A 129,733-nucleotide genomic window follows, 5' to 3' on the forward strand; every position below is an offset into this window, starting at 1 on the left:
TTATTTTCTGTTCGTCTTGGATTTGTTGATAGAAATAGCTGTGTGGATTGTTGGCGAAAGAATTACATTCTTTGATCATTTTAAGACGCAGGAAACTAGAGCTTTTTTCTTCCTAAAGCAGAATAAGCTGCTACTTTCTTCTTTCACCTACATATACTATTTTCAGTGCTAAATCCCTTTTATTTTTTGCGCGCTGTTCCCGCAACCGTCAAATTATTGCTTAGAAATTCATCTGCTTGCAGAATATTATTGAAACAGTTGTTCAAACTATGTTCCTCCCGTTTCTGTTAACAAAAGAAACCATTCGCTCTACCACCTCTTTTGGTCTGTCATCTACAAAAAATGAACCCTCTGGTTGCCCCCCTGAGAACATCTCTAAGTTCAAATACAATCGAATTTGCCAATACAAAAATGTTGATGCTTTATTTTGCGGGTTCGGAAGGTAAATATTGCCTAAATGGACATATTCTTTGAAAAGGAACCAACTGCTCATCAGCTTTTGCTCATGGCCCAATTCTATAATGGTGTCGTGTATTACGAGCAAACAACTCAAATTCATTCCTACTTGGTGCTAATTTGTCACTTATCATTCCCTCTACTCTAGTAGTGACGTTGTCGAAACGACGACATAAAGGGGAAAAGAGAAATATGTTATATTTTATTGAGAAATTGCATATTTCCACTCCTAATCCACTATGGTTCCACAAATCTAATAAATTCTGTTACTCAGTGTTATTTTCTCCTGCTAAAAGTAAAATTCCAATCAGGCATTATTCTAACTCTTCCCTGTCTGTTCCGTTATCTCTTTTATGAGAATAATTTTCAGTGACACTCTCTACCTAAATATTAGTGCTATTTACATTTTTCTCCGCCATTCGTTCAATCAGCATCACACGAAACAATCTATCGGTGTTCTGAACCCAATTTAGTTGCCAATAAGCCCACACCTCTCAGTAACATTGCTACACTTTTATGTTGTTGTTATTATTATTATTATTATTGCATAAGTTACAATTTGGCAACTGGCCAGGTGGTAACATGTATATACAAAAAATAAAAACACAACATCCCCACAAAGTCACATATCAACTAGACAGTTGTACAAATTTTAAAATTTAATTAAAATGTTCTCATGCTTGGTCTTGATTCCTGCGTATTCCACATTGTAACTCCATATTTCCCAACATACACGAGGTCCCTTCCCTTTTGCAAAAGTTCATAATCTCTGGAGTGTTGTTCAGTGTAAGTGTCATGCTCAGGTATATCACACCCTTCTTCTTTTTTGTCAGTATTTTCATCAGAATCAATCTTCTTCTCTCAAAGATTCATTCAAAAGACAAATTATCTTGGCCCATTTTTTATATGAGAGGTGGCTGACATCTAGTATGAATTGAAAACGATGAATATAAGTATTATAAGGCCAATCTGCAACGGTAAATTCGTGGAAACACGTAAACAATTGTTTTTCGTGAATTAGTACTGCACTAACGTAATTGAAGGAAGTCTTTTGAAAAATCACTTCTAAAACATCGAAATTTCTAAGGTCATCTAAAAAGGTTGACTTCAGAAACAAATAATTCCTCCTCCAAATTCTCAATCAAAAGTCAAAGTATCTCATCTTTTTCCTTTTTTCAGAAAGACTGCAGGAATCCATAGCGTACTGAATGTACGTGCTGTAAGTATTATATGATCTCTCCTTCGTGGCTCACTTCGAGAAAAATTACTGTAAAATTATTAGAAATTGCTAACTTTCTATTTGTTTACATGAATTTAGGCAAAAAAGCTACCGGTATGTAAATATTTATTCACGAAAATGCAAAAAGACAACCTCCATAGTGAGTTTTAGGAAGAGTAGCAATCAAATATAATGGAAATGGCTGAAAAACATTTTAGGCGACTAAAAATATTAGGCGGCAAACCGTAACGAGAACGGTCGCGTGGGTGTCTACCACACCCCACTCTGCAGAGCTTTGACAAAAGTAATTTTTCTTAAAAACTTGCATTGATTTTATAATCATATTTTACAGGTATCCTCAGAAAGCTTAAAAAATCAGCTAGAGAAGGTTATAGATCATTTCAGTACCAATAGCAAGAAAAAATAACGCTTATATAAGGCTGGGGTGTCTGGGACAGCCCACGCGACCACTGCCGGGTTAATAGTGAGCCTATTCTGCTCACGCGAATCCTTAGGTTTCCTAACCATGAAGCTCAGGTCAGTCGCGTCTTCCGAAATCAGAATTTGGTCGTCTGCAAAGTACACCAAATATTCAATATTTCCCAGCACTCGTAGTCAGCCTAAACATCAACGTTTCCTCTGGCACACTTGCAGGGCTCTGTCAAGATTTACTTTTAATAGCGCGGAAGATACATAAATCACATCCCTTTCTTAAACCTTGCGTCGTTTTATCTCCCCATCTGGTTGGCTTCCAATTTTTATTATTGTATAATAGTTTTCATTCAGGGCCATGGCTCCCTTAATTAAGGTAGGATCATTTTCGAAGAGCTCCATCACCTCTCATAGTTTCCGTCTGCGTACATTTTCACAGGATTTTTTTAGGTCTATCAGCACTTAAATAGTCAATGACACCACTTCAATGGTAAATATATTGTCTACTGAAGACCTGCCCACTCTGAAGACAGATTGTTCCGCCTGTTGTTCTTCTATTTCTTTTTCAATCGGATCTTTTAATATTCTTAAGTATATCCTGCCGATCGTGGTTATTACTGATTATCCCCGGTAGTTTTTTCTTTTTACTGGAACCTTTTTTAAATATTGAAGATATAATAGTTTCTCCATTCCATAGGGTGGGTTCCCGATTTTGGCACCTTTCAAACAACTCCCTTGGCATTTCTTTTCACTTACGTGAGTCACATTTGAGAAGTTCCAGATTTACATTCCCTGCTCCACGTTATTTCCTGTTTTCAGCTGTGCGTGCGGTATTTTCTATGTTTTATTTCCAAATCTATAGCTCTAGGTTTTGCAAGCTTGTTTTTTTTCGATTATGGAGGTAACTTTTCTTCCAAAGGCTCTTTAAAATGTTTAACCAATTGTTTAGATGCTATACTTATCATTTATATTTAACACTATATTTCAATGAACTTCCACCCTCTAGACATCCGAGTTCGATATATTATTGATTACAACTGCTCACCCCCTGTCGATTAGAATATCGTTTCCATCGCTTTAATATAATCTGATGTAACACTCTCCTTCTTTTGAACCTCAAATATGGCCACAATTTCGATGAAAGTAAAATATATCAATTAAATTCATAACCACCAGTACTTATACTCAGTATCCTTTCATAATGGATATATGGTTGGAATAAGCGGAGAAGAAACCGGCGACAAATACTGTAAAATACGTCTCATCTTTTCGCAAGTATTAAAAGAAGGAAAAATTAGGGTAGAGGGAACAATGCGATAATGATTACTCCATACACTCCAAGAGATTTGAAATCTTCCCCTTATCTCCAAAATATTTCTTCAGATTTTAGAATAAATATTGGCACCCTCGGCTTATGCCTAGTAGTGGGAGATGTCTGAGATAGAAGCTCTATCGCAAACATAATCCGATTTCATTCGGAGAGATTAATCGGTCATATTACGCACCTCTGACCATATTCCCTCATCTAGTTCAAGTATGTTTTTACGTGCCATCGATATAATCACAAGAAACTTACATTTTTGCTTCCCCAAGAAAGAACTTGCACGTTTTTATGCGTGGAATTGTAACTTGTAGTTGTTTAATTTTGAGGCAATGAGAATTTTACCTTTGAACATTAAAGACGCATTTGAAAATTGAGAAAAAATTTGCCTCATTCACTCTTAAGGAAGTTTGGAAGAGACCTTGTGATCCCATTCTGTACTTGCGCAAAGTTGAAGCATCCATCCGCGACCATCAAGATCGGAATGCCACGGATACCGAAAGCCAATCTCAAATCGTCCACGGCCAAAGCCTAGCTTCCTTTGTATCAGCAATTACTACAATTACCAGTGTATTAGACCGGTGGAGGTAGGCTTACAGGTCCCACCCATATTCCGCACATTTTATGACCCTAAAAAATGATCGAAAAAAGTACCACTAGTCCGTACGTCCGTATTCCGCAAATGACCACCAGTAAGCAGCAGCTGCTGCTAACACGATTAGTGTACGGTCGAGTCTGATTTGCATGAAGCACTTTGCGAATCACCCGCCCCCCCCCCCTCCCAATAGTTATCTCAACACTATCGCTCATCCCACGTTCATCGAACACTTTTTCCTTCCAACTACTTAATTACGCGCTCCATCCAAACCTGGACCCTCATCATCTCCTCCACGACGTTTCAAATATTTTGCAATGTTTCGTCCGGAATAATCCCCCCGCGGTTTCTCGAAGGTTTTTGGGAAGCCCTCGAAGATGAGGGCGAGAGGTGGGATGGGATGGGGTGGGGTGGAGAAGGGCGGAGGGCCCTCTGCGAAGCAAGGAGACCTTGGGAGTGAGACCAAGGCTCTCGTGTGTGTCTCTCTCCAGCGACCGAGAGGGAGGGAGGGGGGGCCCCTCCCCCCGCGGCGGTCTGCACTCGTCGCCTCTTCCGAAGGGGCGACGCCGTCCTCATCTGCTGCTGCTGCTCCTCTTGCGGCGGTGGGTGGGGTGGAAGGGTGTGGTAGTGGGCGAGGGTCACGTGACAACCACGCCTCTCTTCCCCACAATCCCTTGCTTTGCTTTGCCAAACCCCCCCCCCCCCACCCAGGGACGCTGCAAGGCCCTCGGGAGTGGATGTGCTGCTTGGATGGGTATATAAGGAGCGGCAGACGCCGGTAGAAGCACGACTTGAGCAGCCAAGAGCAGCCCAGGAGCACTTGGAGTGACAAGCCGCTAAACACACCACCAAACCGACAAAATGTTCGCCAAATTGGTAAGTCGGCATTCTCCTCTTCTCCTCCGACTCACCTTTCGAGTCTTTCTTCGCTTGTTTTCGCTCGTTCCTCGGCTAGAATTGCGCAGCGAAGGATTTTCATTCTGGCATCGGATTCCCAACCGCATCATTGCGGTTTGACTTGCCCTGCCCGCTGAGACGCAATTCCATAATTGATCTGCATATCTCAAGTCTCTCCGCCCCCGCCCTTTACTCCAATGACAGATAATTTCGCGACTAACATTTTTCAAAATCCAATTCAATATCAAATTTTTCATATTCAGTTGAATATTAAATTTTCTTGTAATGAAACACACCGATGTTCTTCTTCCTCAAATTGTCCGAAACGCATCCGATTGAGGTATTACATACAGAGCTCAGAAATTGCAAACTTTGCTTCCGTTTAATATTTTCAATGGCCTCAATTGATTTTCAAAAAAATAATCACAAACACACTGTTCTTGCACTTCAGCATTCATGCATTTGCTTTACTTATGATTCCTAATACTAAATAAGTGACTTCTTAAACAAGTATTTATTACTTAATTATAGATATGATTTTGTAAAGAATTTAAGTTTATTAACTACACGCATAATAATAAATAGTGAATGTCATCAATTTCGTACCAGGTTTTATAACATTCTAAATTTATCTCCTTTAAAATTCCACCATCACTTTTTACATCTGGGGTACTAACAGACCCTATTTCTGATCTAACTTAAAAATTACTCACCCTCTGAAATTAATTGGGGTCCAAAGTATGCAGACATCCAATTTGAAAGGATTTGAAAAGAGATATATTTCTGGATCTACTAAATTGTATCATCTAAAGAAAACAAAATTTTTATTGGCGTTCTTGCTTCATATTCTAGTATGGATGCATTTATAAATGTGCCATGAGCTGTTGAGATTATTGTGGAAAGCAGATTTTCTATCAGCCACGTGCTCTCGGCATTAATCCTGGCAATACCGTAATCACTGACGTCCGCTCAGTTTTCCCGCCTTGTTCCTTCATTGCCCAAATGTAAATCACCTCCCTCACTAAAACATTCTCTCTCTCTTCGGCAGTTCGTCTTCGCCGCCTGCGTCGCCGTGGCCGTGTGCGCGGTCGCCGACAAATACCCCGCTGGACTGAACCCGGCCCTCTGCCCCAACTACCCCGACTGCGACAACTCGCTCATCGCCCTGCACAGCGGCAACCCGTCCGCCGTGCTGCCCTACGCCGCCGCTCCCCTCTACCATGCCGGCAGGGAGTACCCGGCCGGCGTGCACCCCGCTGCCTGCCCCAACTACCCCTACTGCAACACCCTTGCCTTTCCCTACGCCGCCCACTACGCCCGCGAGTACCCTGCTGGAGTCCACCCCGCCGCTTGCCCCAACTACCCCTACTGCTAATTCCCTCGCCCCGTCACCTCCCCCTCCCACCACCCTTCCCCCTTTTGACGAAGGCGCTGCTGCTGGACGAATCTATTTGGTGAACTCGATGGAAGTGAGAGAGTGAAGAAAGAACAAAAGAGACGCCAACCGAGGGACGCGCCGCAGAAATTGATGAAAACCCAAGAGAGAAAAAAAAGACCATCGCATCCTCCGAAGCTTCAGCCTCACCGCTTGGCGCAACCACGGCGTGTCCTCAGCCACCCTACATGCGCTTACGCTGAGATGTCAGCTACGTTGGACTAAGTTGCCAGTTTCTCCTTTTGCTCTTCTTTTGCCCGCCGAGAGAGGAAAACATGCGAGTAATCTTCCTGTCCGTGCCTTCCTCCTGCTATCGTGGCGGAGGGGGGGGGGGGCGTTGAAGTCTCCGCATGTGTCCATTCGGGCGTTGAAGTCTCCTCACGTGTCCATCGCGGTGTGTGTCTGTGTTGGAAGGGGGCGCTTTGGGCGTCGGAGGGGGGGAGCAGTCGACCTGGGGAGGGATGGCTGGCGCGGAGGATAGGGAGCTCGCCTCCTCCAATTCGCTTCCGGCCACCCGCAGCCCTGACTCGACCACCCCGCCAACGGCCGCCCCTTTCCGCGCCCCCTTCTTCACTGGGTCATTGTTTGCGTGCCACTGCCACTCAAGCAATTGAAGAAATGCTCGGCCTGAATAGTAATATATATTTCTCTGCAATGTTTTGTACAAAAAATAAGAGGGAGAAAATCAAGCCCAAAAAATAAACGCAGCATTTTTTATAACCATGAGTCTTCTTATTCATAATCAAATTCCTTCGCCCACAAAGCGAACCCCCATACCTTGACAAAAGCACTCTCACCACAATGTGCTCATTCTCCACTCGCAACTTCAGAAATGAAGTCGCATTTTCGATGCAAATGAAATTAGTCTCTACAACTAACGCATCTATCCAAAGTCAATCTAGAAAACGTCGGGTCAAAAGGATTTAAAAGAGATCAATCGCTGACAGAATTCACTCATTATTTCCTGAGTAGTAGAACTTCTAATTACCATATGTGCAGCTAAAATTCATAGGGTCAACAACGGCTTCAACATCATTGGCATCGCTTACATCCACTGCTTCAGTTCCACCGCCAAAATAAGGACAAATCCAGTAAAAACAAAAACCCCTCATTTTTTTCACGACGAGTGTTCTCAACGTGAAAGATCATTTCCCCATCCATTTCCATTTCTATTGCCATCGCCTCAACTGCGTCTCCCTCATCAATTCACTATTCGCCATAATACACTCCTTCCTTAAAACATAACCCCGAAGTGATGAACGTAAAGAAGGGAAACAGACGCTTAAGCTAATTGTAAATTTCACACTCTAAAACGAGGAACCCAAATTAAAAGAGAGCAATTGAAGATGAGATATGATATATTAGTACAATGAATAACTTTAAACGGTACAATACCTCAAACAATACTTAATCATACACAGATTAATTAAATTTAATGCAGTTCAGCATTGTCTACGCCACATTTAGATCACCTATGGGTAATTTGCATATAATGAGAAATAGTTCATGATTTTTAGCCCCTATTCTATCCTGAAAGCCCAAATACTTCCAGCACATTCAAGCAACAAAATTCGGTAAGTCTTCAACTCCACCCATATTTCCCGAGAATGGGAGTTCATCAGCCAAATTATTCATAGAATAATTAATAATTAAAATATTCAAGAAATTAAAATAAATGCACGTCACTATCACAGCAGATGAAGAAACCAACCCGAAAATTATTCCAAGACTGAGAAAGCACGATAAAAGAAACTCGAAAATACCACAAAACTTTAACCCAGTCCCCTCTTGTAGTCTACTACACATTTTTTATACCATGAGGCTGAATCTTCTTAGAGGAGAATGGCAACTACTGATTCCAAAAGCCCAGAAAATTCAGCTTCAATAGGGATAATTTAACGGCTTAATGTTTTTAGATTCGCCACTTGCTGATTTTTAATTTTCGGACGGAATTGAAAAAAATCAGGTCATTATTTGATAAAATTACTGTTAAAAATAAAGCATTTGAATACACGATAATTTTGAAATCACAAAAAAATTCAAAAGTAGCTGTGTAACTTCTCTAACAGTATGTTGTAACTATTAAGAAAAGAATTGGAAATATTAATAATCTAGATTTTAATACCTAATAATTTGAGAACAGATGATATAAAAAAATTCTCTAAGGTCCACCTCCTCTCAACACATTGTGAGAGGTTTGGACTTCAATACAGTACAAGGAAACATTGCTGCTGGATAAGCCTGCCATTTACACGTGAAGGCAAACTGTATATAAATGATATAGGGAAGAGGACTGACTTTTCCTTAAGACCAAAAATCACTGAAACCAATTGTTATCCAATAATTTAGTTGTAACCTGAGTATCCATAAATGAAAGTATTCCAAAGAGAATTGATCCCAATGTTCGAAAATCTGAAGATCTCTTATAGTATTTTTCACGCCATGTTTATACTTAACTTTCATAAAACAGCAAAAAAAATATTTATTAGAATAAATAATGCTACAGGAATAGGCAGAATCACGAATCAATCGGGCGACAGCCTATGCAGACTAAGTCCTCCTTTATGATCACCATCATCTATCAGTTTTATATATTTTCCAATTGAAAACAAAAGCGGTTTCGAGCTTCTCAGGTAAAAGGTAGCAGAGGCCTTGATAATGAGCTGAAAAGATCTAAACCTGCGGAGGTTATAACAAAAACTGTGTGGAACATGAAAACATTTATTTTTGATTCTATCATGTCACAATTCCTCGAAGTGAACTCGCGAACAAGGCAACGAATAAAAAAGAAACATTTTCCTGGCAATTCACATGAATTGGTGCTCAGCGCCCAAAACTAGGTTCTAATGTTGCTGGAAATGATACAATTCCTAATTATCTAATTCTTAATTTTTTTCTCTCCAAAAGGAGAAAATTTCAGGAATCTTCCAGCTTGCACCGCCCTGCTATCGTGGGGGTCGGCCGTTGAAGTCTCCTCTTGTGCGTGTGTTTGTGGTGGAATGTTCTGTGTGTCAGAGGCGGCGATCAATGGACCGGGGGAGGGGAGGGGTAGAGGTGCGGTTGCTACCCCACCCTCCTATGTCGAGTTACGAATATCTTCCTTCACGAATGGGAACGCTTCACTGTATTTGTTGTTGTTCTGACAAAGGAAAACACAAAAAATGAATAAGGAAGCGCGTTACCGTCTCCATCTCCTTAAATTAATTTCAAATTTTCACTCTAAACGAAACGTATTTCTATTAACTAGGTTCAATTTTGGTAAAATAATGCATATGCAAAGATCTCGTCATTATTTACTAATACATTATACGCAGCGAGTATTAGCATTAACAACTGATAACGCCCCCGCCCCCTCCTCCATTACCAACGGCGCGAACAACTGGCACAGTGCACACGGTACATTTCTTCGCTGCTGGGGTCGAAAACCCTGAGAGATTCACCCGCAGGCGCCACCATTCCACCCACGACAACCAGTTTAAGAAGAGATTCTGCTAATCTTCCAGAATCGTCTATTATTCGCGACGCCGAATGCTTTCGCCAAGAGAACACGACCGTAAGAAACGCCTAGCTAGGAGAGAAGGGGGCGGGAGGATAAGGGCCGAAGGTGGGGGAAGGTTGTTTGAGGAGAAACAGACTGTTTGTGGAGAGAAAATGACGCGATCGTCCAAATTACATATTGTGGGGGCGAGGAGCCAGGGGGTGTAGGTGATTTATTTCTGAACAGAGTTAGATAGGTACAGGAATTAGGTAGAGAAAACAAACGAGATCAATAAGATATTTTGCGGTGCCTTTCATTTTCCACTCGATGCCCGCACAGAGCAGAGACTAACTCGTATCCCTTGGCAACCAAATTTTGTGCATTTCTTCAAACAGCTTCATAGCCTAACTCTGCTTAGAAAAAACATCACCTGTACCCATAGGCTCCTCACCCCCTCGTGTGTACATGTGAAAATTAAAAAGTTTTTTCAATGGAAGAGTTAACTCGCACGCTGTATTTCCCGCATTGCAGTCAATCATGTTTTCTTATTTCATTCCCTCGGCGGATGGACAGAGTTCTCATCGGTATTCAATGCAGTTCCACACACAGTTGTCAAGACAAGTTGTCGGATGTTTTTAAGTTGCTGCTTCTCTATGAAATACGATTCTGACTAACTCCAACTCCACCCTGGGGCCGTATTCTGTATTTCGTCGATACCGCAGCGGTCGGTTTCCCTTCCCAGCCCACCGACACAGGGGCGGCTCTAGGATTTCCTTGAGGGGGGGGCGCGACGGGCTGCTTACCCCTCCCCTCTCCCCCCCACTCTCTCCCTCTCTCTCTGTATATATATATATATATATATATAAATCATGGTAAATCTAAGTGTCCTGGTAGCGCAACTGGTAGAGCACCTGGCCGGCAACCATAAGGTTCTGGGTTCGAGTCCCAGTCAGGCCGCATTTTTACCCTCTTATTTCTGGCTTTCTTCCATCTACCACAGCACCGTTGTCCTCGTCCTTTTTCTATTACATGTTCCTCTTTCCTTACCTGTGAATTTATTTGTATATATGTATATACTACTCCATTCATTCACACGGTGCCTTAAGCGCAAACATACATATAAATTCAGAGGTAAGGAGAGAAAGGGATAGGAACATATAATGGAAAAAGGACGAGGACAACGGTGCTGTGGTAGATGGAAAAAAGCCAGAAATCGGTGTGACGACGGTGATGAGACGTTCGTGTTTACATTGGGAACGACTCTCGGACAACAATGGAAGTAGCATTAAAAGTACTACGAGTTTCGTTCAAAGGTAAAAAGTAATCAAAGGTAAAAAATAATCATTAACCAGATGATGTGGCATACAAGTGTCAAATTAAGATAGGAGTTTCGGCATTATAGTTGAGAAAGAATGAAGCAATTGGCACAAATTGTTTGGTTTTAATGAGCGAATTACACCGAATACACCGAGAAAATTGCAAAAACCCGTGTTATTTTATGGAAAAAGTTGTAGAAGTAATTTCCGATTTACGTATGGAATTTCAAACGATATGCATATTTTTCGTTCCAAGCGGGAGACACAAGCTTTGAATAGACGTTCGAATCGTATATTTCGATGGAGAGTTGAGGGAAACAGGGCGAGAAAAAAAACGCCGTGCAATTTTATGGGAAAATTGTGAATATAATTTACGACTCATGTATTATTTATGCACTTTCAATCATGATCAAATCATGAAAACAGAGAATCCACACCAAATACAGCAAACCCCATCGCTGTAGATAAAAAAATTGAGAGAGAAAAAGCAGACGTAAGCATAACATTTATAAATAGAGGGTAGTCTACGGTACGTGATGCGAGTTCGCATTTTATACCCCTTGAGAAAAGTGCTTAGCGGGCGAAATGAAATTTTCACTTCAATATATTCAATTCCAATTTTACCCATAAGTATTTAACTTTTGGATTTCAGGAACTACTGTATGATTGATCAAGAAGAAAATACAACTGAAGTCGACTTTAAAATCATATGCCGCATTTCATTTGAATATCTTGGAAAATATTTTTGAGAAGTTATTATAGAGATTATTATCAGGTATTTAAAAATACAATCATGTGCATCTATGCATGCAATCTACAGGAACCATGGAGTAACATGGTTTTTTAACATGAACTTACATTAAAATTTAGAAGTAAAATGACCATAAAATATTTTTGAAATAAAATGCCGATAAAATTTTATGCATCATAATAAGAATTCACATCTTCTATTTTTCTGACTAGCAAACCGATTGATTACATTGTCAGAATTAATGTTTATGTTTCTGTGAATATATAACAACGCCAACCCAGTCAATCGATCTTCATTCATCCTTGTTCTGAGCCAAGTTTTCAGTCTTCTCAAATCTGAAAAGCTCCGTTCAGCCGTAGCAGCAGAAATGGGTAGGGTCACCAAAGTTTGATACAGGATTTTCAACAGAGGATAATCATTTTCATCACATTTCATGTAAAGTTCCATGGCAGTTTTCATTGATTTCATGTCATTAAATTCCGGACTTTTTTTTCAAAAAAGTGATCTCATTATCAAATTCCGTTAACATTGTACTCTTTTTTCAATAACGGCGCATATTTATCTCATATTTTTTCAAGCATGCTTTCTAACGAGTCCGAATTTTTTATTTCCATGAAAATAGCTGGGATTCAGGCAGCAGGCTTAGTATATTCAACTTGAAGCACTATTGACTCTCCAGCAAATCTGTCCTTGATATCCGTATTTACGTAATCTAAGATGGGAATATAGATGATTTTTTTCCCAATACGCGATTATATCATATTCATCATTGGTAGCCGGGTAATTTGCTCGGTTCTTTTACCGATTGGCTGCACGTGGAATGTGGATTTGAATGTCCATTTCCTCCATAATTTTCTTAGCCTTTGCAAAAATTCCAGAGAAAATTTTATAAGAGTTCGTCCGCTTATCCTTTAGTACTTCAAAAGTTTGGTCAACTTTTTTTTAGCTCGAAAAACATCTACAGTCTCATTTTGCAAATATCTGCTTAAGATATAAGTTGCACTCAAAACATCACTCAGACTATATACAGTTATAATGAATTCACAATTACAAATTGATAACAATAAATATTTTCCTTTAGTTGCCGTTTTATAATCATCCCACTTTGACACTTTTTCGAGAGCTTTGGCAATATCAGGTAAGTCGTCTCTAAAAGTTAACAATAGCTTTATGCCTTTCTACCCATCTAGTCTCGCAGTTACCAGTCATTTGATGACCTAAGATATCAACAACGGTTTTATTACGTTTACTTGATGCTTTAAAAAGTCGCGGGAAGAGATATAGAATCTTGTTCCTTTGAATCATTTTCTAGCCGAGGCTTCTTCCTTATTAGCCACCTATCCATTTTGCATATCTATGCAAATAAACTTAAATCTACGCGTACACAAAGAAAGAGAAATCAGTTTGATGACATAAAAAAAGAATACAACCCCAACACGAATGAAACTGTCCAAGCTCACGTGTGATTGATGAATTACTCCAAGCGTTTCAGAGAGAAAGTCTTTAGAATGTGTGGTCAGAGGAAATCTTCAACAATTTTGCTCGTAATTGTACAGAGCTCCAACTTTAAACAGCAGGCCAGCAAAACATACCTGCGCTCCACCTTTGTGCTGCTTGACCGTGCACACGAGTGGAAACGATCGATGAATCTGTTGTCGGAGTTGCAGACTTTCAAATTCGAATCATAGATCTGGCAAGATCTAAGGAATATATAGTTGCAGAAATTTTCTACAAAGAAAATAAACTTGCCTACCGATAGTGAAACAAATTATTCGGAACATCTCAACTTAGAGAAAAACTCTTTCTGGCTATAGGAAGGAAGAATGTATGTACTGTGGAATTTGGCCACATCCGCTGCGCTGGGGGTGACTTTGGCCACATGCGCTTCGGTAGGTAGGTAAGAGGAGATTGCAAGCAGCAAAAAAAATCCTTCAGTGACCGCCCAGGGGGGGGCGCGCGCCCCCCGCGCCCCCCGGCTGGAGCCGCCCCTGCACCGACAGCACACCATTCCGTACCGACGACGGTTTCCATACCGACGACGGCAAATTCAGCGATTCAGTATGGTCGTCGGTATCAAACCAGTCGGTACGGTTCCCCCTCCTTCCCAAACAGGGAAAATCCGAATATATCCGAAGTTGAAAGTCATCTAACGTGTCTCCACCAATGAAAGAAGGGTAAAAACAAGTGAAGACTCATTGGCACAGTTAGTTATTGTCGTCATTCTCAATCTTTTTATTTGCGGAAATTACGACTTATTGCTAGATTATTAACTGCTTGCTTATTGCTAGTTGTTAACAATGCTTATATAATATGTGGTAGTAATGCTTTACCTACAGAATCGAAGGAAACAATATTACAACATCACAATATAGTTTGTATGTGATGGAGATTGTTGTTGCTGGAATGAATTATTGAAACTATCCTTGAGATCGTAGCTTCTTTTAAATATTGGTTCCGTATATTGCTATTTATTCATGATTTGGTAAAATAGTTGTCATTAAGTAAGTTCCGTCTAAATGTTATCAACGGAAGGTTATGCCATTGGCACCGTAGCAGACGAAAATAACATACCATGGAACGTGAACGTAGGATTCAAAAGCAAATGTAAATGTCATATTGGAGGAACAAGTTAGGAAATTGTTATAAAAATATGGAGCTGGGTGTAATTAAAAGAAAATACATATGTTTAAGTTGCGCATTCCAAGTGAGAGAAAATGATAATATTGCGGCAATCCTCATACTTATTAACAAAAATCTTCTTTTATCGTCAAGGGAATCAATGGCTGACGATGAAATGAAATATAGTTGCCTGTAACAAATGAAATAAACTGATGCCGTTGTGGCAAACTTCATACTTAAATAAAAAGATCTTATTTCTATGCCGAGAGAAACGCCAAATGATGATTGAGTGAAATAATAGTTGCCTATTCAGAGTGAGATAAAGTGATAACATTGCGGCAAAACTCATATTTAATCTAAAATATATTTTTTATGTCAAAGGAGTAAATAAATGATGATAGAGAGAAATAAAGCCTATTACAAGTGAGTGAAAGTGGTAATATAAATGAGAGAAAGTCATTATATGTTAGCAAACCTCAAGTTTACTAACCAATATCTTATATTTCTGTCAAGGTAATCAATATAGATGACGACACAGTGAATTATAGAGGCGTATTCGAAGGGGCAGAAAAAGATAACATTGCAGCAAACCTCATTATTTACTCGGAGATGAGGTAAAAACAAAATAAAACGTACAATGCGCTTCATAAAACCCACTAGTCGGTGGCCGTACCGACACCTTTTTGCTGTCGGCACGGCTACCGACGATCTCCCGTCCTCACGCCGGTGCCGCACCGATCGGGTTCATACAGAATCGCACCACTTCTTGCCGGGAGTCGGTGTGACGTCGCACCCGACGAATCGGTGCCGCACCGATCGGTTTGGAGTTACAGAATACGGCCCCTGGCCAGAGGTAACGGTTTCAAGAAACCGATCATTTTCCCGAGTCCAGAACAGAAGCGAAGCAGATTCATTCACATGAATTGAAAAGAAGTAGGGATGGTCGGTTCGGATACATCGGATCCAAATATCCGCGGATATTGCCCTTCATCGGATACATCGGATACAAAGTCGCGCAAGACATCGGAGCTGGATCCGAAATTTTAAATTGCAACTTCAGTGAATACAACGCCCAAAAAGGGTGGAAAGAGTTCCGATTCTCTCTTCGAATGCGCCGTCGCATGCGATTCTTGTCCTACTCATGAACTGTTTTGTTTGAAAGCTCTCGCAGAGGTTACGTAGGAAAATTTCAGCCGTGGAAAATAAATAAGGCAAAATACGACTGGCACATAGTGTGACTCTTCCCAAGAGATTGAGCAATCATCGGGGGAATCTCAGGAATTTGAAAATGCATTTGGATACGAAAATATCCGATCCGAAAGATCCGGCTCCGAAAATCAAGGATCCGATCCGAATCCGGATACGAGAAAAATCCTGGATCCGTCCATCCCTAAAAAGAAGCATAATCAACCGTAAACAAGCATTAAACCAATCATCGCGCATCAGCGCACCCAGCACGCAAAAATACTTTGAATCTTAATTTCCTATCTTTATTAGTTTGAACTGCGATCACTAATTGGCAGAGGAACACATCATTCTCAATCACCCACGGTCTGAATTTCTGACGAATTTGTTTCGAAGTTACGTTATCAGCCCGACATTTTGACGGTATCCTGCTTAGAATCTAATCAGCATTTACCTGTAACTCATATTTAAAAATTAAATCTGATAAAGCACTGAGGTAAAATTTTAGCATTTCATATTCAGGCAGGTGAATGAAGAAAAGGGTCTGCCACTTTAGGTCGCGTAATTTTCAAGAAATACGACCGGCTGTGGTACGTTTTCCCAGGTCATAGTGAGCAAAGGATACCTCAAGAAAAGATTTTCTGGGGGGGGGTTTGTACCCTCTTCATCTCTTGGCTACCAAACAATGAGGTAGCACTCACCGAAGAATAAATCTCACAAGTCATTGTAAGCTAAGGATACCCGAATGGAAAAAACTTCAGAGGGGGTCTCGGCTTCGGGCGTTCCTCCGCGTTCATTTTCTCCATAGGTGACGACAGTTTCTCCATCCATCCTGACAGCTGGAGTCTTCAGGTCAAAAGTAACGATGCATAAATATGGCCGTCTTATATCGGTACTCCGAGGATCGGAGGTCGGTTTTGATTGGTTGGTTCTCAGGTGGACTCTGATTGGTCATTAATTTTGAATACCCTCATATATGTTTTGGCAAATGTGTAGCCGTCTTCTCTGTTGCAGTTCTCGGGATTATAAGTTATCTCTATAGCTTCTCGGATTAGCCTAGGATCTAAAGACGTCAGCAGGATGGCTGGAGAAAATGTGGTCACCTATGGACAACTTAACGCGAAGCCGGAACTCTCATGAAAAACCGCCGCGGAAACCTCAGATCAAGTATTACAGGGGGTTTGAAAGTCTGTAATATTTTTTCACTGAAAATTTACCCTGCCCCTGAATTCTAATACCGAGACTAAATACGTGAAGCGCTCACCTATTAATACCAAATCTCTGTCTCTTCGTCGCTGCGAATTGTGACACCACGACGCCTCAATATCCCTCAGTTTCGTACTGACACCTATCGGCAAGGTAAAGAGTTCTCGGGATCGGGGTCAGGAACTCCATATCTGCCAACGTTTCGATGTCCGACTCGGTCATCGTCCTCAGGGCTGTGAACCCAGCCCTGAGGACAGCCCTGAGGACGATGACCGAGTCGGACATCGAAACGTTGGCAGATATGGAGTTCCTGACCCGGTGGCGATCCCGAGAACTCTTTACCAAGTCCATTCGCCGGGAAAGCACGAAATCTTTCTTCACCTATCGGCAATCTTTCCAACTCTCTACGGCTTATTATTTGGAACGAGCTCCCTGTCGAAATCTGCAACACTTATAGGTTCCTTTAAACGCCGTCTCTTCCAGCATCTCTTCCGGTTGGAGTCAACATCTCTTTAGCCGTGTGCAGCTGACCACTAAATGTTTACTCTTTTTTTCGACATCAATTGTGATTTAAATGCTTATTAATACTATTCAGGCTTAATTGTTGTTTGAAAAACTTTACTAACTTTGTACAACCTAATGTACATAAATAAAACTTATCTCTCACTGCAAGCGAAGGTTACCTGAATGGAACTAATTTCGGGGGGGGGGGGGGAGTTAAAGGCTGCTAAATGGAGAGACAAAATCTCAACAGCTCACCTCTGTCGGATCCTGAGGTGATCACGAAACGCAGTGAGGCGTGCCGGCCCAAGGCGATACATCCTGAGGAGCTCCAGCCACCACGTGGCGCCGATGATATCACGCCCGCTTGGGTTCGTCTGCAGCCACTTGAGAAAAAGACATGCTTCCCCTTCGTCCGACTCGCTCGCAATGAAACACGCGATCGGAGAAACCCACGTACTCGACCCCTGGCGGTGAAACACCCACGACGACCATTGCAGTCGGTTGGACGGTCCTCTTTTCGATGCCTAGCCTCGGCTCTTATCAGCTAGAGAAAGCAGCGACTCGGTCGGCTGCCGCGGGCGAAGTTGAATGCCTCTGCAGCTGAATCGCTCGTTCGACCGCCGAGCACCTCGGAACACCAACTCGAGAGCTGCTGGGGAGTCCGCCTTTGCCTTCTGATGGAGGCAGTGGCACGGGCCTAAGCAGTTGCTTCTGGAACACCATGGATTTCTCTCAAATTGATTGTTACTGCCATGGGAACTACATACGGACTCAGATAAAAAGTTTTGCTTTGCAACTGCTTTGGAACCCTTTTGAAACTGTTTTGAAACACCAAAATACGTGATGGAACTGCTGTGGAACTCATTTCCACTCATTTGTACCAAACATTGGAAATATGAAGGAATTGGTAATCTCCCTTCGAACTCCTTTGTACAGAGTGTGTTCGTATGCAACTGCTTTCTACACATTTGGAACTCCTTTTGAACGATTCGACAGGACGTCATATTTCGTTTTGTAACTGCTGTGTACTGAGAAGAGTCATGTGTAACTGCTGTATAATGAAAAGATTCATGTGTAACTGCTTTTCATACGTTTGCAATTCTTTTTGAACGACTCCATGCGATTTATATAGGTACGTCATCATTTGTTTTGGAACTGTCTTCTAAGCGCCAGCATACAATGGCCAAGTTCAGTCTGATTCGTTTGCTCGAGAAAACGAAAATTCTTTAATATATATGGAATAGAAACGCATATAATAACAGAATATGACAGAACGGTTTAAGAAATAATCATAAGTCAGTTAATGGATACGGAACTCCAAAATGTTCACTCGAATGAGTTTAAATAATTATTATACATTCTATTGTACTGGTTGCTTATCGTATTTTTGGGGCCGTTTTGGAATGCGACAAGGTTATCTTCACTACGTACCGAGAATCTTGGTTGCGTAAAATAAGGTATTGAAATGAAAATGTACAACCTTGGTATCTTTTCACAGGAAAAATTTATTCGTACGACGCGTTTCGACGCTGAGGCGTCATTATCAAGTACACTCTTGTAATATCTACAATCCAATATATAGGTATCAAGGTATTGAATATCAACTTCATGGCAAACGTCGCCAATAATGGCGTTTTTTGGGATTTCCAAGTAGAATATTATTGTAAAAACTACTGCCTATGCTTTCAAAGCATATTTCGCACATAAATGTTGAACTTTACGGTATTTTTTCCAATGCTTTCGTTCTTTAATATTTCCGGGAAAGAATTATTTTGCATCGATTTATATACATAAAACGTATCGGTCGATGTATTGTCTTCCCGATACCCGGGCAATGGTTTATCTCCATCATTTGTTCCGTATAATTTTATGACGTTTTTCGCCAAATATGAATCCCTCCTTCGAAAATCTGTTTCAATGCTGCGGTATTGCGACAAGGTATCCGGAAAGGCTTTTTTTCACATTTTGCGTCGGACTTTCGGATATTTAACATGACGGTTTCCAAGGAAAAATATCCAGAAACGAAGGCCTTTCACTCAGAAATAGACACGGAATGATTCTCGTCAACCACGTGAGACCGGTGTTAAGCTCTCGATGAGGACTTTCTTGACCACCAAAGCCACTTACCCCCACTCTGCCATTTCAATGGTACCAATCCCATTACAAGTCTGCCAAGCTGGAAGGGACATTGCTTATATTTATTTTACTATATTTTCTAAATACATCACCGTAAATTTGAAGGAAACTCTTGAAGCCATATTGAACTGCTACAAAGCAGTTTGCATAGTATACAAATGAGTTCCAAAACAGGTGACCAACTGGTACAAATGAATTCCAAAACAGATGAACGAGTGGTATAAATCAGTTCCGATGTTAATTCCAAATGAGTTCCAAAGGTTGAAAATGTGTTCCATAGCAGATTCCAATGGAAATCCAAAGCAGTTCAAAATGTGTCACATATGAGTTAGAAAGGTGTACAAATGAGTTGATGACATGGTTGGACGCTATGACGTCATGAACTGCTGAGTACCGTGTTTCAATTCCAAAGCAGTTCGAAAGCACATACAAATCAGTGGTTACAAAGCAGATAGGTGATAGTTCCAAATGGCTTACACAGCAGAAATTTTTCCTTGAGGAACTGTATACATTCCACCCCATAAAACTTAAGCCGTGTCCCACTTCGTTATTCATTAGGGAGCATGGATTAGGGTGGCCAACCCAAAACGGAACAGGAATTGGGGGCAGCCTAACGAACCCAATTCTCAACCCAATTCCACTTATTTGATGACCCCTTGCCGCAATAACATGTGACAATTGCATGAGCATTCGAACATCAGAAATAAATGAATCCCATTTCTGAAATTTATTGGGCATTTATATTTAGAGAGAACCCCGGTGTGTAGGGATATCCTAGCTCGCATAGACTGAGAGAACGAGAAGAGTTATTTAAAAAAGTTCTGTAGCCACATTTCTACCAAACCTCACACCATTTTCCCTCGAAAGTAGGCAAAAACATTAACTTTTCACTCCGAAAATCGCAATTTTGCATGGGTGCAAGCCGATGCACAACCTCTAAATGTTGTCCCATTGAGTCCAAATTTATTTTAAGCTTCATCTCATAGTTTAAAGTGAACTAAAATATTCTTATTCACTCCATTTTACATACAGATTGGTTGTGTGGGTCTGACTATCTGTGAATGACTGTACATATATCATGACTATCTAATGGCCGCATCAAAGGCACAAACCGTTCTGGTGATTATTCTCATATAATATATAAAAAAATATGCGGATCAAAATTAGCAATTTTAAAAATGAGATGGTATGCACAAAATAATTAATAATAAGAATGCCAATCGATCCTCTTACTTGAAAGATCAAACGAAACTATTTAAAAAGAAAGGAACTTTGAATTAAAATATTGCTGGCTAACATTAAATGATCAAAAGTTGATAATTCAGGTAACATCTGACAAACACTTTCAATCACACTCCAATTGGTTCAGCATGCCACATAAGCCACAGCTTACCTTACAAATATCAAGGCAAAATTCTCACCATATAGTTTATTTTCCTTAAATTCAAACATTTTTATAAAAAATTCAGTTTTTCACTGGCTGAAACTCAAACCTTAGAAAATTTTCAAATGAACTCACTATTATCCCATAACATCAAAGGTAATGGGTTCACAATCTAAATTAGATAAATTAACGAGTATAGCTGTTTTACTGGTGGAAAATTCAGGAATGCAAATTAACCTGGTTCCTGTGAACAGAGAGAAGGAATGTATAATTAATACATTCAGTAGAGATTTGCTAATTCATCTTTATATGAGATTTAAATACCTTTGTAGAAATCAGTTTGAAATTTTTCCTGGTTCCCAGCAAAATAGAGGTCCGGTTTTTGAGTCATGACAAAAGGGTCTTCATCGTAGTACGGGTAGCACGCTAGAACAAACAAAGCCAATTAATTGACCTAATCAAATCCTCAAAGAATTGAAGAGCTGAAAATGTGCTTTCAACTCATCTCTTCATCAATCAAAATAACAACAAATCACATCAGATATCACATTTGTAATTTACCAAATGCAATCACTTCAAATCACAAATCCAATCAATGATTTGATAAACACCAACCATTAAAAGTACAGTGGAACCTCGTTAAAGCGAGTACGGGCTATAGCGACACCCCCGCTATTACGAGAGATAGTCGATGCACCGTCAATTGACCCTATAATAAGCGTGTTAAAACATTCGTTTTTACGAGACCCTTTCGGTGTTGGCTCTCGCCATAGCGAGGGTTTCACCGCCGGAAGACTTTCATCAAGACTCCTTAACCTCTGTAATTGCTAGCGATCTGTTAGAAATGAAGGTAATGGAGTGCTCAGTCTCAAATTTATGTGGTAAATTGTCGTTCGATAAATATAATGATTGACGAAACAATGCTTTGCATGATTTTTATTCAGTGCGGCGCTTATTATTGTTTGAATAGTTAGTCGTTATTTGAGTAAGGAAATTTAGTGATGCAAAAAAACATCGCCTTTCGCCTGGATTTATGCTTACGTTTATCGGATAGATGTTTATCTGTCGCCGCACCACTCCTGTTCCTGTATATCTGTCCGCAACAGGTATATTGGCTATTATTTGCTCCACCTCCCGTAAAGCGACAATTCGCTATAGCGAGTGTTTATTAGTGCACCGTGGGGTGTCGTTATATCGAGGTTGCACTGTACAACACAGCCAGAAGAAGTATTAATTGCAACAACACTTCATTTGATAAAAGGATGTACAAATTTAATAAATTTCAATAAAACTACATTAACATTTGGGAAGCAAGCATTGCATTCCCAGTAGCAAATAAATTCGATAGCAAATTTACCAGAAACCATAGACATTCCCATTAAAAGCATTGGATATGGTTGTTAGTTTAATCATTCACCATTGAAATATCATTGAGAACAGAGTTGGTGCTGAACTATATTTGTTAACTCTCACAAAATACTTCTTCTTGCAAAATCTTAAAATTCCCCCAAGTAAGTGAGTTTCCATTTTCCCTTCACGTAGGACATAGTACATGTGCCGCAGGATAATAATTAGTAAATCAGTCCCTGAGAGATATTTCAAAGACTCTTGGCCCAATGGTCTTGGTGAGCCATGACAAATGTTTAGCCCATACTCAAAGTAATTTTCCAGTCAGGCACAAAAACATAATTTCCAATTTTTTTAAATCTTACATATTTCCACCATCAGTGAAAAAATGAGAAAATTAAAAATATGTCAAGTTAGAACATACTGTGGGGAGTAATGGGTTATATTTTAAAAATGTTTTTGGTTTCATTTATAACATTAAAGCTTTGCAATTTTCCCACTTATTACCAATGCTACCCTTCATTGACTTACCTGCCCACCACTACATACATGTCACCCAGTGCCTGTTGCTCCATTCGCCCATTTCCATTTCACTTCTCACAGTCCCAAAATATCTATTCCCCTTTCCCCATCTCCTTCCTGATATTTTATGCTCAGCCCCTCCTCATCATAACCCTAATGGTCCATGTCCCTACATTCATTTCTCTCATCTCCATCTTGCTGGTCTCCTTTTCTTCTTCATTGGTCGTTAATGATAAGTCTCTGCAAGAGTTTTGCATGCCAACGAGCTAGAGGTCCCTCACTAACTCGCAGTCGTAACTCACTCCCACCCTCATAGGTTGGGTCTCATCGCAACTTTGTAGCCCAGGTAAGAGGCCTCATAAGGTAAGAATAATAAAAACTTTGAAGATCACCCACTTTTCATGAGTTGGTGATGTCATTACACTTTTAGTTCATTCATGGAGAACGTGTGAAGGGAAGGCTCACTCACAAAGGTGCAAGCAACAATGAACCACGAGAGGCCGAGGAGAAGCAGAAGGGTGACCTGCCCCACCAGAGCATGTGACCTCATCAACTTAGCTGCAACAGAGTTCAGACTATCAACCTTTTGCTCAAAATAGCTGAAATGTAGATGATGCATGCATTGAAAAATGGAAAAATACGGATTTCCTCATTTTTGAATCTCCATCAATTTCAACAATTTGAAGAAACTGGTGACCCAGCCCATTGTCTATGCCCATTCATTCCCCACAGCAGCATCACTGCTCAAGAAGAAGCAAATAGCTGGGGTTGCAACAAACCAATGGGTTTCCCAATAAACATGTGATAAGAATCAAAAACTTTAATTTTGAGATTTCTAGAACATGTGCGCACTTTCGGTGCTAGGTGCTAAAATTGGTTATCACGAGGGTATGTACTTACGTAGAGTGTCTGGGCATGTGGGGGCAAGATGAGCCCACTGCAGGGAAGATCGCAGAATGGCGAGTGGGTCCTCAAGGCGGGAGAAGCGTGCAATGTCATCGACGGGCTGGCCCGAGGAACCGACAACCAGTTTCCCACCAATCTCACACTCGTGAGGGTTGGTCACCCCGTGGAAGGTGGGATAGCGACTCGACTGCCAAAATAGAAGGCATTTTCATGGTTAGACACTGCAAGCCATCTGTTTACCAAAAAAAGGCTTCTCCTCACTGGCTTCCATGAAGCTGGTCTTTCGAGTGTTTTGCATGCTCAAAACAACATAAACTGAGAGACAGGGAATCCTACCCACTAGAGATGTGTCGGTTCTGGCACCCACTTCTCGGTACTGCCGGTTCTTAGCCTGTGGAACTGGTATCAAGAGCCGATTGCATTAAGTCAGTTCTTTGAAACCGTCTCGGTGCAGTGGCGAGAATTTAGATTTGACGCCCAAATCCAGAATGGTCTGCAATGTAGTCGAGGCCAAAAAGTGAAAAAACAAAAGATTAAAAAATGCATGTACATATTACTTTCCGATTGCATGGCATCCACATTTTTTTCTTTTGAGAGTTGCTTGTTAACACGAGCATTTAAGGGTTCGTCAGTTTGTCGCTCTCACCAAAATTGTAACATTTCCATAGCCGCAGCCGCTTTCAAAGGAGATGACTTTTCGCCAGCTACCGTCCATGGTACCGCGCCATTCTTTCAACTTACCATGTGTCTCCATGGAAGTCTTCAAACGAGTAGAATAGTGCAATTGACGACACGGCGCCCATTTCAAACTGGCCCGGCGATGTGCCGTCTACAGCATGAAATACAGACAATACTACATTGAGGCCGCTTTCAGACCATAAGACTTTTGGCCGGCCGTCGGTTAAGTAAAATTCAGGCAGCCTTCAGACGAGATGACTCTCTGCAACGCTGAGTGCCGTGAATGGCAGCCGGCAGAAAATCATTTCGTCTGAAAGTGGTCTTAAGATTGAATCATGTATACATATACAGTAATTCTTCAACATACGAGCAAGATGAGTTTCAAGATTATGTTCGTAAGTTGTTAAAGGCCTATGCAAGGCATCGAAAAGTGTGGTTACCCTGCAGAATGCAACACTGCATTACTTTTTTGCCTTTGCTCACGGCCACTCAGTTTATCCATGGTGTCTCTGCACTGGCTTGTTGAGCAGTTTATTGTTGAGGTTATAAGAACTGTGACAGTGAAGCATGCGAATAAGTTGCCAATTTAAGTAACAATTTAAGCTACATCGCAAATGACAGAATATATTTTGAACTGACTCACTAGTTACAACAAATTAACAGATGATGTCATCAGAATTTGGGGGAGTTTCACTAATGATCCTGATGCTACGCAGTACATACGTAAACTGTGTATCCAAGCATATTTCGCACGGCTCTTCGAAATCAACATCGATCACCACTGTTTTCAGTGAATGCCTGAAGTAGTACTGCAGGCAATATTTCTGCCACAAAAAGAATACATTGGACCCAGATGTGGTAAAAATGTTGAATTTTTAAAATCAAAACCTGGAGAAAGAACCAGAGGCTGCCTGATGTTATGTGACATATTGGTCGATCTTTTACAACATGTTATTTAAAGTTTTTACTTGTTAAATAAAATTATGAAGACCATCTTACTTTTTACAGAGCTTTCCTGATAATTTACCTCTTTAGTGGAATTATTTTCATTCACTTGTTGTGGTTGTTCATTTAAATTTGCTATCAATTCTGATAATAAGAGTTCGTCCTTGGAACCGAGTATCGAGAAGTGAAAACTGATGGGGGAGAACCGGACCAGTACCGAGAACCAAAAAAATTTAAGAACCAACTCAACATTACTCTCCACCAATCAGGGAAGAGATCACTCAGAGAGGCAACCAATCAGTAGGCAGTTAGACAGAATGGGATACAAAAGACCAAGAAAAGAGCACAGCAGCACCTTTGACCTGAACACGCCATAATGATCACTGGCAAAACTGTCGTCAACTGCAAAACTGTCGTCACCTGCAAAGCTGGATGCGGTGCAATCCGAAAGGACCATACACACATCAAGCCAATGTGCAATTTCAGTACTTACTGCTATGACCCACGATTGTAGGCACACATTTTTTCAAAAATGATCCAATTTAAAAATTCGTGATCTTAAAATGTGCGAAGTGGTGAGAAAAAAATGATGAAAAAGTTTCAGGTTCGTGCGACGTTGGATATCCGTGCCTGAGGCACCTAAAAGTGCTTATAAGGCCTAAATGCAGTTATGTATTTTGAATGCTGAGTTTTTCGACGCAGAAAAAAAGTTTTCTAAGGTAAACATGATATTTTACAGACCCTTGGCTAACTTCTAACAAACTTCACATTCACCTAAGAATTGTTGCAGCTACTCACCAGTCACAAAGAGTGTGCAAACCAACACGTGGAGATGGATAGAGTAAAAGGGCCACAGTAAAAGCTTTCCCAATGGCAAAAAGTAAACTTTGATAGTTATGCATGAAAAGAAACGAGATGTCAATCAATTGCATCAACACATTCACCTAGTGAAAATCCTATTTTTCCTCCTCCTTTTCACTTAAGGTATTCTTTTTATAAACTTGCATTGACAAATGAATCATATTGTCCCTGGCTTGTCATTATTACTCACTCCAGATCCACTCTGCCAGCACGTAAGGTGAAGCCATGGGGGCACGTGGTGGGCGCCTTTGAGGCAGCGTTTCGGCATGAAGGAATCAAGATACGACAAAATGGTTGAAAGATATGCCCAGGGGAATCTAAAATATCATGTTTACCTTAGAAAACTTTTTATCTGGGTCAAAAAACTCAACATTCAAAATAACTGCATTTAGGCCCCTCCGACGACGCACGAACCTGAAATTTTTCCATCATTTTTTTCTCACCACTTTGCACATTTTGAGATCACAAATTTTTAAATTGGATCAATTTTGAAAAATAAGCACCGGCCTAATGGCACATGGTACAAAGTGACAACCAGCCTTCACCATTCAACTCAGATCAAATCTGTTCACTATAATCAATCCTTATGCGTATGTACCTGACGAGGAAGAAAATAAATTATTTTTAACTTAAATTCAATAAGTTTGTCTGAGCAAAACTTTTCTTATGTCTCCCTTCATTTCCCCACCTCTGCATCACACCTCAGTTCTCCACTGCTAGGGCAAACTTTTTTTCGAGAACACTGCTTATTCCACTGAACTTGGCCCATGAACATATCATCATAGAATGCCAAAGGCACCAGACCCTTACTAATTGTAAGATACCAGAAATGTCCTAAACCCTATTTACTACAGTATTTTCAATGTCTGCTTTTACATATTTGAAGCGTAATTTGAAAAAGATAAGTTTCTTTAACAAATCTAAATCATTTTTTTGAGCAGGCAGTAGAGCAGGGGCACTAAATCACTGAAGAGCACAATTTATAGCAAAAATACATTCACTTGAGGGAGACCACCCTCCTTGAATTATGCAGCAGCACTTGAGCTGTTTCCTCTTGGGCACAAGTGCAGCCATAATGGAACCAGAGTAAAAATGTACGACCTATAAATTAGAAATGAACTTAAAATATACACTATACATTCATGATGGGAAATGTACGTATTTCTCATGAAAGTAAACAAAATGAACTAATTTAGTGTGCATTAAAAAATCCTAGGACACACCTCCAATATTTGCAGAAAGGAAAAAAAAATATGCACACCTCCCGATCCATGTTAGCAGCCCAAAGGGAGTTGACGGCAAAAAATAAACCGTGTGGGGAATGGATTGTAGCAATCAGAAATTTGCAAAAATAGTTTTCTAGGTATTTGCGACCAAATTGCAAGGTGGCATGTACTACATGAGCACTTTCTTTTTTTTTTGAACCACCATATTGTACAGCCTTCTCAGTAATCATGAAAGCAATCAAGATAAACCAGTAGACTAAAATGGACTTTTATTCTTGTGCCCAACAGGATGATGAATGCATATACAAACAATGATAAGACAAACTTGAAACACAAGTAGACGAGCTAATGGCAGGACACATGTACTTGTTATGCGCAAGGGAAGTGTTGAGAGGAACCTTGAAATCAGAAGTACAAACACTTTCATGGCAACGCCCTTCCAAGATGAATGGGAAAAAAAAAGGAGCCAAAATAGAACTGGGCCCATGACCCATGTTGCTTGACATAAACATAAGAGCAAACGTTAGTCAACGAAGAATGGTCAGGAGGAAAGAACTAGAATGCAAACCCTCTGTGACTAGCTACCCCTAATGGTCAGGCTCCCTTATCTGCTTCGCGCAATGCTATAAGTGAACCTAATACTGTTAAAACTAAAGTGAAGGTGTTACACCTAATCATTCAGTGCTTACGGCACAAAATTAATGTTCTGGAATTATTTTTGAGTGAACATGATCCTGATGTTGTCTGCATTTCGGAGCACTGGTTAAACTCCGATGAGTTAAGTACTTTCAAAATCGAGGGGTATAATATTTGCTCCTCCTATTGTCGAACTCTTTGCAAAAATGGTGGTGTATTGATTCTTGTTAAACAAATTATTAGTGTACGAAACATTCGATTTATAAATCCAAGTATTGAGCGTGACTATGAATGTTGTGGAATCCTAATTGACATTGGTGGCACTGCCATTGCAATTGTATGTGTTTATCGATCTCCTAGTGGTGATTTTTCTATTTTTCTGGATTTGTTAAGTAATGTTATTCCAATCTTTGTAAAGAATGCTAAGAACACAATTCTCTGTGGGGACTTCAATATTGATTTCAGCTTGAAATCCACCCAGTCGAGGATGTTACTTGATTCGCTAAGATCATTCAATTTTGTCCCTACTGTGTTTTGTCCTACTCGGGTAACTCAATCTTCATCCACAACTATTGATAATATTTTCTTAGATATGCCGTCTACTGAAAGTCTTATCATTGATACACACTTTTCTGACCACAAAGCCCAAATGATTGAGATCAATACTCAATGTTGGTCAAACCCTAAGAACCCTCATGCTTATCATAAACGATCGTTCTCACCTTCATCCCAAGCATATTTTCAATGTTTACTGCAGCAGCAGTCCTGGGAATCAGTATATGGCGGGGATGATTTTAATACTAAATTTGATAACTTTTTATCTACTGTCTTGTATTGCTTTGATGTATCTTTTCCTCTAAAAGCTGTGAGGACTTGTTCTAACTCAAAGAAAAAGTGGGTTTCAGATGAAATTAGAGCCTCATCTACTCGTTTAAGGCAGGTTTTTAATGAATTAAAATCAAGTGGCTCTCAGTCAATTGAAAGAGCTTACAAAACTCTAAAAAGTGAACATAGAATTTTGATTGATGAGACAAAAAGAAAATTCAATATGTCCATCATTAGTTCTGCTACTAACCCATGCAAAGCTGCCTGGAATATCATTAAAAACAGTAGTAGTTCTAAAACTTCTTCATCTAATATTAGTGCTGTTCTTCATGAAGGTTCAATAATATCAGAAAAAACTGCTATAGCTGACCTGTTCAATGTTAACTTTCTGAATGTCAATAATAATCTACTTACTCCCTATAACCAATCTAAGTATCCTGCCAACGCTGTTCACTCCAAGGGATATTTAGCCCACTCTATTTTTCTTTACCCCACTGATGAGAAGGAAATGAATAATATACTTGTTAAAATAAGTAGGAAACGCTCCTCTGGCATTGATAACATTCCAGGTTCTCTGTGGAAAGGAAATGTAAAAATGGCAATAATACCCCCATTAACATATTTAGTTAACGAGTCTCTCTCTCTGGGAATTTTTCCTGATAAATTAAAAGTGGCTAAGGTTATTCCTATCTTTAAGAATGGTGACCCCCAAGATATAAATAATTACCGACCGATCTCAGTCCTTTCAGTGTTTTCTAAGGTTTTTGAAAAGGTCATCTTCAACAGATTGTTATCATTCTTAACAAAATTTGACATCCTCTCAAAATCTCAATTTGGTTTCATGAGAAATAGGTCTACTGAAACTGCCTTAGCGGAGTTCATTCATGTACTGATATCTGAACTTGACAACCAGAACTCTGTTACAGGTGTATTTTATGACCTTAAAAAAGCGTTTGATTCAGTTGATCATGGAATCTTACTTCTCAAACTCAATAGTTATGGGATTTCTGGAATTGCCAATACCTGGATACAATCTTTCCTAAGTGCTAGATCCCAAGTTGTAAGTATCTACTCTTCTGGTATTGGTTCTCACACATCTTCTACTCCTTTGGCAGTCACTAGAGGTGTACCTCAAGGCTCCATTTTAGGTCCTCTTCTTTTTCTTGTCTACATTAATGATCTCCCCTCTTATTTTAATGGTGGGACAGTGGTCATGTATGCAGATGATACGGCACATTTATTGTTCTCTAAATACTTCAACCATGATGAAGTGCAACAAAATATCAGTTCAATGAATAAGTGGTGTGTTGATAATAGAGTTCTTATCAATGAAAAAAAATCTACTTTTATACAATTTCGTACTCCTCAGAGGGAAAGAATTTGTACTCCTCTTCTCAGGCTAAATGGTAAAATTTTATGCTCTTCGGCAGAAACTAGGTACCTAGGTCTATATGTTCACGAAACATTATCTTGGGAAGTGCATATAGACAATCTTTGCACCAAAGTGGCAACCGGTTGTTATTTATTAAGAAGAATTAAAGCTCTCTCAGATATTAAAACAGCCCTTTTGGTCTACCATGCCCATGTTCATAGCCGATTGAAATATGGAATAGTAGTTTGGGGCCATTCTCACCATACTACGAGGCTTTTTAAACTTCAAAAATGGGCCATCAGGATCTTAAGCAACACTCCAGGGAGAAGTAGTTGCCAGACACACTTTAAATCCCTAGGAATACTAACATTACCTAGTCTGTATATATATTCTACTGTTATTTTTGTCTGTCTCCATAAAAGTTTCTTTGGAATTGAAATTAATGCTGATGTACATAATCATAACACCAGAGCGTCCAGGGATTTTAGGGTGGTCACTCATAGCCTCACCCTCTTTAGTAAAAACCCCCTTTATGCAGGGGTGAAATTGTTCAACTGCCTCCCACATAAATTAAGGGAAACAAAACCCTTTTCACTGTTCAAATCCCAACTGTATAAATACCTCCTCAGTAATTCCTTCTATTCTGTGGATGAATTTATTTCGTTGAAGTGGAATACTTGACTGGTACTTGTATATATATTTATGACCTATGTATATTTTATTTTCCTCTATTTTGACTTGCTCTATACATGTAACTGCATGTCCTGGAGCGAATAAATAAATAAATAAATAAATGTTTTCAAGATACTGAGGATTTTAAACTGGAGGAAGAACTAAAATCCCAACAAGTGATTTCATGAAATTTTACTGCGTAAAAATTGAAATACATAATATTATATAATAAAAGTACATATATTTCTTTCATTTATTATCTGTTCTTCCAATCGAAGTCAATCTTGGACCCTCAGATTTTAAAATTTGACAAAACTTTTTGACAATTAACACTCAAATTACGCATCAGAAGCTGATTGAGGGGAGGGAGAAACAAGAACATGAGCTGCAGCTCAAGAGAGGCGCTATGCATGTGGCAGAAAAAAGACGTAATGAAATGTAACAATTGTGAAAATTACTTCTGCATGAAGAATTACAAAAATATCTGCATTCACTGTGAAAATACATCAATCTGAGAAGATGTTTTTACCATGGAACCCAAAACATAAAATAAAAAAGGGTGCATCAAGTCATATATACATACAAATAAAGCTTCTACTAAAAATTATAGGCAAATTGATGCCCCATATAAAGAAATTAACCTTCTAATGAATTAATTTTGCATCTCAGAAGACAATTATTCAATGTACGTACTTAACATAGTAATGGCTAAATGGCATATGCCCAATACAACCTGACCACTAGCATTCCAAAATGTAATGTGCCTGACAAAACGTTAATTCAAACAAGTCATAGTCGAGTAACTAGCAAACTTAAGTAAGGATTAAAAGTGTTAAACACCATATGAATGAGAGGCTGTGAGGCTCCTGCACAGACACACAGAAGTAGGGGAGACTGGGGCACAGTGGGACAGTTTTAGCATTTCATTTTTATTTCCCACAGAATTATTGGAAAATGGAAACTTTTGGTGCCATTGCTTGGAGAGTATATTCTAAAGCGTATAAAAAAATCCGCAAGTAATACAATTGACTTAAAAAAGTTGAAATACTAAAGTTTCTTCTTTGTTGAAAAGTGTTCCACTCTGCCCCAGCCTAGGGCAGAGTGGGACAGGCTTGCATTTGTTAATAAAATATAAAGTTAAAATTAACAAAGGGTAGAAATGAATTAATTATTATTATGTTAAATATACATACAAGCAAACGCATCAATCAAGAAAGTTTTATTCAAGATACATCAGCTGATAGAAAATTTGAAGTCATGTATGTAATTATAAACGTTAAGTCACAATTTTTTTCTTCAAAATTTAATTATTTAATGTCTATAGTTCTGTCAATTATCCTTTGTGGTAAATTAAGTCACTTTATTATAAAATTGTAGCTATTTCTTCCATTTTCTATCCTTTTTTGTAGTCCTTTTATGTGAAAATCTTAAATTTTCTTGACATTTTTAACGCTCATTTTTCAACATTTTCTTATGAGGAGGCTGTTTTATTCTCCCTTTCCTTTGATGATATTAATATTCCAGTCTCTTTTTAACTGGTGTATTCGTAGGTATCTCATATCTTTTCTTTTGTATAGTATTTTTAGATATTAGCCTCATAGATGTTGGACGTATTTCCTCAGGGGGTGACAACTTTGCCCTCTAAAACAAAGTTTCAACCCGGGATGTCCTGGGCTTTCGAGATTCTACTCGGGTACTAAATTAAATTCTAAAGGTGCAACACACTGATCTTTGACAGTGTCTTGGGCAAGGTCTTTGTTATTAAAAATACTTGGGTTAACAGGGCATATCCCGGTTGCACTCAACGTAGAAATAATATGTATTGTTAGATGTAAATGCTTTTTTATATGCTGTACGGCCACTAACTCAGCCAAGTTGCAAATTGTTATTCTCTCTCCTGGGTGGATTATTGGCCATTTGCGGTCATTTTAATATTTTTTCAAAGGGCCGAACACACAGTTATCTAACTGCTGCGGTTTGTGACTGCAGTGAGGAGACAAAGTGAAAAGTACCACCTATTTATTTTTACTAACTCAATAGCATCGTCAGAAATATATGACTCATGGTTATCTAAAATTAGCAATGCAGGATTTTCTTTAAAGCATTTTGCATGAATGATGAAATGTTTTAAAACCAGCAAAAATAAACTGATAGTCATCCATCCAGAAGGGTTTGCGGTATCTACTGATCCTATGGGACACTTAAACAGTATTTTTGGGAGGATTTCATTCTAGATAACACAAAAAGTGGAGGAATTGTATTAACCTGAGCATTGATAATATGGCATAATGTCATTGAGGAACCTCTTTGAGAGGAGGTAACTTCACCTACTGGTAGAAGCCAATGGCTCTTGCCAGTGAGGTTGCCTCTGGTCTCCGAAGGCTAATCGAAGGTTTCCGCTTCATAAAACCGTAAAACAAACCATCATCAGCGATTTCTTTCTGATCGCAGGTTGGCGGGTATTTCTTTCAATTTCTCTGAGCAAACTCATATGCTAATTATTTTGTGCGCAGGGTGTGTGGTGCAGTTGTGCTGCAGTTGTAAGTCAGAGTTCACTATGGTGGTAATTTATTTTATAAGCTACGAATCTCAAAAATTCAATTTATAAATACTTTGCATTAAATAGATAGTATGTAAAAAACATTCTTGTCTCTAAATTCTCTTGAAAAACTAAATTTCAATTTCCTGCTACTCTTCCTTTCACGAAAAACATTGAATGTTCCTGATGAGCAGGCCTGTAGAAAGGAGAAACGTCGCAGCAACTAATGTTTATGAGACTCTCTCTTCTCACTACCTCAAGCTTGCTTTTGGCCAAGACTGAACTGTTCCGTACAAAGAGCACATCTATAAAATGGATGTGGGATTCAGGAAATGTAGACAAATTGTTGCATACGATCGGGGTTCACACTAATTATTCACTTCGGCTTTACTTTTCTTATGTTCATTGCTGTTGCCATTCTGTAGTTTTGTCCTCACATTGTTGAATTGAAATGTACTGCTCAAATCCTAAACTCCTAAAGCATTAATATGGAGCCAAAACACTATAAAGTAAGGTTAAGTGAGAATTTTGAGTGCGTTTAGGTTACAGAGATTGATAGCTTGAAGCACCTGGGCTGTAAGTTGGCATCCAACTGCTCCCCAATCCGAGTTGTCCCACTGTGCCCCAATCCAAGTTGTCCAACTGTGCCCCAATTTCAGCTGTCCCACTGCGCCCCACATGTCCTGAAGTCTTATATTTGTCAGAAAATTTTTAAACATTTTACTTTCGTATAATATGTTTAGTAAAATATTGCAAAGTCTCTAAATAATGTATTTGCCAAGTCTTTCAGCATGAAGCTTGCTATAATTAGGAGAATTGCATTAATACCCACAACATGAAAGTTACGAAAATTATAGCAAACAACATTATAACATTTACGCGAAGCTACATAAGATTATGAAATGAGATTTTTGTGTATTATTCCTCGTGATATGACCTCCTTAATTTTAATACATTTCCCCTTTGACCGAGTAAATTGTTTAAATAAATCAATTGCCCCACTGTACCCCGTGTCCCACTGTACCCCGTGTCCCACTGTGCCCCAGTCTCCCCTATGTCATCTTTGAAAGCAGTATTTTAAAACATATGAATACAAATTGGAATTAAACCTCCTAAAAATGCTCATAATTAAAAATAGATCAAACATCACAAGTCTAACACTAGTTTCTCCTCATTCCAACATTATCCCAAAAAACTCTTTATACTTTACAAACCTGTGGAAAGAGACACCGATGAAGAGGTTGTTGGGGCAGCATGAAGTTGGCTGGATCAAATTCACCCGGCATCAAATCAATAGGAACAGAAGCCTGGGAAAAATCATTATACATTTCTATAGTTATGTTTCACTATAATTACAGTGATTATAAAAATATGATAATGAATGCCTTCGTCAAAACGATAAAAGCTTAAGGGTACATCCTGAAGCAATATATCACAGAAATATACCAATTCACAAGTACCATTGTCTATCATTGAGAAGATTTAAGACTTGATACATCACACACCGATTATATTAGGGCAATTCTAACTTAAAAGCAACATAATCAAACAAAAATTGTACCTCTGATCTATATGGAATCTCAGATTTAGTAGTAGTGACAAAAGTAGCTAATGATGCATTAGAAAATAAGATAGGAGTAAAATGGCAATCACAAGATGTGGGGATGGAAATCTAGAAACAATTCAACTCTAAAAGGTGAAATTTGACCACACTTTAAAGAATTTCACCAGAACAATAATTCATTCCTAGAATAAAAATGGAAAATATGAGAATAAAAAGCTGTAGGGTGGAGATGGAGCTGACACAGAGCAAGCAGTACACCATTCAAGTAAAGCATTCATTCCTAGTCCATGTTCCTACTATGTGGGCACTCAAAAGGAAATTTTTATCACGCCCACTACAAAACTCAGTGCTTGATGAGGTCTTCACTTCTACCATAGACCTATACACACAACATGTACAGGAACATTTATCCACATAATTATAGTAATAAATGGAAACGATAAATGATACCAAACCACAAAACCACTGATTTTAGACCCCCTTCAACTTACATCTTCAAAGTATAATGTTTTTGATAAAATTTTCTCCAAATTATACGATTTTATTTGTTGTCAATTGTCAAAGACAACAATTAAATTAAAGTTTTGAATTAGTAAAGGCTTTCCAATATGTACTAACAAAAACACCCTCCATGCAACATAACAATGGCATTCTTTACCCTTTGAGTACCACACAACGATATAGCATTGTTTGCAGAATGCGCCAGAAGTGCCAACGACGATATATCATTGTCTGTCATGAAGACTGTTAAAACAATGTTTTTTTCATTCACTTAATATTATAACTTGTACATAATACCAAAACAGTTTACTTTTTACCAAATTGCATTATAATTTGAACTGTTGATTGCAATGATCAACATATTTGTAAATTTATATGACCATATGACAGACAGAAATTTCCGAGCGCCATTTTTGGTTCTTACGAAACAGCTTCTTGGTGTTGCACTTCATAAGCCACATTGTTTATTTGCCTAAAATCAACTGACTTTCATCTCATATACCCTGCTTTGTATTTGTATCAGTGGTATTATTTTTGGCTAGTTCCTATTTCATTTTAACTAATTTGAAACATTTTATCCACTGCGAAGCGCATCGCATTCTTTTTCAGAGTGCAAGCAATATATGATCGTTACAGGAAGATACGAGGTTTATATCTCTGCTCTGATACTTCAAAAGATATAATTTGTTGCTGAATGTGCCATTTAAATCATATCTTTGATATTTAGCACTGAAAGAGAGAGGGGAAGATACTACGCGATTGATACAGTGCTACCAATCACAGCTTGTGTATCGGTCAGCTGGGGTGCCGAGTCGACAATGTGACTCCAATTTCCAACCTCGTTTTCATGGTATCTAAGGCTGTAGTAATTGAATTATGGTGATGGTGAGCATAAAAGAACACAATGTTTTGCTGTCGTTTACACAATGAAATTACCCCATCTATATAAAGCTCACAGTTTTGTTCTCATAGCCAGTTTCATTCTGCGACGAGTGGGTATGTAGTCGCATTTTACCTCTTCGAAATTGAAGTAGCCCTATGGCTTAGTAAGTGGCATCAACATAGAGAACTGAGTTAGCGCCTGGTATTGACGATGACAGATCAGTTGAATTTTAAAAATTCGCTAATTGATCATGACGACGATTCTGTGCGAAGTGAGGACAGCGCCCATTCTCGTCGAAACAAGAGTGAAGAGGAACCGTTATCAGACTCAGATGAAAGTGTGATACTCTTTGCTAAGAAGAGACCGGTAATAATTGACTTTAGTGATGATAGCGACAGTTCTGATGAACTTGACAGAGGAAGTGGAAGCAGTGATCACTCTCCACAATTCGTTGAAGTTCGGGGCAATTGTGATTTGGACTTCAGACTCCAAATTTTGAATTTTTGAAAATTCCTGGGCCCAAACGTCTACCGCCACCAAACTCTCTTCCAATTGTGTAATTCAACCTCTACTTTGACATCACATTCTGGAACATGGTTGTAAAGCACACCAACTGAATACTTCACATAATAGAATCTCACCAAATTCGAAAATTCAGAAATGGCATCCAGTCACAGTGGAGAAAATGAGGGCTTTTATTGCGGTGTTTATGGAAATGGGCATCACGAGAAGAAAATCCATTCTTTCCTACTGGTCCACTAATTCTCACTCAATCCCTTGGTTTGGAAAGACATTTTCAAGAAAAAGGTTTCAATTGATTTTGAAATTTATTTTCCATTTGACAGATAACACGAAACCCCTGAATTTTATGCAACAAACATTGCAAAAATAAAATAAAAATTTACTGAAAATGCGAGCAGTTTTCTTTGCGATTATGTGACTGTTTTCTATAAAAACAATGATATTTTACATTTATTTTCGTTTTGTTCATGAAAATAGGATTTTATGTGTCGATTCTTGGGTCAAAAGTGAAAAATTAAATTATTCAATCTTGAAAATTAAACTACAACAATTGTGTTTACCAAAAAACAACAGCCAATATTTTTTTATTTTGATTTAAAAGAAAGAATTCAACACCAAATACAAAAAGAGTTATGCAAAAACAGCAGCAATGCATAAGCAAATTATTAAGTTTTGAGTAAAGGTGTGCGAAATTAGCAAAATAGGTACCAATGGCACTTCTGGGAGTTCCCACAAAAAAGCGTGTGGCACTCAAAAGGTTAAGAAGTACGCATCCACTAGATTTCACCTGATTTCAACGAGCTAATAAGCAACCTCCACCTGGGCAATTGCACCATTTGATGATATGGGCATCGTTTCCTTAGAGGAATTGAAACGAGTCGCACCATACACTGAGGATTTTCACTTCTCCTCCAGCACAAAAACTCCCAAAACCTCATTTTTATTTTGCTGAGTTTATGAGGCACACTACCACTGACTGTCTCATACTATGTTTCATTTTAACGTATAGATGTCATTATCATTACTACAAAACACAACATCCACCTATGACAAGTTCATGATTCCATCCAGATAATGCATGACACCATTCCCCTCCATTTCAGCACCACATGCGCCAGTGGCACAGGGATGAGGGTTTAGGGGGATAAAACTCCCCCAGAGCTGAGAGAAACTTTTAAGTTTAATCCATTTTACTTAATTTGATTAATGCACTTACAGAAGAGTGTAAGGATTAATAAAATATCCCTCATAAAGCCATAAAACTCACCATTTCGAACCAATTATCTTAAAAGTTTTCTGTGAGAGGGCCCCCGTACCTCCTGTTTACCCTGGAGGGTATACCACACACCCCAGGTCTAGTTGCGCCTAAAGCCCCCCTTGCCTTAATTCCTAGCTGCACTACATCCCACCACAGTACCAACAATTATTACTCCGCACAGCCACAACAAAGTATGTATATGCATACGCATTAAATTGAAACTAAAACCTTGAACGAGGTGGTAGGACTCCGTTGCTGAAATACATATGTACATAAAATAGAAAGTCCCTCACGTACACGGAGAAGAGGGTACAGGTTAAAGAGAGTGCAGCAACTTCCCTCAGACACCACTTGAGTTGAGAATGTACCTCCATCATTTGAATCAAATTCCCCACTCACACAGCTCATGGTTAACAACAACATCTGCTGGCACATCTATTTTTTTAGGCCCAGGTTTGAATGACTCAACAAATTTAAAGACAGTTAAGAAATTATTAGAGGCATAGGAACGAATGAATAACTCACCAAATACATATTATGATATTAAAGACATTGATGCAGGCCAGTAAAAATCATTAGCAAGGATGGTATATTCATAGTATTCATTATAAAAGGATTTAATAAGAGAATGTAATGTCACTTACAGCGAGTTGGGTGAATATGTCGTCACACATTTGCAGAGACTTCAATGAGCCAGTTACTCCTCGGAAAGATGCCCCGCCACCTATAGGAGCCATGATGGCACTCACGGAACTTGTTGCTTTCCTTCCCACTTTTCCACACACAGAGTTGCCTGCAAAAGAAGGGAGCCGGAAACACTTTACACATTAACTTTAGAGAAGCCCAGATGAGCTAATTTGTACATGCAAGCAAAAATCAACACATGTGTAATCTAACTCAACTTGTTAAAGGGCCACAAACAAGTTTCATTAAAATGGCTGACTTTAGTTGGCCAGCAAATTTTGATTTTGACATTGGGGTGGGCCAGGGGAGGGGTGGGCCAGGGGAGGGGTGGGCCAGGGGAGGGGTGGGCCAGGGGAGGGGTGGCGCAATGAGCTTCAGCCCACACAAAACTTCGTCCCTTCAGGCGAACGCCTACAATACACGCCTGCTGAGGAGGGCATTTGCCGAGGGACACCTAATCTCAGAAAACTCCACTTATCCATATTGCGACATTTCATTATGCATGACACCAATACAAAGACCAGATATCAGCTGAAAATTAACAAAAAGATAACTAAGATATTAGTATGCAGCAAAAGAGAGGAGGCTAAGACAAACATCAACCTAGGAAAGCATAAGCTTGAAGAGGTGAACGAGTTCTCTTACCTGGGAAGCCAAATTACCAGCAATGGACAAAGCAAGAAAGATATACTCAGTAGAATAGTGCAGGCGAAGAGGGCTTTGTACAAAAAGAAGACTCTTCTTACAGCTGAGAATACAGGCATAGAAGTAAGGAAACAATTCATCAGATAAGGAGCACGTTTCTCTATGGAAGCAAGGCTTGGATGTTGACAGCAGCAGATAAGTCAAGAGTGGAAGCATTCGAAATGTGGTGCAACCAAAGAATGATGAAGATAAAATGGATCGACCGTCTGAATAACGAGAAAGTGCTAAGAAGAGTGGGAGAAAAGAGAAGTCTTCTAGAAACCATATGGAGAAGACAGGACAACTTAGTGGACCACATTATGAGGCATAGTGGCACGAATAAAAGAATCTTAGAAAGACGTGTGGTGAAGGGAGGAAGGGCAAGGGACGGCCCCGAATGAGTTACGTAGTACAGGTTATAAAGGATGTAAAAGAGAAGAAATACATCGCGCTATGAAAAGGCTATCAGATAGGAGAGAGGAATGGAGAGCTGCTTCAAACCAATCTTAGGACTGATGACTAATGATGATTATAGTGTCACCTTTGGTCCTTTTGCTAATATCCTTTACAAAAGGAACATTTTTAGTGATAAGAAGTTGGAAATATTCAGCGAATCAAACTGAGCATTTAATCACCAAAACCCATTACATCAGTAAAATTCAATCAAATGCATCACAATGTGTCGACAACGAGCACAAATTCTTTTGTCGTAGCCCACGTCTCACCTGGAATGGGGTTTACTTTGCCACGCCACTTATAAACACACTTGGGATTGAAACTGGATAAACAAACATTCGCTTCAGTGGAGCAGTGAGTTAACTATCCACTTTCAAACGTAAATGTGTACAGACCAAACCTTAAAGGCGGCAGGTTGGATTCTGCACTCAAGATGTGGACTTTTTCTGATCATTCACTTTTCACAGAACATAGCTAGTAGTCTCAAAGGATTGAATTCAAAGATTAAAATCATGATTAAATATTTCATAAAATTCAGCTCAAACTGTGCACAACCAACCAACCAAAGGGGTCAAATTTCACTGTGTCGCATACCCTCAACTCACAAACCAAAACCATTAGCACCTTGTACCACCAACAATTACTGCTTTTGCCCCCTTCTCTAGGGCAGAGGGTTTGGCTAAACAAAGTAAAAGAAGGATCCAGAGCAAATGGGCACCTTAACTCCACCGTTTATGCTTACATCTCCAAGTCAGGTTCAAACTGTACTCATTTGCTATCTTAGGGATCAAAATATTTTCAAGAGTGTTAATCACCAAAACTTCATTTATGCATCCAAATTAACATTTATTTAAAATTTGTGATCGTCCAGATGTTATCAATTGAATTATTCCCTTCTCGGGTACAATGGAATTATTTTCTTGGATAGTTGAGTGGAAGAAACAAAGTATCTTTCATCAGTAATATGAAGCCCTTCCACTACGTACAAGCTTCAAGTTTCCATTTAATTGAGACATTTAAATACGAATAATCTTGTGGTCTCCCAGACCGCACATTACTGATAGTGTAACAAGAATTGCACGTCCCTAGTTTACACTAATTCTCCCGCACATTGTACCCACCAGCAATAATAATACGAACAATTCCCCGAATCTGCTGCTCTTGCTCCTCAGGGTCCCCACTCATTCCAGTCACCCAATCAGCAAGCATCTGCATCGGCAAAAGAGAATCTCCAGAGAGGCTAGCAACATCCAATCCAGACACAAGAAGGATATAGCTGTGAACAAAATATTCGAGTCAATCCAAAGCCACATTAGAACTGTTGCTAGTAAGCATAAAAATATTTTGACAGAGTCTAAGGCGTCCATAATATGAACACTTACACTTCTCCACTCTTCCATTTTTTTAAAACTCACGGAAGAAAATTAATTTGCCTTTAGCACTGACATAAATACAGGTTCTAGAAGTGAGAGAACAGAGGGATGAAGCAGATTGGGTGAGTGGTGTTTGGAAGGAGGGGGAGCAAATATAGGCACCGTGGGAGAAGGGGAGAGCGAAATGTTTTGGAACTCTATTGAGGGATCTCGTGGTTATGAGTGAGCACAAACGGATTGCTTGAGAAGGGTTGGGTGGCGGGAAGAGGAATTCCCATGGCCTAAAACGTCCAATGAGAGAGAGAGGAAAGGAAGCGTGAAAGGGGAGATCTAGGGGCTGAGAGGAGAGAGCTCCCATCTGAGGTGTGTTTCCCACCACCTCACCCCTCCATCCCAAGAATCGGCATTCAAGCCTGTGCTCCTCATGCAAAATTGGCCCTCCACCTTCACATGCCTCTGCGAGCTGAAACTAGTAACATTTATTTTAATGAAACATTGCAAAATTGTATCTATTAAAAATATTCCTCATGATAAGCAGAGCTGCCAGCCACCCCCAACACTGCCTTCCCAATGTCTGGGCATGCATGAAACTTTCCAACACATCTAACACTTAAGGAAAAGATGCATTGTTAGTGAAATGTAATTTTAATAAGAACTTTGACTGAAACGGGCTCTATTTATACTGACTAATACTTAGTTGTAAAAAAATTACTCTGCTGAAAATATGCCTCAGCTAAAAATGTTACTGATAATAAAAAATTATTAGTTTGTGTAATTCTCAATTTTTAGTCACATTCTTGCATACGTTCACTCAATGCCTTTTCACATCTAGGTTTATCTTCATAAATACATAGCTGGAATATCAGTGCAATTTTTAGATTCACTACATATCCTACACTTGGCCATGATGCTCTCAGCAATGCCCTGTGTCATCTTCCTGAGAATGAGCTGCTATTGGGTCACCCTCATCGTAACCTTGTAGCTTACACCAGTAGCAATCATAGCATCATACTTTAAGAAACAACAATGCTACGGAAATGTGAACATCACCACAACTTAACAATTTTATACTAAAATACTGTTAAAATTTCCTTTCGTAGTCATTATTCCTAAAGATTGGATCTATGATCTAAGAGCATAAAAAATCCCTCCAGTACCTGGTGCTAAAATCAGAAACATGAATATGGTGAAGTGAAAGGCAATACAAAAGTTTTTTGAAGCACAACATAATCACAGAATGCTATCTAGAATAATAAAAGACAATAATTCCAAATGTTGGGATATTATTGATATTTTTAATTTATGCAGTGTTCAGGTTAAATACTGTTTAAATAATAATAATTAGGTGTTTATAAATAAGCTGATTCAACTAACATTTGAGGCTGTGACTATTATTTCCACTATTTTCTTTGCGATTTCTACATATCTATTATTTGGGAATCAAAATACATTCTCTAATCACATACTGTCATTGCACTCACCACGTTGAATATTGTCAATTTTAAAATGATTTAGGGGTAACTTTTGACTACAACCTACAATTTAATTTTCACTATTTTACAACTCAAGCAAAGTCAACCCATTCGCATCCACAAGAGTACGCAGCCTAAAGCTGGCCACAAACACCACAAGCGCACGGGTACGCAAATGCATAGTGATATCTATCAGTTGATCCTGCAGCTATCTTACAATTTTTTTTGTGATTTTTTGACCAAATAGTGTACAGTGATAGTAGCTGCCAATAAGTGGCTATTTGTAAATGTTTTTCTATTGTAAATCGCCTTAGAAATATATTTATACTTCGACCAAATGCAAGAGCAGCTTACTCTTAACAACACATCAAAATTTGATCAAAATCATCCAAAAAATACTCTATTGAATGTCTTATTTAATCCAACACTACAAATGTGTTCAAATCCTTTAAAAGTCAGCTGTGTTTGGGGTCGATTGGAATCCGAGGGGATGGGTGGGTGGGCGGATGCATGCAAATGGGTCAACCATGAAATGCTACTTGCAACGTTTTCAACCACTTATCCACACAGCACAAAACGGCCACTGGCTAGATGGTGTAGTTCAAAATGGTTTATTTTTGCACGATCTCACGCGTAGAGATCGTAAAATGCTCATTGTGATCGTAAACATCCCAGATAGCACAAACACTTCATGAAAGCATTTTAATCCATTTATAAAAGCATTTCAAAAATGGAGAATAACGTGCAGAAATAGTGAATAAGCCTGCCTAAAAAATGGTTTTTCTCAACCCCAAACACGTCTTTCGATGGCATCTAAAACCTTTTCATGCAATTTTGCTTGTATGTTATACGCAGAGTCACTTACATGCTTACATGATTTATTTAACAAAGACCAAGAACCTGGCATAGAAAAATGAATAAAATTATTGAATTTGAGGTATTTTGCTGTAAATGTGATTATTTAAATTAATTTCATTTTGGGATGTTATTTGTTTTTTCATTCACTATTTATATTTATACATGATACTTTAACCTTAATCACCATTTGACATTTTTCGATTGAATGCCCATAAGACATCAATGGATATCTCTGTGCTGTGTGGGTATATAGTGCAATACTGAGGTATTGTATGTATATATGGTATATTTAGCTTCATGTAATTTTCCATGTATTACACTTTTTAAAATACTCTTTTCCATTGAAAACTCTCCGCTTACTCACCGAGGTGTGGTATTTCCTAATGAAGGTGGAATGCTTACTTTGGAAGAGCTAGTTTTATCTTTATCAGGTGGCCCAGCCCAACAAATGTCATCCACGACGAATTGACCATCGCTGTTCTCATAGCCACGGACTGCACACAAAACCCCTGTTGGCGTAAAAGGTGAATAGAATTACCACGTCAAGGAAATAGTTCGACCAACTTATATGGAAGATATTTTCAATCGCAAGAATAAAGCAATCAATCTTGTTTACTCCACCTGTAACTGCACTATGAATGTCAACTTTGCCAACTAAGCGTATCCTCTGCAGTTCATCCTCCAAAATCAACTGATCAGAATCGTCAGAAAAGTTATGCCTGGGAGGCTGGGGGAGGAGGTTATGCTGTTAAATTAAGGCGAAAGGAAAGCAGTGTTACAACATATAAATTAAACGCGAAAAACTCTATTTTCATAATGCTCTAAGAGCGTTGAAGGTTATTTACTTCTTCACTAATTTCTTTCAAAATGCTTGGCTTAAGTTCCTGGTGCTTGAAAAGAGTTCCCACGACAACGCACTTCTCACCGTCCTCTTCCCTCAACTCGAAGAGCTTCCGTATCGGTATTTTCGCACCTGTAAATTAGAAAATGTTCACGGAATCAGTTTCCCATAAAGTATTCCCCGCAATTTAAACCAAACAAACAAAAGAGAAAACATTGTGAAACGCATGAACATATAAGAACTTCCACTAATTACTTGTAAAATACTGCACCGTAAATTCGAAATCACATGAGTAAAAGAATCATAAATAAAATAGCTCGCCAAGGACAAACTCACCCCATTTTTCTTTACTCCGGTCTTCGAGTATTTTCCTCATTTTGCACAGGCGAACAGCATAAATGTGAGCGAATTGTCTCACATATTCTTTGGATTTAAGCCTGAATCGATCGTTCAAGTCTTTATATTCACTTTTAGTCCGTTCAAATACACTATCAAACTTTCCTAAATTTGAAGGTGATAGTAAATTCCTAGTTGATTCGCCTTCTAAAATCATTTCGGTGGCTTCCTCGTTTATCTTCTCTCTAATAATCCGTCAGACGTAAACATAACATGCAGGCAGTTGGCGCGAAATAAAAAGCGAACATCGATATTCTGTAGAAAACTAACGCGGTACGTTTGAACCGTCGGAACAGACGTCATTGGCTGTGGAAAAATTATATTCAACGTTTTTGCTGATAAAATGGATTCAATAATTTTAAAAACTCATTTCTGGAAAACCATTGTTTCGTATCAATTTAAGTCGGAAGTATGATGCATCATGTCAAAGTATTTTTCGATTAATCTTGGTCACCTCGATAGCATAGCCTCATTTAATTTGTTTCTCTCCAATAAATCGGAACTCAGTCATTTATTTCAATAACTCAGGAGCTGTGAAAGTGATCAAAGACTGCAAAGATAAAAAGAGAAATTGCCTATCTAAAGGATTCCAATTTCTTTCCGGAGCTAATGCATCACAATGATACTTATCTTTTAGTAATTAACTATTTCCTCAGTCATCATATATCACAGTCACAGTTCTATAGGCACCAGAACATTCGTGTGTTATTTCCAACTGAGAGGTTAAGTAATGGTATCTTTTTCATTGAGGAAGTGTTGTGACTGATGGCCGGTAAATAATAAAGACGAGTCGATTGGGCGCTTGAATTCATCAAGCGGGTAATTAGGGGGGGTGGGAACATAGTTGTGTCACATGTTTCCGAGTCATGTGCCCATAAGTGGTTCAAAAAGCGAAAGAAACACTCAAAATATCGTTTCGACTGATTGAAATATGCGGGCAATACGCTCTAGGCATGGGCAAAAAATACCGGTATTCGGTAGTACCATAAAGGTTACCATAGAGAGCTCTATGGGTAGTACCGAATACTATTTTTTTTCTACTTTGGTAGTACCGGCCAGTATTTTTTTAGCGGTACTACCGGAGTATCGGTACTAGAAGTACCGGTATTTCGACGGCGCTGCCATCTTATGTGTTATCAATCAACTACCTACCCAGCTACTTCAACAATTGAGTGTTGATAATATATCAAGCGAAGAAGGCCATTTCCAAGAAATAAACACCAATTCACAATGATTTTGAGCAAGAAGTGTTTATTTATTAATTAATGCCAAGGATATTTCTCAATAAATCATAACAAGAGACAAGAAAATGTATATGTAGACTTATGCAATAAGTGCACAACTTTTATTTAAGCTCACTAAAAATAATACCATCTGTTTATTTTAATGTAAACTGATTATAGGCTAAGCTTGTTTACAATAGTCATCAACTAAAAATGTTCATCCGTTTCTTGGTTTTTTACATACAACCTATCAAGTGCACCACCAAAAGAAGACCAAATCAATTTTTCTCCTTAATTATTAAGATGTGTCCTCCTTCCTTAGTTTCTTTCTTGTTTTCTCATCATTTAACGGTACTTTTACATAATTGTGAGTTCGAGACAATAGGGAACTTGCATATATTTCAGATATAATCAATAGCCCAAAAATTATATAAAAATATATGTTTGCATACCTCGGTGAAAGTTTTTTTATTACTTTATGACGTGGTTTGCGATATTTAATGCATCAAAGTTCACGAGAATTTTCAAATCCGAGTGAGAAGCGAAAACGCCCGATGATTGGCTGGTAGAAAAGTGACGTCATAGTTCAGTACGAGGAGGCACGGCGGCACGGCCATAGTACTTGAATTGAATACATGCGAAGACGTGGTTATGATTCATTTATTGAAGTGCAGACGTATCGGAGTTGTTCATTGTGACTTCAGGGCTATTATTTGATCTATTTCTCCTCGATTGAAAGCGATATATTGCGTAAAGATGAAGGAATATGGTTATTCTTAGGCTAATCCTAGCAAGCTTTCTGTTACTGATTCCATCATGATAACAGGGTATTTTAGTGAAACTGTAGACTTCGTCGGCGCCGAAAGTCGATGCCGAGAAATGGAAAGGTAGCTGATGTGTATCTGAAATGTTTTATAGTTCATAACAAAGCGAGACTTGCGTATAATATTGGCGAAAGCGTATACTCATGTGAAATGTGTATTCTTTTGGCATTCCGGTAGAGAGTCTTATGGTGAACTTATTTCCACCTCGAAGTTGTCGATGATACTTTCAACTTAAAAATACCTTGCCTGGGGGGCGACAGGAAGCTCTGAGGAAGCCAGACTCTCAATGTTTCAATGTAGTAGCGATAATATAGACGAACTTCCAACACAATCTACCATCTTGTGACTCAAAAACACCGAAGCCACTTCCTATTCTGCCGAAAGAATCGGTCAACCGCACTTCGATCAATATAATAAACGCAACGTCTTCAGGTGTTAATAAGTTACTTTTGCAATGAAATCATTCCTAAATTAGCATTAAAATGTGAATTTTTTCCAAACAGAGAATTTAATACATTTTGGGAGCTTTTCTCACGATATATCTGAAACCTACTCTAAAGGCGAGCTCATCGTCATTGCGATCGGTTGTCACTTAAAAATTCCGTATCGGAAATCCTAGAGGGATGACCTTCGACGATGACCATGATCACCTGCACTCTCACTATCACTGGAACCCGTGGTGAAAATATCATCCCAATCCTATTTCTATTTGGTTTTAACTGGGGAAAGAGCAACATAGAACTGCACATTCTTTGGGCAACTTTGGGTTTGACTTTCCCTCAAACACCCCATTTCCCCTGTAGTGCACATTAGTCCTATCTTGGCCGATGGCCTGACAACCTTTAAATGGATCCTTGGCAGTGGCGCCGACTCCATGGGACTTGAGGGGGCCCGAGCCCCCTCAAAAATTCGTTATGGGTGTGAGAAAAAAATTGTCAGGCTTGTCGATTTTCTTCGGATTGTCCAGATATCGAGATTCGAGTTATCAGGGTTCTAATGTTGATCATATGATTCTTTTTAAATGCTTAAAAAACTTAAAATTCACTACTTATAAAATTTCCCGGGGCAAGATCCCCGGTTTGGGCCCCCCCAATATTTTTTGTAAGTCGGCGTCCCTGATCCTTGGCTTATCCTGACAACCAACTAAATGGAAATTGCTGATCCACACGTCTTCCTCTATCTCTATAGTTTCCAAATCAAGGACCGCGGAACGTTCCTCTTGTGACTCAACTTTTTCTGAAAAGCAAGCAACGGCGTAGAATAAAATCAAAGAATGCTGCGATTCATTTTTTGTGACCACCCCTGGATTCCATTCTTTTTCCATTTACAACTTCCTTTATCTTTCGGGGTAAACTATGGGACAAGATAATGTTTAAATATTTTCATTAATTTATAACAAAATAGAAGTTCTAAAAATACCCAAAAGCCATTTTATTAACCCGCACTGATGAGTGTAAATTAATGTGGAGGATGAATGCTGTAGACGTAGTAGTTTTCCTTAGGTTGAGTTGCAAAGTTCATGAAGTTGACAAAACGGCTAATTTTTCGGTGCGCGGAGTCATTTATTGCACTGGCCGTGTCTACATTTTTCAATTTTTTTGTAATAAAATAAATCAGAATTTAGGATAAAATTTCCGTTAAAATGACGTATAGTTCATTATTATAGCATGCAGTGAAGACAGGATATAAATTTGCAAAGTACAGCGGCACATCATTTTGACGCCGACAGTAGAAGAAAACGCTGTCTTCTTGGCTGGCACTCGAATGCATGAGGATCAACGTTGCTCTATATTTTCATATTTCCTCCCTTGATTTTAAACATCATGGAATTTTCTTTGTCCTTCCGTAACTGAAATTGAACAAGTGCCATAAATAATTTGAGTCCATCGTAACCATCGAGAAAAACCTATCTCGATTTTTGTTGTGAAGTTGAGTTTTTATTCTTCGGCGGCCGGATTATCGAAAAATCTCAGTTTCAAGTTATTCAGTCAATGAAATATGGAAATATCATTTATATTAAAGTTATCTTCGCTCACATAGCACACGGGTTTATCATTCCGTTTATTATACTCTTATTTTTCCGTAACGCTCATCCCGACAGACGGCATACATCGAGGCTTTTCTTCTAATTTCCTCCGTGGGAATGCAGACGAAAATTTTTCTGGGGTGTTATTGCACAGAGGAACAATGCACCACTTGTAATTTTTCCTTACTTCACCCATGTTCTCCTTTAAACGCAACGTGGCTCGTCCAAACCTGCAGTTACTGGCTTACTGGGCTTGGATCTTGGACTCCTACTGAACTATGACGTCACGGCCAAAGATTAGTGGGGGCGGTATTTTTTAGCCCGCGAAACTCGAGAGACTTTTGGGAGTCATTTTCTAGTGTATAAACTGAATTTTAAGCGGAAAAAAGTATATTGCGGTACTAAGTGTTTACTGTAGTATATCAGCATACTGTTTATAAAAAGTATGCAATTTCCCTATTGTTATCATTATTGATATAGAAGATATTTATTTACTCAAACAAGGCAAGAAAAGTAAAAGTTATATCGAACTCCACATATGTATTTCTTTAACTGAAATAAATGGAACAGCGACCTACACGTCACATTTTATTCGATCGCAGTATTTTAGCCATAACTAACACCAATTCTTGTTGTGTAAAATCATAAAATTAAATCAACATTATAGGGGCTTTTTCTAGGTAATCTTAGACTGAAACGTAAGCTCTGTGAATAAGAAAACTTTTCATTATAAGTTCGATACCTCCACTGCATAAACGCTCAACAATCGCCCACCGAAGCAAATCCGCTCATCTAGATAGGCCTTGTGGATTCGATTAGGTGGCCGATTGTTGAGCGTTTATGCAATGGAGGTATCGAGTTCTCTGCAGAAGACGTTCTAATGTTGGTCTCGAGTCCGAAAAAAACCGTTGGCTTTAGGAAAACAAGTCATCTGATAGAGTTCCCGAGAGAACTTTACACTTCATATACGTCAGGAAAACAGCAAAATTTAATGGTATGCACCAAAATCATTGCCTTTAAAAACTTCATAGCTATCACCCTTCTCACTATTAGATAATCTATCCTCCATGTATTTTTCCGATAAATTTTCGAAAAAAAAATCCAGTAAATGATTTTTTTTAGTGTATTCTTGCTGTATGTTACGCTAATTTGCCGAAATACCGGATAATTAGGGCAATAAAAGCGTTAAATCTTGACTTATTAACATATTTTATCAATTATGAAAGTACCGGTATACCGGTATTTTTTCGCCGGTACTACCGGGAGAGTACTATTATTGCTTTTTAATACTCATCACAAAAATACCGGTACTTTTTCAAGTCCCGCCCATGCCTAATACGCTCATTCACTGTCAACAATACTTAAGACCTTCTTAGTAACCACGGTGATCAATGCTTCGTGAAACCGTTTTGATATGAATGATTTACGCAATGTAGAAAAATATATAGTGTACGATAGATGAACTTATGAAATGTAGCCGATTTTTCTTATTTTAGCCCTTAACCTAGGATTGTATCACCTCCATTTTTGATTTTTAACGTTTGAATACAGCAGACTTAATGAAATTAAATACATCATTATTAGAAAATAAACGAACAGAGACTGATGAAATGATTATCCGAATAAATATGTCTCGAATAATGAAGTAATGTTCGGATTTCTCTGACGATGTATGTCTCTCAATGCTGTCATTTTTTTATATCTAAGGAAGGTTTATAACAACAAAACGCATTGATTACAATAAATATATTAATACGGTTATGAAACTTGAATTGGAGAAAGAACCGAAGAATGTTCAACTGTCCCCGTTGATGTTATATTCGGTAAGTAATAGCAGTTCGATATATTTTACAAAAACGTAGATTCGATATGTGTCAACTGGGAGCATAAAAAGCGAATATATTTCATTGGTGCAGCATGAACAATGCTTTAATAAACATATTCATAAAATTTCTTCGGTCTAACATCAATAGTAATAAAGATACGCAAATTAGCATATTTGCTACCATAATCATAACGAATTGTCAAGTATACTCACATGTGAAAATTTAAATTCACAATCCTATTGATTTATTTTCCCGTTAGGTCATCTACCCTATATTTCATGGTCAAATACGCCCGCGGATGTAAAATCGTGCATGTTATAGCAATTCGATATATTTTAAGAAAACGCTGAATCGATATATATGTAATGAGACACTACATGCAAAACATATAGAAGCACCCAAACGCAAAAATAGTTAAAATCCATTTGGCATAAAGCTGTTATGACTATATAAACAATTTAGACACCTTATTCCTCCCACATAAATTTTTAGACAGTCGTGTTATCCCGCATAATGATGTGGGACCAACCTAACAGAAGAACTTAATTGAAAACTTCAGAGGATTCAGCATTCCTGCTTGAGTCTCGTATACCCGAATTGGATGCATCCGCCAAATGACAATCAACCCAAACTTTTTTACCTTCAGGCTCTGAATAGTTTTTACCTCCCGATAAAACTTTATTTGCCAAGACAGCGGTGCAGCTAGAAACTGTTTTTCATATCGAATTTAAACACCGAACTGGGAAAAATACCACACCACAATGACAAGAGTGAGTAAAAAAAAAAGAAAAATACATTCTTTACATCTCAGGAAGTCAATCTCATTTGAAATTTCCACCTGGGATATGAAGAAAAGAATCGAGCTTTATCATTACGCCTATATGCACACTCATTAAAAGAGAAATGATTACGAGGATCCTGAGTAAGGGGTAGGTGCTGCCCACGCTTGAATTACCAGCATGCAACCCCAGAGAGGAATTTTTCAAGAACCTTACCTTACCTTTTAGATAAATGTTTTTCCGAGGCCAATAAAATTCTCTTTAACCAGTCTATACTTGAATGTCTGAAGATAATGAGTTGGCCATAATAGTTGAATGTATCCGTGTGGTTGTATCACTTTCATTGAATTCACAGAGGAAGAGACGAACAATCGAAATATCGCCACCATCATCAAAGGTCACCAATCCTAAGATTGGTTTAACGCAGTCCCCCACTCAAATCTCCCATCAGCCAATCCACAGAGCAGCCAAAACAGCTACGCAATTATTCTGGGATCGCTCTTTGCATCACATCCATGGTCTACCACTGCCGTTCCTCCCAACGATAACTTTCTTTCCCACACAACACAAAATATCTACTAGACATCTTCAAAATATCCAGAACGTCATTAGCTAATACCTAGAGAATACCTCGTAATATCTTCTAGACATTTTTTAGATTTCTGAACGTCCGCTTTTTTTATATCCAAAAGATATCTTGAGAAGGTACGTAATAGACATTCATTTTCAAATTGAACCGACTAGGAAAATTCAGGATAAATGACTCGAATAAAATATGTTTTGGTATAGCAAGAGTTTATTTTTCAACTGACAGCCTGCTGGTGGAGCAGGAGGTGATGGTAGGTTGTCTTTTGGGAATTTTTCATGAATATTGGAACCTCTCTGGCTCTCGCTGCTTTCTTATTGGGGCTTCATCCTCCGATTCCAAATTTGAAGATCCCAAAGCAGCATACAATTTCCTTTTAGATTTCTCAAAGGAGTCTGAAACGTTATAAATGACTATTGATTCAGTGTCTTGCGGTATAGATCTTGAAGAATTTTAAATGCAAATTTTTTCCAACATCACATATTGGTATTGTTATTATAAAATACTAATATTCAAAAAATAGTTCATTATTCGTCTATAATTAATAAAATAAAATTCTCTAAGGGAAGAAATTCTAAAGATGCAACCCGAGCCTCCCGCACCCCGTACTTAGCATTTTCTAACAGAGCTAATTTGGAGATTGAGTGCGACTTAAACATTGGCGACGTTTATGCCTTTCACATTCCCATCTCACGATGTCGAGGAGTATTCTTTGCTACGAGGTTAAGACGAGATGCTGTGCGATGCATAATATTGGTCCCAACAACATGCTTAAAACATTAAACATGAAAGATTACATACTTTTAGGAGCTACATAAGGCTATAGTTGCCCTGATTAAATAAAATTTTAAGGTTTTGGAATGGAAATAGATTTTTTCAAATATTTCCGCATTAGAACAAGAATCAGTTGTTCTAAGATACGGCGGGGAATGTCATCTTTAAGTTGAATTAATGCCAAAACCAAGAATGGAGCAGATGCAGCGACGTAAAGTGCGGTGAAGATAGATTGGTACACGTAGATTATTATGGTTCAGAAAATGTACGAGTGCATTGAGAGCAAGAGAGGGAACACAACGCAGGAAATTTAATAATTTTAAAGCCACACAAAAAGAGGCATAAAATGCCAGCATACAGTTCTATGGTTTATTAAAACAAATAACACCGACATGGAGGATATGTACATTTAGATTTTTTAAATATAAATAAACGAAAGGTGATGGAAAAGTATGAAATCGTCACATTTTCCACGCCTCTTGGATAACCACCATCGAAGGCTGAAAACACTTTGAACCAAACGATTCACTGGCAGACTGAAGATACTTGACATGACTTCAGAGTGCAAAACTGGTGATTGAGCTTCTACGGCCTCGGAACTGTAGAAAGGAAAATACTCAGATGGCCGCATAATTCTGCCACGGCTCGTCCACCTTGCAAGTCAAAATTGTCACTGCGTTGGTGTGCGGGAGGGGGAGCAATTCACCGCAGGGACCAAACACCGCCCTCTCAACCGGAAAGCCCAAAACACACACACATTATCTCACAACAAACATACAAAACAAGATCCTTTGTGGGGGCTGTAGGGACCTCCACTAAGGATTCTCGCTCCACAAAAAAAACCGGGAATCTTCACAGGATGGGCCTGTTAGGGATAGACAGTGATTTGTGGAAACACTCGCACTCAATAAGCAGTCACTCACACATTCACTCACCTACAGATGGCTTCAATCTTCCGGGGGAAAAAATTGCTCCAAAGAGAGCGTCGTCGGGGATCAGCAAGGGGACGAGGAACTACACGTATACGTATTTCGGCTACAAAGTAGCCCTCTTCTGCGTGCTGAAGGAAAACCAAATGCAATCACAACACGAGGCTGAAAGTGGAGGGGACGGGAGGACAACCTAAACATAAATAGGAAAGAGAATGTTGAAGATGAAGGGGCCAATTGAAGAATTATTTATAGAAAATTTTCCCCCTTTTAAGTGAATTTCTCCCCCTTCCCGCACACCAACACAATGACATTTTTGACTTGCGAGGTGGACGAGCCGTTTGAGATAATTATACGGACATCTGAGTATTTTCCTTTCTACATGACTTCAGAGGTTGCGTAAAACAAAGCCAAATAAATTTTCACTGCGAGTATGTCCTTCCAACTCCCGCATTCACTCGCGATTGATACAAACTGCTCGACACTTTGTTCCATTGCATGAGTTGCAGCTTCCGAATTCACGTAGAAATATGTCGAGCTACGAGTATCTTCAACAACTCCTAATACAAGTTTTTCTCTTCTTCTATGAGTCCTGTTTGATGGCTATATGTGGATACTTTCGTCCAAATGAATTTTACCACATTCTCTGTTACTGTAAGAATTTAGTTATTTACACTCGTGGACTTCGCCATGGGAACAGACTAAAAATGTCTTTACGCTACTCCTTGGCGACATCAACATGACAAAGAAATGATGACACCATGATAAAAAAACGCAGTTCGAGCGATATGCATAATTTTTAATTACCACTCTTTCATTTATGGACTATCTTTTAAAATAAATTAGCAAATAAATTAAACAACAACAACATTCTCTTTGATCCTTGCAGATGACGGTGAGAGAGCAGTGAGGAGAGAGCACCACTTTAGTTCATTTTGGAGGGCGTCGTCGTCGCGTAGTGGATGACGACATATTTGCACTGCACCCTCCAACCAATCAAGGCTTCCTCTGCCTGCGCTTGCACCGAATGGGGGCGCACTTGGGCCGATAGATGCCCGCTCGCCTCACGTTCTGCAGCTGGAGCTTGGCTTCCTTCGACACGAAAGACTCCAGGAATCTGCAAATACATATTGGCATCAGATTCGAAAGAAAAGTAGCTCACGTTAAAATGTAATCACAAAATGAAAAAACAATCATGGAACAACGATCTTCACATTTCAGCGCTTGGCTATTTTTTTCATTACATGCATATTGAGGGTGGTCAGAGATGAAAAAGAGGAGAGCAAACAAATTGCGAAAAATGGGGGAAAAGGAGGAAACCTGAAAAATAACGACAATTTCATAATTAAGAATAATGAAAATTGATTAGCACTATGCTTAAATATATTTTCCTGTGGATCTAATTTTACTGACACTTTTAACGGAAAACTCTAAAATCCATTAAATAATATGTTTAAATTGTAATTGATCATTATGAGTCCATTTACTTAAACAATATTTGATTATTACTCTCATCAGTCCACTGAGATGAAATAAGAGAAAGAGCCCTTTCTGCATTTGATTTGTGACCTGATATGCTGAAGAAATATTGGGAAATTTTGAGATCTGAATGGCTATCAACAGATTTACCATGTATATAATTATAATGACTGGAAAGGATGACGTTTTCCGATACTTAAAAAAAAACCGCCCGCACACCGGAAGAACATCGATTCGCATTCCGGATTGCGTCTGGTCACCCTAATTATTTACATTTTCTCAAATTTCTGAGCGAGTCAATTTGTAATCAAATTGCGGAATGCATGCATGTCTGAGTAACAATAAGAGAAGAACATTAAATCAGAGAGGGCATTTCGCTTGAAGTAAGTAAGTACTCAGTAATGTAGGAGAAATCTCTCGTCAGGACACTATGAATAAGCAATCAGAGGTGCTTTAATGGACCCCGTTATTCCTGGAAAATGGGAGAGAAATCATTAATGAAGAGAATCACTTTGGTGGCCCCAAAATTTAAGCTTTTATCTTAGAGGGAATATGAAAAGGATGTAGGTTAAGTCCACTTTTATTTAACTCGTACAACTATTTTCGACTCATTCATCTGTTATCTTCGGGTCCTCCTCATGGTTGTGGGTTAAGGGAGTTTTTTGCTTATTGTAAGCGTAAACAGGAGGAAAGAAAGGTGCAATTTGGAGAATATATGAAAGTAACGTATCAATAATTGTAAACAATGGAATAATGTTTGATCCCCGCTCCACAAGTGAAGCCTAAACCATAAATACTCTACACAGGATTCTCCTCTCCCATGGTTCCATTGATTCCCACCGGTCGCTATAAATAGCGGCGCTCCAGTCGCCAGGATACAAGTCAACATACCGATACCTCCACTGCAAAAACGCTCAACAATCGCCCACCGGATCAAATTCGCTCATCTGGTACTACTAGGGCTAGGCGGATTTGATTCAGTGGACGATTGTTGAGCATTTTTATATGTGGAGGTATCGAATTACGTACTAGCCCGCAAGAGATAAGCTACACGTTGAATGTAATCGTTTATTGCTCAAACTCAAGCTCAATTAATTGATATTAAGCTTAATTTCATATCTAATAGTTAAAAAAGGAATAAAACATTTACAAGTGAAATCTACTCCCTTTCAAACGATATACAAGTACTTGTAAATGTGTTCTAGTGGTTACGTTGCTGGAATACCATTATGAAGTACCTACCATTGCAGTAAAGTTTTCTCGGGTTTCACACCGGGTCAGGTCCTCCATTTCTTCTTCCAACGTTTCGATGAACAACTCGCCCATCGTCTTCAGGGATTCAGGAATCCAATCAAATGAATCATTGGATTCCTGAATCCCTGAAGACGATGGGCGAGTTGTTCATCGAAACGTTGGTAGGAGAAATGGAGAACCTGACCCGGTGTGAAACCCGAGAAAATTTCACTGCAATTGTTCGCCGGGAAAAAAAAACAAAAATTATATGAAGTACCATGTTCGATTCCCATCTGCATTACTTTTTTCACTACTTCCTTCCACTTTTTCTTTTGCAGAAACCTACAATTCAAAATTATATTCATGATTTTCACTGAAAATTTTAATTCTGTGCGTGGAAATGTTTTTGTACACTTTCGACGCCTGAAGTTTTTCCATTTATCATGTGGAAGCTTCCTATGAATTATTTCATTTTCGTGTCGCAATACGACACATTATTAAGATATACATTCATTTGGTTCCCTTTCATGTTGCAATATAATATTGTGGAATTATTCTTACCATTCATGCCTAGTTTTCGAATCGGATTTCGTTATTAGTTGAACTTTCAACTCCTGCGGAGTAGGAAAAATCATAACCGGAAAATCTATATTCTATGACGATTAAAATTGATAACTCTCTTGATGGAAAAAGCAAAATTTACCAACAAGGCGCCTCTCTGGAGCCTCTTGTTATATCAGTGACAGCTCTCTGAGTGAAAAAAATGGTTGACTGTCCCCAACTCCGGAGGAATAACTCATTCCCTCCCTGGCTCGCTCTATCTGGAGTTCTACGGTTTTTTTCCAACGACTTGAAAACTAGGTTTGAATTCTAAGATTCCACACAGCCGTATTGCAATATAAAAGGAATCAAAGTGTAATTCGTGCGTAGGTTTCCGCGGCGTTGTTCACGATGACTGCTAATTTTCGGGTTCTCCAGCCGCGTCTGTCGTTTATGGTTGACTACAGTTTCAGAAGCCATCCTGCTTCCGTCTTCAGGTCGAAGGTGAGAAGTTTTGATTTTTTGCCGTCTAATATAGCACTGGCCGATCTCCCCCTGTGCGCTGATTGGTCAGTACTCTCTTCCACACGTTGCTGATTGGGTAGCCATTGTCCCTGTTAATATTTTGTGTTTTGTGAATTTCAATTGCTTCCCTGATTTGCCTTGGGTAGTAGCGACTCTCTTTTGCCACTATCTCCGCTTTTTAGAAATCAATTGATCAACTGTTGTCAACCATAAACAACAGACGCGGTTGGAGAACCCGAAAATTAGCAGTCATCATGAATCAAAGTGCATTGGTATCTTAAGAATGCGTCGTGTTGCGACAAGGAAATAATTAATTCAAAGAGAAAATTTGGGAAAATATCGTCTAAAGTTTTTCCTGTATCCGCTTCTGCTTCATCACCACCCATTAAAACTGTCTTCCTCAATCAATCCTATTAGATTGCTATTTGTACGTTCGTCCAATTGGGTTTACCGCATTCTCAGTATATTGCGAATGTGGTTAATTACACACGCGGACGTCACAATAGGATTAAAAAACGAGTCACTCGACGTTGCTTCCAAGCAACATCGACAAGAAAAAGAAATGATGACACTAAGAAAAAAACACAAGGCAATAAGCATATTTCAGCACTTTCACTCAATGTGTATGGACAGTCTTATGAAATAATTAGCATATTACCTGATGGGTTTGTCGTGCAACTGGAACTTGCGAAGTACCCTCCCAAGTTCGCAAGCGATCCTCAGATCGCAGTCCTTCCCGTCTATGGATTCCATCACGACCCTCGTCAGACTCGTCAAGTCGTCTGGAGCGAGTCTGGACAGCAGCCCTATGCCGCTCGATCTCAGGAAACCGATTTTCGGCAGGAACAACATGGAGAACATGAAGGCCATCGACATGCCGATGAAAGCCGTCATCGCCACGAACAGCGGCTCCACTTTGGTGTTCACGCCCGTGCTTCCGTTCCCGTCTCCGTTCCCGTCTCCGTTCCCGTCCCCGTTCCCGTCCCCGTTCCCGTCCCCGCCCCCGTTCTGCCCCTTGTTGCCGTCGTCACCGCCCCCCTTGGGGAACTGTTTGATCGGGTAGTAGTAATAGTAGTAGCCGGGCATGGAGCCCACGTTCGGCTCTCCTAGGCCATCCGTGTTCGCCGGGAACTGGGACAGGTCGAGGTCGGTGCCTTTCTGCAGGGCGGATTGGTACAGGGCCTTGAGTTCCTCCTTGGATATGGGAGGCGGGGCAGGGACGTCCTGGTACGATTGCGGCGGCTGCTGCTGCTGCTGGTCAGCATTCTGCTTGTAGATCACCTCGGTGTGGGAGTGAGTGTTGCTCGAAGTCTGGCCGTAAATCCCGGCGTCGGCGTGAGGGTACACCGGACTCTGGCCCCCGTAGACCGGTTGTGACTGTGGTTGGGCCTGTTGCTGCTGCTGCGCGTACACGGGGGTCTTGTGCTGGCTCTGAATCATCTGCGCGTGCTTGCCGTGGTCTATTTCGATCCTGATCCTCTCGAGAGCGGATGCGGTCGGACCCGAGGCGTCGAATTGGCTGAGTTCCGGCCCTTCACGCACCACCCCGGCCTCGATGTTGTCCTCGGGGGAGGTGAAGTCCGCCTTGGAGGAGAAGGACGCGTGCGGATCGTGCGAGAAGTGGAACATGGCCGACCTCAGGAACTCGGCGGCTTCCGGGGACGCCGTTGTCCCTCTGGGCATCCCTGTGGATGCCAGAGCGCAGAAGAGCAGGGCGAGCGCGAGCCGCAGGTCCATCTGGAATCAAAGGATGCAATGAATATTAGATACATGACCAGCGGTCAGAGCCCCCGCAGTTACATATAGAGTACTGCACTACAGTCCAACCGGCGACAGTTGTCCGATGACAGTTCAAAAGGAGAGCCATCACGGTTTGCAGCCAATCGCTGTTCCCCAAATGCACCTCACACAGTCATACGACGTTGCCACATGCATATGAAGTACTGAAATAAGCCTGTGCCACCAAAGCAAGCCCTTCCTTCGAATCTCCAAAACAATTCCTTTGGGTCCTTCACGCTCGTCTTCCCTTCCGGCTCCTTTCTTCAAGGAACCCTTTTGTTTACATGTGAGGTCGGCTTTTCCCTCTCTCACCTGGCAACCGTGCCCCCTACCCCAAACTAGACCCTTCTAAAAGTCATCGGACAACTCTCGGCGGCCGAACTGTAATTTGAAATCTTCTGCTCACGAAAAGTCATCTGCGCATCACTTTCATGATGATAAATGTCGGAGTACAGTGATATATAGGTATTTTCCCACTCCATAATTCTCTTGCGACTCCCAAAGAGTATTCTTGTCGGTAATTTAGCCATCCTTTCTTTCCCAAGTTAAATCTACTGCTCATTTTTATTATGACCTAAGAATTCAATCTTTTGGTGTTGATTGGAGAGACTTGCAACACACTCAAATTGCATTTAACACTATGACGAAATATGTGCATTTAAAATTCACTTTTCTGGTAACCTACATATCGGGTATGTTCATTTTATAGTGCTAAAACCTCTTTTATGAACTGGTATCTCACAACCTATTTTGCGACAATTTCTAGTTTTTGCCTCTGAATAATATTCAATGATTAGATTGTTTCGGAGGAACATAAGCGATACATATTTACCTGGATAGGTATTTTTTGCTGAAAGAAATATAATTGTAATATTTCATTCCATCGAACCCTAAAAGGAGTAATTAATCAAAAGTTCGAGAAGTATTCTACTGCAACCAGGAATCAAAGATTTGATCGCTAAGTCCACGGCAAAGACAAAAGCGAAGCAGCCGTGAAGAGCCTTTGACAGAACGAACGCGGGCAGAAAGGACAGAAGACACGCAGCTTCACAATCACATGCAATTGATGCCCGCCCTGATGGGGAGGCATTGAAAGGCAAGAGAGAAGGACGAAACGCAGAAAAACGAACGATGCTCCGATCGAATGCGAGAAGAGTTTCACGACATATCACTGTACATTCTTCAGTCTTGTGGCTTCTTTAAGCCGAAGTATGCGAAATGAAAAAGTAAGCACGCTTAGTTTCATGCAAATCTTCACTCTTAACATCATATATATTTGGAAAACGACACATACAAATGACTTGGAAAATCAAAAATTTGTTTAATTATAAGTACAGTAGTTCTAACCGAGATGCTCGTATCCCCATCCCCCGGTTAAATATCAATTAATGACAATAAGACAGTGTAACTGCTTAAAGATTTTAACCGGGGGATGGGGATACGAGCATCTCGGTAAGAACTACTGTACCTATAATTAAACAAATTTTTGATTTTCCATACATACAGTGTTTATTCATTGCATCACCATCATGATCATTGCAAAATGAAATCAAGGAACAAAACTTTGTAAGGTTCACTATTATAGATGCTAGTATAATAGTGAACCTTACAAAGTTTTATTCCTTGATTTCCAATATGGAGAGGTGTCACTAAGTCAAGCCTGAAGTAATCAGTTATAAATTACAAAATGAGCTTAGCTAACAAATGTATTTGCCGTACTACGGTGGCATGCAGAACAATGTTTTCCAGTAATCAAGGCGAGGGAAGGCTCTGACAGTCGCAATAATCAAATTATAGCAAAATACATTCCATCACTTTAATTTATTTTTATACATTTCCAGTCGGGGGAGGGGGGGAGCAGGGTGGGGACAGGGCCGGGCCTTCATTCAATGTGGTCACATTAGACGAAATAATCATTAATCTAGGCAAAACAGTTATCTGCTGCTCGATAGACCTTTCGCTGACGTCACAAGCGATATGGGCACGTCGGAGTGGGGAACGAGTTATTGAACGGTACACACAAACGGTTGAGATTCTAGCTCGCCCATCCCACTCACTGCAGGCCACCGCTGCCATCCGACGCCACGCTCTGTGCTCGCAAGATTTGTGACGAGTTCACTCGCAACATTTCAAAAATGGAGGACAGCACTAAAAGACAGCTAGGCATAAAAATTCCAGCAATCCTATTTGCGCCGCCCGCGATCCTATTCAGCAAACAGCGGCGGAGGGTCGTTGGACAATGTTAGCGGATCACCACCGAAAAAAATCTGTCGCAAACAATTATTAAATGCTTAAATTTCTACCCATATACATTATACATATTTATCGAAATTATTGCGTGTTAACTTTTGTATTAATAGATATTGAATGGAATTAATTGGAAATTTGGGAAAGTCTGGCGGGCAGGAAAGGCAGACAAGCCGTCGGCTTAGCAGGACTTCATAATGTTTGCCTTAAGAAAAAAATAATCTTTGGATTTAAATACACTTTTCGTGCACACATATATCCTATAGTTTAATCTGTGAATTGCATACCCTGAAAATAAAATAATCACAATCTAAAGAAACGAACAAAATAAATACTTTGACTTAATTTGCAATCTAAACGCAATTATTTACAGAATTGTGACAGCAAGAAGTAACGCCTTAAAATTGAAGCGACTCCCACGCCTCGGATAATAATTGGTTTCAGAAAATGAATTCCGCTACCAAATTATTGCGAGTTCCAAAAACAATCCATATTGATTACAAATTATTTACCGTTGAATGGATTGGTTTATTAATGCAGTCTGTCAATGATTTCGACATATTCCATTTTCTACGATGAAACTTCCTCTTCATCTCGGCCAACTCTTCTCTCTCCATCCCGTTTTCGACTTCGCGTTGGCCAAGAAGAATTTCCTTCCTTCCATCCCCTCCACGCAGGTCCCCCTCCTAATATTTATCAAGTACAACTCGTTATAAAGTAAGTATTTGGTAATTTTTTAAATGATGTTCGAATCCGAGTGCGCTTACATCAGAGATGTTCAGCAGCGATCGTTAGGAGAGGGCGTGAGAATCGGCGATTGGGAATTGGGTCGGAGGATCAGCAGAGCAGGAGCATAACGGAGCGACGGCCTTCAACTTCCAACGGGCACTTGATGCAAATTGGCCAAACACTCGACTCACGCTCCCTCCTATGGTACACGCACTCTTTTTTATTTTGGAAGACATTCTTCTGGGTTATTTGAAAATGGTACAAGAGGGAATAGTTTTGTATCCAACAGGTGTGCTTCTTTCCAGTCAGTTGGTGAGAATGATGACAAAATATTATTAACATAAACGTGTGGCCTTCCAGAGGCGGTAAGCTAATTAATATGTACTTACTACATATTTGCCCACGTCAACAATCTATGCTATAATCAAATGGTAACAGCATCCTTCTTCCACCTATATTAAATATATTTACGTTTTTCGGGATGGGTTTGATGACCTTTGCCGGGAGATCGTTCCACTTTACCACTGATTTATACAGGAACTAAAAATTCGATCCTTTGTGATCGGCTCTCTATCTTAAACTGGTGATCATTTTATCCAACAAAGTTTGGCTTTCCTTCCCGAGATCTCACTATGCCCTCTGCCCCCTTCTGCTCCCCATATCATCCCACACTTTACTACTACTACTCCTTTTCCTCCTTTGCTTCAACCTTCCCCATCCTGACCTTTCCTCCGCAGCCTTGCTGCTGCCCATGAGATTTCTCATTACGTAATGCAGCATTTTTAACGCCTTTTTTTAATTCCTCTTTCAGTACCCATGCATGCTGATTTCAGTTTTAGTTTATCCCACCCCTAGCAAATGCAGAATAGAGAGAAGAATTTTGTGCTTCTTCTGATTAATTTTTTGCATCTAAATTTTTAATATAATTAATAATAACATAAAATCAATTTCCCATTCAATTTTCAACCCAACCATCCGATCTCGACATGAACAACGGCATCTTAGCCTCCTACCTCGCCATTTAAACAGCGGCTATTTTTATCTGTAAGTCGGAGGAGACCACTGAAAAGTTGCAAATAACACTGACATCATTCAAAGAAAAAATATTTCTCAAAGTTTTCCACGTATCCATCAAACTTTAAAAAAAAAAGTGGTCATCACATTTTCGTACACAATTACACCGGCCTTGCAGAGTAAACAAACAAATTGCTTACTTATTGTAAGAGCAATACAATTCAAATTTATACACAATTGGCAAAGATTGTACTTTTATTTTTAAGATAAAAAAGATCGCTAAAGGCAAGACAATATCAGACTTCAGTTATCACCGATAATTTTACGTAGTGTGTACCAGGGAAATAGATCCTTCTGATTGAGGTCAAAGTCATTCGAAGAACATGCATGTGTTAATCACGATTAATTAAGAGAATGAGCCGGATTATCTAAATCGGACGGCTTTCAAATTTCAATCGGGATGATGGTCATCGCCTGAGCAATGCGTGCATGCATTTTCTCATTATATTTACGACACGATATTTCCATTCTACTCTGATTAACGTGTTTCTTTGAACGACTTTAACTAACATTTTGAATAAAAAGGTGTAAAAAGCTTCATTAACCATCATTATCGATTGAAAGATAACTATGATAATTACATAGAGTTATTTACTGTTCTCACCAAATATTATCAGCCAAAATAATATTATGCAAGAGAGTGACCCCATAAGATCAAACACAAAAACAGCCCACTAATTTCAGACAGATGACAGTCGAATTTCGGTGTTCCGCGCCGCATGTCCTGGACGTCCTGGAGGTCATTGAGCCGAGAACTTCCGGATTCTAATTCGCCGCCGCTAAAAACGTCTCGCGCCAACCGGTTTTCTTCTTCCAACAAATTTTCCGTCCGCGACACTTTCCAATTGCATGGATAGGACCCACAAACACACAAACTTTTGGGCAGCGTGCCTTCTCGAGAAGCACGCTTCGTGACCCCGTAAAAGTATCGTGCCCACTCAAATAAAACGGAATGACTCACGCCGAGTATTGGCCGCGACGGACTAAAATCACCGCACCAGTATCCTGCTGGTGTTCGTCCAATTTGAACAGTGGCCCACTCGCCCTCACCTCCAAATCCTAAAGGTACTGACTGAACCAATTGACTTGAAATTCTGCACATGCTTAGAGAATGTGACGATAAACATCAATGTTGGATTTTGAAACCCAAATAAACAGCACATCATCCAAGTACGCTGAAAGAAACTTGATTGCAGGTGGAGATTTCAACTATGGATTGGGACAAGTATAGCTTCATTTCTGGTGGGAGGGATAAAGTGATTTGCGAGGCTTTATTTCACACTTTTACATCAAATTCATTGTTTCAAATTGCATCCGTACCAAACATAGGAGGAAGTATTCTTGATTTATTAGCGAAACATATACATCATCAGGTAATAAACGTGAGCACCGTCGAAGGAATAAGTGACCATAGGGTAGTAACTGCAAAGTTTTCTCTGAATACTGCTGAAAATTTTAAAAAAGAACGTAAAGTTTTCATTTTTAAAACAGCTGATTTTGATGTGTTTAAGAGTCGTCTGAAAAATGCTTTCGCAGCTTTTCAAGAATCAATAATAAAGTAAAATATAGTGGGTACTTGGAAAGCTTTTGTTCGCTCATGACTTCGGGAATAAATAGCTACATCCCTAGTAAAACAAAAAAAGAAGAAAGCGAACCGAGATGGTATGGTATTTATCCGTTAATGAACGCAAGTTAATATTTTAAAAAAATATAGGTTGTCCAAAGCCGACACGAGGAAGCGTTCAGGAATGCACTCACGAATTTTAAAAGAAAAACACTACAAACACTACACTACAAAAAAGTAGAGCAGTTACGGCATAACTCAAAAGCATTTTGGTCTTATGTTAGGGAAGTTCAAAGTAAACGATCCACCGTTTTTTTCGCTGAGAAACGACAATGGAGATGTGTTGACAAACAGTTCAGATTAAGCCTATTTATTAAAATCCTACTTCGAGACCGTTTTCACCGAGCTTCCTGAGAACTCTTCCGAGACATTTGACAATCTCTGCATACGAAAGATGCCGCCTATTGAAATTAGTACGCACGGAATAGAAAATATATTGAAATCGCTCAGTCCAAATAAATCACCTGGTCCAGACGAAATCCCTTCTCGCGTATGTAGAGAACTAGCCTCAGAAATTGCCCCCCACTTGCAGTTAATATTCAGTAAATCCATCAAGCAACACGGAGTACCTAATGACTGGAAAATTGCTAATGTAACACCAATATTTAAAAGTGGAGACAAGGAACAGCCATCTAATTACAGGCCGATATCTTTAACGTCCATCTTATGCAAAGTCCTTGAAAATATCGTAACCAGCTCAGTAATGAAACACCTAGACGTGCAAAACTTTTCTGAGGAGAACTCAACGTGGATTCAGGAAAAGTAGATCATGCGAAACCCAGGTAGCGGAATGCGTTCACGAATTTTAAAAGAAAAACACTAGTAGAGCAGTTACAGGATAACCCAAAAGCATTTTGGTCATATGTTAGGGAAGTTCAAGGTAAACGATCTACCGTATGTTCGCTGAGAAACGACAATGGAGATGTGTTGACAAGAAGTTACGATAAAGCCAATTTATTAAATTCCTACTTTAAGAGCGTGTTCACGGAGCCTTCCGAAAACTCACCCGGGACCGATGACAATCCCTGTATTCATAAGATGCCAGCTATTGACATTAGTACGCTCGGAATAGAAAATATATTGAAATCGCTTAGTCCAAATAAATCACCTGGTCCAGACGAAATCCCTTCTCGCGTATATAAAGAACTAGCCTCAGAACTTGCCCCCTACTTGCAGTTAATATTCAGTAAATCCATCAAGCAACACGAAGTACCTAATGACTGGAAAATCGCTAATGTAACGCCTATATTTAAAAGTGGAGACAAGGAACAGCCATCTAATTACAGGCCGATATCTTTAACGTCCATCTCTTGCAAAGTCCTTGAACACATCGTAGTCAGCTCGGTAATGAAACACCTAGACGCGCAAAACTTATTAATGGGAAATCAACATGGATTCAGGAAAAGCAGATCGTGCGAAACTCAGTTAGCGCTTTTCGCCCACGATATTTTAGTCTCCGGGGAAGACAACATTCCAGTAGACGCGATTTTTCTTGATTTCAAAAAGGCATTTGATAAAGTACCCCACGGAAAGTTAATATTAAAACTGAAATCTTATGGTCTAGACGAAGATGTCATTTCCTGGATTAGAGAATTTTTGAGCGACCGCGTCCAAAGAGTAGTATTAGACGGTGCAGTCTCCAATGAGGTTAGAGTGACTTCTGGCGTTCCTCAGGGTAGTGTCATTGGCCCACTCCTATTCCTTCTTTATATAAACGACATTGGCGAAGTAGTGCAGAGTAAGTTACGATTATTTGCAGACGACGCTGTAGTTTACAGAGAAATTCGTTCCAGCAAAGATATAGATGAACTAACGAATGACCTTGCTGCTATCCAAGCTTGGTGCGATGCTTGGCAGTTAGAATTAAATTTGGAAAAATGCGTCGTAATGAATTTCTGGAAGAAGAATAACTCCCTACAGCGTAACTATGTCATTCGGGGCGCGCAGTTAAAGGCAGTTGAATCTGTGAAATATCTAGGGGTTAGACTCAATAATGATCTATCGTGGAATAAACATATTCGAGAAATAACCGGTCAAGCTAATCGTAAAATGGGTTTTGTCAAAAGAATATTAGGAAAGTGCGACGACAAAGTGAGAGAAATTAGCTACTTTTCCCTCGTTAGACCACATTTGGAATACGCTGCCAGTGTTTGGGACCCTCATGAAAAAGGCTTAATAACAGAGTTAGAACGCGTGCAAAGAAGAGCTGCCAGGTATGTGAAAGGTCGTTACGATAGTCTTGTTAGTGTAACTGACCTCTTACATAAACTCGGATGGGAATCTCTGTCGGACCGTAGATTGAAAAATAGACTAAACCTTTTGGATAAATTCAAGAGCAGTGTCTTTTCTGACGAAGTTAACCATATCTTGCGGACGCCAACGTACTACGGAAGATCAGATCATATAAATAAAATAAGAGAGATAGATTGCAGAACAGACAGATTCCGAATGTCATTTTTTCCACGATCAATAAGAGATTATAACGGCAGCAATAGAACGCGTAAATAGATTGCATGACTTGTAGTGTAGCCTACTAACCTATGTAAAACTTACTGCATGTTTCTGAATTTCTATTCTATATTCTATTTCTAACAGCATATAGTAGTATAGTTTGTTATTATACGGGACGTTTCTTGGACGGTGTGGTGTGCATGTGGGAGTCCAAATGCATGCTGCATGCTGGTGATTGATCACCCCCTGCCAAACACCCTAGAGGTGGCTCGCAGGGTAATTTGTAGATGTAGATGTAGCGCTTTTCGCCCACGATATTTTAGTCTCCGGAGAGGACAACATTCCAGTATACGCGATTTTTCTTGATTTCGAAAAGGCATTTGATAAAGTACCCCACGGAAAGTTAATAATAAAACTGAAATCTTACGGCCTAGATGAAGATGTCATTTCCTAGATAGGAGAACTTTTGAGCGACCGCGTGCAAAGAGTAGTATTAGACGGTGCACTCTCCAACGAGGTTAGAGTTACTTCTGGCGTCCCTCAGGGTAGTGTCATAGGCCCACTCCTATTCTTCCTTTATATAAACGACTTTGGTGAAGTAGTACACAGTAAGCTACGATTATTTGCAGACGACGCTGTAGTTTACAGGGGAATCCGTTGAAGCGAAGATAGGGATGAACTAACGAATGACCTTGCTGCTATCTAAGCGTGGTGCGATGCATGGTAGAGAGAATTAAACTTGAAAAAAATGCGTCGTAATGAATTTCTGGAAGAAGAATAACTCCCTACAACGTAGCTATATAATTCGGGGTACCCAATTAGAGACTGTTGAATCGGTGAAATATCTAGGAGTTCGACTCAATAATGATCTATCGTGGAATAAACATATTCGAGAAATAACCGGTCAAGCTAATGGTGAAATGGGTTTTGTCAAAAGAATATTAGGAAAGTGCGATCGCAAAGTAGATAAATTAGCTACTTCTCCATCGTTAGACCCCATGTAGCTCCTAGTTAGACCATACGCTGCCAGAGTTTGTGATCCTCGTGAAAAAGGCTTAACCTGGGAAAGGGCGCGCGGTGTATATATCACCCCATGGTTCTCCTTTATTCAATAAGAATATTTATTAGTATCAATTGAATTCGCTGGACCTATTTAAAAAAATAACAAAACATAACTGTGTCATTCCAAGTAAAGAGAAAAAAAATATTTTATTTGGGGTGGCGATGACAACCCACCCGCCTTCTAATGTCACATTTTGCCGCGCGCCCTCTCCTGGGTTAATAGCATAGAACGCGTGCAACGAAGAGCTGCCAGGTCGTTACGATAGTCTTGTTATTGTAACTGACCTCTTAGATAAAATCGGATGAGAATCTCTGACAGACCGTAGATTGAAAAATAGACTAAACCTTCTAGATAAATTCAAGAGCAGAGACTTTTCTAACAAAGTTAGTCATATCTTACGAACGCCAACATACTACGGAAGATCAGATCATATAAATAAAATAAGAGAGATAGAATGCAGAACAGACAGATTCACGATGTTTTTTTCCACGATCAATAAGAGATTGTAACGGCAGCAATAGAACTCGTAAATAGATTGCATGACTTGTAGTGCAGCCTTATAACTTATGTAAAACTTAATACATGTTTCTCTATTTAATTATTATTTCTAACAGCATATGGTAGTATAATTTGTTAGTATGCGTGACGTTTTTGAGAGCTCCAATGGCATGCTGCATGCTGGTGATTGATCACCCCCTGCCAAACACCCTAGAGGTCGCTCGTAGGGTATTATGTGCATTATATATGTATAGTAGCGCAGTGTCGACTGACTGTGGTTGGTTAGCATCCCACCTCGGAGTGGACATTTTTCTCTGAGTAACCCCGCAACTCGATGCCTCTATTAATGCACTGCAATTAAGGGAATATTTACAGGAGCGTAGATCGAAGTATAAACTAAATTTACTTATTGCTAGTAAATTCGGAGAAAATGTTTCCGCGGTCGACGTGAAATCTAGAAAGATTTGGTGATTTTCCGGTGAATAAACTGCGCGAAGAGTTGCCGGGATCGCCACCGGGTCAGGAACTGCATTAGTTCCGAAGTTTCGATGTCCGACTCGGGCATCGTCCTCAGGGCTGTCGGCAGTAATGCAGCTTATGACCCGGTGGCGATCCCGACAACTCTTCACGCAGACGTGAAATATATCCTACGTTTACCGTCGTACTATTGTAGACGTGATCACAAGAAGAAGAAAATAAATGAAGTAGACTGCAAAACAGAGATATTTAAAGTATCATTCTTCCCTTTTACTATTACGGATAGCAACGTAATCTCGATTGATAGAATTAATGGCGTCACTCACTAAGACAAGCTGTCGCATGTTTTTTTTTCCATTTTTCTGACCTTGGATGTACTTGCTATAGGAGTTATTAACCGCTGGAAAGTTTTATGAATTAATGAATATGCACATATATTTTGCTATTATTTTTTGACCAGTTTCATGCATTTCTAAGCATATACGCATAGATACGCCACAGGTCGGACTAAGCTAGAATCAGTCTGGTTTAGGTTTTATCTACATGTCTGGTTGATAAGGTAGCAGAGGGGACGGACCCTCCATTGTTGCGGAACAAAGAAGTGGCATCTTCAACCGTTGCCCGGGGCAACACCCGTTCAATTATCCACGGAAGCGAAGCGATGATGAACACAGCTGAGAATGCATATTGCAGCCATTGTTATCCAGTTCGGTGTCAAGGAAGCCACGTCCATGCATTGACTCCTCAAATGTCGTCTTATTGTGGAAGCTGATACACCCTTAAGCCGGTATGACACTTTCCAATTTATTGGCCAATAAATCGGCGCGCAATATTTTTAAAAATATTGGGCGTTATGTACCGTATTACACGTATCAATATTTACAACAAATTGGGCATAAAATTGTTTAAATGTCCCCATAAAGAACGCCATTGTATTTCGATGATTTTACCCTGTTTATACCGGTATTATTTTATTATCGTTAGGTGGCAGCGAGGTCGGCATTCGTGTGATTTGTACGCTTCAATCAAGAGTGAAACAACTTCTTTTGTCCACATTTTAGAAATTTCAACTGACTCTCGAAGCAAAACCAATGATTTACAGCCAAACCGGATGTTTGGCAAAGAGCTTCTTATTTTGGCCACTAGGAGTAAACAAAACTGACTTCTGGGGCCGTATTCTGTAACTCCAAACCGATCGGTGCGGCACCGATTCGTCGGGTGCGACGTCACACCGACTCCCGGTAAGAAGTCGTGCGATTCTGTACGAACCCGGTCGGTGCGGCACCGACGAGAGGACGGGAGATCGTCGGTAGCCGTACCGACAGCAAAAAGGTGTCGGTACGGCCACCGACTAGTGGGTTTCATGAACTCCCCGGTGCGCATTGTACGTTTTATTTTGTTTTTACCTCATCTCCGAGTAAATAATGAGGTTTTCTGCAATGTTATCTTTTTCTGCCCCTTCGAATACGCCTCTATAATTCACTGTGTCATCATCTATATTAATTACCTTGACAGAAATATAAGATAATGGTTAATAAAAATGAGGTTTGCTAACATATAATGACTTTCTCTCATTTATGTTACCACTTTCACTCGCTTGTAACAGGCTTTATTTCTCTCTATCATCATTTATTTGCTCCTTTGACATAAAAAAGATATTTTTGATTAAATATGAGTTTTGCCGCAATGTTATCACTTTATATCACTCTGAATAGGCGACTGTTATTTCACTCAATCATCAATTTGGCGTTTCTCTCGGCATAGAAATAAGATCTTTTTATTTAAGTATGAAGTTTGCCACAACGGTATCAGTTTCTTTCATTTGTAACGGGCAACTATATTTCATTTCATCGTCAGCCATTGATTCCCTTGACGATAAAAGAAGATATTTGTTAAAAAGTATGAGGTTTACCGCAATATTATCATTTTCTCTCACTTGGAATGCGCAACTTATACATATGTATTTCACCCAATCACAATTTCTTTACTTCCTCGTCATTACACTTCTTTTAATTACACCCAGCTCCATATTTTTATAACAATTTCCTAACTTGTTCCTCTAATATGACATTTACATTTGCATTTGAATCCTACGTTCACGTTCCATGGTATGCTATTTTCGTCTGCTACGGTGCCAATGGCATAACCTTCCGTTGATAACATTTAGACGGAACTTACTTAATGACAACTATATTACCAAATCATGAATAAATAGCATTATACGGAACCAATATTTAAAAAAAGAAACTACGATCTCAAGGATAGTTTCAATAATTCATTCCAGCAACAACAATCTCCATCACATACAAACTTTATTGTGATGTTGTAATACTGTTTCCTTCGATTCTGTAGGTACAGCATTACTACCACACATTATATAAGCATTGTTAACAACTTATCCAATATCGTTTATCTTAATCTAGCAATAAGTCGTAATTTCCGCAAATAAAAAGATTGAGAATGACGACAATAAACTGTGCCAATGAGTCTTCTCTTGTTTTACCCTTCTTTCATTGGTGGAGACACGTGAAACTTCGGATATAGTCGGATTTTCCCTGTTTGGGAAGGAGAGGGAATCTAACCGACTGGTTTGAAACCGACGACCTTACAGAATCGCTGAAAGTGTCGTCGTCGGTGCGGAATCCGTTGTTGGTACGGTTTGATGTCCAGTCGGTGGGCTTGAAAGGGAAACCGACCGGTGCGGCACCGACGAAATACAGAATACGGCCCCAGATTGGAGATCGGCCGCGAGAAAATAGAACCTGCTCTATATTCCAAATTAGGCAAGAAATTGTGTCCAATATTGTGAAAAGGATATTGGACTAGAATTTGCTGTGTGTCATTTGGACCACAATCCAATATCCAATGGATTGTCCAATAAATTGGAAGGTGTCATACGGGCTTTCCTTTCCCTTGGGCTACAACCTTGACGTGGTGGAAAGGCTTGCGCGTTCCTATGACCCCTAGAGCTGCGCTGGCGGGAATAAATCGCAATTATTCGCAGTAGGGTCACCCATGCCAGATAGGTCGAAGGGTAGGAGCCAGACGAAAGGTAGTCCACGTGTTGGTGTCACGTAAAAAACACTGTTGGAATGGAAGTGGGAAATGTTTTAGTTAGAATGATCACCCTACCAATTATCTCTTCCCTGAAAACATGGAGTTTGATCGAACTAGCCTCGGATGGAATCGCGGGACCCAGCCCTTGAGGGCGGGTGTCGTAGGTGGCAGCGAGGTCACCAAGGTCCTCGGGGTCCGTATCATGCGAAGTCCTTGCAGAGACATATCATCATCATCTTTTTAAGCATCATCAGCAGCATCCAAGGAGCAGGACAAGAAGACCAATAGGATGGAGAAGAAGAAGGCATCGATGATGTAAATTTTCAATATCTTATTCTCTTTTATGAAGGAAAATAATTTTGTTTTTATATTTAGGGGGGGTTGTCCTGGCTACGCCACCGACCACCTGATGCTATTTATGCGCTATACATATGATAATACCGGTGAAACATATGTTGCGCTGGAAATTAAAATTTGGCTTTCACGCCTAATGTGGTCCATATTATCGTATCATCTTGTTGTTTATCAGGGGAGACTTTATTTCACTCCTCCTCACATTTAAACTGTGAAAACATAACCTCTCAGAAATGTTCTCAGGCGTGAAACTTTTACACTTGAGATTAAGGCAAATGTTGACGAAGGCTCGCTCCAAATATAAGCAGAAAATCTCATCACGAGAACCTAAATAAAAAAATCTAAGTGTTGTGAAAGCGAACAAAATAGTGTCAAGTGAGCGGGAGAGAGATTAGAGCGATTGGTAGGGCTCCTGCGCCCAGCAACACGTCCGTCGCAAACTCCCTCCGATGCCTACTGGGATATGCATTAGCGCCTAAGATCAAGATTGGAAGTTTTCGAAATGCGGTGCAACAGATGAGGATCAAATGGACAGGCCGTGCGAGTAATTTTACGCGAAGAGTCGGAGAGAGGCCTTTTGAAAACGCAGGGAAAAAGGCGGGGAATTTAATCGTAAGACACGATGAAAATGATCATTGGAATTAGACAGGTGGAGAGGATAAAGAACTGCGGAGGCAGGCCACGGATTACACAATGCATAGAGCAGGTGATGAAGGGCAATTTAAAGTAAAAGGGTGTCATTGCATTGAGTGCGGAGCTGCGTCCAAGTCAAATCATTCTCGATGAATCCTCTTTGGCGGACGAAAAAATTGGATTGGTCTGTGAGAAAACGCCGAGCGAGGCAGGCATTCCCCTGGCCGTTCACGGTCCAACGGCGCGGCGCGGCGTGGGGTGCCTCAGTCTCAGTTTTGCCCACGGTCGAAATCCCGGCAAATGCAGGTCACGGCACATTTGGGACGCGGCTGCTTCTGCTACTGCTGCTGGCCCAAAAGTGAAAAGATTCTCCGAAACAACACAGGAAGAGTCTCGCACTCCTCTGTGCCCAGCCGATGGATATTACCATAACGACCGCTGAATCAACAGCCAAAGCAGCGACCGCCGCGTCGTCTCCAACCTGCATTCAAGCCGGATACCAGAATTTCGATTTTCATTTGTTTGAAATTAAGAGTACAGTATATTGTGTGTGCACTAATGGGTAAACTATGAGAATTTTCTCGTAAAACGTAATTTAGGCTGCTAAAATTTGGTCATTACCCTAAATTTCTGTGTAATAATTATGATACTTTGCTTACCATGTTCATTTTTTGTGTTCCAAAACATTCTATTCTCATGAATATTCGTTGCGTTTTCTTTAAAACTTATATTTTTGTAATACTGGCATTGAATATTTTGTTCAAATAATAATTAACTGTTTCCGAGCAGAATATGATATGTAATTTCTTTTCTTTTCCTTTTACGAGTTACTCTTGAGCATTGGTAAATATCCATCCGTCCATCCATAAAGTTATCACCGCAGACGCACAGTGGTCCGACATCAGAAAGAGCCGGGCAAAAGTACAAAATAGAGTTTTTTGAGGTAGCGAATTGAAACTTGACGTATCTGCTCAAAAATAATTGATGATCATGAAACAATAAGTCATTTTTCATAGTTCTCATCCGTTGCTAAGAAACAGAGGACCAAACACGACCAAATTTCCAAAAACACTCCCGACCTCATTTTTCTTCGAAAAACTTCGAAGTTAAGCTGAGTTTTGTAAGGATTTTAATGAATTAAAAAACATTATAATACAGTAATATTACAGTAATATTAGTTTTTTACACTTTCCATTATTTTTAAATATTTTGGTTGATATCGATTTGGTATAATATCGAAAAATGGCGGCTCCATTTTTGTGGCAAAACCTGAGATAAAGTAGACATTATCTTTAGTTTGAGAAATAACAGTTCTCCAATTTTTACTCAGAGTATTTAGTAGAGATGGATTAAGAATACAAAGTAAAAATCTTGGAAAAAAGTTTGCGGCTGCAAAAATGAACGCAATTGTTCGATCGCGCTCCACGTCCCGACTCCGCAACGAGGAGGCCAAGAGACTGATGGATATTTAATGCTGTTTGGAACTTCATTATTTAAAATATTCGTTTTATGCACACTGTACAGTCTCTGTTGACCCGAAATACTTAATTGAAGATATTACTATGATATTAGATCGATATACTAGGTTACTGAACGCGTAAATGTGGTAAACATGCTTTGGTTTCCAAACTCAACAGGTCGCATATTACGAGCATCCTTTGAGTAGGGTTGAAGTTTTCTCGCGAATATTGACATGCACAATTACCATGAAAGGCAAAAAATGGCATTCTTTCACTGATCAATTCCCTTTTTTCATCCTCGCCGAGGAGGAGCGTGCGAAAAGGGACATTTTAAGACACCGCGCAGCCTTTGTTGTTATACCAGTTCAATGTTATTTCCTACATTTCCGACATTTTCCGCTTCCTATCCTTTTTAGCATGCCATATTACCTACCGCGAGGAAGCAATAGTAATTATGGGATAATGAAATGATTTAATAGCTTTTCTAAAAGAAAATTTTTACGTATTTAATAATAAAATGTGAATTAGTGCAATTCATATAATTTTACGATTCAAAGTTTTACCATTGAAAATCCCATCATAATTTAAATTATTTGGAGTAAAAGCCTTATTTAATGTTAAAAAAATAGAGAATGATAAAAAGAGCGACGACAATATGAAGAAAATGTTGGATTCAGACTTCAAGGGAATGATTTTAAATCATAATTAAAATGATTCTAATGAAACACTTAGCGAAACAACTTGAATATAACTCCAACGAATGAAGTAAAATGAACTTGAAAAACAGAGGACTAAGAAAACTACCACCATTGAATTTACTTAACACCGCGCTGTTTTTTTTTCACGGTCGTAGTTAGAAACTTCAATAAATTCATTAATTCAGTTCTCCGACGAATCTTTCGTTATTTTTGACTTTTTTCCGTCTTTTTCCGGACCATTGTGCGAATGCTTAAAATACATTACATTTGATTTTAGCCGATATATTTGCATGTTGCTCGAAGAAGACGCCGATGGGAATTCTTTTTACTTACCATATGTCCACTCATTTCCTCCCCACGATACATTTATGCATAGATGCTCAAAATGAGAGGGGAAAGGTCCATTCAATAAATAAGCCATGCGATTATATGCAATCCATTATATTTCTCGAACTCTGCCATGAGAATGCAGAAGGACGTGACAAAGCATTATATTGTTTTATTGTGATATTAGACTAAAATTCCGCCTTGTATAATGATATTGCTTTCCCTAGTGCATAAAAATGTGAAATTAAATAGAATCGTTAAACAAAATAAGACGTGCGACAAGATATAAAATTCAAACTTCATTTAACTCTGCCGTAAGAATACATTGGTGTAAGTCCTTCGCCTGGGTCGTAGTGTGAACGAAAGTGGTGGGGTGGGAACATAAATAATATAACGATGACTATGTGAAAGGGATTTTGGACGATATTAAAGTGAATTATAAGAGGTTTTGGTCCCTCGTTAACGCGAAAAGAAGAACAGCTCGCATCCCTAACCCACTATCTGCCCACGGGGAAATCAACTGGTTCCGATGGCATTAGTTCATTATTTCTCAGTCGCTCATCTACCAGCCTTTGCGTTCCAACCTCAACTATCTTCAACAGGTTCTTTGCATCTGGAATTTTTCCAACTCAATGGAAAAAATCAAATGTAACCCCCATTTTGGAATCTAGCTCTAAGGACATAGTGAAGAACCATCGATCCATTTCAATATTACCAGTTTTATCTATTATCTTTGAACGTATTATCCATAACCGCATACTTAATTTCACTCTCCCTTACATATCGCCGTTGCAGCATGGCTTTCTTCCTGGTAGGTCCTGACTCACTGATCTCTCTATACTGCACCACCATATAATTTCTGCCTTCGAAAAAAGGTCCCAGCTGGATGTCTGTTACATTTACTTTTCTAAAGTCCGTTAATCATACCCTCCTCATCCACAAACTCCAGTCACGTTATAATTTCCATGGCACTCTCTTATGTTTAGTCTCTAATTTCCTGACTTCCCTCAACCATAGATTTCTAATTGAAGGTATTTCGTCGCACTACTAACCTATTTCTTCTGGCGTGCCACAAGGCAGTGTATGAGGCCCACTTCTGTTTACTCTCTACGTTGACGACATTGTTGATGACATTCTTCCCTCTAGCTATGGTGTTTTCCTCTATGCCGACGATTGTAAAATATTTAAAAGGGTAACACCGTGGCTGATTCCCTGGATTTACAAACTGCTCTTCAAGCGGTAGAGAAATGGTGCAATAAATTGCATTTGTGTTTGAATCCTAGAAAATCCACTGCGAATTCTTTCTCGCTAAAGAGTAGCACTATCACCTCCACTTATACTTGAAATAATCAACCCATTCCCTCTGTAATTTCCCACTCCGATTTAGGCGACACTTTTGACCAAAAATTGACTTTCTACGATCATATAAAAACCATTGTTAACAAGGCTATGGCAGTGGTTGGGACCCTATATCGTCTGAAAGAGATATCCGAACCGAGTGCCTTAAAATCCGTCTTCATTGGATGTGTACAACCCTATTGCTCTCCCATTTGGTCAACTTCTTTTCCCACCACATTAAAACTACTCAACCGTCCACAATTTCTCCTTAGCAGTTGTTCATACCTCACCTCCGATTCTCTTCACGTGCCGAAATACTTCACTCGATTGGATTATTACACCCCACCCACCGCCACTTGACATCAGAAATCAAATTTCTTTGCTGCATCATGAATGGGTCCTTCAGATGCATTGATCTCCTGACATTCTTTTCACTCCGCGTTCCAGCTGGCAAAACCCGCAGTACTGAAGCTCTACACCAGCCCAATTTCCGTCATTCCCTGGATAGATCCCTCTTTCACCGCTTACCTTTTATTTTCAATTCAATCTCGAGTACTTATTCTTCTCTTGGCCTCTTTGCCTCCCGTACCAATTTCAATAACCATTTCAAAATACTTTCTTTTTGATACCCACATTTTGTACGCATTGTATATGTTGAGTATGATTGTTATTTATGAGATTATTTTATACTTGTCTCTTTTTAATTATATTTACATAATTTATTCTGTTTATAAAACCCAATGTAAAGGCCTTAGTGCTGTTTTTGGTTTTAAATAAAATAAAAATAAAATAAAATAGATAAACTCTAAGGGTGGGAGGTAGTGTATGTCTTGCGACCTATGATTTTCGCATGTTGCCTGAGCCATCGACATTGCGACAGCAAACGCGATAATCCCCAAATACGATTTCTAATTTTTAAATTTTGCGGAAAATTTAGGAATTTTCTAAAGTTCCTCAATCACATTCGTAATCAGTGACTTGAAAAGCAGATCCGAATAGGTAGCTGAGCCGAAAGTTTCAATCTTTTGGAATACCGTGGCTGTCGAATTTTTAGTGCCTGCGCACACAGGTATCTAACCAGTAACAACAACATGAAAACGATACCTCGGTATTTCCTGGGAAATAAAAATACACCATTTGAATGGCAAGAAAATCGTGGAAAATATGCACTATTTTTAAACACTGAAAATTTAAAAGTGATAGTGATCCCCAACTTCAATTAAAGAGGGATTGCTGTGGAATTTTAAACACTTACAATCGTAATGACATCGATTTTTATGCTCTGAATGAGCGGAATTAATATTTCAAACGTGTGTTAATATTTCATGTTCTGTGCTCAAATAATATTTATGAATGATTGAAGCTTTCTCGGACATGTCGAAATAAACTTTATAAACCATTTCACTTGGAGGCAGCCTCCAGAGCGCGATCAGAAGCGTCCATCAAAGTGATACAAGGATATGTACTCGGAAAACGATGAAAAAAAGAGAAGTAAATTCATAATAAAATTAATATCGACATTAAAACGATTCCACCAAACTTAAAAAAAAGTGGCCAACACCTAGGAGTATGCAAAATGCGATCAGTATTCTTGGTGTGTTGTGGGCGGGTTCTGGATATCTGGGGAGTTATTGAGAAAAAGGAAAAAACAGACACATGACCTGAATACGTGATAACAAACATATGGAATAACCAAAGGTATACAGACCCACGACAATAAATGCCGTGAACTATCACAAGTAAAAATTCGAATTTATTGATCTCACTTATACATGCGCAATAGGGTTGTTCAAGCCTATCAGAACGGTCTAAAAAAACGAATGTATATCACTTCTGATGTAATTTCATTTTGATTGGGATGAATGACAGATGCGTTGAAAAAGTAATGATGGAATTATTAGCAATCAAAATTCGAACAATTTTAAACGCCGCCAAAAACGGTCGGCCATCTTGAAATAGAGGTGATGACGAAACAAGCCTGTACGGCTGGCCTGTACCCTCGATCGCTCGATGCCAAGCTGAGCACTCAGCATGCCGACTGGACATTTGCCAAGGTTATTCCTTATTTTGAAATGGCCTATGTTGTGCATGAAGCTTCCGGATGGATCAAGGCGGCATAAAATCCATTCTTCAAGTTAGGCAGGCAATGTATGTAGCGTTGACAGGAATTGAAAGTTTTGTATTGCTGCATTTGCAAGGAAACTACCTACGTGCAGTGAACTTTCATTTTGCCGCTAGTGCAAGTGAACAAAATTTGTGCCCTTAATGTACCCCTGAGTGAATTGATTGCATATAGACGATGAAGTAAAGAGTGAAGCGACAAGTGAAGTGAGTTGTGAATGTAACATCTTCGACGAAATTATTTATTTCTTCCATGCTGGTTCAATCAACCCTATACATTTCGATCTAAGGTATTTAACTATTGCGAAGGATATGTTTCATATTTGAGCTAGTTGTACTTAGAGGATACATCGAACGTATATTAATTTTCATTCGTTTGTTCGCCTCTAAGTTCTGTTTGATTTTATTACCTATTGCCAATCCATTTGGAGCATTCGTCAGTGTTTACATTTCACGAATTTCGTTGCGCTGTTGTTTGTTTTGGTCATATTTTGGTTACGGTAATAGTGAAAGTGAAATTCGAAGTTTTTTGATGTTACAATAACTGGTTTAGCTAGTTTAATAATTTGTTTCAGCCTATTCATTTCATTGTCTTCGTAATGTCAATGTAAAATAACGTAAACTGATTCTAAGTCGTTAGTGATGAGTGGTAAGTGAGGTGTGGACAATCCTTACGAACTTCAAGGAGTGCAAATTCTTTTGTGTGTGCAGAGTGATTGGAAAACCGATGGTCATGTTTTATTAGTGTTACATGATAGTGTTTTATATTTATTGTGAGCCAAGTTTTTTATTGAATCAGTTGATTTGGAATATACTGATTATACGTATCAAAAAGACAGCTCGTGAAATGTGTGCGTTGTAGTGCTATTTGTGATATGATGAGCAATAAATATGTACAAATAAGGGTAATTTTGCTTATTATAACTGTTATTAAAGGATAAATTTGGATTTTCTTTAAACGCTGATCTGGCGGCAGACGCTGGAGATCTTTAAAAAAAAAGTGGAATAACCCTGCTGAGCCACTTCAAACACTGCAGTAGGGCATCTACAGGCTTGTGACGTCACACACCAATTCAAGATGGAAGTAGGGCTTTTTGGCGTAACGTAAAATTTGTCACTGTTTAAAGCCTTCTCTAAACATGTACAATGAAGAAAATAGCATAATATTATTGTCATTGCTCCTTCTGAAGCACGATCTTTCGATTTCTTAAATTAAAAAAATATGGTGAACAACCCTATTGTGTTCACTCATTATTTTACTCAGACCAGCTCCGGCTCCGGCGAAAAAAAAAAATCGCCCATGCCCGGAAACTTAACAGAAATGGATTTGATCAAATCCAACGGAATTTCCAGCGTGCAAATTTTCCTTAATAGTTTTTACGACGCCTGAATATCGCTCTGAAAAAACTGTTTGCCTTTTTCTCGTCGCTTGAAGTGTGTTTGTCAGTCAGCCGTTCACGACACATTTTAACGGCGTGGAAAGTCAACAATTGTCATCCTGCTGTGCAAACTACTAGAATCAACAAAGGAACCTCACAGGACATTATAATGGCTTCATTGACAACCTTTAAGCTTTAAACATGATGAGTACGACACAATACAAGCCACCAAAAACAATCTACATGCATATAATAAGGAATTGCCATAAAAGTTAACGGCTATTTAAAGCTATTCTTTGTTTTCGTGCCTATAAATCATACCATAAATTCGAACTTAAATCTACAATCAAAACAATATGGCCGAAATAACGTATATTTCTCTCATAATTCTTCCATTACTTTCACCCGAATGTTAAATTTTCGTATAAAAATTACAACCACGTGTCGAAATGTGCTCTTCCCATCCAAACAACTTTAAAGCAGATTGCAAGAAACACTTCATGATACAGGCGCCCAGGAGGTAGCTTATATTTACGGATTGACGTTTTTACAGCTTCCTGTTACGCATAATCTTCAGATATTACATAAGGAAAGGATAGTAGACATTTCATAAAAAAACACGACTCACGTACCCTTACCTCAATGCATATTTCCAAGCTGGCTCGCACGTGGTTTGAAGAAAAAGTATTTAACGACGTGGAGAACGAATCCAAAAACTCATCCTAGATGGCATCTGGAAAAGGTTGGCCCCCGAGTCCTCTAGATTACCAGTGGCGTAAATAGGCATATGCTTAGGGGGGGGGGGGATGGGATGGCCTGGGGTGGCGAAAAACCCCCCAAGGCAACGGGGGGTCCGAAAATTTTTTTGTAAAATTACATGACTGGATAACCATTTTACGTCTTTTTGGTAGTAAAAATTTAACTTCAAGCAGATGCATTTATTAAATTTAAAACTAGATAATAAATTTAAATTACTTTTTATTTTTCTGAGGCTTTGGAGGGGGGGAGGAATCTATCCCGTCAGCCCCCCCCCCCCCCCCCCATAGTTACGCCACTGTAGATTGCCATAGCTTCGAAGTAGAGTCGTCGCACCCCACCATTGTTGAACCCATCACTTATGGCTGACTGTGTTGATGCACGGGCGACAAGGCATGTGAAGCCTACTCATTTTCAATCCTCCGATTGAAAAGTTAAGGTATAAGCAGGCGGAGGTTCGGCTCCAAACAAACCGTTTTAACATCATCACGTATTATGGTTTCGGATTTTTATTATCCCCCGAGAGGAGAGCCGAGTGGATGAAAATGTGCAGGACTCAGGAAAACAACCAAATCGATTATTTACTATTCCCGAGGAAAACTGTAAATCCATTTTGTCCATTTTGATGTATTGGCAATCAATAAAAATATATTTAATACATTATATCACATTGTATTACAAACGATATTTCATAGAAGTATTTTCAAACCATATTCTCTTTAATATTGTTAATTTTATTTCTATACCATCGTCTTTCTTCATAACTTTCTTTCTTTCTTCTTTGTGGTATCATTACTGCACACCACTTATGCAACAACAGTTCTTCAAGAACACATTTTTAATTCAATAATCTGCAAAGTATGACTGAGTTTTCGATAACCGACACGCTAATGATTCGCTAATAGTCCTCATGCCCTAGTATGCCGTATTGACATTACGTTGCAAGGCGCCGCATCGAATACAACTAAATAAGATAAGATGGTCACGCCTTCCTCAGGAAAACCTCATATTATGAACGAAGCAGCGACAATCTAATTGTAAGAGTGAGTTGATCGCAGCAATTCCGAATCGCCAGGAATTATTAAATCGAATCAGTGTCTTAAAGCTCTCCTGGAAAATTTTGCATGGACTCCATAAAATATTCCCATTGAATTCCACGGACTTTCGTACAGAAGTTCGTTAAAATATTTAAACGCATTTTTAAGGAATTTCTACGAAATTTCTAACTGCTTTCTTATAAATTAAACAGAATTCTTTAGCAGTTTCCGTTTAACTTCCATGGAATTTCTTCGCAGTTTCTATAGAATTCTGCAAAATTCTAGAAAACGTTCTGCAGAAATTCCTCACGCTAAATATCTATATGCATGTTAATGTTAAAATATATATTAATATTATATTCATAAGTTGGACATGATGTTTTTTGAAACTTTTAAGCGCTTCTTGATATAGAATTACAAATGATACATGAAAAAGTAAATCCATACAGAAAAGGGCATGTTCAACGAATGACCCTTACGTGTTACACAAAATAACGCACTCACCGCTAGACAAATGCAGCAAGATTGGAGAACTAGCTACAACTACACGACTAGCATTATCGCTGACATAGCACATCTCTATCTCCGGCATCGCTCTCTTTTTCGTGTTCCGTGATGTCACCTTTTATCTCACTTGTTTTGAGGCAAAATTATAATGAGTGCAGTAGTTGATGGTCTTATTTTATCTTCATTTCCATTCGTCCTCTCAGAATTCGCATTTCGTGAGGAAAAAAAAAGAAAAGCCTTTAATGAGTGCGATCGAAGCATCGATTCACGACCCACACCGTCAGAGGCCGACTCTGTCGTGGCAAAGACTGCTTCCGACAGTTGGCACGCCTGCTTCCTCAGAAGATCCACGAAATCTCCATCGAGTTTTGGCTCCGCTGAAATCCAGGTCCCCCTTTCCTCCTGTCCCCCCTTTCCTCTCCCCAGGAACCTGTTTTAATCTGAAACTGCTGGCTGCGGACGGAAAAGAGCTCTTCCCGACTATATAGTAGTCTCGCATGCGTTTCGGCGGTTTTTCCCGGCTGGTGACCTCCTTCAAGCGGGCTGCAGAGTGCGAACGAAAAACACTGATTATGAAATCATACGAAGCATTAATGAATGACTAGATGTTGTTGAGTCTCAAACCGTTGCATTTCGTGAAGAGAGTAATTTCAGTGACTCTCTGGGAATTCATTCGATAGTGAGAACCCCTTGAATATTCATGGGCACTTATCTGCAGCGGGCATGAATGCCTTTGGAGGAGGCAACCGATGGCAGAGGTCATCTTCGCCGTAATGGACAAGGAGAAGGCCTATAATGCGAATATCAGAGGAAACAAGTCGTGCTTGTTTGGACAAGTGATTGCATTCCCAAGAATATAACAACATTTTCAAGCTCGTCACTATGGAAGTGGCGCATGGAAAAATTACTATATGTTGCAGAAAAATACTTGCAATACAGCGGAGAGAAGTTTAGCATGAGGAGATATGGTTACATGTACAAAACACGGTTACTAGGTTGTTTTTGAGCTACGTGTAGGATACAAATCTACAGGCCTGTTATAATATTTAAAAAAAATGAAATGGAATATTTCTTTTCAATAGACGATTGGTAAATTCAGATTTCATTTAACTTCAGAAGAAAATCCCACGAGAAAATGCGATGTAAAGATACAGATCGAAGGAGGCAATGCAGGCGGCTAGTTTTCCTCAGATTAAGTATTTTGGTTGTTTCTAACTTTAAATAGATTGAGAAGTAGCTTGAAATTTAGCTGCTTGGGATGAACTCACCCCAACGAACATACTTTCTCTGATAATTGCACGCATCAACATGGAAACACGACGGATAGATCAAAATAATTATAATTATTATAGCAAGTGATTGTAATATTCTTTTTCCGTAAGTCTTTGGCATACGATTCGGTCGCGTTAAGTCTCGAGAATTTTCTTTCGCAATTATAACGAGGGAAATATTGATAAATACCCCAAAATTGACTTTATTCAACAGTTCAAGGGACCTGATAAGCGAGGAGCAAAGGCACTGCCGCGTGGAATTTTTCAGACGCTCAAATCATTCCAAACAAGATTCCTCTCCTGGGTCAAGGTCACGCACTGCGGTAATCAAGGTCACCCCGCAAACAATCTCAAGAAACGAACGCGATGGAGTGGAAATGTGAAGCATGGGACGACGGGTCTGTTGCGAAGACGGCAAAGGGAAAATATGTCTCAACAATGCGGTTGCTCAGGGACCCGTTATTTACGGAGAAGTTCAAGCAAGCCGTTCCATTTCTTCCCCCGTCCGCTTGGACCACTCGCGAATCGTTCATTTTGGTTTTTGGTTTGGGATTGACGCGCGCCGTAAGCCTACGCACGAGACTAAGAGAGAGAGAGAGAGAACGAAGGCACAAGGCTCGCTTCTGTTAACGTGATGATTGCGTGAGGCACGAATTGTACAGGAAAAAGGAAGTGAAGGAACTCCACTCTTATTTTTTAAAGTTAGGGCCTCCCTATCTGGCGACATCCCTATCCGATAAAAAGTGGAGCGTTTCCAACAATTTTAGCGGGTTAGGATCTTTACAGGAGCTTAGAGCAGAATAAAGATATGGGCTAAATTTACATGTTTAATTCGGAAAATAGTTTTTCTCTCACGATGTGAAAAATATCCTAGGCTAACTGTCGTGCTGTGGCAGACGTGATCACGAGAAAAGAAAAAAAATTGTTTACAAAACAGAGAGATTTAAAATGCCATTCTTTCCTCTTAACAGCAGCTTCGTCAAGGAAGTAATGGAGTCACTCGCTGGGAAGACATGATTCTCTTTTTCTTCTGTTCTAATCTCACATAATGGATTTAATTACGTGAATTACTAATTACTGGCGAATCTCGATGCTACGAGTGTGTTTGTGTTGCGCTCTCGCCTTGCATGGTGTGTTTTGTTGGGAGCTCACGCCACCTGCATCATTATTGGGTGCAAGAATTGTTTCTTTTGTAGTCTCGTGTGGTGATTGTTTTGATGAGCGTCAGGTGTGCATCCTGTTGCATTCTTCATGGTAGTGGCTGGCCACCCCCTGCCAACCACCTTAGAAGTGTCTCTCAATGTATTACGTGCATATAGATCCGCAATATCTTCCCGATGGTTGAAATTGAAGATCAGACAGCATTGCGGACCCGCTTTCGTAAGCGAAACGGAATAATGATGAGGCCCTAATTTTGAGGATCTCGAAATATGTGGAAATGTACAGACGAAAAACATCGGCGAAAACAAAATTTTATTTGTTTGCGGGAAACATATTTAATGAATAAAAAGCGATATATATTTAGAACATCCTAATGCGTAGATAGATGATGCGTAGTTTTCCGCGGCGTTGTCTAGATGATGTCTCCATGTTTCTGGGTTTCAAATCCACGAATAATCCACGCGATGAAACCCAGAAACATGGAGGCATCATGCGTAGATAGATGCCTGAGGATAAATATATGATGTTAACTTAAGTTAACATCAAAACTTAATGGAAATTTTCCCCAGACACTATTACTCACACTGCCAGTTTCAATATATGCATACAGAGGGTCGTAATATCGTCGGGCGACGACATTACACAATGTATTGGAAGCAGTCGCGTGTTCATGGAAAATTGTGAGTACGCTTTTAATTTAGAAAATGCAAGTGCGAACGAGAGAATGGAATAGTTGAGATTCGGCCAAAATATAATTAATTAAAGGCCTTTCGTTCAGCTTAAAATAGTCATTAATTATTTCTTGTAGTGTGGGTCAGTGAAATGAAATTTAAAATGTTCGCCGACGTTTCGATGTTATGTCATATATATTCATTATCAGGGCTATGCATATTGATCATCACAAATTCATACATGAAGAGATGAACAATTTTTACATGAATAAAATAATTTTTTTAAATATATGCCATTGTGCATAAAAGATAAAATACAAGATTTATTAGTGTGAAACCGTGATAGCGAGTATTTTTATGGTGGATCATCATTTTAATTCATACGTGCTTTGGGAAATAAACATTTTATTTTGGTAGATATAATCACGTACATCATGTGGAAAATGTCGAATATTTCGTTGTTTGAATTATTAATGGGCATTCTTGTTGGTATCCCAGGCGACCCGCAAGTGAGGCCAACAGTTGAGGGCGGTGCCACAGTGGAGCCAAACCCCACTTTAGACGGACAAAAGTCAAAAACTTTTACTAACGACCATAAAATATTCATGTATATGTTTTAGAGACCGCTTTGATGAAATCCAATATTAAGTTTTCCTTATTTTCCATTTTTTTATTTTTTTCAATTTTATTACTTTTAGAATTTGAAAAGTAACGTGGTTAGTTGTAAAAATAGATTATATATAAAAATTTGATACAATAAAAAAAAGTTCACGTTAATAATCCTAGTGGCCAGAAAAAAATCTATTATATAAAATTTGCAAAATTATTTTAGCAATTTCTTTGAAAAAACCTTCACGCTTAATAGAAAAATAAAGGTTCGCTCTTAAGTTTCTTTTCCAATACACAAAGAAAGAAAATACCGCATTGAAGAGGTAGTTGTAACTTTCAAAAATAAAATACAATAGAATATGGTTTATTGCGCGTAGAGAGTGAAAAAGTACTAAATTGGCATTTCGGAATCGAATAAGTACACCTCAGTTGAACGGAAATAACCTTTTCGAGCACTTCATTCACGACAGGGTGGGAGCCTCGGAAATGGCCCCTCTACATTTAAAAAATCTCAGCCCTTATGTAGAAAACTTCACCGCTTGTATCTATGAGTAGACAAAATATATAATGCATGCAAAGTTCATTTATTACAAAATAATAATATCTAAATGGACACTGTTTACATTATAGTTTACCCGTTGCTATGCGGCCATAGCGGCCCTTTCGGCTTGTCATGCATAGCTAATATTTTATCATAAAACTCTTTTTGCAACTCGATGGCAGCTGATTTCTTTTACATTATTTAGTTCATTCTTCAATTCATAATATATCTAAAAATCAAGTTACGATTCCGTCCGATTATATAACTTTTCTCTAATTAAATTAAACTTTTCATCGTGAAAAAACAACGAATTCACGATAATTAATTTCTCCTCGGCTATTTTCTCCAAAATATAAATAGTAAAAGCAAATTCATATTTTCCATACTTATTCCAATTGATTGCAATTTTAAAAAATAAAATCAAAAGGGCCAGTTTACTGTAATTATAGTTTAAAATCGACCGTCCATTTAGACGTCTCCGTCTACGGGACCAGTGCTTCGCTTTTCTCTCACTTTGACACTTATTTCTACGCGAAGGTGCACACATACCAACCTGTGAAAAACACTGTTATGCAGTTAAAACATCCTATTACTCAACATAATATTTAAAAAACCACATTTCAAACTTTAATTTTTGGACTTTTGTCCACTTAAAGTGGGGTTTGGCCCCACTGTGCGGTGGGCCGTTGACCGGTTTTCGACCCTCCCCCCCCCCTTCACCCCCGCACCCCTTTGGCGCCTCACAAGTGCTCGCCGCGTGACCCAGGCGAAGGGTGCATCCCACGCGTGACCGAAAAAATCGCACACGACCACATCACGCAAGCGCATGTGGCGGTAGTGGTCGTTCACGCGGCCGATGTCACTGTCACACGCATTCCTTGCCTGCCGTGATCTTGAATGCTTCAGAGAATATGAGCCAGTGCATGAACATACCGCTAATATGAGCACGCTTTGGGCTGGCGTGCTTGCGCGTGACGTAGTAGCGAGCACTATTGAATAACGCGAGTTCTCTGAGCTTTCTCACATATTCGCTATAGTGGAAAATAGTTCGTTAATTAAATTAATATTTTGTGGCCAGTAGGTGCATGGTTTTCAGCCATATAAACTATTAATATTGGTAAAGAGATTTAAGAACAACGTGGTACAAGTAGTTGAGATATATGCATAGAACACTTTGCGTAATTTATAATACGTGGCCGCATCAAATTACCTGATTGCAATTATTTTGTATTCTTTATTCATAGGTTTGATTAATCAATTGTCAACCTAAGGTCCTTTTGTGTCACTGCTGTCTTTTTCAATTGCCGCATATTGCAAAATTACTTCACTTTCCATACATCCATTAACTATATAAAGCGTATTTAACTGCATGTGTTTATGGTGCATAATTCAGAGTTCGTCCAACCCAAGCAAGCCTGCTCCGATTGATACCACGTGCTCGGGCTATCCACGCTAGATGCTTGGGCTAGTGACTTCGATGCTCGGATAGGCTTCGGGTGCATTCGGAAAAAATTGAACGATCGTAGTCGTACGGATTTGCGGTTGTATGTACTTCAAAGTGTTTATTGTTTATGCCAGTGCGGTCGGTAAGTAACCAAAGTAAATTCACACGACCGTGGTAACCCAGGGCTGTCCTAGTGGGCTGATGTTTGGAAAGAACAAAAAAAATCCTTTTCACTGCAAATAACTTTACGTGCCTTACTTGAGCATCAGGGTTAGTGAATAATCGAAATAGAAGGTTCATCTCATGATGAAGGCTCTTCTCGCATTCGTCAACGATCTCACAGTGTAATCATCAAAATGTGGTCCAGGTGACCGTCAAACATACGGGAGTTAGGGATGGGTAGAAGGCATAAATACCCTACATAGTAATATAAACTCTAAGGGTAGAAGGGTTGTAAGTTCCCTAGAATGATCTACGACACCTGGTCTTTCTTCTGCCGAGCAGGCCTCCTCAAAATCATCAAAATGTGGACGCTGGACAAGTGACGGCGATAACCCCAAATATGGCAAACACATGGCACTGACGTGCATAGAGAGCGAAAAATTCACTGCCGGAAGTTGACGGAAAGGCAATATGTATTATGTACCAAGGCATTGACGTGCAATCTTCGATTTTTCCCAAACTATCAATTAGTGACTGAGACTAAAAAAAGGCGTTACCCCTAAAAGGATTGGAATATTGAGTGAAAGTAGTGCCGAAGTAGAATAGCAGTCTCACCGTCGCACTTTCCACTTCACAACTCCTCAACTTGGAGCCGATTTCGAAATGGGATTGCGACGGTACGGCATTGACAGGCTACGAGATAAGATAGGATCATTCTTAGACGCAAACTCATTCGTGGCATAATTCGCACCGATTCAACTGTCCGTTGACTCAATTGGGAGTGAAGGGGAAGGCGTTGTTTGGCAGAATCCTCACCCTCCTCCACACTTTCAATTGATACACGTAAATTCAGACGTGATTAATCGGGAAAAATAACGTGTGGAAAAAGTATTGCAAGCCATCTGCTAACGGAAGGGACAAATAATCCGACATAAAATTTTGCCAGTAAGTGGGAGATTTTCAACGGTGTTTCAGCGACATCATCGCCTCCAAGGAGCTCCTCATGTGGGGCCTCAGCTAAAAATTTCAAAAGCATTACGGTATTTCGGAAAATGAAGATGACGCATTCTAGGGCAATGTCATCGAAACCGCTATGAATTTTGGGTACCGATCCTTGGGCTGTATTGCATGGCTGTGTCGTGTCGTGAGCCACTTGCGATTTCTTCCACCGATCGGCGTGCTTGCTGCCGGAGACATCGGGAAGGATATTATCGGAAATTTTGAATGGAAATGACCATTAAATACAGGTACATATATTTCACCGGCTTCCTCGGATCCCAATATATTTTCGGCCCAAGGAAACTACGGTAAGGAGGGCTGAATTGGAAGCCAAATAGACGCTCTGGCCAAAGAATCTAATATTTTTGTGTTGGGAGATGAGGATGAGTTCGGGGAGAGTGGATACAATGTGTTTGTTTTCCAGTGACTCAGATTGATTCAATCCTTATGCTTAATTTATCAGTGGTTGAATTGATTGTAAAGTATTAATGCTCCAAGAACTCATTTTTATTTCGCACATTTCCTTTCTTCGTTTCAATCGCAAACATTTCAATGAGAGGTTTTCTCTTCATAAAGACTGCGAAATCAGTTTGCGTTGAGCAAATTATTACGTGCATTTCGTGCAACTTTATTTGCATTTATATAATTAACGCAGTTATTTGTACAGATGCATGATAATTTCCGTGTATAATGATTTTTCAGCGCTCTTTTCCTTTACTTTCCGAATCCACTAAAACAATATTTTTAATTTATTAAATTAAACCATGGATCACGCAGGAAGTATTAGATCTCATTGAAGAAAGAAGAAAATACAAGGCTGCGAAAACAGAGGAAGGACAGAATCGTAACAAGAGAATAAGGAACGAAATATGTCGTAAAGCGCGGAAGGCTAGAGAAACGTGGATGAAAAGCATTTGCAAAGACGTCCAAAACAATCTTAAACATGGAAAAGTAGAGGCCGCTAATAGGATAGTGAGGAACCACTTTAAGGAAAGGGGCGTAAGATGTAATACCCTTAGGGACATAAACAGAGAACTATTGATTGAAAACGAAGAAAAAGGGAAGAGATGGAAGGAATATCTGGAAGATTTGTACAAAGGAAGTGGCCTCCGAACGAATGCTATCGAAAACGAGAGGGAAGTGGATGGCGATGACATGGGAGCCCCAATTTTAAGATCGGAATTTGATGCGGCTGTAAGAGACCTCAGGATAAATAAAGCGTCTGGCATTGATGACATTCCTGCAGAACTAATTAAAAATTCAGGAGAGAAGACGTTGAACCAGCTATACAAAATCATTAGTGAAATGTATTCGACAGGTGAGATACCAGAGGACTTTGAGAGGAACATTATAATCCCTATTCCTAAGAATAAAAGAGCGGAGAACTGCGAAGATTTTAGGACCATTAGCCTGACTACACAGTACACATGCGTCGAAGATACTGACAAGGATCATCTATAGAAGAATAGAACGAAAAGCAGAAGAGTACTCGGATGAGGACCAATTTGGATTCAGAAAAGACAAAGGCACAAGGGAAGCAATATTGGCCCTAAGACTGCTCATAGAGAAGAGAATGGAAAAGAACAAGCCAACATTCGTTGCGTTTGTGGACTTAGAGAAAGCATTTGACAACGTGGATTGGAGCACAATGCTTGGAATCCTAAAGGAAATTGGGGTACTTTATAATGACAGAAGAATCATCCACAGTTTATACAAAAACCAAGTAGCCGTGATAAAATCAGGGCCCAGCTGTGAAGAAGCAAGAATTAAGAATGGAGTGCGACAAGGCTGTACAGTGTACATTGTCACCCGTAATTTTCAACGTTTACATCGAGAAAGCCATTAATGAAATCAAAGAAAAGGCATTGGGAGTGAATATTCATGGAGAAAAAATTAGCATGCAAAGATTTGCCGATGACATAGCCGTTATAGCAGAAACAGAGAAGGATTTGAAAAATATTCTGGTTAATATGGGTAGGGTAATAAGTAGATATCAACTGAAAATAAGCACGAAGAAAACCAAGATCTTAGTATGCAGCAGAAGAGAAGAAGTCAAGACCAACATTAAAATAGGGAGGCAAAAACTGATAGAGGTGGATGAATTCTGTTATTTGGGAAGCAAGATAACTAGTGACGGGAGAAGCAAGAAAGAAATTATCAGCAGAATAGCCCAGGCGAGGAGAGCATTCCACCAAAAGAGAGACCTGCTTACAGCGGGAAACTTAAATATGGAAGTAAAGAAACAATTCATAAGAACCTACATCTGGAGTATGCTCCTATACGGAAGTGAGGCATGGACAATGACCGCAGCAGAGAAAGCAAGAGGCCTTTGAAATGTGGTGCTACAGAAGAATGATGAAAATCAAATGGATGGACCGAGTTAGTAACGAGGAAGTCCTAAGAAGGGTAGGAGAGAAGAGAAGCCTCATGAAAACCTTAATAAGAAGACGGAACAACCTTATAGGCCACATCTTGAGACATGATGGTCTGATGAAGACAATCGTCGAAGGACAGGTGGAAGGCAAGAATGGAAAAGGAAGACCCCGAACAAAATATATGGAACACGTAAAGAGAGATGTCAAAGAGAAGAAATACGTAGGTGTGAAAAGATTAGCTGATATAAGATTAGAGTGGAGAGCTGCGTCAAACCAATCCTAGGATTGTTGATCAGTGATGATGATGATGATGATGATTATTGAAATCCTAACATAGCATAAAAATAACTTTTAAAATTATATGTACCAAGAATAAAATTAGCCATGAAAAACATTTGGCTTTGTCGGAATTCGAACCCGGATCTATACCGATCACCAATATGCTACCAGTCACACCACCAAAGGCATCCTACAAAGTCATGGCTTTCAAAGCGAACTTCTGACTGGGCTTACTGGATGAGTTTTTTTCTGGTGAATTCCATCCTAGGCGTGCAAGCACCCATCACCCATGCCCGAGATTTCTAAAAAAGTCACTCTTTGATTGCAGAACTTTACACGTTCTTAAAATAATATCGATGCGCATTCAAAATCTTGATGACAACGAATTTCAGTTAGAGAGTAATTTTAGGCAGTTTGATGATTTTTCCCGGAAGTGACGTGGTGTAGAACTGTGAAAAACAAGAAAGGAATCGCCTTATCCTTAAAACGTAGGAACAAGCAAAATTGGACGATTTCCAAGAGAATGAAATTCCACCCGCGCCACGGACAAGCCGTTCATTTTAACTGTGCCCCACAAATCCTGCTGAGTACAAAAGGCACTTGACATTTTGAGCCCAGCAAAATTTACAGACTCTATACTCGGCCAAAATCGATCGGCTGTCACGGTTCTTTCGTAGTCCACATTCTTGACGGAGGAATGGACAAAGAGTTATCTCACCCTGGCGGCGTAATCGCAAACCTGCGGCCTGCCACGGCTGACCTCGACGACGAATCGCCGAATACAGCCACACTGGCCCGAGAATTCTTCCCTCGCTTTCTGCAGCTCCTGAAAACCCTCCCGATTCTAATTCCGGGACATTGTCCAATAACACATAATAATAATTGTTTATTCTTACGGGTGTTAACCTAATGTACAAAAAGTGTCAAATAAGAATTTAGACATAGTGTTACATAATTAAGCATTATTTAACACGTTGAAAAAGTAAACGGTAGCAAAAGATAGCATGTGATCGGTATAAAAAGTTATAAAATAACATATACATATATATGAAGGATACAAACATTAATTAGCATTAAAATTAACGCCGCCTTCTCATTAACTAATTTCTCCGTAATTCTAACACTTCCATTAACGCAATTTCATTATTATAAACAAAATAAAAATGAATAATTATGCGAACAAGTCTCAAAATATCAACACTTCTTGCAAACAAGTACTATCCCTTGTTGATAGCCATGATGCCCTTTCTCCTGAAGTCGCTTTGCACGCTTTGAATCATGGGAAAAGTGGGGCGAAGGATGCACTCCTCGATGCCTAAATCTGGCGGCCGCGTTAGCTGCCTAAATTCCCTCCCTTATGCTGGCTAACGAGTTGGGACATCCTTCCAAGATGGCGTCATGGCTAAATCCTGGAATTGGCATAGCCAAATGGCCAATTGGGACACGGCTTCAGATTCGAGCAGCGCGCATTTGAGAGCGAAGGCCCAAGAGGCAGATGCCTATACACATAGCGGAGTAGGTAGTCGTCGGTTGACTCGAGGAGCGAGAGGGAGCAGCGGGCCACCGACCGAGTGTCAGTTTGGGAATTGACGCATGTCATTAGAAATGCATGACATCCCTCGACGCAGACTGCAATGGGACAGAATCCACATTCCTAGAACGACCCTGAAAAATACAAATCCAAGTCATCTATCCAGCATCGACCACACTGAAAAATCTCAATTCGATAGAAGCAACCCGACCGAGCTGATTGATTTTAGACAATTTTCCTCATTACTAACTTTTGACCTAGAAGAATGGCCATCAAATCAATTACCATTTTTACGCTCAACTTTATGCAGACGTTTGACGATTTCATTGCTTTCAACTTCAATTGTATGGAATCGAATATTAGCGTTGCTTTTATAATGGATTATGATGCTACATTCCAGCATGGATCATTATCATAATCTTTCCATAATCTGTGTGCTTACGTGAAATAAGATTTTCCTGTATTGAATACGTTATTGTGATTCCATCTGTTCACAACATGTCTGTCCTTACTATGTATTACGTAATGACGTAATCTTAAATTTATCGACATTTTTTTCAGTCAGAAACCATGAGATCAAGGCATAATAAAGGAAGTGGATTGAATGGAATCACCAAAAACCTAGTTAAGAGATTCATTAACGTGTTCGAGTTGATGTCTAAATGCGCGAGCAGTTTGAGTGGATCGGAACGAAAGATATAGGATTGCATGAATCGAATTCGAGCAGCCTCGTTGGTTATCACGGTTGCAGGGGCGGAGGAAGCTTTGGAAGAGGACATGGTGAAAGACTAGAATGGAGAATGTGGATCAAGGCTCGATTGAGAAGAATAAAACGCGTGGATGATGGCGCCTCGTGGAATCTATTCGGAGAAGAATGAAAGCCATTAGGCTATCAACTCAATCCATCAACGACGTCTTGGCCATCACCTTTAGTTGTTAAACCGTGTCATGAATCCGGGGATAGCCGACAGAAATTCACGGATATCACCTCTTTATGATTGTCCCACAAACGACTTCAGATAAAAAATACCAAGTGAATCAAAAGTGTTATGGCTAAAACACTTATTTCATTCATTTTGCACTCACACACTGAGCGATTTCGGCCGAATAATTTAACAGTAAGCAAACACCCATAGACATATGAAATAAGGTAATTCCATCAAAATATTCACTACCTTTCAAAAAAGTGGAAAAGACGAAAAGGATGAAGAACCATGAAGCTGGCGGTGAGTGGAGATGTAGTCCGAGGGCAATGTACGTAAGATTCCATTCCCGTGACCAGAAAATATAATTATGAACGAACGAAACCATGTTCTGCCGCTTGGCTTATTAATGTTGGCATTTATATTTTTCTACTGCCAATACTTTTCGCGATATCCGACTCTAATAAGTGAAGAAAGAGAGTTTTTTAAGCCCTGAATAAAAGGAAGGTAATTTTAGAAAATCGCGTGCGATTCGGAGCAGCGCTCTCTACAACCGAGTCCTCAGCCTCTAATCCCTTCGCTACCCATTCTATCCAGTATATCTTCCTGCATCTTTTCCTCATCGCGGTAACGGGACGTCACTAACTGCCAAACCACCACCAAGACTGCTTCCGGCGGCACGCAGCTGGCCGACTGCCGCCTTCGCATACACACCGACCTAAGACATTTCTCCCTTTTATTATTCATCGCTTAACAATTCACAATTATGATCATACCCAATGCGGAGTTTAAAAAAACACATACTTAAGTTTTTGAATTCATTATTTTTTCAGGGGTGAATTATTCCCAACAAAGAAAGTAACAGACGATGAGTGAATTAGATAGCTCATCAATCTCAATGACGATCAGCTCTAAATTTACAAAAAAAACATTGTAAAAGAGTATTTTTTAATATAATTTTATTTGACACAGGGGACATAAAAATAATTATTCCCAACATTTTTGTGAAAGCGAATAACTAGTTCTATTTTTTTAAATGTGTTCTTACAGTTCATCATACCATATTAAGTAAGTGGCATTATCAGGCCAGTTAAATCAGAGAAAAAGATTTTATCGGGAAAGTGTTACTGCAACAGTGCAAACTGCACGCTATCTGCAACCATCCAGCAAATAGAGACCTACATAATAGAATCCGACGGAGCTGAAAGGTGAAGGTAGATAGTGGAGGTCTAGCCTAGTCATAATTTCATCCGTATAAATCGTTTAGATAAGTTTACATCAACTATTCTCTAATGGGGATGCACGAGTACTTTCAGTCCAAAAATTATAACTTTATTAAGTCACTTCCCATAGCTATAAACATACTTGTGTTCACTCCAATAATAGTCGACGCAACTTGAAAAACGGGACAGCCAGACTATTCAGTTTAATAGCGTTACAATCCTACACTGCCATAAATTTATTCCGCAATAATTCCGTAGTAAAACGAAGTAATTTTTCCGCGTTACATTGACCGATCAGTCATATAAAATTTGAACTAGGAGACGCGACTTTTCACAGCTTAGTTAGATTTATTTTTTTTTGTAAACTATACCTTTTAATTGTATTTGATCATTTGTCAGGTGATAATTACACAGTTGCGAGTCTAACGACGGGTCCAAGGAGAAGGAAACCACGAAGCCTTGCCGATGCCTACCAACACGTGGTTATAAATCGTCATTTACGATAATTTGCACGGCAACATTTACATTTGTACCTACTTCAAGAAAAGCATACTTTGATTAAAGAGAAATTCTTGTGTGCCATTGATGTCACACACTATCAGTTTAAACTTCATAAGCACTTGCTTTCTATTTCCACGCGTAAAATCTTCGCATCTTGGCATTGTCTCTCTTCGATTTTTGAGGTCTTGTTTTTAATGACAAACCCAAATAGCTAGGTAATAAATGACAAAGTTATGTGCGATATAGGTAATTAATTTCAGATTATATGTTCATGTATCACAGGACAAAATTAGCATAGGTTGGCTTAATACCTGAGTCCGAAGAAAATATTTGCTTGGAAGCCTTCTTTTTAACATTTTCAGTGAGAGAATTCCTAACCACATTGGTGAAATGTGTAAGATTAGGTCTGGAACCAGCTTAGTAAGACCAACCAGTAAGAAGACAGCTTGTACTAAGGAATTGCCTTTGATTCCCACAGCATAATAAATACATATTCTATTCATTTCCTACCTAACGCCCTACGTAGCATTCTATCGCTCTGAGACAAATGAACACCTACGCCGCGAACGCAAAAGTCGCTCTCCAAACCCCAAATCTGTGAAAGATATTAAAAACAAGAAAATCGCAACAACAAAAATCTTTTTTTCCTAACACTGCCTCTTTGAGGTCGTTTTGATAAAAAGTGCGATATTAGGGTTGATTGAGCCGAGAAAAAAATTTACCCCTGGGGGGACTCGAACCCCCAATCCCCGGTTTAGGAGACCGATGCCTTATCCATTAGGCCACAGGGGCCCTTGAGAAATAATTTGAAAATAACGGATCTGATTCTTCTCTAAGAAATGGAGGGCTATTTTCATAATTCATTGGTTGGTATTTCATTCCAACTACGACTTCTGAAAATTATCGGCGGTAAATCGATTATCAGCGCGGTGGCGATGAGCGCAGCTTTACTCGTTAGAGGTCTCCCACTCCAAATACCCGCGCGCGCGCTGTGAATTATAGAGGTGCTCTCTCCTCATGTGCTTTGTGTGCGCTCTGAACCTCATGGTTTATTGAATGTAAACTAAGCGCTTTTCGCCTTCTCTGAATTAGACCACGAGTAAAACGGCCATTAATCCTACCCAAAGTTTTCCTGCAGTACTTTAATAAAATGTTTTTGACTAGTATTTCGTCTCGAGTCATTTTTCCAATGAAAACTGAAAATTGTAATTTACCGTGAAAATTATTCATCCGTAAACTTTTTACGTGGTAAAAAAGAGGGTTGAAGTTCTTATGCCGACTTTGATCACTGCGCATTTGCTTTTAAGCGCTCACGTAGCTATACTCCATGTCTCGGTTGTGACTTCATGGAATCGAAATATTCACATAATGAAGTTTGAAAAAATTATAATTTCACATAAATTTAATACTGTACAGCCTAGATTTCGAAATGGGGCGTCAACATCTGGTACTTTTGCTTCGAAGACTCCAATAGCTGGAAAAAGTGTAAAATATTGGTATGGAAGTATTCACATTATTATTCTGTGCACAATAATTTTACCAGCCCAGACGATGTTGATTATTGCGGCAAAACTTGATTCTAATAGCACAGGCGGTAAGTATTTTATCTGCGTAATAGCGAGATTTTCTTCACTAATTGTAAGAAGACAGGCGACAAACTGATTTAACTCGGGATGAACATTTAAATAGTAATCGTAATCACCTCTAATGATTCCAGAAATATGGCAATCCAAGTGATCGAAATTAGCATGATTAGTTAAATAGATACTAACCCAACTCATGAATACGAACATAGAACTTTACCTGGAGTCAAAATTTGATTTCGATGAGAAATATCGATACGACGCACAGTGGGCTAGAATCGAAAAAAGCTGGCTAAAACCTCAAAAACGATTTTTTTTAACTACGAAGTTGTAACTTCGCATACATATTCTCAAATAAATTTTGCATAACTTTCCAGTTTATTTCTTTCCTGTGTTTTCACGTTATCAATAATGTGAGGTCAAAGTTGAACAAATTTAGCGAAAAACGACCACCCTCGATTTTTTCTTAACATTGCCAACTTTATCCTCGTGCAGAGAGAAACCCGGGGTCGGCGTTAACCTGCTCATAGCGGAAGGCGCCATGGGGACCACGGCTTTACGTCCCATCCGACGGACGCAGTGCTGTACTTTAGCACTCACATTTCAATCCGGACCCACGGGGTGCGAATCCAACACCCTAGCCGCCACATCAGCACGATCCCCACTTCATTATTCATATATTCTACACAATCCCTTCAGCAAAAGTCATGCAATAATAGGGATCATAATGGTGATCACATTCGCAAGATCAATCGTTCACCGAATGCAACAGCCCTAACCTCAGGAACTTAAATAACACATCGGCAATTAAAAGAGATATCCTTTTCTTCTTCTGTTTCAACACGCTCTCTCCACGCGCACTATTTTGATTTTCCTCGTCTCCTGACCCGCACTATCAGAACCCACTTAAGCCCTAATTCCAACCCCTTCTGCCTGAAACGCCATCCGCCTGCCGAAACACGATCTATCAGTATTTCCGTTGGAACTCTATCCAAAAAAAAATCTTCATAGCTAAGTGAACCCGCTTCCCCAGAACAGCAATTTGCGATCGGTTCGTAGGTGATTTATTAGAAAATACGGCTGACCTCCACTTACGTCAATTACGTTGAAGAAGAACTTTACTATCATTCCTTTATGATTGATCACATTAATATGATATATTTTAATATCTGATGTTTGCCTCCTGGCGACAGTGGCGCAGCGAGGAGGGGGGGGGGGGTTTGAGGGTTAACCCCCCCACCCCCCAGAGCTTAGAGAAATATTGAAGTTTAATCCATTTTACTCAATTGGATTCATATTATTAATAGCATAGTGTAAGGATTAATAAAATATCCCTCAGAAAGTCGTAAAACTCACCATTTTGAACCGTTTATCTTAAAATTCCGCAATTTATTAATCTTGCACTTCGAATTTAAGTATACCGGGACTAGCCACGGTGATAACTTTTACGGGAGTCACCCGCAATGCACAATTGTGCGAAAAATCTACAGAGAAAAAAATCATTCGCCTTGACCGGGATTCAAACCCGGATCCCTGACGAAATGAATGACGCCTCGGTAGCTTAACTGGCTAAAGCACTCGGCCGGAAATCGAGGGATCCGGGTTCGAATCCCGGTCAAGGCGAAAGATTTTTTTCTCTGTGGATTTTTCGCACAAATCTTGCACTTACCGCTTATCCTGGTGGATATTCCATACCCCCGCACACCCCGGTATTAGTTGCACCTAAACCCCCCCAGCCTTAATTCCTGGCTGCGCCCCTGCCTGGCGAGAGAATTTTCTATGAATCAACTAAACCAACTAAGCCTGCTCATTTTAATACGAAAGAGTGTTCAACGTGACCTGTATAAACCTGGCCTTAATCTTGCCCTGGAGGAAATTTTCATAAATTATAAATGCATGCATTCGTCTTTCGCCGTGTTAAAGCACTGTGGCTCGCTTGTCCTAAGCATTCCTACGAGTTAGCAAAACAAATGCAATGGAGAAAAAGATTTCTGACCAACCTCTTTCAACCAGACTCAACCAGAGCTGCTTGCTCTCCAAGAAAACTCTCTTGCCGTTCATAGGATTAGGTAAGTGATAATAACTGCCTTGCGGAATAGCTCGTCATGGCTGCTACACTGTAAATGTCGACCGTGAACGCGAGTCAGACACCGATCCAGTCGGTCAACTCGCTTGCCGTTAGGATGCTCTGCCGTGGACGCCTTCAAAATAATTAACGAACCGAAGATGGTCACCGCAAGAAAACCATGTCATCCCATGCGCTGACTGCCTCCGCTGATGAGAGTATTTTAATGCAGCCCACCCGCCCTTTATTTGACCTGCGTTGAGCAGTACGTTGCGCTGCCGCTGCTGGGCGCGAGCAGCGATGCAGACACGTAACTCGACGCAGCTTCCGAGAGATGTAAAAGCAGCCGGCGCGGCGGGCGGCGGAACACCTCTCCCTTCGACCGGCGCCTTCGTAATGCACCTCCTACGCCAACGGTAACCTCACGGGAGAGTTCACTGAACATGGCGATTACATTCGTAGCCGCCCGCCTCGTTTTACGAGCCAACTTCATTTCATTTCAAATATTTATGCCCTAAGGATTGCATTGGCATTATTAATTACGGACTTTCAGGAAATTATCACAGTAAAAAAATGAAAAGTTACGTTGCTTCCGAGAGTGGACTTATGGCAGAGTTAGAGAAACATTACAACAGTTCCTTGCATCGTATGGCTTATTCCAAGGGCACTTGGCTTTCAATTAAAACATCATTGAGCTAGAGTGACTCAAACAGTGTAATTAAGTGATACCAGTGGCGCAGCGAGGGGGGGGGGGGGCTTTGGGGGATAAACCCCCCCACAGAAGTCAGAATGTTTTAAAAGTTTAATCCATTTTACTTATTTGGATCAGTATTACTTATAGAATAGTGTTAGGATTAATCAAACATCCCTCAGAAATCCGTAAATCTTGCCATTTTGAACCATTATTCATAACATTTTTCTGAGCGGGCACCCGCAACTCCTGCTTAACCTGGTGGGTATGCAATACTCCACACCCGTAAGTATTAGTTGCGCCTAAAACCCCCCCTAGCCTTAATTCTTAGGTGCGCCCCTGAGTGATGCCTCTCCATTGTATTAATGCTAACTTTATCTTTCAGGCGGGTTAAGGACAAAATGTGAATGAAAAACATTACGATGGACGAGCTCATCCCAGGCTTTATAGTCACAGGCGATTGAATGATGTCACACACTCAGGGTTTTTTGGGGTCAGCTCCGCTCCTCGCGCTCAAAGGATTTCATTTGAATTTCATGGCTTCACCTGGGATTCGAACCGTAGACTCTCTCTACCGCTCTCCCTACCTTCCAACTACATCAATAATAACAATAACAGTTAATATTGTCAATGCCAATATCGGATGCAAATAATCAACTGCGTTAAAGCTATTGGATCTTCACATGACTAACATAAGTTTCAGGAGTTGGGACAACAGACGTATATACAGTACCTACAGGTGCCAAAAGGTATTCGGACAGTACTTGTTTCCAGCATTTTGACTCCGTTGTACTTGTTCTTCGGATTCAACATGAATGTAGTGTTATCATTTGCTGTTCTGGTAATTATTAAAAAGTTAAAAAAGTTAAAATTTCATGTTGAAAGAAGGAAAATTTGTTGCTAATTTGCCATAAATTGAGTCCAATAGACGAATATGCAGAACTTTCGCGTGCAAAAAGTATTCGGACACACAGTGCACGTCAATTTAAACGCGTTTATAGGGGAGTCGACCGGTGTCATAGCTGTCCAGCTGTGGGCCCATATGCTTCCCCCTGGCTGTGGCGAGGTGAAACGTATCTTTGACCGAACGGCGACCTGAAGTGTTGACAGACAAGGGACGAAAGACAACTGAGGCGACTGAAGCTGAGCGAAAGCTCATTATAAGACACTAAAATCAATATAAGTCACTGAATCAAATGCTGGAGTTGTCAGACGACCTAGGTCAACTGTCTGCGACATAGCGAATCGGTTTGGGAAGACCAAGACTGTTCTATACAAGCCCCTAAGCGGACGTCCACGGAAACTGACTTACAGTGACACCCGATTCATCGTGCGGGAGATCAAGAAGGACCCAAAAACCAGCGCTCCCAAGTTAACCGCTGATCAACAGAAGCGTGATGTTTACGCATCGTCCGGAATGTGTGGAAGCAAAACGGTTACCACGGCCGAGTAGCAAGGAGGAGGATGCCGTGTATCAGTGTGGTCAATCGCAAGAGGCATGAAGATTTCGCTAGGGGAACATCAATCAGAGCCTTTAGAGTAGTGGGATAGCGTGTTTTTCACTGACGAGAGCAAGTACAACATATTCTGATCCGATGGTCAACAAATGATGAGGCGTCGGAACAATACTGAGCTTGATCCCAAGAACTCGAAGGCAACAGTGAAAGCAAAAGGGGTTGGTTCTGTGATGGCGTGGGGGAGCATGGGCTCATCTGGAATGGGTAATTTGCACTTTTTGATAGGGATCATGGACCGCGAGATGTAAATAGACATACCGAAGCAAATGTTTTTAGTTAATACTAATAAATTGGAATGAGAAACAAATGTACATTTCAACAGGACAATGATCCAAAACTCAAGGCAAAGAATGCCATGCTGTGGATCATGTATAACACACCCAAGCAGTCGAACACCCCTCCACAATCACCTGACCTCAATCCGACAGAACATCTGTAAAGTATTCTGGAGACACAGATAAAGTAGAGGCAAATGTAAAACATGAATGACCTCAATATTGCCTAGTTAGAAGAATGGAAAATAATACCCCCTATTGTGACATCAAAATTGGTCCATTCAATGTCGAATCGCCTTTAGGCAGCCTTGAAAACCAAAAGGAATGCAACAAAATACTAATTATTGCGTAAAGTGTGTCTTTTGACTTCATTTAATATGAAACATTCAGGTGTCCGAATTCTTTTTGTGCGATTTGAAGTTATATTTCTATTTTTATTACTTTCGAACGTTTATTATTTGTTGCTGTTGCTGCAGTGCATGCATAAATAAAGAGCGTCTATAGTACGCACTGATAATCGTATCAAGCCGAAGGCATAAGCGCAACACAAAGAGAATAAAAATTTTGGCTGGAAACAAGAGCTGTCCGAATACTTTTTTCTCCCACTGTATGTATTTACTTCTGGTGAGAAGTTGCGTTAACCCCCGCATTCTGAGGTGCAGACGGAATCAAAAATGTATTGTCTGTGGGACTAAGCACCTGAGCCTGATGTGAGGAGGTCAATTGGAGAACCGTAATTCCAACTTCCTTACGTTCAAATGGCATGACTCCCACTGCTCGGAGAAGTAAGGAGTTAGCTTACTCGTATCCACTTGGGATTTGTCAAAATAATTCTCGGTATAGAAAGGCGAAAGTGATGAGCTACCTGACTTTAGTAATCCCTCATTTAGGGTATGCTGCTGGCGTGTTTGACCCTTACGAGGCAGGACTGGTAGCTGCAATCAATGGAGTACCTAGAGCGTAGGGCAACCAGATTCGTGATAAGTTGATACGACAAAAAGGGCAGCGTTTCCAATATCTTAGAATGGGAATCGTAGCAGGAACTTGGAGCAACGTATACGCTACATTTACTAAGTACATTCGGAGAAAAGTTTTCTCTGACGACGAGAAAATATCCTTCGTTTGCCGTCGTACTATTATAGCAGACAGGATCAGGAGAAGAAAATAAAGGAAATGGACTGAAAAACAGAGCGATTAAAATTTCATTCTTTCCTCGTACTATGAAGAATAGCAACGTTGTCTCAATTATTAGGATTAATGACGTCACTCGCTACGACTACACCTTGCACGATTATCTTTTTCCATTGTTTTAACCCCGAATGGATGCATGTACTACATAAATTACTATTGGCGCGTCGTCAACTTTAGGCTTTGCGTGAATGTGCTTAATGTGAAGTGTATCACGCCGTAGGGGAGTTATCTAGCATGCTACAAGCTGGGGATTGATCACCCCCTGCCAAACACCGTAAATGTGGCTCGCATGTTGCTATGTAGACGTATGAAGGAGTTTGGCGAATATGCGTACAGGGGCAGAGAAAAACAAACACTACCTGCACAAATTGTCAATGTAGTGAAGTGGGTACCATTAAAACTTAATTAATAAATTCCAAGAAAGTTCTATAACAGCATGCTTTTTTAAATTATTCGTGTAACATTTCGAGAGTAACAATTAAATATTTTATTCAATATTTACCTTCCTTTAAAGATAACAAATATTAAAAAATCTTACCAAAGAAAGTGGTAAGAAGGATATGGTTTGTGATTGTTTGCAAATGACAAAAATGGCGGTCACTTAAACGCTCTCTAAGATGACAATAATCGCAAAAATCAGCGAATAAAATCCTGGGGTGCCTAAATACAATATCATTTGCACTTACGCAAGACGTGTCCCTACACTCTTGGTTGTCATAGCTCCCCTTGCCACTAAAGCAAAGCCATTTGACATTGAATCCCTTAGAAGGGGAGTGGCAATGCTGTGATTCGCACAGCAAAAGCAAGTGGGGAGGTGGTCGTAGCACAATGTCATCCCCAGGATACAAGGGCGTTGACCGAGTGCGTGACTATCGAGAGCACGCCAGGCTGGCACACTGGCTGACATTCAGACGTGCCCTTGGGGTGCGACCTTGGCCACACGGCCCCTGCCTCCAGCTCAATCCCGCTATCTAGATGGCGGGGGGAGGGGCAGCAGTGACCGATGCCCTCACACATACTCTCAGGCCGGTTTGCAGAAAGATTAGCAATGGATTAAGCGAACGGAACAATAAGCGAGACCCAAATGTACCCAAATGTTCGTAGAAAAAAGAGCGGGAAGGGGTTTGCTCAATCTGGAATCATTGTCGTTTAGAACACGCAGTCATACGCTTTCCATCCGTGTTTTGTCAGTGCTAATCGTTAATCCTGGAAGAAGACACTTCGGAATAAAAAATAACGCGGGTATGGAATGGATTGGTGAAGTTAACCACGGGAAAAAATTATTGATTGGTCAAATGCCGGAAAAATTGTGCGGTAATTAGGTGGAACTGTTCCTAGGGCCGTTTTACACGGGGCACGTCATTGCGCAATCTGACGCATGTACGAAGACGCAGTCAAAATTGCGTTCTGTACAGCGGTGAATTACTAGAACGAATGCGAGAATACGTGGATGCGAGACGGCAAAATAGCCCCTGCTCTAATTACGTTCGTGATTTCGCGCAATTTCAACTAATGTTTTCAGAGCTACCCTGCGTAATGACGTGACTCGCGTGAAACAGCCTTTAGAAAACAATCCGGTCAATTTCCATAAAAGTTTGCTGCAATAGTTCCGCAGAATAGTGGTATAATATGGCGTCCAACCCACGCTATTCTTTTCTATAGATCCTCAAAAGCTGTGAAACGCTTAGACTTGCGTTTCCTAATACGATTTGAAAAATATGGAAAACACTAACGTCGTAACTCTTTCTCTGGCGAGCCTTGGCCAAATCAAATTATTCGATATTGGTCAAACCTAAGGTCTCTAATGAAAAATAAGGTCTGTAAGAGACCTTAGGATAAATAAAGCGTCTGGCATCGATGATATTCCCGCAGAACTAATTAAAAATTCAGGAGAGAAGACGTTGAACCAGCTATACAAAATCATTAGTGAAATGTATTCCACAGGTGAGATACCAGAGGACTTCGAGAGGAACATTATAATCCCTATTCCTAAGAAGAAAAGAGCGGAGAAGTGCGAAGATTTTAGGACCATAAGCCTTACGACACATGCGTCAAAGATACTGACAAGGATCATCTATAGAAGAATAGAACGAAAAGCAGAAGAGTACTTGGATGAGGACCAATTTGGATCCAGAAAAAAAACAAAGGGAACAGGGAAGCAATATTGGCCCTTAGACTGCTCATAGAGAAGAGAATGGAAAAGAACAAGCCAACGTTCGTTGCGTTTCGGGGACTTAGAGAAGGCATTTGACAACGTGGATTGGAGTAAAATGCTTGGAATCTTAAAGGAAATTGGGGTTCTTTACAATGACAGAAGAATCATTCACATTTTATACAAAAACCAAGTAGCGGTGATAAAATCAAGGCCCAGCTGTGAAGAAGCAAGAATTAGGAAAGGAGTTAGACAAGGCTGTACATTGTCACCCGTAATTTTCAACATTTACATTGAGAAAGCCATTAATGAAATCAAAGAAAAGGCATTGGGCGTGAATATCCTTGGAGAAAAAATTAGCACGCTACGATTTGCCGATGACATAGCCGTTATAGCAGAAACAGAGACGGATTTGAAAAATATCCTTGTTAATATGGGTAGGGTAATGGGTAGATATCAACTGAAAATAAGCACGAAGAAAACCAAGATCTTAGTATGTAGCAGAAGAGAAGAGGTGGATGAATTCTGTTATTTGGGAAGCAAGATAACTAGTGACGTGAGAAGTAAGAAAGAAATTATCAGCAGAATAGCCCAGGCGAAGAGAGCATTCCACCAAAAGAGAGACCTGCTTACAGCGGGAAACTTAAATATGGAAGTAAAGAAACAATTTATAAGAACCTACATTTGGAGCATGCTCCTATACGGAAGTGAGGCACGGACAATGACCGCAGCGGAGAAAGCAAGGATAGAGGCCTTCGAAATGTGGTGCTACAGAAGAATGATGAAGATCAAATGGATCGACCGAGTTGGTAACGAGGAAGTCCTAAGAAGAGTAGGAGAGAAGAGAAGCCTCATGAAAACCGTAACTAGAAGACGGAACAACCTTATAGGTCACATCTTGAGACATGATTGCCTGATGAAGACAATCGTCGAAGGACTAGTGGAAGGCAAGAACGGAAAAGGAAGACCTCGAACAAAATATATGGAACAAGTAAAGAGAGATGTGAAAGAGAAGAAATACGTAGGTGTGAAAAGATTAGCTGATATGAGAACTGAGTGGAGAGCTGCGTCAAACCAATCGTATAGGATTGTTGACCAGTGATGATGATAAAATCAAACATGTACTAATTCTATCGAAGAGTAAGGATTGTGGAAGGGCTTCCTATCCTACGTATCAATAGAGGTCCTCTAAAGTCGATTACTTACATGCACAACCAGGGAGATTTTCAATGGTGAGGGATTCGCCCGATTAAAGTTACGTCGCACGAGGTTTTAACAAACTCTCTCCATCCGCTCAATGCCATAACATACACTCCGCGTAGAGAAATACATCCCTTATTCTTAGCTTGTAATCAGTAATTCTCAGCAGATTTAAAATGAAGGAGCTGTTTTTCAAGTAGCGTTGCCCATCGAGAATTCGAATTAAAAATTTTCTGGTTATTATGCAGGACTAAAACGTACGAAAAGTTAAGCATAAGTGGTAGTGTTGACATGTTAAAATATGAACATTACAGTTGCAGTTTTTCTTACCACATGCCTTCACTTGGATTCGCTTCCATTAAAATATTTATTTATGCAAATTTCAGTTTATAATTTCATGAATTCCTCTCGAAATTGAAATGACTTAAGCGCGATATTTTTGTTGCCGATGGCCAAATATCACCTCACCGTATAAATTAACCTCACATCGAGGCAAACAAACAGGCGAGAATCTGCGTTGTGTTGCGAGCGAAGTTGCATGGACCAATGACCCTTTCCCCCTCCACACAGAAGGCAAACTGGAGCTGATTACGGTAAACACAGGTAAAGACAGGTCCGTCCTCGGATGGCGTGCGCGCGACCAAACGGCGTCTGCACATGGTTGCCGGATTCGCCCCCCTCCCACTCATCGAAGGAGTAAACAAGAGGACTGCGAGCGCACTCATTGTTGGGAATTTTGAAGAAAAATGACGATCAAAATTAATCTCTAAATATGTAACGATGGTAACGATATACGGAAAAAATATTTTTGTAATTCATACAAATACCCATTTGCAGGTTTGCCGATAGCACAAAACAATTACTAAACATGGAAAATAAATTGTTATCCCAGCTGAATCTCATTTGAAGCCGGTGTAAACGTTATCCGTACTCTTGAAGCTGTGACTTAAGCAAATGCGCCGGTAAACTAAGGTAGGCGCCCATCAATTACGTGAGGCGTTCAGGAGGGGGAGCGGGGTCAAGCCGATTCTCACCCAATCTCGGTACTGAAGACGAAGTCTCTGCTGATTGTGCGAGGGTTTGTTCGCTGTAAATAATACATTCTCTGATTTTTCTGGTGATTCAACATTCATTTTTAACAAAAGTCATGGAACATCTGGCATCTATGACAGATAGCAATTCAGAATACATGAATGACATTGGAGTTACTCTCCGGGTCAAGTCAATATACTAGTGCCTTTGCAAATATAAGGTAAATAAATAGACCTTAACCAACAGCAGCCACAAAATGTGGAAATTATCAAGGGACGAAATCATGAAACGTCATCATAATCATCATCATGAAATATTTCTGTGGTTCTTGTATATCTTACACTTACATTTAGACTACTAGTATTTATGAGATGTATTGAGTTACATTTAAACGGTGTTTCCTCAACTCCACGTATTTTTCTCCATTAGCTATATTGTGTGCATACTGTGGTAGAAAATCCAATGACTAGTCCACAAACCCATCCCTTTGGGTTAATAACCATATGGGCTATCACATGGTCATTCAACCCCAAGTTCAGCACAAATGAAAAATGACAGATCGCCATTTACCATTGTAAATATAAGATTAGAAAACGTGAGACACAATTCTTCTGCACCAATTCCAACGACCATACGGAGTTTGTAATTTTTTCCCTTACAATCAATTCACTCACAAAGTCCCCGTCTTCTTAACGTCTCCCCAAGACTTTCGCTCATCTTTAATCACTACGGATACGGGAAAAAATTAATCAATGATAGTGAATATTAATTATTTAAAAAATAACACGATTACTTTATATAGACAAATGTTGTAATTCTTCCTCCGGTTATTGAAAATCATTGATAAATTACATTAAATTACTAATAATTTTTGAGTGGTGTACTGCAGATGAAAATAAATGACGGCAGTTATTCCGATCAACAATGTGTGTCGATAGCAGTCGATAGCTTATGCCGGGTCTACACTAGTAACTTAAGTGACTACTTAAGTTGGCTGTCTTTTTAAGGTGGTAGTGTAGGTGTCACCAGCTTCCTTTAAGTACACCTCCACTTAAGTCACTTAGAACCCATACTTAAATTGCGTAGGTAACTGTTTCCGCACGGTTAAAGCTCTTCAAGTGTTGTAAATGGAAGACAAATCCCAAGGTGCCTATTATACGCACCTTGCATAAATCCCACCCCTGAATCATCCCGTTGGTTGTAAGTTATGCTGTATTCCATGATGCGGTAATTGAGAGTTCTATTTCGTTAGTTAACATCTTGTGCTGGGGTTATTAAATCGACGAATTTATTTTGTGGAGTTTCTCATCTTATTGTTGGTTTTATTTCCGTGAAAACTAATTGCTATGCCTGTTGCTCACGGGGAAACCCGTTTTACAAAACTTGGAAACGTTTTAAGGAATTTTAAGACTGACAATGAGACGACGGCAGAGGATCCGGTGAAACAGTTCATTTTCCATGGTGCCATAATCAAAAATAACGTAAACGAATGCACTCAGTAACATCCCACACACTGCTACTGAAACCATTGCATAGGGCTTCAATTTTAGTCCTAGGGATGCCGAGGGGGATAAGATATGGTGATTTAATTGGACGTGGGAGGAATTGAAGGTTAAAATTTAACATCAATGGTTTTAATAAAGGAGTGGAATTTGACTAATGATTAGTGTTTTCGTTTACGTTATGAATATGTCATTCCACGAAGTCAAGCTTAGTAATTCTAAATTCCTCTGGCTTCATCACCTCTCGCCAAATAGCGTTTGCTCAGGGACTGAAATCGGTCTTTCCTTTTAACCTTATAAATCCAAAATGGTTAATTCACGGAGTTGGGAATTTTATTTCAATATCCGTGGCTTTGGATCACAGAATCACTAATTGCTCTCCTATATCTTCATCTGTCAACATAGATAACTGTTTCCCGATATAGACCCTATCGTAATATCAGCTCCGTGAATGAAGAGTTTATGTAAGGTCGGTTGCATTGAATAATTTTTTTTAAGCGTCAGTGATGGCTACTTAGAGAGGATATCTAGAATATTTGTGATGACTGTTTCATCCTTTAGCAAACGATCAGGCACAAGGGAGCTCACGAACAAGAATTCATGAGACATAACGGCTCTCGGTCCCACGCGTGGTTAAATTGCGCATGTCATAACTGCTATCAAAGCCGTATTAGCAAATTAAAATGCACTTTATATGCAACGAGAGACTTGGATTTGTAGAAATGCACGAATGATTCGAGATGTAGCGTGATCCAGAAGACTTTTGGTAACTTTGTATATATCCTCCGCTATAATAATTTCTCTTGGGGAAATGGAATCCTATGTTCGCCTGAAATTTTCTCAATTGTTTTCATGATTTTCACTGCAATTTTCACTTTTTCTGCGCGAGGATTTTTTGTGCTCATGTGGCACGTGATGTTTATCCAATTTTTCTCTTTGCTTCATTTTATTTCCTTTTCGCAACAAGACGCATTTTTAAGACACACATGTGCTTGGATTCCTTTTATATTGAAACCCGGGTTAGTGGACTCTTGCAATTCAAGCCTAGTTTTCGAATCTTTGGAAAAGAACCGTTGAACTCCAGATAGAGCGAGGCAGGGAGGGAATGAGTTCTTCCTCCGGAGTTGGGGACGGTCAATCATCTTTTCACTCAGAGAACCGTCACTCATCTAACAACAGGCTTCAGAGAAGCGTCTTGTCGGTAAATTTTGCTTTTTCAATCAAGAGAATTATCAATTTTAATCATCAAAGAATATAAATTTTCCGGTGATTTTTTTCTTACTCCGAAAGGTGTTAAAAGTTCAACTAATAACGAAATCCGATTCTAAAAGTAGGCATGAATCGTAAGAATGAGTCTACAATATCATATCGCAACATAAAAGGTAATCAAATACATGTGCATCTTAAAATTTCGTCGTGTTGTGACACGAAAGTGAAATAATTCAAAGGAAGCCACCGTGTGAAAAAACGGGAAAACATCGACGTCGCCATTGTGCAAAATCAATTCCTCGCACAGAATTAAAATTTTCAGTGAAAACCATGAATATAACTGTGAATAGCAGGTTTTTGCAAAAGAAAAAGTAGAAGGAAGTTATGAAAAAACAACTGCCGCAGATGGGAATCGAACTTCAGAATGGTATTTGGTGGATATATTTGGTCAAAACGCTTTTCCAATTAAAGGAGGGAAAAATAAAACTATGTGTAAGTATGTAGCTGTGCAAGAATGCATTTTATAGGGCCAAACGAATAAATCCAAAAAATATCGGGATTGAGTTGATTGGCCGCCCAAGTTTCGGATCGCAAACTCAAAAGACGAAAATAGAAGAGACCAATCAAAGACAATGCCCGCAATGGCACGGCGACGTCCTAGTACGGATGTATTATCCACATATCAAGAAAGTAGCATAACATGAGAAAGTGGCTCTGGATGGAGCTGGCTATAAAGGGGCTGACATTCAAAGAAACGTATCAGTCAAATGCGCCATTTTACGCACGCGGTGATATTTTTCTCGGACAAGGAAGAGCGGATGCCTGATAACAATTTGGAAATAACAATGTTAGTAAATTTAAATTGCTATCATATTGAATTTTTAATCTTCTTCTTCTTCCTTCCAGGATTAGGCTACTAAGCCTGTTCCGGCTCCACATCACCATCTTTTCCTTGGTCTTCCTATACTTCTCTTGCCAAATGGTTGATATTCCATTGCTTGCTTTGGAATTCTTTCATTTGGCATTCGAAGTAAATGTTCTTTCCATCTATGTTTGTATTCTTTTAATTTGTCAGTGACTGCTTGGACACCCAGTTCATCTCTTATTTGAGTGTTTCTTATTTTATCCAATATTGTGCAACCTTTAACTGATCTTAAAAATTTCATTTCAGACGATTCTATCTGCCTTAATTCCTTCTTTTTTGTTACCCAACATTCTGATCCGTACAGTACAGTAGGGACTGCCATCACTTTGTAAAATTTTATTTGTGTTTCTTTTCTTGTTTTGTTCTTCAGAGTTCTTCTGATAGTGCCACATATTCTCTGGAAAGTGTTAACCTTATTTATAATATCTTTTTCCTCGTCATATGTTATGTCGCATCCTAAGTACTGGAAGTGCGACACTTGCTCCAGGACTTGATCCTCAATAACAATTTTTGTTCTTATCGGGTTGCTTCCTAAAAATGCCATAGTCTTTGTTTTGTTTTTTGAAATTCTCAGGTTGTATAGCTTGCTCAACTCGTGTAGTCTGTGTACTGCCATCTGGAGTTTGTCCTCTTTATCTTGTATTATAACCTGATCGTCAGCAAACAGCATCGTATTTAAGTATTGAGATGGTCCTATTTCTATGCCTGGTGATACATTATTCTCTTTCCACATTCTTAGAACGTCATCTATGTATAGATTAAACAAGGTTGGGGATAGGCTGCAACCCTGTCTAACTCCTCGGTTAATGATAATTTCTTGGGTGATCTGTTTCCCTGTGTCAATTACAATTCTGGTGTCTCTGTATAGACTCTGGGAAGCTTTTATCAGATGTCTAGGAAACCCTCTTTTCTGCATAACTGACCATAACGTTTCTCTATTTACACGATCGAATGCTTTTTCAAAATCTATGAATGCCAGATGCGTTTCCAGATTGAACTCTCTTCGTTTTTGAATTATTTGTTTTAAAGTAAAAACATCGTCGATGCAAGATCTTCCTTTCCTAAATCCAGCCTGTTCTTCTAATAAAATGGTATCAGAGATAGCTTGTAGTCTAGTATTTATTATTCTACTGTAAATTTTGTATGCAGTATTTAGTAGGCTTATACCTCTGTAATTCTGTGGATTATTTCTTTTTCCTTTTTTAAACAATGAAACAACCTTCGCCACATTCCAATCCTTTGGGATTTCAAGCTTTTTCCAACACATGTTGTATAGATGGAGGATTCTTATTTGTAGGGATGTACCTCCATATTTTATCAGCTCTGATTCAATTCCATCTATGCCAGCAGCTATTTTTTGTCTTCTTCAGAGCACATTCTAGTTCTTTCAAGTCAATAGGGTCTACTCCTATTGTTTCCTCTGGAGTGCTGATCGTATCATCTAATGTTGGATCATACCATAATCTCCTATAGTGTTCTATCCATTCTTCCTTCGGTATAACATTTAGTTGGGCAGTATCTTTCTCTGATTTGTTAAGTTGTTTCATCAGTTTATATGCTATTTCTTGCCTACCATGAATATCCTCCTCTACTCCACTTATAAATCTATCCCATGATATCATATGTGCATTCCTTATTATTGATTTCGTGCGGTTTCTGACCCTGTGATATTTTTCTTTCGTTTCCTCTGTTTTTCTCTGTAGGTATTCTCTGTATGCTTTGTTTTTATTTTCGATGGCCTGTGCTATCTCTTCGCTCCAGATTTTTAAACCTCTTTTCCGTTTCTTTTTATTTCTGGTGCCCAAAACTTCATTAGCTATTTGTAAAATAGCTTTCTTAAGATTTTCCCATTCCTTATTGATGTCATGTTCTGGTTTTATCTGTTCGAGCAGTTGTGTAATCCTGTGTTAGTACAGTTTTCGAATACTACTCTCTTTCAAAAGGTATGTTTTGAAGATTTTCTTTACTTGACATTGTTTCTTTTCCGTATTATGCTTTTTCCACCTTGCCCATAGTTGTATTTTTGCCTTAACAAGGAAATGATCGGTGCATATATTTGCTCCTCTATATACATGTGTATCAGTTATCCTCAAGGCTAATTTTCGGTTAACAATTATGTAATCAATTAGGGATCGGTGACCCCTGGCTGACCAGGTGAATTTATTGATATTTTTTTCTTGAAAAATGTGTTTGTTACTTTTAATTCGTTGAAAGATATAAATTCTCTTAATTTACTTCCATTTTGGTTCAGATGGTCTTCTCCATGTACTCCAATCAATTGTGGAATTGGCTCTTTCCCAATTCTAGCGTTAAGATCACCAGCTATTATTAAGTAGTCCCTGTTATTTAACTTCCCTATTTCTTTTTGCAGTTGCTCATAGAAAATCTCCGTTTCTTCCTTTTTCCCATCTTCAGGTGCATATGTTCCAAGTATTGTTAAATAACCCCTATCAAATTTGAGTCGCACCGTTATTATTCTTTCATTTATGAAAGTGTATTCCCTGATATTATTTTTCCATTTTTTGTCTATTAAAACACTCACTCCACAACGTGCTCTTATATTCTGATCAACTCCACTGTATATCATTACGTAATCTTCCAAGTCTTTTGTCCCTTTGAGTTTCTTCTTTGTTTCAGTGATGAATTTTTAATGTCAAGTTAAATTATTTTTTCTGAAGTGGAAGTTTACATTTAGGCAGTCGCGAAAAAATAGATTTAAAAGGCGACATAATGATTTTTTTAAAAGTAACTTTAACTAAAAGTCGATTCTTCAAGTTTAATTAACTGCTTTTTCATAAAAGTAACATTAAACTTAAACTATGTAGTTACTCATCGCCGAAATTAACTTTAATCAATTAACTTTTTTCCGTAACGTTCTCAACTCTGATACGTAATGATCATTGATCGAGTCGAGACCAACATCAAAATCCCAAACCTCAGCATTATTAAGCAAAGCAGCAAAATTAAAAAGTTATCAAAGAAATGGACAATAGATTGCAATGCTAACATAAGAGTTGGCGAGCGGGAAGTATTCATTCGCTAAACGCATTCTGCATGACGCTTCGATTTTAGCGAAAATGTGGATTTTCGCCATTGATTGCAGTTTTGGAATGACACAATATTAAGGTGCGAATAACGTCCAACATCGTGGAAAAATCGTAAATAAAGCCACGAACAGTAAAAAACATGCAAAAAATACGAAGCCACAAAATGCCCAAGTGGATGGGATTCTCCGAGGAATCTCACGTTCGCGCATTCGTTTTGGCCGTCGGAGTGCTTTCATTCGGGCTCCTTTATTTGGACTCGACGTTTACATGATAAGTAAATAGACGTGGCTCCGTAACTGAGTAGGTTTGTTTCACGCGCATTTGTAGCGCTTAAATTTTGGAAGGATTCGAATCCGAAGTAATTGTGATTTTTTCTTTTCGCAAAAGAATCATTCTTAACATCAACATAATAGACACAGTTGACTCAATAAATAATCAATAAGTACCCAATTTTTTATAAACGACTAATTTCATTAAAATATTGACTCACTACGCTGATATGTCTCGTACCTTGATTTCTAAGCAGACTCTTTAATGGAGTGGAAATAAGCAGAGAAAGTGGAAAAGTCCTTCCGGCTAATTAATGTCCAGTCTCAGTTGAGAAAAATTCCAATACATATTAACTACAATTCTTATTAAATAACCAGATACATTCATAGTTAAACTCATTTTGATAACCTTAGAGTAAGAAACACAATTGTCATTCGATCGATAATCATAGTTTTCAAATTTTTAGTACTTGATTACGAAAAAATTTGGGAATATACGTGACTGAAAGCACAAACGCTTTCACAACAGCGGGTGTGCGAACCACAATTAGCTATGAGGGTCATGGAAATTCTACCATTCTACCCCGAAAAAAAATAATCAATAAAATCACGGCTGAGCTTAAATAAAAAGTTTGAAGACATGGGTTACCATTATTTCGGTCATAAATGTATAATCATAAAAATTCATCGGATTAATTTATGTTAAGAGTTCATGTATCAATTTCTTTCTGCTTATTTCCACTCCATTAAAGAATCTGTTTAGAAATGAATGTGTTAACTTAGATGGAGTCATCATTTTAATAATTCAGTCGTTTAAAAAAATTCGCGATCCAATTTTTCTTGAGTCATTGGCAAAGAGTGAGTGAGTTGATGTTAAGGATTTCTATTTTTTTTAATGAATAAAGTACGATTACTTCGGACTCGAACCCTTCTAGAACTTCCCCGCGCACAGGATAGACTTAGTCGACGTCGGACCCACGTATTAGTGAGACATAAATGCGGTGAGTCCAAGTATTAATCTAAAGAAAGGTATAATCTCGCCACCAGTGGCGGATACAGATGGGGGGCGCGCGCCCCCCCCCCCTTGCGGGTCCGCCTGTATTGCCGAACATTACAAAACCACAATTGTAACTTTTTTGTATCATAGGATGGCATTGTCTTTTACATGATTATAATCACTTTAAATAAAATTTTCATATACTTTGCCTGTGACTTGATCATCTTTTATTACGATAAAAGTAAAGACAACTCAAGATATGTTGCGCCCCCCCCCCCCCTTGAGTTTTTTCTGTATCCGCCACTGCTCGCCACGGAGTCGGAAAGAATATACTCCGACGGGTCGCGGACGGGAGTTTCCTCTGTGCATTCCATCCGCTAATCCGCTGGGCCTTATTCTCCTGGAGTTCGACTCCAGGTCGCATCCGCGTCCCCCGTCGTCGGCTCTTGGTGCCGTGAAGGCAAGGGATGCAGGCTGCTTCATGTGCCAACCTTCCAAGTTTTCACCGACCTGGCCCCATCAGTTGAGTGGGACTCGTGGGTGTCTACATATTATTGAAAACGATAGTACGTGCAGGGCGATTGGATGAAGGAGCATCAACGGGACCTCAGACTGCGGAGTTGGCGGTCACAGAACTCGTCATCAACTATGAATGCCATCATCCAATCAGTGGTTCCACACACTTTTCCCCCGTTCCCCTCTGTACGCATGCAACTCATTTTTTAACCCCAAAAATGTAACGGGCTCTTTTTATTACATAATTTCACTACCACTTTTAGCTATCAATAATTGTATAAATAGAAACTTTGTTTTAAATACCCTGTGTAATATGCATACATATTTCCTGGTTAAGAGATTCTTAGTTCCTGGCGTCCGCCATTACCGATTATTTTCGGCGTACTTACCCCCGACTGGTTCGAACCAACGGTTGGAAAAAAACGCTCGACTAATGCAGTGGCGAATACAGATGTACCCCGCCCCCCCCCTTGCGGGCCCGCCCGTATTGCCAAACATTGCAGAACCACAATTATAACTTTTTTATATCATAAGATGGCATTGTCCTCTGTATGTGTGTAATAAATTTTATTAAAATTTTCTTAAACTCTGCATGTGACTTGATTATTTTTTATTAGGACAAAAGTAAAGGTAACTATCAAGATATCTTTTGCGCCCCCCACCCCCTCGAGTGTTTTCTGTATCCGCTACTGTGCAGGGGCGCAGCCAGGAATTAAGGCTGGGGGGGGGGAGGGTTAAGGTTAAACTAATACAGGGGTGTGTGGGGGTATGGAATACCCACCAGGATAAGCGGTAGGTGCGAAATTAATAAATTGCGGAATTTTAAGATAAATGGTTGAAAATGTTGAGTTTTACGGCTTTCTGAGGGGTATTTTATTAATCCTTACACTATTCTATTAGTAATATCAATCCAATTAAGTAAAATTAAAAATTTCTTTGAGCTCTGGGGGGGTTTTATCCCCCCCCCTCGCTACGCCACTCCTACTGTGTTAATGAGAAGACGGGAGAGGGGAGTGATGGGATGAGCGATTCAAATTCGTCAAACAAAAAGAAAGAGTTTCGAGAGAGAACAAAGGTTCCACCTCAGCCAACCACGGAACCAAATCGTTGGGCGCATCCACCAATTACATCCGACTCTACCCCAAAGTAACCATATACGACGGCTGTCCACAAAGTAACAGACGCTTTTAAATAAAAAATAAAGTGAAAATAACAATTTTTATCATATAGCTCTTTGCCTATTTTTATCCATAATCGCCATTTTAAATTAAGGCATTTGTCATAACGTGTTCCTAGCTTCACAATGCCCTTTCTGCCGCCAGCGAGTTCAAACACTGGTTCAGGTGTACCGGCGTGCAGCTCAATGCCAGGGTCAAATCGTTGCGTAGCGAGCCACTCCTTCACCGCTGGGAGTCCCTGCGGTTGCCCCTCATCAGCGCTAAATCCGGGTTGCACGGCGGTTGATTGAAAATTTCCCATCCAACAGCTCTTGCGTTCGATTGGCCGTGTGTGAACGAGCGTTGTCGAGGAAAAACTGAATTTTCTTCCTCAGTTTTCCCCGACGCTTTTTCCGTATCGCGCGTATTACTTTTCTGAGTGATTATTCCTTTGCCGCATACATCCCAGTCTGGCGATAAATTTCAATTGATTTTTGAATTTTTGGCAAAAACTTGGCTTACCAACTGGCGGGATTTTCAATTGCAGCGCTAATTTTAACACTCTACTGTACACAAATTACACTGCCGCGCCATGGCAAATTACTTTCTGGCCAGTCCTCGTACAAGACCAGTTGTTCGATCCCTGCTGCCCTGAAGGCGATGAGTAACGCGCTCTCCGAAACGGTTGCGACGGAGTTATCATCCCGAGCGGTAGCCCGATAAAAATTCATTGCTCGCATACGCATGGAAAGTCTCTTCATTTAAGTAGGTACCTAAAGTTTCGAAATAGCATTTGATTGAATTTGACAAATATTCTGGAAATGTATGGACAGACGCGATTACCTTGGTAGAAGGAAGTCTCGTGACTTGAGTAACGTTTGAGTCTCTTCTGTACTTATCACTCGAATCGACCAGCCACATTACTGGGATCATCCGCATAATCATTCAGTATTTTATCTAGAATAATGCTGAATCATAGACAAAACCGTAAATCAATCGCGAAACTAACAGGCTGTACGAGAATCAAGAGTTAGAATCGAATTCAATGTTCTCACCCGATAAAAGATTAGTAATTACATATGTCATTTCTAGTTTTCAAGTGTAGCTTCAGCAACAAAAAAAATATTCACAGGAAATACAAGAAGAAAAATTGAATGAAAATAATAATACATCCCTTATTGGACCTAAAACTTAATTATTGCCTCAACCCTTAAATCGACAAACTAAAATTATACTCACTGCGAGATCCTCCGAATGAGCCGCTGGGTTCAATCAAACACAGGACAGTGTAAAAAGTCGTTCCTAGACTTTTTTTCCGGATCTCACAGTTGTAGGTAAAATTAGCTGGATCAAAACCACCCGAAAGTTTGTCCTCACCGTCCGCACTACGTCCGCAATTGAAACGGGCGGCACGCAAATGCGGATTCGAGCTTTATCTGGCGAGAGCAGCGCTCAAGTGGTGACAAGGAGAGATTCGACATGCGCTGAATGGCGCTCTTAACGTCACCTGACGAAAAACCTCCGAACTGACTGATACGGTTTAAGAGAATCTATTACCCACGAATATTAAATTAATGGAGTCCCCTTACTAATACATACAGGGGCGGATCCAGGATTTTTTTCTGGGAGGGGCACGAGCAAGGCCGTATCCAGGATTTTGTTCTGGGTGGGGCACAAGGATACCTCGCAATACAAAACGAATGCAATGATAATGGGACCGTATTAAAAATCTTGCATATTTTTGAGGGTCTGGGGGGGGGGGGGGCACGTGCCCCCGTGGATCCGCCTATGAATACATACTACTGTAATCGGTTCGCAGCACCCAATCGTGATTGACAGTGTGATGGGAAAACTAATCCTTTCAACAGGGCCGCAGACAGGAAGAGGGGATCGACCTTTCTTTTGCCTCAATCCCTTTCCTTTAAACTACAATACCTCCATCAAAAACTGATATTTTCTGAGGTGTGCTGCAGAGTGAATATATATCCCAAAGTAACCCATCTATAATTAGGACTGCAATTGAGAATCTTGGCAATACAAGATAAATTTACAATGTCAATCTCTGCCACGGATACAAGATACCAGTGCAAAGCAATCCAGAGACACGGTAGCACATACAAGTCGCACTCAACCAGTAAATCAACCCAAAATTTGGTTTGGAGGGCAGAGCTCACCCCAGACTAAGCTGCAGCAATGTGAATATCAAACATTCAGGGCAGGAATTAAGAGCCAGTTCCTCTCCTTGGGCTGCCTTGCACACGTGGATTTGGTTTGGTATCCGAAAGACTTCAGTTGGGATTTGGACCCTTGTGTCAGCAGTCAAGCACTCACAAAGCTACACCACTCACCCACAAACAAATACCCTGTAGTCGTAGCGGCAGATTTAGGGCGAAGGGGCACATGCCCCTCTCAGTCCAGACACTTATAAAATAGGTAGAAAATATTTTTTAAACGGTTATCGTTACGCTTGTTTTGCTTTGCGAATTACGGAGCCTCAATCATTTACTTTACCATAAATAACTTTAGTAATAAAATAAAGCGAACATTTGGTGCAGCAAATGTTTTTAATCTCTAATATTAGAACGCAGATTGCCTATCAGGCCCTTTTGACCTCCCCCCAGAAATAACTCACGGATCCGCCCTTGCCTACGGTGAAAAACAAACCAGCACATGACTGCTTGCTCTGGTAGTTGAATAAATTGAATTGCATGGCATTGCTTGAGAATGCATTTAACACAGTTGACTATAGGCAAAGCTAGAGTGGATTCTCAAGAAAAGAGGTGCAGTTTGGAAGAATAGGCAACTATAAATGCATGAACTGTGCCTATATATCTGAGACGCCATGTAGAATCAGGAAAAGCAATGGCTGAGGTCATTATACAAGTAGGCCGCCCACCGGCACTCTTGCTGATCAAAGCGTTTGCACAAGTACCTAATGTTAAAGGAGGCCTGGAGGAGGACCACATCAAGCAGAGTGTAAGGGTTCATTCCCTGGATTGTTGGCAGTTACAGTCTTTGCCCGTTCTAATGGAGCCCCTTGAAATGTCTCCAAGAGAACCCTTTCAGAATTTTTTCTAGGAACAACTTTGGGTTGTATGCAGATGGGATGCATCCCAAATATCAGCCTTGCCTCCATGCGGTGCAGCCTGATACCACTAATGATGAGATGGTGATTAGTGAACCCCGGAATAGGAGGGGCCTCACTACCAAGAACCATCAAGCTATATTAGGGCAGATGGTGCGACAGGGCATCCTACTGTCCTTGAGATGGGAAACTGTCTCTAAAGAAAGCCTAGAAATTGAGATGAAATGAGATAAAATGGATGCAATGGAGTTAAGTGAAGTAAAGCGGGATGGGTGTAGAGAAAAGGAGAGTGGGAAGTGGCACGATACTACTTAGGGAATAGGAAAGAAAGGGTGGGGACGATAGCGAGAAATGAAATAGGTTAAAGAGTGCAGAAGTAATGTAAATGGACAATAGGTAGATAGCATTAAGAGTGGGAATGGTACCAATGGATTTATCTAGTGATAATTCAGGAAATATATACGTACGCCTACTTTTATGGATGAGGATGATTGAAAGAATATAAGAGAATATAGAAAACATGTTAGAAGGAGGAAAGGATTGCTGAAGGGTAATACCTAACAGGAGAGTAGAATGCAGGAATAGGACGACAGAGCAGAGGCAAGTAATATGAGTTGGGAGGAAGCAAGGAAAGTGGAGACGGAATGGTTGATTTCTGTAGGAAGAATACGAGTCGTTCAAAACTAGCACATGGTTTGGAAATCATAAGAGGAGAAATACGTTCATGGAAAGCCCCAGGAGATAGAGATTGCTACCAAATAGATTAGCTATTACTAGAGGAAAGCAATAGAAATGCTTTGAAGAGAGAAAAATATCTACTATGGGCTGATATTGCGAGCCATCAAGTTCCTCTAATTTTGGAATGATAACAACAGTTAAAAATTAGATGATAGTTTATTTTTTAAATGAACTGAAACGCTGGCTAACAACTTTTTTGCATCATATACATTTGACCTATACTCCAAGAACTATTTTTAAAGAAGATGATAATAAAGTTGAAGAAAATTAAAAAGGCAAAGAAAGTACAAAAATTGAATATGGAAAGACTGAAGTTTATGGGAAAATAGGTGCATTATTATCTAAGGCAATTATGGAAAGTAAGGATGATAACAAGAATGTGGAAGACACATGGAAAAGAATAAAAAACGCAGAGAAGAGAATAAAGAAAAGAACAGCAGAGAAGGAGATAGGGTACTTGGAAGGTACAAGAGCTAAGAAACCTTGGGTAATGGCACAAATGAGGAAGGTGGAAGGCATTACTAAAGTAGAAGTGGTGAAGAGAGCAGAGTCATATATCGTAAATTGAACTATCTGCTAAAGAGAGAAAGGCAAAAGGATAGAGAAAGATGACTAAAACAGTAGTGACGTTATAATATTCCTTATAAGGTTCCCCAAGGTGACGGAACAAACGACTGCAGAAATTTCTCATGGACATTTCACATGGACTAAGTAAATGATAGTTATTACTCCTAGTTAGAAAGATTATTACTCCTGGAGTACGTATTTCATGCTTTTATATTTTTAAATTACGATATCTATTTTTCGCGATTAAATGAAAAGTGAAAATTTTCTGGCACGCGAAAACGTGACGGGTAAGTATGAATGCCGGGAAAACTCCCGTGTGACGTCTTTCTGGTTCCCACTGCCGCAAGTGAGGTGACCTTGGGGCGAGGCTCTGAGCGCTGATACGACGCAGGATGCTAGCAGGTAGCTGAGTACCATGCTAGCTGGTAGCGCTTGGCTTAAATAAGGATTACTAACACCTAGGATTAATCCTATAGGATTAATAATCAAACGAGGAAAACTTTCCGACCTTAGCCAGTTTTAATAGGTGATTATTAAGACATGTTTCCCTGAGCTCTGTGCCTAATGCACGCATCGCTAACCTCAGACGATGTAAAACTCCTATCTACTTGTATAGAAACTAGGTCCCTGTGACGTCACTTGGAGTGGCGCCAATCTGGCCTTTTTCAAATGAGGTTAAAATTGACCATTAACATTTGTCTGAACTGGGATTTCTAAAAGCAAATAATTTGTATATTATATGTACACTAATGTTGGGTAACGAATTACAATCTCTGCCTTTCATTTTCTTTGATGAAGGTAACTACCCTATTGTGGTCATCTATGTTAATGACAGACTTGTGGCTGCAACAAATAAATATAAAATTGGTACAGAGGCTTCCTTGGTGTTTAAATTGATAATTGTACTTCAAGTTGACGCCTTGTGGACCAGTGGTGGATACACATGGGGGCGTGCTGTGGGTTTGCTTGCATATTCTAATATTGCAGGACCAAAATGTAGCTTTTTTATATCATAAAATGGCATTGTCTTGTATCTGTGTATAATCAGTTTCAATAAAATTTTCTTAAACTTTTGTGACATGATTATTTTTCATTACAGTAAAGGTAGCTCAAGAGACCTTTTGCTCTAAGTTTTTTCTGTATCCGCTACTGACGTCGACCCGTTTTTGGTGAACAACAGTTTCGTGCACATTCCAGCTCCTGTCTTTGGGTCCAAGAGATAGAATGCAACCAAAACTGTCACTCACTGAAACTGAGTTGGCACAGCATTAACCTGAAAAACAATTATCAAATAAATATAAAATTAAAGAGTTCATGAAATACTCAGATCATAATTTATGATTACTAGCTAACCGTTGAATGTAAGCATTAAACAAAAAGTAAATGGTTCAATTTTCATCAGTCAAAGGTCATACGCTGAGGTGGTGCTCTGATGTTTCAAGGAGATGGGAAGAAAACCAATTTCAACCCCCATGCACGAGAGCTCAAGACAGGAGAGGGCAACAAATGCACTCGACCTGAGGTGGCAGTTGAGCGTCCCATGTATTTGGCCGCTGCCACCAGGCTGGATCAAATCGATCGACTTTCTTGGCCAATTGGGCATCCCAGTTCTTGGAAAATCCTGAGGTAAGTCATAGGGGTATAGCCAAAAGGATTATGAAGTACTTTTCTTATTAGTCTCCAAGACTATTGAGACTTTTGCCAGAGAGATCATCCAACTTATCCTGTCCTCCCTCAAAGAACAACACATATGACGACAGCCATCACTACTTGAAGTGTTTCCCTTTGTCTACATTTTCTACATCTTCCCTGCCAGCTAATGCCTCACGTGCAAGAACAAGTGGTGGTTGGATGATGCCACGTCTGGGCCATACAGTGGTTGACTGAAATATTCCTAACTAAATTTCCAAGAAGGTTCGAGTGTTTTGATTTTGTGGACATCCATAAGCACTTTGGAAAGCCAACCACTTAGGAATCAAGCAGGCTGATGGTCTGAGACAAGGTCAGGCAAAAGAGATCTTCAAATTTATCAGAATGCATTGTCAACGTGAAAATTCTCTTCCAATGAAATTTTCTATTTCTATTCTCCTTATGAGATAATCTTTGACCACAGGTCAACAACTACCAGCCTCATCATGATCTTTCATTTGTCCTTTGTTTAAGTTCCTATCCAATTCCTACCGTTCCAACATTCGTAGCATTTCAACCAATTTTTTTTTAAATTTGAAGATGAATTTTGGTCAGTTTTATGTCCCTTGTGTTCAAAAATAGAACCACAGAGTGAATATAACCATCAGTAGGTTCAAAAACTGTCTAAAACATTGTGAAACCAACAAGAATAGTTCATGTTGCAGGCAGCTCACAAGCAGCAGCACTGCAGTGGTGCTGGGACAAAACTGTACCTGCCTTCAGGATACCCCTCACTTTAAGCTCGTTAACAACTTTCATGCACAAGCCAGATATGTTGACGTGAGGTACCGTTCTGTTCATGTCCAGAAGGATGATTTAAAAATTAATTTAGTCTCAAGTGAAAAGCAAGTTGCAGATATTCTTACTAAGCCTGTTAACAGTAATTAATTAGTAATTTTAAATTGCATTTAAAAGTTAAGGAAATCTTGAATTTTTAACTATCTATATTTTTCTTTTAGGGAATAGCAATTTAAACTTTTAGAATGGAATGATTAGGTTAATGCTTAGTTTCAATTGCTTGGCAGTTTTTTTTGCTCATCGCTTTTCTCTTTTTTCCTGGTTATAAAGTCGTGGAGCGCATCACAGTGGTTTCCTCAGTTCATTTCTCTTGCGTGTGCCGCTTGGTCTGTACCGAGTGAGAGCAATTTAAAGTCATGAGAAAACCACTTTGGTGTTATTTCGAGGAAATGCTTAGAGAAGAAATTCCAACACTCTTGCACTAAACAAATCAAATATTGTGAGTAGTATCCTCAGCGCGCACACAAAAATGTTTGTACCTCTTCGGGATCGTTTCAGCGATAGCTCTGAATTCAGGACCGGCATCATAAACGCTCTTCATGGTAGCACTGATTGCATTACGATATTTTCATCAATAGAGAAAGGAAACTTACTCAAAAATGCAGTTAATAGTATCCAAAATGAGCATATAAAAAGGACAAAAACACCTCTCCTTATGATAACCGAGGTACTTGAGAGCAAAATTAAGAACTGCAAACCGAAGCCAAGAAATTTATTGGGACTGTAAAAAAGAAGAAGCAACCCATACCTAGAATAAACCATTTTTATCATTACACAATGCATATTTAAAAGAGTAAATCATTGACAGCTTGAAAATCTCATGAATGAATATTTAAGCAACTATATGATGCTTTATTGGTCTTAACCTCCACCTACTTGCATATTTAACTAATATTTTTATTGATGCCAATACTTTTGTATTTCTTAAAATATAAATGAAAAATTTATTCATTCTTAATCATGGCTGTTCCTTGTGACTAATTAATGAACAAAACTATTAATACAAACATTAGGTACTCCAAGAGCGGAGGGAAGTAGTGCATCAAAAGCTGCTTAAACAATAGGCTGTAGCCGGGTGCGTACATATCCCCCAGACTTCCCACCTCTCACAGCATGGCATTAGCAGAGAGGGGAGAGCACCATCAAAAGGGAGGGGAGGGCACTGGATTCCACTTGCTATCCTTGGGCATAATGGGCTGGTATGTCCTCACCATTGACAGGCAAGGAAGACCTTCAAAGCGAGGTCATGGATTAAAAATAAAACCAGAGTGAAATGGAAATTGAGAAGTGGTGGGCACAAAAGCATATGGGAAGATTAAATGCAATTTAAACTATAAACTGATTCCAAGCAAAGAAGTCGAGGAGCACTGAACTCACGAATTCCATGCAGATTGAATGAGTCACTTTGGAGATCTATTTGCTTGAGCACATCGTACATTACTTAACATTAAACCAATTGCTTCCATGGCTAACAATGTAAGCGAGAATGATTACCATTAATTTTTAAATCCATGCAAATCAGCCAGAAATATACAGCTGCTTTCAAAAGTTTTAGGACAAAGTTTGTGGTGTCACTTCTGCTTCACAAGAAATTTTACTTTCCCTTACTAGTTTTGTTTTCCTTGGTTTCTCACTGAAAAGGATTGCGTTTTCAGGTGAAGATATTGGCAGTCCGAGGGAGATTTTACTTTAAAATAATCATTTGGTTTTGATTTATGCCAAATTTAATTATTATTTCGAGCGCAGTTTCCTGTGTACCTGCCCTGGTTTTCACTGTTGGTTAGTGTTGTACATATTACAAAACCTCCTCTGGCAGCAGTTGCAGTGGACTAGTGGAGTAAACATGCGGCTGAGAAGGTGGTGATGGTGAGATCAAATCCCTGACGAGGAAAACATTGCTTACATTTATTCCAGGTCATTCAATTGTTTTGTATTTCTTCATAGAATGTAATTCTAGAGTGATGGCCTAAACGACTCTCTTTGTGGAGCTACCTCACCGCTCATAGCACACTCCTGAGAGCCGCTCACACAGTGCGACTCAGCAAAGCATTTCTGGGATGAGGGGAGGGGGGAAGAAGGTGGTGAGGAGCGGACTTCAAGCAAACATTTAAAATGCAACATTTACTAGATCATAATTTGAAAAATTGATTTCAAATCAATCACGTATTGCATAGTCACAATGTTTAATGGGTGATATAACTGAGGAACCATTTCTGCCGATACGTTATATCTTTCATGGAAGACCGAAAATGTATTCAGTCTCCTGTGCTTAGAGATGACAGCAATTTAAAAAATTCTGTTGTAACAAAATATTCCTTCCGAAACTACATGATCATGATAACAATTCATAATTAATTTCATCGATTAATCCTAGTTGTTTGTGTTAGAACAAATTTTCATTTTTGTCTCGTATTATTTTTCCTAAATTTGCCGTTGCCGAAAACTTTTACATGAGCATCTTCCATCATATTTCTTTCATGATGCATGGAACATACATGAGATAGAATTACGATAAGGGTCATATGAGATTCTTTAGAGTAATACCCAGAAAATGAATCAGGAGAATCTTTCAAGCGACGTGAAAAGGTGAGCAGTGGGCTACCCGCGTAAAGTGCCATGTGCTCCCTTTGACCCGCCAAACGTGCGATGAGCCTCACACGGAAAATGTTTGTGGAAGGAGTCGTGTGCGCAAATTTGCTACAACAGCATCATATACTTTTTTAAACTGTAAATAGCCACGTGATAGTTAAGAATTAGGCAAGTGTTGTCTTAACCTTTTTAAGAATGGCTAGATTTTAAGGGCAAGGGATTCGGAAAAGAGGGTCAGAAAGTGGTAAAGGGCAAATAAAAACCCGGCGTTAGCGTTATTGAACAGTTCAAAGACTGGTGCAAGGAGTCACACATTATGTGTTATTAGTCTTTTTCGATTGATATCGCTCTTAATTATTTGTTAGAATTCAATTAATTCACACTCTACTCAGTTTTCTCAGTTGTGCTGTCAGATTTGAAAACTTATTTGCACCTTAAAGGAGTGTGCGCATTTTTTGATCGTCGATATTAATTAATTTTCCTTTTTTTGTATCACTACATGATGTTTTAGTTCGTTATATAAAATATTTGTCATAATGATCATTCACTATAAGCTGCAAATAGCTTTCATAATCACCACATACTGCTTCACTAGGGTTTCACATTGAATTAGTTCTCTGGTTCTCAATTACTGGAATGATCGAACTATCTCTCCAAACGGATTCATCTAATTAATCGGTGGGCTGAAAAAGAGAACTTGTCGATGCTATACCCTGTTGTAAGTGCAAAACCTAGAAGGCCTAAACATCTTACCACTTATTGAAGTGACACACCTTTACATCATCATTGCATTAGGTTGAGCGCATTTTTTAGTACTTCAATACAATAGGAGTCCTATGTTGTTTTTAGTCATATTTGCTAGCATGAATTTTGTAAAACAATCTTTTTTCAATAAGCAAATTAATAAGCACAATTCTTTTTATGTATTCTCTTAAGTAATCTAAACTTTTCTCCGCCTGAGAAAAGTTTTCATGAAAAAGTTTGAGCACCCTGGAATTAGAACCTGTGTCCCGGTAGAAAATTAACGTGCATACCACGTCACCATGTGAATTCAATTGAATGCCAATGCATGATTAGGCATTAATTTTCAAGTAGAAACCATTGAAACATGAATCGTGGAACCGTAAACCATTGCAATGCAAGCAAAAGGAAAGCGTATTAAAACGCACATTAAAATATTCATTTTCACCGGTCTTCCTTCAACTTGAATTCATATATTGGCATAAAAACATATTAAAACTCTTTGTAATCTATGAGAGAGAACTGAATAATAATTATGATAATCAATACATAGAAATCATAGATTTTCATGAGCAAAATAATTAAGCAAAAAAACCTGAGTCTTCATCAGAGCAATGTAACGCTCTTACCACTTCTTCATGTCACGAATTACCAGCAAGAACATAGTGTATTTAATAATGAAAGGAAAAGAGTGACTCTTTCTCACTGGTCTTTCACGAGTATGTTAACACTGAGGACAGGTTATTATCCAATCTTAAATGCCCGCTAGCCCTCTGCGCTCCAATACCTGCCTCATGAGGTGTTCATTACAGAAATAAAGAAATCCATACAGAAAAGAAAAAAAATGAAAGCAATGTTTTCCACATCGGGGATCTCTCACACATCTCTCGACACAATCACCAATGACATCTCACAATCAATCAGTCACACATTTACTCCACTAGTCCACTGCAACTACAGCCAGAGAAGGTTTTATAGTATGTACAACACTAACCAGCAGTGAAAACTAGGGCAGGTATACAATAAATGTACACGAAATAATCAATAAACCCGACATAATTCGAAACCAAATGATCAATGTTCAAGTAAAATCTCCCATTGAGCACCAATATTTCGCCCGCAAACGCAATCCTTTTCAGTGAGAAACCGAGGAAAACAAAACATGTAAGGGAAAGTAAAATTTCTCGAGAAGCAGAAGTG

The 129,733-nt window shown here is 39.5% G+C and overlaps 3 protein-coding genes and 1 non-coding gene across 4 annotated transcripts; 1 reads left to right on the forward strand and 3 right to left on the reverse strand.

Moving 5' to 3' along the window:
• Nucleotides 1–4,791: 4,791 nt before the first annotated feature.
• Nucleotides 4,792–7,076, forward strand: LOC124156613 (cuticle protein 1-like). Its single transcript, XM_046531257.1, has 2 exons — nucleotides 4,792–4,899; nucleotides 5,969–7,076. Exons 1-2 carry the CDS (start codon nucleotides 4,885–4,887, stop codon nucleotides 6,293–6,295), a joined length of 342 nt encoding a protein of 113 aa, XP_046387213.1. The 5' UTR covers nucleotides 4,792–4,884; the 3' UTR covers nucleotides 6,296–7,076.
• Nucleotides 7,077–20,969: 13,893 nt separating this feature from the next.
• Nucleotides 20,970–45,191, reverse strand: LOC124156614 (DNA polymerase delta subunit 2). The gene is made up of 10 exons (XM_046531258.1): nucleotides 44,896–45,191; nucleotides 44,564–44,691; nucleotides 44,340–44,463; nucleotides 44,083–44,227; nucleotides 41,137–41,291; nucleotides 38,836–38,984; nucleotides 34,678–34,770; nucleotides 23,704–23,896; nucleotides 21,259–21,360; nucleotides 20,970–21,178 (listed from the first exon to the last, which is right to left on the reverse strand). The coding sequence occupies exons 1-10, from the start codon at nucleotides 45,110–45,112 to the stop codon at nucleotides 21,072–21,074; spliced, it is 1,413 nt and encodes a 470-aa protein (XP_046387214.1). The 5' UTR covers nucleotides 45,113–45,191; the 3' UTR covers nucleotides 20,970–21,071.
• An 8,665-nt stretch (nucleotides 45,192–53,856) lies between these two features.
• On the reverse strand, nucleotides 53,857–119,755 carry LOC124155140. Its single transcript, XM_046528863.1, has 3 exons — nucleotides 119,566–119,755; nucleotides 58,358–59,436; nucleotides 53,857–55,039 (listed from the first exon to the last, which is right to left on the reverse strand). Exons 2-3 carry the CDS (start codon nucleotides 59,434–59,436, stop codon nucleotides 54,919–54,921), a joined length of 1,200 nt encoding a protein of 399 aa, XP_046384819.1. The 5' UTR covers nucleotides 119,566–119,755; the 3' UTR covers nucleotides 53,857–54,918.
• Nucleotides 97,718–97,790, reverse strand: Trnar-ccu. The gene has a single exon. It is a non-coding gene; the product is annotated as a tRNA-Arg (tRNA).
• Nucleotides 119,756–129,733: the final 9,978 nt, after the last annotated feature.

Source organism: Ischnura elegans, chromosome 3 (genome assembly GCF_921293095.1).
Source record: "Ischnura elegans chromosome 3, ioIscEleg1.1, whole genome shotgun sequence".
NCBI lineage: Eukaryota > Metazoa > Arthropoda > Insecta > Odonata > Coenagrionidae > Ischnura > Ischnura elegans.

Bases quoted from the DNA above. Each gene is read 5' to 3' on its own strand.
- LOC124156614 (XM_046531258.1), bottom strand. From the start codon at position 45,112: ATGATTTTAGAAGGCGAATCAACTAGGAATTTACTATCACCTTCAAAT. The intron at 44,228-44,339 runs GTGGAGTAAACA...TTACGCCAACAG, and splicing joins CATTCATAGTGCAGTTACAG to GGGTTTTGTGTGCAGTCCGT. The intron at 23,897-34,677 runs GTTTGTAAAGTA...CTATTTTGGCAG, and splicing joins ATCGGTGTCTCTTTCCACAG to TCGAGTCGCTATCCCACCTT.
- LOC124155140 (XM_046528863.1), bottom strand. From the start codon at position 59,436: ATGGACCTGCGGCTCGCGCTCGCCCTGCTCTTCTGCGCTCTGGCATCC. The intron at 55,040-58,357 runs GTAATATGCTAA...ATGTATTTGCAG, and splicing joins TTGCACGACAAACCCATCAG to ATTCCTGGAGTCTTTCGTGT.